Source organism: Lontra canadensis, unplaced genomic scaffold (assembly GCF_010015895.1).
Source record: "Lontra canadensis isolate GAN:19392208 unplaced genomic scaffold, GSC_riverotter_1.0 scaffold3, whole genome shotgun sequence".
Classification (NCBI taxonomy): Eukaryota; Metazoa; Chordata; class Mammalia; order Carnivora; family Mustelidae; genus Lontra; species Lontra canadensis.
In genome coordinates this window covers 3999533-4115560 of record NW_022630997.1, presented here as the reverse complement: position 1 = coordinate 4115560, position 116028 = coordinate 3999533, and the positions used below count along the sequence as shown (strand labels likewise).

The window sequence follows — 116028 nt, the reverse complement described above, 5'->3', positions numbered from 1 at the left end:
TGGCTCTGGTCATGATCCTGGTGGATCGAGCCCCACATTGGGCTCCCCACTGAGCAAGGGGAGTCTACTTCTCCCCCTAACCCTCCCACCTCATGCTCTCTCTCTTGCTCATTCTCTCTTGAATAAATAACTAAAATCTTTAAATAAAATAAAATGTAGGCAGGGTGCTGAGCCATGGAGCAGTGAAGCTGACCTTTACCGCCAAAAAATGGAGGCATTAACATAGGGAAAAATCTCTTCCCTTGGAATTTGGTTGAAGTGGTGTGTTGGCCATTTCCGGTGCAAACCTGATCAAATAAAGATGTACTGTGCTCCTCTTACATACCAGGCATTATGGGGGTATATTGGTGAATTTTAAAAAAATTCCTGCCTTCAGAACACTCACAGTTTTCAGGGGAACACAGAAAAGCAAATAGCTAACTATAACACAAAGTGATTAATGTCAGGGGAATGGTATAATGAAGTGTTACAGGAGCAAAGGGGAAGAGGTGATTCATTTTTCTGGGGATGGAGGGAATGAGCGGTCATCAGGGAAGTGGGGAGAAAGGGATGTCGGTTGAGGTTTCCTGGGGGAGGTGACATCCGACCTGAGGAATGAGAGGGAGTGTGATAGCTTAGCAGGGGGAGCGCAGCATTTTAGGCAGAGGAAACAGTAACAGGAGGGGGAGGGAAATCAATCCAACATCTCTAATAGTTGCTGGCCAAGTTCCCACGGCTCTCGCAAGGGGGAGAATTGAAGCAATTATTGAGAACACTGTCTCAATCTTTCCTTTTCTCCAGGCTGTGGAAATTTGGCCATTGCTGCATTTTTGTAAGAAAAAGAGCCCTGATTCCAGAGACCACACAATGTTAAGGGATGGGAGAATTATTTTTTCGATAGGATAGAGAAAAACCAGAGCACCTGAATTCAACTGGGGAAAACCAGACTTCCTAAGGAAGGAAAACAAAACCCATTCTTCTCTGTCTCTCTGTCCCCCCTCCTCTTCCTTCTTCCTCTTTCTTTGGGGAGAAGGAGGTGGGTAGAGGAGGGTTTTACTTCAAAGAGCAAATCCATTAAGTGAAAACCGTGTGTCCGCACCATTTGATGCCTTGTGAGAGCTTAATAAATAGTTGTAGTGGGATGACGGTAATTATTCAAATAATTTCTCAAGAATTTCCTAACATCAAAATTAAAATAAAGTGCAACTCCAGGAATTGATTCCCACACCCTCCCCTCCCTTATCCCATCTCCCCAAATGCCTGAGTAGTTTGTTAGCATTCAACACATCCTTTGAAGATTAAACAGCATTGAATTGTTGCCTTGCAAGGGAAGAGATTATGAATTTATGTGAAAATAAGTCTTTGGGAGAAATGTATGCAGAAATCTAAACAAGGATGAGATTTTGGTTTAAAGTCCACAAAACATTCCACAAATGAGCAGAAACTGACCAAACAGACCTTAGTTCGAGGTTCAGCACCACCTTTTATTAACTGTGTAACTCTGGACTCACGTCTTAATCTCGATAAACCCAGTTTTAAAGTGGGAATAATGGGGGCGCCTGGGTGGCTCAGTCGTTAAGCGTCTGCCTTCAGCTCAGGTCATGATCCCAGGGTCCTGGGATGGAGCCCCGCATCGGGCTCTCTGCTCAGCAGGGAGCCTGCTTCCCCCTCTCCCTCTGCCTGCCTCTCTGCCTACTTGTGATCTCTGTCTGTTAAATTAAAAAAAAAAAAATCTTAAAGTGGGAATAATGGCAGTATCTATAATATAGAGGTATTTTGAGCATGCAAAGGGATAATTTGTCCAAAATGCTTTAGGCAGTGCTTGGCACATAGGGTTATCTTGAAATCAACAGAACATGAATTACAAAAAATTGCCTCCACAGTCGATCTTAACCACAAAAGTAGATATTATATCAAGATTCTAATCTGTTTGTCCCTTCATTGAGATGTTATACTAACATGACTTGCAGACTGTCCTTAAGACATTATTCTGTGTTTGATATCCCCAGAGGACTTAGGGATGATCTTCAGTGCTCCTTACCCTTCCTGAAAACCTTTCTGCTTGAGAAAATCATTGAATTCTCTTCACTGAAAACCTTGGTCATTTGGCACTACATGAGTTTCATGGAGGAGAAGGGGGAGATCTTAACGTGACAATCACACTGAGCTCCAAAGGCCACGACACAGAGCCCCTGTCCCAGGGCAAGAACATCCTCCTGAAAATACATCCTCTGAAAATACATCTCAGAAACATGCCATTCCATTAAGTCTTGCAATTTGCTCATGTTTAGCCTTCAAGCTTGAGTAACATATTTTTTTCACAAAACAGAAGGCAGCATACATAAGCTTCTAACTGAAGTGCAGAGTGAGTAAGAGACAAGTTGTCTACAGCTCAAATGTGAGTAGGAACATTCTCTTTATTTTACACACAAGAAGTAGGAACATAATTCAGTGTGGCATGTCTGTAACCAAAAATATAAATATAAATAAATAAATAAAATAATATATTTGCTTGTTGGACTCCTGACTTGGAACTCGTCTCTTACAAAGGAGCTAAAATATAAATTTGTGTGGAAACAGAAGTCATGGTAAAATTTTCACTCAGCTGCGTTGTAAATTAGACCTTTTTATTCTTCACTTGCATAGTTAACTGGTTCAAACGTTATAATTCATCTTATTTAATATACAAGGACTAAAGTATGACTGATTACAGATACCAGATTGAAAATAAACAGGTGGAAGAGAGTGCTTAGGGCTATCCACTTTGTGGACAGACTTTCCCCTGACTTTGTTCACAAACCTGCCATTTAAATTCATTTTTAGCTGGATACGTACACCAAAGGGATGTGTCGACTGTTTGTGATTTATTGAAACATCTGAACAGTTGCAAGATATAGCTCCTTGTGGTCATCTATCATTCCAAATGATGATTAAGTACAAAAGGAAGATACAATTTAGAAAAAGAGCTACATGAAGTTGGGATAACAGGAATGGGCCACACCATGGTTGTATTCATAATAAAATCTGAGAAAAAAAGATTTAATAGGAAAATCACAATAGATATGTTAGATTTTGCAAAAGCTAATAAACATGACTATAGAATGGGTAAAAACCATGATTCCTATTCATAATTGAATATTCTTTGTTGGGTCAATTTTTCAAGTGACATTATAATGGTCATTGGTTATGTGTGCAAAGACTTCTCACCTTTCTTCAATAAGTGTGAGGTTGAGAGAATTTTTTTAAGGAGAAAGCAGTTCAGTTCAGAAAAAGTCAACCAAAAGTGGGGGCTTTTGAGCTTAGAACTAATTCTTTTTTTTTTTTAAGATTTTATTTATGTATTTGAGAGAGAGAGATAGAGAATGAGTGGGGGAGGGGTGTAGGGAGAGGGAGAAAAAGACTCTCCCCGCTAAGCTCTGTGCTCTAGGCCTGGCTCAATCCCATAACCCTGAGATCATGACCTGAGCGGAAGGCAGACACGTAACCGACTAAGCAACCCAGGTGTCCCTGTTATTAGTATCTTAAAATCAATTAAATTAAAGAGAACTACAGTTCTTAATTCTGCTACAGTGCTTACATGTAGTCTTGTCTGGGAGCAGGGTGACATAAGGCATTATTTCTAAAGGAAACTGTTGTCTTCAAAGTGAGCTAGTACTGTGCTATTTGTTTTATAATCCTATTTTTATTCTATTCTCAGGCTGAGGAGATATAAGGACATATTGGTCACACTTAGAAGTCTATGGGAATTAATGTGCATGCGTGAACCCACATATGCATTTGTAAAAATGAGCATGTGTGTATGTGTGTTTGTGCACGTGTATTATTAGCCTAATAGCTAATCCTGGAATTCTGGGACCAAGTGGCTTAAATTTGAATCTTACTTACTTGTTTATAAACTTGACAAGTAACTTAATCTCATTCTTGCTGTGTCCCAGTTTCCTTACCTGGAAAAGGAAAAAAATATGGGTATGTTCATACAGATTAAATGAGTTTATACCCTAAGTACTGAGAATGGTGTCTCTACATGTCATTAGTCCCTAATAAATGTTCATTATTTTTACTGTCAGGAGGACCTATATTTCAAGCAAAATTATCAGTGGTGATTTACTTTGTTCAAAACACACTCATGTTCTGTCTGCCTGGTGATCAATAGTTTATCAGAATATTAGCATAGACCAGGATCTCAACTTTTGGAAATCCTTGGGTGGCCTGTGGACAAGCTCTGGTAGCTACCTAAACAGAAATCATAACAGGCTTTGAACCATAAATTGTATTTTGTAGAACATCTTTGACCCTACCATGGTGAAGTATGCTTCATGAGGAAAGGGTCATGGACAAATACGTTTGGGAACACTGTGTTCAACTCTACAAATCAGGTTTTTCCATCGCAGATTGCAGGATATCTCAGAACCTTTAATAAGCTAATGTGCATTCTGGGTCTCCGGGGACTACAAAATGCAATTTCTCAACCTATTTTCCTACAGAATCACTGTTTTCGCTTTTTTTAAGGAAAGCCTTATAAAATCACAAGGAATGTTAGGAATTCCTTAAAACACAGCTTGGGAAATGCTTCTTTAAGTAATTTTTCTCAAATTCAGATATTTTAGGCTGGTAAAGGACCCCAAGTACTCAACAAAATGCTCTATCAATGAGGGTAAGTGTTCCATGGAATCTCTCATGGGAAGGTCTTGGGGTTGTCATTGTTGATAATGAGTTAATAATGGCTTGTCAGTGATTTTAAAAGAGCATCTCCCAAGCCCTAGAGATTGCTGAACACTAGGAACCATGAGCTCTAGGCTCAAGTGTGATCTTTTGGGAATCCATTTGTACAATTTGGCGATGATGAGAATTTCTTTTTTATGGGTTAAAACCAAATTGTTAACTGCAGAGCAGAAGTTGGGTCAGACAGATATACTGCTCTCAAGAATGTGCTGATGATGATTTGTATTTTATGGTAGCTGCAGAGTTTGAGCTCCTTGTTAATGAGATCAAGCACCATTACATATATTACTGGCATCCTCTGAAACTGCGGATCTATTTTGAAATATCTTTCTGCTACATTTGTTCAAAGCATTGTCTTCCTGTTAAAAGAATTCACCTGCATGTTAAATTTTCTCTATAATATACTACTGATAGCTTAAAGAAATATTTCTATGTATCTCCCTGTCTGAATTTGGAAGCTATGTATTTTCTTTGAGTTCCATTTCTTCTGAAAACTAGTTGTTGACAAATACGACTGTCACAATGATTGTAGGACTGAATTACCCTGTTGATTTCCTAATTCGTTGCTTGAATTGTAATGACTCAAAATAAAAGCAGTCTCTCTAAAATATTTTGTCATCTTACACGGTTTGAAAGATAAATGGCCTTAAGCAAAATAGTTGCTGAAATTCTTTTGGGAGGATGGAAGTGTTCGCATCAAGGCTTTATCTAAAAGAATGTAGGTGGCAAGGGTTACTCTTTTGGGAATAGGTTTTCTAATCCAAGGAGGGGAATTCTGTAGAGTGAAGTCTAAAGTAAAGAAAGGAAGGTAAAAGGAGATGGATTTCCAAGTCAAAAGGAGAGCTGGAATGTGTATTAAAAAGAGTACAGGGTTTAGGTCTCTATCTGAAGCCTTGGGTAAATCAGGTAGCTGTCCAGATGTCAATTTCTCTACTTATGAGATGAAAGGAAAGGACATCAGTAATCTGGAAGATACAACACTTTTCTTAAGAAAGTTGGTATGGAAGGAGAGGAACACAAGGAAAAATAGGAAGTTTAGCAACTTACTATAGAATTCTTTCCATGTGTTAAGCATGGGGGAAAGTCATGCTGTTGGGCCTCATGACTATGAATTCTTTGGTTACCGTTTCACATGCAGATTAACAATGGCTTTGCTTTGGGGACCACAGCATTTCTAAACTCCATTCAATTCTCTACCTAGAATTTTCTATGTTGCTGTTGTATGCCTAGAATGTTTTATCCCCCACCCCCACCTACCTCTCATTTGGAAGGCTTTCACTTACTATGCCTATAAGCTATGATATTAAGGTTCAATGCCAGCAAAGTTCCAGGGAAAAGAGTGAGAAAATTATTTAAAAGGACTACTTTTTGATAATGGCAGTGTTTTGACAGTTTTTGACAGGCAATTTGGAATAATGCAACCTCCTGGATTACAGCCAACCTCTGAAATGGGCTATAATTTAGAATGATGGCAGCTTCTATGACCTCTATGTTGGAGAGTCACTGGAATTAAAAAAAAAAAACCTCCAAATAGTTTAGGTTCATATTTGAAAATCTGGCTTAAATGTTCTGACATTGAGCCATTTTATTTAATGAAAAGATTTTCTTCTCTTATGCAGAGCTCCAAATACTGATCCGAAAGCTGGGGAAAGATTTCTCTGCCTTTTGCCTTTTTGTGGGCAGTAAAACTCTTCTTCTCAGGTTCCACTCTCAACCAGATCGTGAGCATTCTAATGAGCTGGTTGTGGGCACGTCTGCCCCTTTTCGCCACTGCATGAAATCAGATCCATGAAGGCATGGGTAATTGTATGATGCTGTCATCCTGTAGTGAAGGAAGTCCCGGGCTGTTACAGCTTCCAGCTTCTGCCTTTAACAAAAAATGTGTTGTCTCGGGTTCTAAGTCTGGTCCTCAAGGCCCCTTTGAAAAATAGTTTCTCTTACTTCCTTAATGCTGAGAGTTAAATGCTTTTTAAAGAGTTGTATAAGTTAAATATGAGCTGGGTGTGCAGTGTCGGATTTGTAACAGAACCGCAATTCTCCAAACATACCAATATATTCCAAAATTGCCAGTTGCAGGCCATAAAATATTTACATTACAGAGTAAATAATGTATGTTCAGTAAGAAATGATGAAATATTTACAGTTTTTCTAAAGATACTATATGGTTGGGTTTTTTTTCCTCTACCACAGCCATTTTTCTTAAAGCAGGCAAAATAGGCAACTTTCGGAGCTCTGAGAACAACATAGGAGCGTCTAGGAAGGGAGAGAATGTTCTGTGGCGCTAAGTAGAAAAGTTTCCTCAAGGAGAAGGAACAACAGCTGATCCCAGATATCAAGATACATATTTCATATGGTTAAAGGTCTAGGGAGGCATTAGCAAACAATTTTGGTATTTTTACCATGAAACTGAAGGGTTGCTGGGCCCCATTCATGTGACACAGTTTTTTGCCAGAGTCGTTGTGTGGGAGTATTCTGAACCTCAGAGGATGGTATGACCTTCCAAGCTTCCAAACAAACACATTTTTTAAAACGTCTCCCATACACTCATTGACCCTGAACATGATCTAGAAAACCCAATCACAGTGTCATAAATCCTCACCGCATGTGTTTCAGAAAAAGCCTGAAGAAGCCCTTAACGGAAGTTTTCAACAGAAAACAGAGAGAGTCTCACAAAGAGATTTTCAGCCCTCGGCCCATCCTGAGCCATTCTGATAGGCTCACCCTCCTGCAGGACCTGGCAATCTTTATTTTTGAAAAGCTTCCCAGGTAATTCTGATGATCATCTGGGTTTGGGAACTGCAGTAGAAAGAATATTGATCCCCGAAAATATCCACATTCTCTTCCCTCCTGGGACCTGTGGGTGTTACCTTATGTGGCAAAAAGGGGGTTATGGATGTAGTTAAATTAAGATTCTTGAGATGGGGTTGTCTCAGGTTATCTGAGGGGCTATAAATGTAATCACAAGTCTCCTTTTCAGAGGGAGTCAGAAGGAGATTTGACAACAGAAAAAGGCAAAGTGAGGATGGAAGTAAGATGCTAGGCTGCTGGCTTTGAAGATGGAGGGAGGGGCAAGGAGCCAAGGAAAGTAGGTGGGCCCTGGAAGTGAGAAAAAGCAGGAACAGATCCTCTCCTAGAACCTCCAGAAGGAACCAGACCCACTGACATCTCTTTCCTTTTTTAAAATTTTTATTTATTTATTAAAGATTTTATTTATTTATTTGTGAGAGAGAGAGAGAGAACAAGCACAGGCGAGAGAGCATAAGCAGGGGAACGAAGCAGCGGGAGAAGCAGACTTCCCGCTGAGCAGGGAGCCCAACGTGAGGCTAGATCCCAGGACCCCAGGATCATGACCTGAGCCCAAGGTAGATGCTTAACTGATTGAGCCACCCAGGTGCCCTTGCTGACATCTTCTTAGCTCAGTGTAAGAGAGTTTGGACATTTGACCTTCAGAATTGTAAAATAATAAATTTGTATTGTTTTAAGCCACCATTTGCAATCATTTTTCCTGAAGCAGTAGGAAAGTAGTTCACGAACCATTGCCCTAAGCCACCTCAGTTTTAGGACTCTGATGCCAGACCCTCAAGGCCTTGGGGTTTAACCTGTTCCCCAGCACAAGTGCAGCCTTGCCTCCAGAAACCACTGCCTGCTGCTCCTCTTCCCATCCGTGGTGGGCACTTCCCTCCCAGCCAAATGCCCTTGAAGATGCCATAGGTGCCCAAAAGAGAAAAGGCATCAGTGTGGGACCGTGGCCAATAACTGCATCCCTCAAGTTTGGACATCAAGCCACAAGAATTCATCATAGCCCGCCTGCCTACTCAGCGTCCTGCAGCTCCTCTGGGCAATTCAGAGAACCCGGAGAGGTCACTCCTTATTCTCGAGCTGAGTACACACACTGCAGAGTGACTGTGGGCACTTAGGTTGCATTTTCCAGGAATGTCAACACTGAGGCTCCCTTGGCCACAGAGGATATGGTCCCATTTTGGGAGAAGAGAAATGCATCACTGCCGTTTAGGGGAAGAAGATGATATCAAGGTATGGGCTTCCCAGTTATATGAACTCTGATTAGAAGACCTGGAAATCCAATCATTTTTCCATAAGTTTAGGCTCTCCATTAGCTGAGGGACCCATTAACAAATTGTCTTGCAGCCCTTGAAATGTAGCTTTATTTTCCAAGGAGGGGCGGGGGGGGGGGAGAAGCTCTGTATTGTATCAGTATTTGCTCCTATCAGAACTCCCCGCAGTGAAAGGGGAGGGCGAGGGTGTGTGGGGGGAGATGGCAGCTGCATAGAGCTGGGATAGCATCTTGTTTCTATGACAACAGTGTCTGCTCTGCTCCCGAGCTCCATCTGGTATTTTCAGGCTTAACAGCCAGGTAGCATCTAAATGCCTCATGGAAAAAAAAAAAAAAAAAAAAAAACACAAAAAACAAAAAAACAAAGTATCGATAGATATTCTTCAGATCAGGCACAAATAAATACAGCAACACCCTGTCCTTTCTGAGAAAAACAGTGAATTAGTTCACCAGCAACAGGGCACCACAAAGACAAACCACTTGGACCATGGAACATGCTCGCCTCTATATTATGGACTAAGCAAGCACAACGTGTACATAAAATAAAGTGCTATTGGGGCAGATGGGGACTTTTTCTTAAAGGCAATCTAATGAGGCTCACACGGGATGATTCTTTCCTTAGTCTCGTGCTCTCTTCCCCATCCTGCTCTGTGGAGCTGTGTGTGCTTTAGGTAATCTGGATGCAGCAGCTCTTACCTGCCTCACTGACCTTCCTTTCAGATTTTATCCTTGTTGATTACTGTTCCCTGGTAGCTCTGCAGAATTTATGAGAAGCTGAATTTCAGTCCTCCTCCATGGGCACTCGCTCACAGAAAAGCATGCTTTTAAAACAGCACATCATGACACAGCCGATTTTTACCTTGCCCTACCCTCATATTGAACATAATTGAGTGAAAGCACCTCCTTTTCCTTCCTTCATGGTACAATCATTAAAAACAACATTTTTACCGAGTCATAATTTATCTGAAATATGATGCAATACGGCTCCATACCTAGGTTGTGATGCAATACCTGGGATACACTTGTACTAAAAAATCACTCATTGTTTATCTGACGTTCAAATTTAACTGGGCATGCTGTATCTTTATTTGCTAAATCTGGCCATCCTATTTATAGGCAGGAATACAGGCCTTTGCAACTCACCTGATTGCTTAAGCTTTGATACATTATATCACAATGTGAGCACACTGAACTGAGTATTGGTTTCCAGCATTTCCTGGTTATTACAACAAACATTTAAATGTTTGTTGTTTACACCAGAAAGTTTATTTACATGAAAGTTTTGCATACATTTATTTTTCTCCTTTATTTACTCAATGCAGATTTCCTGGGCACCTGCTACTAGCTTGGCACCATTCTGGGAGCTGGAAATCCACAATGCACAAAAAAAACGGGTGCTTCCTCGTGAAGCCAACATTCGCTTGTGGCTCCTGGTTTTTGTTTCAGGACTTTTACTCCCGTTGCATACAAGGCACTCTGATATACAAAGGTCCATCACATATGGGCCCGTCCCCAAAAGCAGATAAACTATACTAGATTCGTTGTCCCTTACTCATCTCCAAATTTCCCCCAGCCTCATCAAGTCAATCCCAAGTCTTTCCATGAACATTCAGTTACAGAAGAAATTTAAACTGTCATTTTTCACTTCCTTTGCCCCTCAGTATCACAGATTGGGAGACAGTTGACCCTGGAAGGGGGGGACATTTCCTATCTGTTTCTAAAGTCCTCTCTTGTCCTCCCTGAGGTCCATCCACTTGAAGGTCCTTGCTCTGTCCTTCTCTCCTGAGCCCTCACAGGAGAGTCAGACAAATAAGTGGCCCTGAACTCCTTCTGTCCTCTGCACTCCTTTCTGTGTTGCTCCAACTCTTTTCTCTTCAACCATTTCATCCATTTGATACTGGTCACTACTAAACCAGACAGGAAGATTAAAGGTCTGCAGTATTCCAGAAAGTTTTTGAGATATGGACCTATTGTAAAAATTCTTTTTTTCTAGATGAGTCAGATCCTTTCCCTTATATCTCACATTTTGCGACACACTCAGTTTTATTTTATGAGAAGTCTAGGTAGGATATTATATACACTTAGGTATGATATTTAAAATGTATAACCACCATGGTAGACAAAATAAGGACCCCCAAAGACATTTCCATCCTAATCCCTGAAACCTATGAAATCCCTGAATCCCTGAAAACTATGTCACCTTATGTGGCAAAAGGGACTTTCAAGTTGTGATCAAGTTAAGGATCTTGAGGTCGTGAGAGCATCTTGACGTATCCCGATAGCATTACAAGCATCCTTATAACGGAGTGGAAGGAATGGCAGAGGAGAAAGATTTTACGGGGCTACCACGCTGACTTGAAGATGGAGGAAGGGGCAGGAGCCCAGGGATGCAGGGAACCTCTATAAGCCAGAACAGGCAAGGAAGCAAATTAGCCTCGAGTGCTTCCAGAAGGACGGTGGATCCTTTGATTTTTGCCTAGGAAAACCCATATTGGACTTGTAACCTCCAGAACTATAAGATAACAAATTTGTGTTATTTTAAGTCACCAAAGTTGTGGTGATTTGTTACAGCCTCAAGAAGACAATATACAGATAGGCTCAGGCACTGAGAAATCAGAACTGACCCTGAGCAGGCTCCTCGAGGCTCTTTGCTGAGTGTTACCTCTTAGTTGCCAGGTTGTGAGAGCTCTGGATGGTCATGGAGTTGGGAGCCCCGGTGGTGGAAGTTGGAGCTGGAGGTGTGTGGGGGGGGGGGGTTATTTACCAAACCCTGTGGAGTATTTAAATATTTTTATTGCCACAGTGGGTATATGTGTGGATTTCTGCTTGCACAAACTTATGCACAACTAAATCTGATGGATATAGGGTGGATTCTGGCATGAATTCTTGGCTTGAATTTTTCTTCCCTAAGTCCCTGATATTAACTCTTAATCAAAGTGACCAAAACAATGATTCTAATGTAATTCCATACTCATTTCTATCTGTCCTACACTGGAATTTTCCAGGGTGCGGACTGGGATGACTGCTTCTTGCTCAAGAGCTATTAAAGATGAAATTCTTACTTGTTTGTTTGATTGTTTTTCCAACTTACTATCTGAACTTTCCATCTCTAAATATTAAGAGGATCTTTTTCCCCCTTTTCAACTCTCCTATTGCCTCCTTTCTTTAATCCTGCCTCTCCTCTCCCCAGTGAAAACAAGTGGAATAAGGGGAAGAGAGTCAGTGACTTGCTCAAAGTCTCCTAGCTAGTTATCAGCCACCCTGAGCATTGGACCTGGGTCAACACCCCATCCAGTGGTATGATGTCACACCTCCACAAGGGAACAAGGCTTAGGGGTCACCCTCTTATTCTTAAACTGTGTTCAATCTCCTACAGATTCCTCTTTGGCCTTCCACTGCATTCTGAATACAATCTGGACTGCTTCCATTGCTTTCAGGGCCCTGTACGATGCAGCCCTGACCTCTTCACCATGCCGGTCGGTGCAGTGATCCCACTCAGACACCAGCTCTGTCCTGGCATACGGGCTTCGTGAGAGCACAGATGTGTTGCCCACACCATCGGCAGCGGGTGCTTGCCCCACACAGTTACATTTCACACTTACACTTGCTCTGTGTGAATGTGTATACTTTGCTGCCTGTTGGCTTGCAGGCTCCATGCGTGCAGAGAACTCATTCATCTTGCTCACTGTTGCAGCAGAGCCCAGGACACAGTAGTTCTTCAATGAACACTTTATGGAAGATGTCTGTGGTCATTCCTCATGGCCTCCCACTAAAGTCATCTCCCCACTCCTGAGGCACAGAATTCTTAGTCTATCTTGCAAACCACTGACACAGGCTGCCAACCAGATGCAGGGGGCCGAATCAAAGGAAACCCAAGGTGTCTGGTTATTTATGTAAAATATCATAGCTGGCACTTAAAGGAAGTGGAAACTAGCTTTCTGACCTCTGCAGTAATCAGCTTGCACCGTGAAGCAGGAGATTTGAATCCCCTTATCTACTTCTAGATGAGAATATTATGTCTCATTTACAGTTACAGCCTTCTGGACTGAAATATCATATTTTATGAGTAATAGCATCTGTAAGTAAGATAAAAGACATCACAGAAGAAAATGAAAGCATTTAAAATACAACAATTACCGAAATAAAATCATCTTTAGGACATTCTTCTGACAAGTTCTCTTAGGGTTTATTAATTTCTTCTAAGAATATCACCATGAATCTTTTTTATGCGTGTTTGGATCCTGTGTGCACAACCTTTGCATTTATTCACTTGAGGCTAAGGCACAATAGAGTTCAGGATCTCAGCCTTTTCCTGCTTTTCTCTGCGTTAACATCTTGAAAAAGGAAATTGTAAAGGTATATTATCAAACAGTTTAAGAAACCTATTGATGTATGCATTTCATACGTAGAATAATGAGATCTAGCAGGAACAGAATTACAAGACCAACAAATTGCGAATGATGATGTATATACGACTTCAGTAATTCTAATATTTGCAGTATTTCCTTATTTGTTTTCAGGTATTTAAATTCCTTTCACTCTGTATGCATTCCCTTCAATTCTATTCCACAACTACTTACTATTACCTGTGAAATAATCAGCTTATTCTGTTTAAAATGTTTCTTACTGAGCTCTTTTATTTCAATGCTAATTAATTGTTTCCTTTAACCATCTTACAGAGTTTCCATATTCTATTATCAACACACCTGCAATGTCAAATAAAAGATAAGTTTTATGAGCCATGTAAACTATGATAAAACATTTTGAACTGTCTATGGCATCATGAAGGGTAAATAATGACAGTGTCTGGCTTTTATAAGGTAATACTGTTATACTAGGGCCACTAAGTCATTCCAACATTGGAAGCATAAAGTAATTTTATCCTGACAAATGAGCAATTTAGCAAATTATTTTAAGAAGAAAAAGGATTTATATAGTTCACCATATATGTGTATATATAGACATTACATTTTTTCCAAACTTTCTAAAGACTCACTGTGAATAATTCATTGAAAGTAATAGAAATATTAAAATTTATCCCAAATTTCCAAAGTCACTATGACTAATTTCCTGAAATTAATAGAAATCTCCATAGAAATTATAATAGAATATGTTAATTGTTGACCTAAATTTGAATGTATTCAAAGAGTCATTTATTTGCTGAGTAACCATGTACTTATTAGGTAGGCAAAGACTATGTTAATGATGAAAACAAATAACTGGTAAGATAAAAAACACACCTTGAATTTCTCTTTTAATTCTGTGTAATCCCAAACTACTTAAATTTATTGTCATGGAAACTACAACTTGATCCAACCAGATTTCAAGGCCCTCATTTATTCATCTTTATAATTGAAAATTCTTACTTCCCTTACATATAGTGTCCACCAATAAATATTTATTAAAACAAATGAATTATACAAGGTGAAGAAGAGTGGTTTCCAGGTTCTGTTTTGTTTCTGTTTTCCAGAGCTGACAGGCTAATCTCCTGGATAGGGACACCTGGGGCAGCCTTCCCAGACCCTGTGCTGGGCTCCTGACCCTGACAGTGTGAAAAGCCGAGTCCACCAGCGTCACTACAGCTTTTTATTTCCAAAGAGTTTGCTGTTTCATGACTCCTAATGTGTTGTTGGAATTTCTTCATACAATATATTTCACAAGCAAAACAAGTTTGTTTTTCTCAATCAATAATTAAGAATTGACAGTTTGCTTTCATTTCTATTATAGAAGTGTAAGATGGAAAATTAAATTGATAGCTTTAAGTATTTATATATATGTATACACACACACACACACACACACACATATATATATGACCTTATCAAATATATGTGTGTATTTTTGTATATATCCGTAAGGATCTATGCGTGTGTGTTTTCCCTATATACACCTATATCTATCTACCTACCTACCTATCTATCTATCTATCTAATCTCCTTAATGGAGAAGGGCTCCTACAGTAGGTGAATTGCCCCAGGCCCGCTCTGAACTTTAGCTGTTATACCCTTGCTTCAAACTCTTACTAGAAAGTTCAATATAGAAAAAAGATAAAAGAGAACTTCTTTTAACTGAAATACTTGAAAGCCACTGGTGAACAAAAAAGATCTTTCATTGGAGCAGAAGGAATTAGGAAGGAGTTCTAGACCTAGCTCTGACATTAATTGCCTGTGCCATGTTGGGGAAATCCATCACCTCCAAGGCCTCAGTGCTAACATCTATAAAATGAAAGGATTGTGCAAGATGTTTTTAAAGTCTAAGACAAACACTAAACATTAAAATACTTTAAACACGAAATACTTCGATTGTAATAGAAGTAAATCAGTCACTTAAGTTTAAAAAAAATAAATAACTCTTTCCTCCAACTTAACTTTTAAGGTTGCTATATGCATCGAATTGGGTCCCCACCCCCCACCCCGCCAAAATACATTAGAGTCCTAAATCTCTGGTAGCTCAGAATGTGAGTTTATTTGGAAACAGGGTTATCACAGGTGTAATTATTTAAGATGAGGTCATGCTGGTGTATGGTAGGTCTTTTATCCAACATGACTGGTGTCTTATAAGAGGAAAGAGACAAAGAGACAGAGATAGACTTGGAGAACGTCAACGGATAATGGAGGCAGAGATTGGAGTGTTGCATCTAAAAACCGAAGAACACCCAAAATGACCAGCAGGGACCAGCAGCTATGAAGAGGCAAAGGCCTGACTGTCCTTAGAGAGCCCAGAAGGAATGAGCCCTGCCAACATCTTGATTTCAGACTTTTGGCCTCCAGAACTGTGAGAGAATAAATTTCTGTTGTTCTAAATCACTGAGTTGTGGTATTTTTGTTATAGCAGCTCTAGGAAACAAATATAAATATTAGGAATTGAATATGATACTTTGTATACAAATTTCATTTTTAGTTTTACATGTTAGATATACAGCTGCTTAAATAAGCATTTACAAAGCATGATCCATTCTCAATTATTTTTCTTTCATTCACATTTGATTTTAATTGGTTATACATGGATTGCATTATTAGCCCGAATTCCGTTGTCAAAAAATGTCTTCCGAAAAGATATTAACTTGTTGGTGATAAGCATTTTTTTGGGAAATATATCTGCTTTGAAATGAAACACAGCTGCTGAAACAGTCTTATTTTCTCCAGCTTCTAGTTTTTGGAAGCAGGAAATGAAGTAGTTAAGGATCTGCCTTAAGATTTTATCAGGGTTTAAATCCTGATTTTGCTACCATATGTGACCATGGACAAGTTACTGAATTCTCTCTGCCTCACTTCTCCAACTGTAATATGGAAAAAAATAAAAGCCTTGAACTTATAAGTTTATTGGGTTGCTTAAGAGAATTAGGATGCGTCAAGTTCTCAGACAAGAGTTGGCATGTAGTAAGTTATTAATACGTATTAGCTGTTATTTTCTTCCTTTCTAGTGCTTCAAACCCACTGCCACAGATGGACCACATGGAGCAAATTTGACAGACCCCTCACCTGTGGAAAATACGAAAAGTGTTAAAGACCATCTGAATGTTGGCTTCATCTAACTGTCTTTTTCCCCCACTTACTAGCTATCTATTGAAGTCACACCCTCCTTGAAAAGGTAGCTCATATTCTATCCCCCAGTGGTAAGTCTCCCCCATCACCTATGTCAGATTTATTCTTTCTCCCTCTGCCATATTCCCCTAGCACAAGGGGGAAGCTCTTATATACAATCTGCTTAGGAGTTATTTGTGCATGCTATGTCCCATTTGATAGACAATGACCTCCAGGAGGACAGGGCTTGCACCTTTCAATTTTCTATCATCTGTAGTACCTAGCAGAGATTTTTTTTTATACTTAGTAGATACTCAATAAATGGTTGTTAAACTTGGTTGAACCTACATTTTGTTTTTCTTTTTGGCAGATGCCCTAAGAAAAACATAAAAAAAATGAATTACTTTTCTTCTTTTCATTGCAATATATATGCCCTGGGCTAGTAGGTATTTGCAAGCCTGGCTTAGAACCTAGGGGAGCCATCAATCTAAAAATGGAGAGGAAATACATTTTAAATCACAAGAGCAATATAGCCTTATGTAAGGCCTTCTAGCAAAGCAATTATCAATGACTCAATAACCCAGGTGCTAGAGTTATTATGAACAAAAGTCTGAGGTTGAGAGACAATGAGTGATCTTAACTTTTATATTCCATAGGTATGCAATTCAATGAAACATGTACAGATGGAAAGTTGAGATCTGAGAATCATATGTGGGTATCATAATACAAATAATTGGCTTTCTTTCTGAAGAACATCTGTTGAAACATCTGAAAGCAGTTGTTTATACTGATGCCAAAATGCTGAAAAATATAATAATTCTCCAATGAGGTTAGAAATATCCGGGGGAAGAAAAATAGTTTTTATGTAGTTCTGTTTTTATTAAATCCTGTTGTTTCTCTAATATGGCACATAGGAGATCCTCAATAATATTTGTTGAATGAATAGCAGAGACTCATTAAACAGTTGTTGAATGAATCATTTTTTCAGACTTATAAGATACCATTTTCAGAAAATGGTATGCCCTAGTTTTACCATGCCATATACCATTTTTATTTGGCATAAATTGAAGTAATGCTACTCTTGCTCTGAATATCATAGAATGCAATGTAGAAAGTAATCAGCATGTATATCGTTAAGAATAAATATCTTACTGAAGAATATATATGAATAAAGCAATATATAAAGCAATAATAAAGAATATATATGAATAAAGTATATGATACATGAATAAAGCTAGTATATGATAATAATATTTTAATATCCTGATATGTTTCTTTCACTCATTATTATAAAACACTTAAAATTTGGGGTCCCTGGGTGACTCTGTTGGTTAAGCATCTGCCTTCAGCCAAGGTCATGATCCTGGGGTCCTAGAATGGAGCCCCACAGTGAGTTCCCTGCTCAGAGGGGAGCCTGCTTCTCCCTATTCCTCTGCACCCCCCACACTGTCCCTCTCCTGCTGTCTCTCAAATAAATAAATAAAATCTAAAACAAACAAACAAACAAACAGAAAAACAATTAAAATTTGAATTGTGGGCTTGCACAATCATGTTTGTTTCAACAAATAAAAGAAAATGAAAACCCCTGCTAATGTCTATGGCAGTAGTGCCTCTAAGAAGAATTGAACTTGGGATTTAAAAACACCAAAATATTCTGTGATATGAAGACTGCTGAAGATAAAAAAGAAGCCATTTCTCCCCCATAACCCCATCCCAGAATTTCCGCAGTTTCTCTCTTGCATACGCCTGTGCAAGTGAGGCGACTAGGCTCCCCAAAGGCTGCCCAAATTCCACTCTGCCAAGTTTTCAGTACAGAAAGAACATGTTAAATAATAAATGTGAGTTTGAGTGTAACTAATAAAATTGGAATGTTAAAGAGCAGCATGCTTTTGAAAAGCAGCCTCCTTGTGAGAATGCTCCCTGTGCAAGTCCACGGGAAATAATTCTGAAGGGAGTGATATTAATTAGTAATATAATTTATCTTCTGGAAGCCCTTTCCTTTGATAGCGCTGTGGCACAGTTCATAAGCTTCCAAACGAGTGCTCAAAGAAAATGGTTAACCACAATTTCTGTTTGTTTTCCATCCTTGAACAGATAAAAAAGTCAAATTTATTTCAGTATATCTGAGTTTTATACATGTATCACATGACGGAGGATTATGAAGATATAAAAGTGTATTTATGAAGAGTTTTCAATGAAATGGTAAAATGCTTATGATGTAATCAAAGGAAAATAGAGCAGTATCCAAAATTAAATTCATGGCCTCTGATCTCAGATTTCTTGGTTTCTGCTCTAGCTCTGCCATATACAAGGTATGGCGCCTTGGCAAGATACTTGACTTTCCTGCTTTCAGTTTTCTCATCTAATACAATGAAGGTAATAGTAAAAATCATTGTGTTCAGAATAGTGCCCAGAATATACTCCGTAAGTAGTATTAACTGTAATTATTATTATTGCATATTCACAATATTGCCAAGCTTGTAAAAGAAAAATGCAAGGTGAGGAGGATTAGCTGGAAGGCAGTAGCCAAAATGTTATTAATATTTGCTTGCGAATGGTATGTTTATGGATAATTCTTTTCTACAGCATTACACTTTTCTGTAAGTATTCTTTTGTAATACAGTTTAAAAATTAAGTTTTATGCCTACATGGCTTGATGGAAATTGAGGTGGAAATTTGGAATAGGTTAAAACTTATAGCCCACTATGCTACAGCATTAATGAAATATTAAGACTTTTATACAGATGATGCGATAGAATTCACACTTCTTTCAATTCTAACACAATCTAAAGAAACATTATTTTTTAAAGTTTAGCCAATGTCAGTTCTACATTCAGAAAAAAAGTCAAATGTTTATTACGATCTTACAATTTTGGCCTACTAAAACTAAAAATGCTTTATTTTTTAATTTGAGAATCCCATGCAAAAATCCCAAAGGTGCCTTTCATGTTTAAGCTTTTAATTAGCAACTGACACATATTGTGCAGATATTGAAGTGTTAATATTACTGAAGCTTGATTACAAAAGGCAATGATTAATTTTAAAGCAGACTAAAAAGATATGCCCTGATTACAAAGGAATGATTAAGGCGGAATGTCAGACGTTGCACATTTATAGCAGTCTTTGCCACAGTCAAAGGATAAGACGTTGCAGTTTATATTTAGAATCACGGGTACTTAGTTCTTCATAATGCCAGGTGTTTGTGCCTCGGAGAAAGATCACCACAAGTCCAAGTGCGGCTTTAAGACCTTTGGGGCTATCTGGCCAAAGCGAAACCCCTGACGCAGACTGGGCCCAACGAGACGCCGTAGTTCAGTCCCCACCCGGCGAGGCCAACCGGAGGTCCCTGCTGCGGCCTGCAGGAAGGGCTCCAGCCGACGGTATTGTTAGCAAGTACACGGATTACTGTGAGACAGAACACTGTGAGGACGTTCGCCCGAAAAAGAGAGGGGGTGGAGAGGAAAAGGCCAGAAACACCGAGGGGTGCTGCCCAGGCCGGCTCAGACGCCACGCCTGGGCGCCTCCATTTTTATTTGCCACCAGCACGGAAGGGAAACCCGCGAGGGCCCGGGGCCTCGACTGGGGGGAGCTGCGTTCAGCCGGGGAACGAAAGCCCGGCTTCTGTCCCTGGCAGGGCGAGGGTGCGAGGGGGGTGAACGGCTGTCCTTTGTCAGTGAAGCGGGGAAACAAAGGCCCGCAGCCGGGCTGGCGCCCGCCTCGCCCATCCAGAGTCAAGGCCAGCCCGGGGATAGCCCTGAACCGTCCTCCTTCCTCACTGCGCTTTGCAGGCCCCTCGCACTCCTCGCCCGCAGGTACCGAAAGGCGTCAGGGGGTCCGCGGGAGCCCGGCGCGAGATGAGTTTAGAGTCCCTGTTTCGGCACATCATCTTCTCGGAGCATCAGGCCGAGGAGGGTCGCCGCGTGATCCGAGAAGGTGGGTGCTTCGGTCGCCCGCTGGCGGGGGGGGGGGGGTCCCTTGTCTCCTCCAGGTGGGGGCTTAGAGCGAAAGGCAGGCCCCAGGGCGTGGGCGGAGAAGGGAGGGGGCTCGGCTGTCCACGCGCGTAGGCCTGGGGACTCCAGAAAGATGGAAGAGGTGTTTAAGGATTTCATTTGTATTCCAGTAAGGTCGGAGATAAACAGATGTCGTGAAGAAATGAAGAAAGCAGCCGAGCTGCTGAACGAGGAGAAAGCCAAGTTGGAATCTAAGGTAGCTTGACATGGAGAGCTTGAAAAAAAATCTATTCAAAACTGCCTTTTGGAAGATATTTTATTATTTAACTAGTTGTCCTTCAAGTAGGAAGCGTACCCCTGGGCTGGTTAGTGCAGCGCCATCTTGCTGGATAATATTCCAGACTCCAGGTCCAGGGAACACTCATTCCAACAAGACACTTGTCCCAAGGAAACCAGTTTAAGGAATGAAGACTTGATGGTCCATGGTGTGGGATAGTTGACTTTTTAAAAGAGCCCGATGTCACTGGAAAAAATAATTGCTCAATAAGTAGTTGGTGCAGCGTATACGTTTTAAGTAGTAAATAATTGAAGAAGTGTGCCCTGCTGATGTAACAGTTGGAATGTGACTTTCCAGCCAGTCTCTGCCTTTTGTATTTTTCAATTCCCTACCACATTTGGGACATTTCTTTCATCCTAAAGTGTAATTTTTTTTCACTAGCATCTCTCTTTTCTGCATCATTTGGAAAGTTATGTTATTTAAATAGAAGCAAGGCAATCCAGTGGCCTTGTGAAGGAAGATTTTGAAGGATGGGTGGAATTCTGGAAAGGTAGAAATAAGTAATAGGAGAAAAGTATTGGGGACAGAGAGAGGATATGAACGAAAGGGAGACATGCCCAAGGCATATTGGGGGAGAAATCTAGTCAAAGCAGAGAGCTGCTATCTGGGAATAGGACAAAAGCATTCCAGGCTTTTGATCAGGGAGCCGTGTGATAAAAGTGGTTTTAGGAAGATTTCTCTGAGCCCTGGGAGGACGGGAGCTAAGAACATCATCCAAGCATGCCCTAATGACAACCTTGCCTATGGGGGGAAACGGGACGACAGTCATTCAAAAATATTTATTCAACACCTAGAGATAAACTAAGCAAGCCCTGTGCGGTGGGAAATCTGTTTGAGGAAGACTGTTTGCTTAAAAAATGTCTATTTTAACTTACCAGTGTGAGGAATTTCTAGTTTTCTTTGTGAACAAAGTAGTCATCGATCCCTTCTCTACCTGGTGAGTTTTTGCTCTTCTGCCAGGTCTTACTCAAATGTCACCTGTGAAGCCCGCCCTTGGGCAGCTTGGAAATTTTTAAAATTACAGTTCAGGGTACCATGTTAAAATTAGACAAGAGTGCTTACTTGAATTTGTATTTGTAGCCCCTCACTCTTTTGGAAGCAACGTATTTGGAATTTTTTTCTTAACCATCTTATGTTTCCATAGCTTATGTCCAGGGCCTAGCACCTATTTTACTTTGGTGTTTGAATGAATTAATGATTACTAATAGTAAGATAATAGGGAGAGTGCTGTCCTTTAAAATAGAAGTTTGGACTGTTAACTCAAGTGAGACCCTAGGTCCTGTTTGGCTTTTGAGTAGCAGATAAAGTAGCTGCAAACACTGTAAGCTGATGGGAAGGTCAGAGCTTTAAGAATGTCATGACGTAGCTTTCTTTTTCTTTAAAAAGAATTCAGATACTTAAGCATTGGTAACTGGAAGCTAATGGAAGTAACAGGCAAAACGTACAATTAGGTAATGCTTAGCTGACACTTACTGAGCACTTACTATATGCTGGGCATTATTTTAAATGCTTCACCCATGTTAACTCCTTTAACCCTGCCAGGAATCCTGTGATGAGGCACCATTATTAATCTCCCTTTATGGGTGAGGAAACACAGAGGTTAAATGACTCGCCCATGATATATAATTAAAAACAATTAAGCTACCATAATGAAAGTAACAACTGAGTAATGACAGAATATTTTATTAAAACGGATTTCTTGAGCTCTTCTTAGACTTTTTTTCTTCATAAAATCCACATGTAATAATGTATCTGAAGCTTTTGCAGTTAGTTTAGGGCAGTTTTTAAAAGGTCACTTATGTAAGTTTTTCTATAAAATGTCTTTTTCCCGGATTGGTGAAGATACTGACCTGAAAGATAACAAATTTTAAAAAAATTTGCTCTTTATATGTCTTCTTTGAAAAAAAAATAGGTTTACTCTTTGTACTATTTTTCTTTTTTAGCAGCCTGTTTTGTTGAAAATGGAAATGTAATTTGTTGCTAAAATACACATACATAAAAAATGTTGACTCAAATACTTATACTTGAGAAAAGACAGAGCAAGTCCTTAACATTGTTCAGAAACATCTGCTGAAATTTCTAATTAATATAAGCTCTTAAATGTGGATTGTTTTTTAATCAGCTCATATACATGGGTAATAGTATGATTGTCTCTTACTAATAAAATTAACATACAAGGTTCACCATTTCATACAATACTAATTTGTAATTGAAATAATTTGATTTATAATATAGTCAAAATGGTGTGTGTGAGTATGTATGGATAAAGATTTTAAAAGTGGAACCACAATTATAATGTAGATGACTAATGGGAGGAACTGAAGAAGTAATCATAAATTGATTTCTTGTATCTTTTATTCTGAGTTAATTATATGTCTGCCAATAACAATGAAAATATATTTACTTGAATATTTGACTTGGCATTTATTGACCAATTTATCAAGTGGAAGCAGCATCCGGAGAAACTCGAACATAATTTGAAGAGGCCGGTGCTTTGTGCTGTTTGTACGGTGATACATTCAGACGACATTTGGGGCATTTATTTTGGAAGTTGCTTGTGGTCAAAAAATGTATTTAGGAAGTGCAATACTCATTTCTTTTCTGTTCTGTAAAACCCAGGTAGCATGTAATTAGAACTTGAATGATAGCATTTGCCTTTCAGGGCTCGATGAGTCCTTTAGAATATATGGTTGCAAAAATCTCCGATTATGTAGTATGCATACTTTGTGAGTTGGAGAGCTGCAGTATGGCTGGTTAGGTTTGGTGATATGAAAACAGAAAGACAAGAATATGCCCTGCATTTGCATTAATGCTTACCAATATACCTAACGCCTCTGATAAAGAAAGGTTTTGAGGTATGGATGACAGAGCAAATCAAAATTAAGGACTCCCAGAACATATGTAGTTTCTTCTAAGCATCTGAAAGGTTTTTTTTTTTTTTTCTGTTTTAAAAATAGTATATAGTTAAAATTCGACTATTTAATCTGTATAAACATGTTATATAAAACCTAATGTAACGCAATACTGTCTCAAAAGAAAGGAAGTGGTGGAAAGCTATTTTGTTTAATTTTTCTTCTCTCACTGTTAACCTATATAAACATTATAACAGTAATAGGGGTGGCTACCCAGGTGGCTCAATGGGTTAAGCCTCTGCCTTCAGCTCAGGTCATGATCTCAGGGTTCTGGGATTGAGCCCCGCATGGGGCTCTCTGCTCAGCGGGAAGCCTGCTTCCCCCTCTCTCTCTCTGACTGCCTCTCTGCCTGCTTGTGATCTCTCTGTCAAATAAATAAATAAAATCTTTTAAAAAATTATAACAATAATAAAATAATATGGCATGAATTTTTTTAAAAAATTCATTATATTGAAATAAACAAGTAACTTAAGGTGACTTCTTTTCCTTCAAACTGTGCCCAGTCCTTTTTTTTTTAAGTTGATAAAACCCCTGCCAGTTAGTGACCCTCCTACTTAGGAGCCCTCGGAGACCAGCCTGCAAAGTCTTATCTGTTAGTACTCTATTACCTAATTAGGGAAAGAACAAAATCCCAAGTTGTTATCATGTATAATACTGAAATAGAGTTTTGTTATGGAGATTTTTCTTTTTGTAAAAGTTGCATCAAGAAAAATTTATATCCTTTTTAAATTTAATTTAATTAATTAAAAGTTACTTAAAAACATAAATAAAAGGACATTATTTCTTCCCTGTAACATTGTTTAAATAGCAGTACATGTGATTTATTTAATCCCAATTTTAGAAAATAATATGGAAATTCTGCTTATCACAATTTAACACGTTCCTATATATAGATTCATTAATTATGACCAGGACACTTCACTTAGTCGCTTGCACTTTCTCTGACTTTTTCACATTAAAGTCTTTTAAGGAAAATCCCTCCTGTCCTAAACATGTACACTGATTTCTGAAAAATGGGAGTATAGAATTTTGGCTTATTGTCTCTTTTACATTCACTTTTGTCATATGTACAGTTCCATAGTCAGTCAATGTACTTCTGAGTTTGGAGTCCATTCTACAGAGGACTTTTCTTTTATACTCAAAGTACTTCCTAGAGGTTTGGTGGATGTTTTCGTCACTCCCCAATGCTAATTCAGGACATTTCTCTACCGGTTTATGGTAGCTCATGCTATGTTCTACCATCTTTTCACCACTTCTCTTTTCTGTTATCCTGCTAACTCATTGTGTGCTCTCCTTTGCCCTTAGAACTGGTCATTCCACTCTTCCTCCTGACCTCTGTCCTTTTTTTTTTTTTTTTTTTTACTCCCCTGGCAACAGTCCAACTCCAGGTGACCCAATTACCTGCTACAGTGTCGGCACTCGGGCAGTTCTGGCAGAGACTGGATCTAGTAGTCGTGAATGTGAGCCTCGGCTTCCACGGAGACTTCCACAGGGTCTGGAAATACTACTGCATTCCTTTCTCACTCTCTCTAAGGACTATTTCAACCTTCACTCTTCTACATTTGATCCTGTCTTCTGAACTACTTAACTCTTGGGAGATAACTTTGCCTTTTGTTTCAGAGAAAATAGAAACCATCCCCCCCCCCCCCCGAAAATATTTTATTTTCCCACCTGCTGATCTCCAACCCTGCCTAAGTGAAAACCCATCTTCTCCCATTTTCTTCCTTTTATCAAGGAGATGGGCTTCCTCAACAAAGGACAATTCTATCTATGCTTCAAGTCCCATCATCTTCATTATCATTCTCATGGCTATTGTTATGCATATTAGTGGGAGGGGGCCTATAGAAAGAGGTTGAAAATAGACTAGAGAGAAAACACAGTCAGTAGTTTAAAGCCCTTGAGGAGGTGGAAGGAGGATGGGTGGGATCTGGAACATAAGGTAAGAATTAGCCTTAGACGAGAGGAGTGATATTTCTTTCTTTCTTTTTTTTTTTTAAAATATTTCATTTATTTATTTGTCAGAGAGAAGGAGAGAGAGAGAGAGCACACAAGCAGGCAGAGAGGCAGGCAGAGGCAGAGAGAGAAGCAGGCTCCCTGCCGAGGAAGGAGCCCATGCGGGACTTGATCCCAGGACCCTGGGATCATGACCTGAGCCGAAGGCAGCGGCTTAACCCACTGAGTCACCCAGGTGTCCTGAGGAGTGATATTTCTGTTGTAAAAACAAAATAAGGGGCACTTGGGTGGCTGAGTCAGTTAAGAGGCTGCCTTTGGCACAGGTCAAGATCCCAGGATCAGAGGATCCAGCTCAGCATTGAGCTCCCGGCTCTGCGGGGAGTCTGCTTCTCCTTCCTCTGCCCCTCCCCCTGCTCCCTGCTCATGCTCTCTCAAATAAATGAATAAAACAAAAAACAAAAAACAAAAAAAAACCCCTAAAAGTAGTAGGTATTGAGCACATCATTACTGTAAATCAGACCTTACGCTAAGCATTTACTAACCTAACCTTAGCTCAATTAACTCTCTCAAGCACCCTGTGAGATAGAATTATTCCATTATTCATTTGAGAAAATTGAGATCCAGAGAAATTTAGTACCTTGCACGAGGTCACATCATCATCATCATCATCATCATCATCATAGATGGAAGATTTGAACGTATATGGGGTTAACTAAATGAGTCTCCTTTTTTTTTTTTTTAAAGATTTTATTTATTTATTTGAGAGAGAGAGAACATGAGCAGGGGGAAGGGTGGAGGGAGAAGCAGACTCCCTGCTGGGCAGGGAGCCTGATGCCAGGCTGGATCCCAGAACCCTGGCATCGTGACCTGAGCTGATGGCAGACACTTAACCGACTCAGCCAATAAGACACCCCCGAGAACCCTCACTCTTAGCTGCTGTAGTATAGCGTACAGAACAGAATAAGAAAAGGGTGAGGTTATAGGAAAGTTTGGAGACAGTGATAGGAAACTAAAGGCATGGTTCTCTAAAAGCCACCTGGTTTTACTAGTTCAACAATTTTGATGAGTATGTGTCCTATGTGTTTAATGAAATTATTAATAAGAATGTTTTATTTCTTTGTTCGTCTGCTTTTACTGTTAGGTGGCCTTATGCAAGCAAGGCAGCACCACGAGTTAGCAGAAGTTTCCCTGTCATCACAGGGGCTCCTCGTTAGTAAAGATCTACTTCAGTCAGCCAGCAGGTTGGCCCCTGAGGGTTAAGAGGCCAGTCAGAAGCACCATCCCTTCCTTAGAAGGCCCTATCAGTTTGGGTGGTTTGGGCTGCAAATAATAGAAATTCAGTTCAAAATGGCTTAAACATATTGAGAAATGATTGGCTTAAATATTTGAAAACCCAACCTTTGATTCCGCCATTATATCCTTTGGAATTGCATCAGGTTGCTTGTAACAAAAATGTAACCATGGTGGCTTTACCGAATAAGGGGTTATTTTTTTCTGTGTAACAGAACGTCTGGAGGTAGGAGATCCGTGGCCATTTATTAAAATTGCTCAAGGAAGTCGTGAAAGACCACGGTATGTTCTTTCTGTTCCGCTATGTTGAGCATGTGGCTTTCATCCTTGCGATCACAGCACTGCTCCATCTGCAGGCATCGTATTTGAATTCCAGGTGGAAGAAGAGGAGAGCATGAAAATCAGAAGACTTCTCATGTGGCTTTATCATTGTTTTGGTGGAAGGAAAGTCCTCTCTAAGGACTTGGTCCTGCATCCTAAGGATTGGAATTTTGTCACATGGCCAACCTTGGAAAATGAAGCCTGGGAATGTAAATACTTTTAACTGGATGCGTTACTGCACTGAATAAAATTGGAGTTTTGGGGCGCCTGGGTGGCTCAGTGGGTTAAAGCCTCTGCCTTCGGCTCAGGTCATGATCCTGGGGTCCCCTGGGATCGAGCCCCACATCGGGCTCTCTGCTCAGTGGGAGCCTGCTTTCCCTTCCTCTCTCTCTGCCTCTCTGCCTACTTGTGATCTCTGCCTGTCAAATAAATTTAAAAAAAAATCTTAAAATTGGAGTTTTATTAATAAAGAAGAGTGGCAGAATGCTTGTTGTCCTTATGTTCCCCTAAAAGTAACGGATAACTCCCAAAGCCACATGATTTTACCTTCTAAATCAGGTAGAGAGAGAAGGAAGTTTGTTTGAAGCTTTCTCTAAATTGCAAAGGAATTATCCTCATCGGATACCTTCTTTCACCTCATATACACAAATTATAACAATAGCTGTGATCAAAGGTAGTAAATTCTCCCAAATTCAGTGGGCTGTCTAGGGATAGTACAGGTTTCCAAAAACCAATAATTAACCAAGGAAAGGAGGAATGCATGTTTGGGAGGCAACCACAGTGTCTATAACAAATACTTTAGTGGTCAAAGCCAGAATGACCATGTAGAGAAGCCCTGTCGTTGGTTGGAATATGTAAGGTTAATTATGTTTATCATTTAATCTTAGTGTGATTTGTCATGTATGCAAGGATACAATGCAAGATTTTCCCTTGTAAGTTACCCCTCAGCCAAGCAAGAGTTGTTTTATGTTGGAGTCCTAAAAAAGCCCTTATGTTATTACATGCACTTAAAATTCCTTTATTTTGACCAAGAGCTCAATGAGAGTTTGAATTGTTTGAAGGAATCACCTGATTGAATTGATTTTAAAAAAGTAGACAAAGACATTTAACAGATTTAGTTATTCTTCCTGGGAGTATGATCTCAGAATTCTAAGTGCTAAATGTCATTGTGAAAAAGCCACTTAATAATGACCCCCCCCAAAAATCCTCAAATCTCGAAAACATGATAATTATGATAAAAAAGCAACTTATAGAAGGTACATAAGTATGATACTGTTTAAAAACACTCAAAACATCTATGAGGGATTATAAATTTATAGTGAAGTTTAATGACATGCATGGGATGATAAGTAACAACATCAAGTAGTGATTATCTCTGATGGGGGTTGGAAGATGTAATCAGGGAAGGGTATACAGGTCACTTCAGCTGTACACATAATGTTTAATTTCTTAAGCTGGGAGTGGGGACATAGCTGTTACGTGACTTTAAAAAATAAAGATACATTTTATAAGTTACAAAGCAGTATTTATAGTCTCTTCAGTATAGTCTATTCAAAAAGTTATGCAGTCATTACTAATTACAGAACATTTTCATCAGCCCAAAAGGAGCTCTATGCCCTTAGCAGTTCCCTTCCCCTCCATCCCCGTCAAACCCCACCAGCCCTAAGTCACCACTAATCTACTTCTGTCTCCAGACGTGGCCTGTAAGTGGAATTCTAGGATAGCTGGCCTCTTCTGACTGGCTTCTTTCACTGAGCGTGTTTTCAAGGTTCATCCATATTGTAGCATGTATCGCTACTTCATTCCTTTCTATGGCCAAATAATATTCTATTGTATGGATATACCAGATTTGTCTATCCATTCTTCAGTTAATAGACATTGGGTTGTTTGTACTTTTTTAGCTATTATGAATAATGTCACTATGAATATTTGCCTGCAAGTTTTTGTACGAACATACATTTTCAGTTCTCCTCGGTATTCCATGCAGGAGTGGAATTTCTGAGTCGTATGGCTAGGATAGATTTAACTTTTTGCGAAAATGCCAGACTGCATAGCAGCAGCACCATCTTACTTGCCGCCAGCAGCATCCCAGGGCTCTAGTTTCTCTATAGCCTCACGAACACTTGGGATTTTCTGGGGTTTTATTTGTTTTGTTTTTGTGTTAAAGCCATCTTAGCAGGTGTGAGACAGTATCTGGTTTATACTTTGGTTTTGGTTTCTATTTCAAGTTCCTTAATGACATTAATGCTTGACATCTTTTCAGGTGCTTATTGGCCATTTGGCACATCTGGTCTTAGAATGAGCTGTTTGATTAATGGTCGTGTCCATGGTTCCAATTCTTTTATTGGGGGGCACTGGTCTCTGAGTAGTGATTGCTCTTCATACTGATAGAACTGAAATGATTACATTTCTAATTGAAGTGAAAAATACTACATGTAGCATTTATTGAACTCTTGTTTCTCAACTTTGTTTTCATGATCTTAAGAAAATCCGAAGAATATTTCATGGTAATAGCAGTTTAGAGCAAACCCTATGACAGTATGCCAGAGACCCTTTCTATTTGGAAGTTCTTACAAAATAAATCACAAAAGTTGCTCACTTCCTGTCTTGGGTCCACAAAGTGGAAAATCTACTGCACTGTTTCTAATGGTATAAAATCTACACCAGTGTGCCTATTTCTTTCTTCTCTTCTCTTCTCTTTTCTTTCTTCTCGTTTCTCTTTTCTTTTCTCCTTCCTTTCCTTTTCCCTTCAAAGAGCTACTCTAAGTAAATTGTTTAGCCTGAAATGTTAGAAGTGTTCTCAACAGGAAAAAAAAAACAAAAAACAAGAAAACAACTTCCTTTCCAGGAACTGAGAGAAGGGTTCTCTAATTAAAGAGCAGTAATAAGTTTGTGGCTCAGTGTGCAGAAGGCATGAGAGTACATTTAGTTTGCTAACCTCCTAAGACTACACAGCACAAAAGATTGCCCTTTCAAAAGTTGGCCTTTTTGTGTTTTGTGATTTCTTAGAAAATCAATTAACTGTGTTCCTCATTTCTAAATATCTCCAGTCACACATTGGGTAATTAAAATTATTCATTCAACAAACATTCATTAAGCAACTTCTGCATCACACCATGAATAACTGGAAATAAATTACATAATGATTCTCTACCTGAATTTGAGAGTTGGCATCAAACAGCTTCCATGTATAAACTTAACTGTAAACTCAAAATTCTTGATGTTCTCCTTTCTTAAAAAAAAAAAAAAAGGTCTTTTTTGTTTTTTTTTTTTAAACTTTTGATGTTTTCTGTGTGGTTCTGTAAAGAAAACCTCTTCATATTTGTCACAAGTAATTGAAGCATAAAAATAGATGAGGGCACAAGATGTCCTTAGAGAACAGCACTGGGCATTTTCGTGGTGGTAGTCTGTTTTTCTAAGGGCGTTTGCCTTTGTGGTGGGTTCTTTTGTTCTGGAATCTGTAAACCATTCTTTGACTTCAGGGATTTTGCACTGCTGTCTCCTCTGCCTGAAATGCTTCTTCCCGCAGCTAGGGGTGTCTTGTGTCTACTTAGTTCTTTTAGGTCTCTTTCAGCAGGGTGGCCAACCATTCCACTGGAATGTGAGACTTTATGTCAAGACATGCAAATCTTGATGGCTCTTTACCTGAGGTTACAGTTGCCACTTGAGAGCTATGGTTTTTAAAGTGTGACCTGCAACCTAGGCATCCCCAAGACTCCCTCAGGAGGTCTATGAGGTCGAACTATTTTCTTAATGATGCGAAGGCATTATTTACCATTTTCACCACGATTGCGCGCACATTGATGGTAAGTAAAGGCGATGATGAGTAAAACCGCTGGTGCCTTAGCACAAACCAAGGCAGTGGCATCCAACTGCTCTAGTAGGTCATTGTCTTCTTCACTGTTGTAAGCTCACAGTAAAGAACAGAACCCACCAGTTTCACTACACGCCTTGATTGTTTTGAAGTTGGGTCTATGAGTTTTTAATACCGTGTGTGATGAAATGGAAGTTCACATAAAGTACCTATATTCCAAAGTACAATGACTGTCTCAAGGGAGAGTACTTATGTGTTTGAGTTACAAAATGAACTAACCTTATTTTTCTTTCCCCTTCCCGTGGAACACCATTTTTACTTGAATAACTGACAGGCTATAGTTATTTAAACTTCAGTACTTGGCAAAATTTTCTCAAAAATGAAGTGACCCTGACATTTCGAGGCAAACAACTGATAATAGTAGTAGTATCTTGCCAATGATAATATTCAACCTTTCAAACAAAAGTCTGAATTTTCGAAGACTCTTATCTGTCACTATAAACTTGACAGTATTTTTCTCAATACGTAAAGATTTTTCTGATGAGTTTGTTAATGATATTAATGAATGTTATTTTTTAGTATCCTATAATTAAATGTATTAACATTGGGAGGATCGGAATAATAGTTCAGTGAAGCAATATTTCCCAAATGACCAGCACATGTCACAAAACCATACAGGGATAAAATATCCTCTGAAAGCACAGGATAGACCAACAGGTTTTATTGTAACAGAAGGTGAAAAGCTCTCTGAAATGATTCCACACTGCAACTAACCTTTAGGGAACTTTAACTGGTTTAGTTCGGGTACAGTATCAAGCATACCCACAATCATTTGAAAAGGGTATTAAAATACATTGTGTGAGGCCAGATTTCCTGCATGTACTTCAACCAAAAAATGCATTGCAAAAGATTGAATAAAGAAGTAGATGTGAGAATCCAGTTGTCTTCTATTAAGGCAGACATTAAAAAGATGCACAAAAAAATGTAAATCCAGCTCTTATTATTTTTTTTGGGGGGATACTATTTTTTCTTAGGTATATATTTTTAAACATGCAATAAATTTACTGTTACATTAATTCTTAATGAATTAATTTATTAAATTAATGAATTAAATGTTTCTTAAACTTTCTGTTTTAATATCTGATAAAGAAAATATTGATAGGTCTAGCTTATGAAAACAATCTAACAAAAATGTCTTCAGTAATTTTTTAAGACTGTGTTAAAGTCCTTAACACAGGAAAGTCATGAGACCAAAAAGTTTGGTAATGGCTGCTGGAGAGGATCCTCTCTGACCTCCAGTATATCAAATGGTAGCACCCAGTCCCATCTCTCCTTGTTCACAATCCTTTATTTTGTAACACTTACTGCCTCTTGACATATTTTATATAGATCTGTTTATTACCTGTCTCCCCCCAAAGGAATGTAAGCTCCACAAGGAATACAAATTTATCCAGTTTGTTCGCTACTGTTATTCCCAGTATCTAGAACAGTGCTTCAATTGTAGAGGGTGTTAAATAAATATTACTGAGTGAATAAATTAAAACTTTTCTCATAGGATTCTGTTTTCTGTTCTCTTCTGTGAATTCTGCTTGTTTAAGCTGGTGGCTTTCTTATGTAATGGTGTATATTCTTATGAGCTTCAGATTTTTCTGTTGTGAACTTATCTTTAGCAGGGCTTATGTTTCCTAGGGTACCACATATTCCCTTGATAAAAAAGACATCCCTATGGAACAGTATCACCCCGGCTGCCAGGGGCGTACAAATATCACTTGTTCAGAACCAGTTTTTATGTTAATTTCTGAGCTTGGGATTTCTGCAGTACATGAGTGAGAGATACATAAATCTCATATCCATGAACCATTCAAGCTTGGGGTTGGAGCTTCTTGGGGATGACACCTTCCACTCATGGCTCAATGGTGGCAGCTCATTTATATGCTGCTTCTCTAAACCAATGAATGGAGTTTTGTTATTCCACTTGCACAGCTGGCATAGACACTGCTCAATTCCTGACTCTATCCAGTGAGCCCAGTTCCAGCTCCCTCTGGTCTTGACTTTTGGTCTTATGTGGGCATTTAAAACCCTAGCCTGTAACACCTGTACCCAATCTCAAGGATACCCCTTGGACTTAAATTCTAGCACACCGTTTTAACCCGGGTCTCCTCTTCGTGTTTGGCTTGACAATTTCCCTTTCTTGCTTTCAGTTTGACTATGTAAATGATACCTTATTTTAAATGTAGTTCTATTTTATATAGCATTCCTCTATATTTGAGCAGAAAGTGGGTCCTTCCCACATTTGCTTAGACTGCCATATTAACCAGAATTCTTAACTTTAACTCTTTAACTTTAAAATTTTTTAATGCTTCAACTTCCTCATTCTTGGATTTTTATTTCTTTTTCATCTTTTGGTCAGTCTGTATAATTGTTCAAGTAATTTTTCAGGGACTATTGTGCATGATGAATTTTCTAAGCCATTAAGATCTTAAATTTCTTTCTATTGTTTTCACACTTGAATGAAAAAATTTGTCTGTATACAGAATTCTTGGCTCATGCCTGTTTATAGAAAATTATGTAAATCTAACACTACTGATTTTTTAAAAGTTTTTATTTAAATTCCAGTTAGTTAACATACAGTGTAATACTAGTTTCAGGAGTACAGTTTAGTGATTTGGTACTTACATGCAACACCTGGGGATTGTCACAAGAAGTGGCATTACTGATTTTTGAAATTTATTAATGCAGAAGAGAAATACTGAAATCAGCCTGTTTTTTTTTTAATTATTTTTAAAGGTTTTATTTATTTGAGATAAGAGTGTGCATGTACACATGCAAGCATGAGCTGTGGTGGGGCGAGAGGGTGGGAGAGGCAGATGGAGAGGGAGAAGCAGACTCCCCGCTGAGCAGGGAGTCAGATTTGGGGCTTGATCCCAGGATCCTGGGATCATGACTTGTGCCAAAGGCAGATGCTTAACCAACTGAGCCACCCAGGCACTCCTCAGGCTGCTTTATTAAAATCCTTTTCAGGTAAACTGTTTTCATTATTTCTTCCCTGGTTGATTGTGCAGATTTTTTTTATTCTTATAATTCCAAATATAACAGATGTACCTGTTAGTTTTTTCTAGACCAGGAGTGTCCCTCATTTTAACCTCAACTATTACTTTTTAACCTCAACTACTTTAACCTAATTATAACTTCCCATTTTAACTTCAACTCCCATTTTAACCTCAGCTATTACTTGTGATTTCTTTTTTGTGTTCGCCTATTCCTTATAAGATTAGATCTTTGTTCTCTGTTCTCTGATCCTGTGATCTTCTCAGCAGCCTTAGAGAACTCTTTATACTTTACCTTACTGATTCCATCTTTTGCAGTGTTGGTTCTGTTATTTAATACTCTAAAAGTTCTGTTGGGATCTTTTCTTTTTTATATTTCTTTCATTTCCTGTCTTCCTTATTATCTCAGCTTTTTATTTTATTTAATATTACTCTCTTATGTCCTTACTTGCTCTTTTACTCTTGTTTTTTGGGGGACATAACTTTGCATTGTCTTGGTATTGACATAACTGATTAACAAAATTTATCTTTTTGCACCATGTAACATCAATATCTTACAGAGCATTATAGTACTCTTTTTTTGTAAGCTTTTGAGTAATTTTATTTTATTTTTTTATCTTTCATTACAGTATTTTTTTGGGGGGGGTGGTGTTTCTGCTGTTTTTATGTGAGAGCTGTCCAGACTTACAGCTTGCCAACAGGTACAGTATACACATTGTTCTTTGTCCCATTCTTGTTTGCTCCACTTCTTAAAGAATGAACTGTCTTCCTAAAGCTAAAGCTGCTGGTTAACAAGTTGATGTGAATATGTGTCTCCCTTCCCCCATCCCCCCACCATTTCTTGTAGAGTACTTGACTGAGGTAGGATCTTTTCATGCTCATGTGCCAAGTTTTCTTATTATGAGGAGGAAAATGCGTGTTTTAAAGAATCTGTGACATTTTATGGTTCTTCCATTAAAAGCAGTACATGAAAAATCACTACCTGCAGCATTCCATTGTTTTATATCCTGACAGAATAGGAAGATGTAGTGATAGGTAAGATAAGGTACTGCCTCCTGCATTGTCAAATAACACAGAAGTCACCTTATTTCAAAGTATCTCCCCAGTGAGTCTTTCAGATTAAGAAGTATCATTACAAATGTTCTTGGCCTATCAGTATTTGTGCATTACTGCTCTTTCCCTAATCATATTAGTATCTAGCTGTATCAGCAGTTCTTTGGAAATGGGAGTTTTATTTGAGGAGAAGGGAAAAAGTAATTTTGGAGTATGGGGGTTATTTTGAGAAGGTTAGATTTGGGTTGACTGTGGATTTTGTAACACTAGACGGGTTCAAAAAAGGTGAATGAAAGAGGTCAAAAGCAAACTGGCTACTTGCAGCTGTGCCTGTGATCTTGATGTTGCTGAGAAGAATATCTCATATAGCCTTTGGTACCTATGTGGGTTTATGAATTGTTATTGCCTGAATTAATAGCTCAAGATAAGTTGAAAGGTTGCCTACCTCAGCTTCTTTGATTCAGTCTAGTTTCATGACTTTAAATATAGTCCAGTTTTTCCTGGTTAAAATTCTAATTAGTTCCTCCCAAGAGAAGACAGAAAAGAGGAAGGAATGGGAGATATGTGATTGCCACTGTAGAAAAAATGGATTAAATGGTCTCTAAAATGGTCTTTTTTTCTTTATTATGAGCTCCTCTTTGTCTCCATCTTTATTAGGAGCACTTGCTTATGTTGCTACTGGAAGAGTGGCTTATAGTCTCAGGAAATATGAGGACCTTCTATCATTTTTGATGAACATGCAGCAGACATTTTTGTTTTCTGAATTGGACTAGTTTAATTGTTTTAATTCTTCATAAAAGTAGTATGTATTTATTGCAAATTATTCCAAAAATATAAATAGGTCAAACACAGAGTGAAAACTATTCATAGTTCCACTCTATAGTTAATATTTTCATAGATCTTCTTTCAGAATTATTTATAAGTGCATGTATTTTTTTCTGAAATGATTTGCTTTTTTTCCATTTACTGTATCCCACATATCTCAGTAAATATATATCTAAATAAGCAATTTGTAATGATTGCATAGTATTCCACTCAGTGGCTATATCATATTTTAGATAACTGCTTTCCTACTGGTAAATACTATTATTGTTAATAAATTACTATTATTACTATCACTGTGATGACAGTCTTACACATGCATCTCGGTGCACTTGGTTTTTTTAGGATAAAGTCCTAGAAATCAAATTGCTCTATCAATAGTTATATGCTGTTAAGGCTTTTGAGAATTTCCAAATTGTCATTCAGAAAAGTTGTTCCAGTTTATTTTCCCACAATTTCACTACTCGTATAATTGAAATTATCAGTTGTTTTGGCAAATATAAGAAAAAGTGACATCTTTTTATAGTTAATTTGAACTTTTTGTTTACTTATATATTTTTTTCATTGATTGCTAATGTTTACATTTTTTGCCTATTCAAATCCTTTCCTTGTCTTTTTCTTATTGACATCTAGCTTTTTATAAGTTACAGATATTACCCTTTCTTTGTCATCCGTTGCAAATTTTATCGTTTGTAGCTTGGCTTTTTATGACATATTTTATCTAGTCAAAGTTTAGAATGTTTGTCTTGCTAGAATTTTTAATCTTTTAAAAGATTAAATCTGAAATCCATCTCAGGCTTGGGAAAGCCTACCCCACTCCCAAGATTTTTAAATAGTGTGTTTTTCCAGTACTTTTCCAATATCTTAAATAAAAATGACTCTTCCTCCATTTTTCCCTGGGTAAATATCACATGATCTCCACTGACCAAAAGCACCATCTTTATGATACAGTAATGCATATATATTTGTTTTTAGATAGCCTGTACCCTTCTATTAATCTGTTTGTTTCAGCGCCAGTAACATATTTACTAAACTACATTTGCTTCTAAGTATCTTTGATTCTCTGGAAGGATAGTTTCTTTTTTAGAAGTTTCCTGATTCTTTTCAGGTTTTTTGTTATTCTAGATAAAATTGTTTTGTCAAATTCTAACAAAATTATGGGGTTTTAATTAAGACTCTACTACAGTTATGTGATAATTCAGGAAGAATTGGTGTATTTCCATCTTTGCATTCAAGGACAAAACCTATCATTTTATTTATTTGGATCTTTTATGTTCTTCAGTAGAGGGTTTTTTTTTCCATATAGGTCTCATATTTTTTAAGCTTATTTGTGTTTTCTTTATGTGGTTACTATTATGAATGAAATCTTTCCCATGCTTTTTTTCTATTTATTGTTGGTAACTAGAAAAGATACTTTGTTTTTTATATTTATTTGTTACTATTTTACTGGATTCTTTTTTATTTCTAACAGTTTTCAATAGATTTATTTAGATTTATTGGGTATGTAACAGTAACATTTACCTAAACAAATGAAAGAGAGCTGTGTACCAGCCTTTTGATAATTGTATCTCTTACTCCTTTTTCTTGCCATATTGCATTAATGAGAACTTCCAGAACAAACTTAAATAGCAGTAGTCTTCTCTGGCGTCCTAATAACTGCCAACGGAAAGATGAAAGATGAGCGAAGACTTGACTGAGGTAAAGAAAGGAACCAGAAGGAATCTGGGAAAGGAGATTTTCAGGCAGAGAACAGTCAATACAAAGGTCATAATGAGGGCGTGCCACTGGTAAATCTAAGGAATGACAAGAAGGCCAATGTGGCTGGAGAAAGTGGATGAAGAGGAGAGTAGTGGACGATAAGGTTGGACAGTAAAGAAAGGAGTGCAGATCATGAAAAGTCTTATGGGCCATGTAAGGATTAATATTTCCTGATATTGAAACTTCCTACATTAGGATTCCTGTGTCATAGTGAGTTTTCCTTTAAGTACTGCATCTGGGTGTTAGATACAACTGATAAATTGTTGAACACTACATTTGAGACTAATGATATGTGTTGGCTAACTGAATTTAAATTAAAAAAAAAGATTTATAAAAAATAGATATTTTTCTTTTACAAAACCTTCATATCTGTTATTGATACAATATTCACTGATGTACCTCTAGCATTTAAAATGTCTTTTATTATAGTCATAACACATTCTCCCCCCCCAATTGCCATGAGCTTACAAATGTGAAATCTACATAACTCTCTTATGCAAAGTTGCCTTACACTGTGGGGTAGACCATTTAATCAGCAAAATGTCAGTTCCTAAAGTCTGAGAATATTTTAAACAACAGCAGCCACACAAAGAGTAGCTTTGTACTTTGCTTACTTGGACCTAAACATTAATTTAGAATTCTCAGTCATTTTCAATTTTCGAGTTCTTCTGGTAGAAAAATACCTAAAGGCACCCAGGCAGCAAGAGTAGTGAAGAGTCACAAATCATGGCTATGCTGAAAACTGACCTAGTTGACCAGATAAGTCAGCTCACTGGGAAAACTATAAGCTCTGTTGAAAAATCAAATATCCCAAGAGGAATAAAACAGGGAAAGAAAAAAGCCTTTATGGCTGAGGGAAGCAGAATTAACCTGAGTGTTGGCACTGCTATAAATTAAAATTTTCCAAAACAGCAATATTTTCTGACAAAGCTTGGCTATTTGATTCTAGAATATAACTTTAAGGCTGCATGCAAATATTTCTCTTCATTTGTAGTCAGAGGAAGAAGAGAGATAAGAAAGAGAAATTTGTATTACTGCTACTAGGAACCTTCTACCCTTTTCTTCTTGTTGTTATAACCCTTTGACATTCCTGGGTAACTTAGGATATAGTGTTAGTAGTCTCTAAAGTGCTGATTTATGAAAGATGTCCAAGCTACCATGGATAGAAGATAGTGCCTCAACTCAAACCTTTCCCTGATTGGGAAAGATATGTACAAAAATATTTTGGGAAGTGGTTCAAGATGGTAGAATAGGTATATCTGAACTCATCTCCCATGTACACACCAAATCTACAGCTATGTATGGAAGAATTCCCTCTGAAAAAGACCTGAAAACTAGCTGAAAAATTCCTCCACAACAAAGGATAACAGACAGGGCCACACTGAGATGGGTGGGAGAGGCAGACACGTAGTCTCACCAGAACCCTCTTCTACCTTGGCACACCAACCCGTTATCAGGAGGGAGATCACAAATATGGAGCTTATGCCCAAGAAGCACGTCAGCATCAGGCATACTAGCGCTTGGGACTTAGATGGGAGAAATGAACCCTCAAAACATCTGACTTTGAAAATCAGTGGTGCTTATTACATCCAGGAGATCCAGAGGGTGTAGGAAATGAAGGTTCTGCTCTTAAAGGGCTCATGTGTAGAATCATTTGCCCCAGAACTAGTGCAAAAGCAGCAGTTTGAAAAGCACCTAGACTACACATATGTGAAGGAGAAATTTATTTCCTAATCGTAAAGCATCTGTCAGAGGGACAGGGGCCTACTGGGACTCTGTAAAGATGGAGGCACAGGTGGGCGCCATTTTCCTGCTCTTCCTCCACCTTGTGCCATTTTGTTGACTTGCTAGCACCATTTTGCCCTCTCCCTTTATCCTGCTACTGCCGGCACATGCACACAGTCACGGCACTCTCCAGGGGCCTCGCTAATGCCAGTGGATGTGCCCCACCCCTGCATTCTCCAAGTGCCTTATTAAAGCTGGTGGACATGCAGACACACAAAAAAAATAAAAAAGGGTAGAGGATCTGCATAAATATTTTTCCAAAGAAGACATACCGATGGCCAACAGGCACATGGAAATATACTCAACATTACTAGTCATCAGGGAAATGCAAATCAGTACCACAATGAGATATCACCTATCTGTTAAGATAGTTATAATCAAAAAGACAAGAAATAACAAGTGTTGGCAAGAATGTGGTGAAAAGGGAACCCTTTTGCACTGTTGGTATGACAGTAAATGGTGCAACTACTATGGAAAATGGTATGGAGGTTCCTCAAAAAATTAAAAACAGAACTACTGTATGATCCAGCAATTCCACTTCTGGGTATTTACCCAGAGAAAACGGGAACACTAATTCGAAATGATATGTGTACCCCTATGTTCACTGCAGCACTGTTTATGATAGCCAAGATATGGAAACAACCTAAGTATCCATCAATGGGTGAATGGATAAAGAAGATGTAGCTAAATAGATAATGGAATACCACTCAGCCATACAAAAAGAATGAAATCTTGCCATTCGCAACAACATTAATGGAATTGAGGGTATTATGCTAAGTGAAATAAATCAGATAGAGAAAGACAAATACCATATAATTTCACTTATATGTGGAATCTGAAAAAACAAAACATACTAACAAACAAAGGAAAACCAAACTAATAGATACAGAGAATAGATTGGTAGTTAACCAGTGGGGAGGAATTTGGTGGGGGCGGGGGGCAAAAGAGGTGAAGAGGGTCGAAGGGTACAATCTTCCAGTTATAAAATAAGTGCTCAGGTCATGATGCATTGTGACCATAGTCAGTGATACTGAAAGTTGCTAAGACAATAAATCTTAAAAAGTTGTCCTCAAAAGAAGAAAAAAGATTTTATACCTTTGGACACAAATGGTAACTATACTTGCTGTAGTGATCATTTGGCAATGTATATAAATATCAAATCATTTTGTTGTACACTCAAAACTACTATAATGCTGTAAATCAATTATACCTTAGTTAAAATTATTTTTAAGTCTGTTTTACATTTCTTCTAGTATCTTTCCAATTCTCATCTGCACTCATCATTTTTACAATAAAAGAGATGTTTCTGATGATAATTTATTGTGTGAAATGACCTTGTCTTGTGATCATAGCAATATGTTCCAGGTTATATCTGGAATTGTTTACCTAGATTTTACATATCAGTAGGTCTGGTTTTCAAACACAAGAGTGTGAAAAATAGTTTAAGGCGTTGGTCATGATAACAGAAAGAACAAAAGGGATAATGAGAAACACATTCTGCAAATAGGTGGCCATGAAAGCTATTTCCGTTTTTAAGAGTAACAGCTTACACTTGGCAGAGAGGAACTGGGAAGATCCACAAGTCTTTGTCCTTTCAGTTTCATTAAAATATGAAAGAACTCTATTAATAATAGACCCATGTAGCTTCTGGAACCTTAACTTACTGTTGTCTTCACCATGTGAATCATCATATTGTGGGCATCTGCTGTTACTGACTTGAGCTTTCCCAAACTCCTGCCTCTTTTTCTATTACGCTTTTTCCTTTACTTGCCAATTCCATTTTGTATTAAATGTTTTCATCACAGACCCTAAGTGAATTTAGAAATTAGTGTTACTATAATTTTTCTGTACTTATTGACTCTGGAACTTTTTAAAGTTGATTTAAAGAGGAAAATGTGGAATTAAAAGATAAAGACAGAATATAAGAGGGAAAGTGGGAATGATGAGGAGAAGCAGACCAATAATAATAAAAACAACAACAACAAAGAAGCTGAAAAGACCTCAAAATGATAATTCCCATAGAAGTTTGGGGGAAGAGGAAATTTATAGATATGCTTTTCTTATAAAGCTTTTGAATAGTTCTCTACTTTTCATTTGGGGTGTATAGGTTTCATTTTTCAGATTATGGTAAAATATTCCAATTAAATGACAACTTGTCTAATAGCTCTCTTTAATATTTATTTTCTTTTTAAGGAAAGAAGACAGTGGTAATTTAGGTCTTAGCTGGTGATAGCTGGAATGGGACACCTTAATTTTTTTATTTCTTACCATAAGACTTTTATGAACCTGAATAATAAATTTGGTTATGACTTACTTAAAAATTTCTTAGCCTGATAAGTACGATTTCCTTCATTTTTGGGTTTCGACAAAGGTCTTTCACAACAGATCAGTGACAGAAACAATTAGAATTCAGGAATTTTGATTCATACATGACATACCTTATTGGATTAAACCAAAAATTTTCCAGCCCAATATCTGGTCTCAAAGCAATTTTGCAGGCATTCATGGTTACTGTCCAAAATAGCAGCTCCGAGAGTTAGGTATATACTACAAGCAACCTCCTCTCATTAAGTTCTGGTGGTTTTACTGTTTCTCAAACTTACATACTTTCATCTTCTGCTTTTATCAGAGACTAAAGTCCATCTTAGTTGCAGAAGTGTCTCTATTACTTTGAAATAGTTCTAGTCCTAATTTAGCAGAAAGGAAATCAGAAGAGCTGGGTTTTAGTCCCGGGTTTGCCCATAATTAATTATATTACTTATGTTAAGAAATTTCACATTTTTGGAACTCATTTTATTCTCGTATAATAAGTAAATAGTAAATAGCTCTGAAGTATTTTCTTATTCTAAAAGAATGTGATAATGTGATAGAATTCATGATCCTCCTTTTGTTTGCTGCCTCCATCTTCTATATGATTTTGTAAAGGCCTATCCAGCCAGAGCAGCCCCACCCCGGTTGAACTGCCATTTTGTTGTAAAAGTTAAATTGACTCTGCTCCCCCCGCCCTCCGGGAACTTACTTAAAAACAAGTCCCGGAAACCAGCCCCAGGTAACAAAGCCCAAATACAAGGGTGGGTCAGGCCAGGTGGAGACATCCGATCAGTGGGGGGGCCCCGCATGCTGTCTCCCTAGTTACCAAGGAGTGTGGGCCCTGCCTTTTGGGCGCCAATTCTGACCAAGGTGATAGGCTGGTTCAAATGTCTCCTAGGGTAAATTGTAATTCAGTTGGTCACTTATGTGTGACCTAGCAGGACTGTGCAGCTTTCTCTGTGTGTTACAACTTCATTGGCCACCTGTGCGTAGCCAGGCCCAACCACATGGCCTTTGCTCTATAAAAGCTAGTCTGTGAAACAGAGAGGGATCGCCGTCTCTGTAAAAGGTGCGGCCCCAAACGTTGGGTTTCATTCTTGATGCTTGGTGTGAAATAAAGCTTTGCTTGACCTTCGCTTTGTATCAGTCTCGCTCCTTTAATCACGGACCCATTATTGGGGGAACCCAACAATTTCATAGATCTGGCCATATGTTTTCTAATTTCTGTCTTCTTAGATAGTAAAATAACTAACTGCCACATTCTTCCTTCCGCCAACTTTAAAAGTATTTTCTGAGTTTCTTTGGTCATGAAAATTGCATCTCTTTCATCGTTCTCTATTGATGTCTTTCTTAAGATAGAGTTGATGAGAACAGCAACAAGTATTGAAGGTGTGAGCAGATGTGCCAGGATATTATATATATGCAAGACCATATTTTCTGTTTTATTTCCATTACCTTTTTTTTCTGTTACTTTTTTAATGCCAGTATTTCCTGGACTTTTTAGCCATATCATTTCAAAATATCTTTCAGGCCAACCCTTTGCCTCTGGACTAGACTATTCTTAAGCTCTTTACTATTCAGTATCTTCTGGGACAGAGATTTCACACCCTGTCTCTCACCTTCAGGAAGTTCTGGTGGCTAACATAAATCTTGCTTTCTGCAATTTAAATTGAATTTATTTCCTTTTTCTTTTCACTGTGGAGATGGGAACAGCCCCAAACTAAAAGTGATGCTTTCTTCTGAGGGCCAGTGCTGAATATAGAGGAAAGATTATTCCCAGTCTGGCATCAATTTTAGCTTTTATATATTAAAGCTTCCTGACTTTCATTTCAATATTCATGGTCTCAGGAGATGCTATTCTTTATAGCCCAAATGAAATAATAGTTACATATCCAATATTAATGTTTATTATGTCTTTTGCTAACTAGAACCCAAATGAGGTACTAAAATAAAAAATGAGTTCTCAAAAGCATTGGAGGACTTTAGCAGATTTGTGTTTTTCTTGGTATAACTATAGTCGTGGGACTGGGTTTTTGCCTATGGTTTATAGATTTTATCTCATTTTATTAGTCTTACTGTATACATGTTTAATTCATCCATATCTTCCTCATAAGTGATGAGAATAGAAATTTGTTCTTTAACATGGGCTGTCTTGAAGCAGAGTTTAATATGTGTAGTCAAAAAGCTTTTGATATCTAGGCTAAGAATTGTGTGAGGTATCGTAAAGAAAAAAGAAAACACATTTTCTGCCATCGAGGGGCCTGTATTCTTACTGGGGGGAAATATTATAAAACTTGCAATGATAGAACCGTTATAAAATAATATATGATGGTGTATATAAAATAAGGTTGTTTGTTTTTTTTTAAGATTATTTATTTATTTATTTGACAGACAGAGATCACAAGTAGGCAGAGAGGCAGGCAGAGAGAGAGAGAGAGAGAGGAGGAAGCAGGTCTTCTGGCTGAGCAGAGAGCCCGATGTGGGGCTCAATCCCAGGACCCTGGGATCATGACCGGAGCCGAAGGCAGAGACTTTAACCCACTGAGCCACCCAGGTGCCCCTAAAATAAGATGTTTAATGTGAATTTTATTTTGCATTTAATATTAATACAGAAAATACCTTATACTATGCAGATCTGTTCTGTTAGCTAAGGTACCCTAAAATGTTTAACAATTATTTCATTCTGATTTCTGTTTTTTCACTTTAAAGGTTCAGCAGTTTTCTGAAAAAGCCTTCCTCTTACAGCTTTGGAAAATTCATGAAAATGCCTTAGAAAGACAATGTAGTGAAATTACAAACCAGAGGAATATGCTTCTCGAAACCTTTGTAAGTCTCCAGCTCCTTAGAAATATCTATTTCCACTAACTGTATTGAAAAGTATTTAAATATACTTAGATGTACTTTTAGAAAATTATATGTATGCATATTGGAAGATAGTCCTGTTCAGATACGGAAAAGTATTAAATGCTACTTAAAACCAGTTGGTAGAGTAATATAGTTTGAAAGAATTGTATTAGAAGATATGCAATATAGAAATTATTTGCAATTGTAATAAGCATAGAAAAACCCAGTGAAACTGACTTGAATTGCTCAGGCTTTCAGACCTTGGTTTTAATGCTTTTGAAAGGCAGAGAGGTTCACACTTTAGGCATATTTATGGATCTTGGTGAGATGGATTTTCTTTATTTTATTTTTTATCTTAACTCAGGACCAGCAGACTCAGTTTTAAATGACAGGGCCAGTTTAAGAATGTTATTTACAATTAATTGACAGTTCAAAGAAAATACATTTAAAAATTCTAAGAATATTTATCTGAAGTCAGAACCAACAGAGTTTGAGCTTATGCATGACATGGCTAGTTCCCCAATGTAGTTCACAATTGGTTGACATTTCTTAGAAAAAATAGAAAAATACAGTAATATTTAGATTCTGTCATGGCACAGAGTTTTTGGAAATTCTTATTTCCTCTTCATGTTGATGTTTCATAAAACATAAACTACTTTGTAGAACTCAATTGGAAATAAATATATAATTTTACTTCATTTGTCTATATTTTAAAAGGTTTCCTTGGATTTCCTCATTTGTTATTTCTCTATAGCAGTAATTCCTTTGAGTGTAGATTTTCATTTTCCTGTTTGGACATTTAATTATTTTACCTAATTTTATATTTCAGTGACAAAATGGCACCTATGCTGCTAAGTTTAATACATAAACAAACACAGATATAATGACAAGTTGTAGGATTTCTATCTCAGTAATACTCCCAAAACATTAAGGATAAAACTTTCATGTGGAAATTGTTGGTTATTAGTAGGCAGTAGCTTCACGTTTTTATTAATATTGCTGGAGGAATAAAACATTTTTGTGATAACACCAGGAAGTATAATCTTATATTTTTGTTGTTAGTAATTCCAAATGATTGCATTTTAAATCACTATAGAAAAATAGTATTACAATTAACATCTATAGTTGATCTTTTGTTTGTTTTTTCAGGGGGCTACAAAGAAAAAGGTGACCGAGGAGGAAGAAAAATTTATTAAGGAAATTGCAGACTTCAATAATGAGTATGAAGTAACAAAGAAAAGAAAGCTTTTGATGAAAGAAAATGCCAAGATTGAAATATCTGCCTTAGAAAACCAGGCAAACATTTTGAAGAGGGGTATGAGTATATAGTGCCACCTCTTTTATGTGTCATTAATGAAAATAACTTATTTTGAGCCAGTGAATTTTCCAGAAATTAAGTTTTTCATAAGTAAATTGGTTATTGCATAGCTATTCTTTTGTCTTTATCTTAATTATCCTAATGGAAATGTATCTTACATTGTGAGTGGTCTCAAGTTCTTTAGAAGTAGATGTGACATGAGCTTTTAGTCATTCACTCAATAAGCAATTATCTATTACTCTCTGTTATGTGATGGTCATTGTTGTGGGTTATGGTGATGTTAAACTAAAATGTGGAGGAATCAAATATGAAGCAGATATTTATAGTACAATATTATAGAAGCTATAATAGGGGTAGGACTGATATGATGATCCTCATTTTACCATCAATATAATTTAAATTGGGAAACAAGGTTACACAGTGGCATGGGGAGAATTTCATTTCAGAAACCCTAGCATGTAGGTTATTGCAATCTGTGATAAGATCCTGAACTAAAGACATTGCCAAAGAGAAGAGAGGGTAAATTAAAGAGATATATAGGCATAATGATAGGACTTTATCACTGATTGAGGTGAACAAAAATAGACAGGTAGGTATGAATTATAGTTTTCATATGTCAGAGATTGGGTAGAATAGGGTACCAGGAGGAAGAGCGGAGGAGAGAAGTATGTTGGAACTATAGCCTATTCTGGACAAAATGACTGAGTTTTGTTTCAGGTCTTTTTAGTTGGAGGTGTCTATGGAATATACCAGGGAAGATTCCCAGGTGGCAGGGGAAAATTTGGTTGTAAAGCTGGTAAGAAAGATTAGAGCTAGACCATTAGGTTTGGGACTGAATCCAGAGGAGTTGGTGACATCATTTAGAGAAAACATATAGAGGGAACATAGATGAGGAGCGAAGACTGAAGCCAGAAACTGGGAAAGCATTACATTTATGGAAAGAAAGAAAAAGAATGGGACAGAGTAGTCAAAGAAGGCAAGAGGAGGTCCAGAGAGTAATATTTTAGAAGCCAAAAGCAAGATATGTATTCCTCAAATTAGTGGAAAACAAAATAGGATATTAATTTGACAATCAGAAGATGTCAAGTGCAGTAGCATAGAGTAGAGCAGTAGAGAAAGACTGGTGGTAATAGATTGAAGTCAATGGGAGTTGAGGAAGTAGAGAATGAAAATATAAATGATATTAAGTGCAAAATTAGTTTTTAATGGAAGCCTTTCTAAAATATATTGTTATTTTGATGACTTTAGTAAATGGAGAATAATAAACACATTTAACTCTTTTACTGACTTGGAGCTCTCAGTATGAATAATTTATTGATTTGCTTTACATATGACAACTACTATTTTAAGTAATATTCGTCAAGCTTATACTATAAAGCAACCGCCATCCTAAAGACTATAAATGCTAATATCATGTAGATTTCATTTAAATCTTAATTTTACCATTTGATACCTGTGTGATTTGGGGCAAGATGCCAAACTTTTCTTTGGCTCGGTTTCCCCATTTGTAAAGATGGGGCTTAGTAGTCATGACCTTAACAAAGGTTGTTGTGAGAATTCAGTGAAATAATACTGAAACACATAGGATGCTGCCTGCCACATAATTAAACCCTCAAAAAATGTGAGGATTATACTTTTTAGACTGATTTTATAGATGAAGGAAATAAAGTTCTGAGAGATAAATTACTTTGGGTAGAGAATATAGGACAGAGGCACACATCTGGAAAGCTTTAAAAAAATATTAAATGCTTGAGTCTCATTCAAGACCTATTGAATCAGAATCTGTGGGAGAGGATAGGGAACTTTTTTTAAATCCATGAGGTGATATTGATGTGTATTTTCAATAACAAGTCAGAATACAAAAGTAATAGATGCATACTTTAAAACTAATTTTCTGCAAAAAAGTCATGGGTATCACCATTTCTTTCGAACATATATTAGAAATTTTAGCCAAATCAATCAGGCAAGAAAAAGAAATAAAAGGCATCTACATTGGAAAGGAAAAAGTAGTCTCTGTGCCCAAATGATAATGCTCTTACATATAAAACACTTAAGGATACCACAAAAAAAAAAAAAAAAAAAAAAACAACCTGCTGGAACTAATAAATAAATACAGCAGAGTTGCAGTATACAAAATCAACACACAAAAATAAGTTGCATTTCTATGTATGAGCAATAAGTGATCTAAAAAGGATCAAAAATTTAAATTCCATTTATAATAGTGTCAAAAAGAATAAAATACTTAAAAATAAATTTAACCAAGTGGTAAAAGACTTGTACATTGAAAACTATATAAAACATTGCTTAAAGAAATTAAAGAAGACCCAAATAAGTGGAAAGACATCCCATGTTCATGGATTGGAAAACTTAGTGTTGTTAAGATGACATTATTACCCAAAATGATGTATAGATTCAAAGTAATCCCTATCAAAATCCCAACAGTGTTTTTTTCATGAATTGAAAAACCATTGTAAAATTCATATAGAATCCCAAAGGGGATCCCAAAGAGCCAAAACTATCCTGGAAAAAAAGAGCAAAGTTGGAAGACTCATACTTCTGATTCCAAAACTTACTAAAATGCCACAGTAATCAAAACTGTGTGGTACTAGAATAAGGATAGACATATAGAAAATCAGGATAGAATAGAGAGCTCAAATATAAACTCTCATGTATGTAGTCAAATGATTTTTTATAACGGTGCCAAGACTATTCAATGGGAAAGGATAGTCTTTTGAAAAAATGGACCTGGGAAAACTGGAAACCACCCTTACCTTACACAATATACAAAAATTAGCTAAAAATGGATGAAAGTCTTAAACTTAAGAAGTAAAACAAGAAAGCTCTTAGAAGAAATCATATAGGAAACACTTCACACTTCATCATATTGGATTTAGAGATGATTTCTTGGATATAAAAAACACAGGCAACAAACAAAAAAATAGATAAATTGTATTTCATTAAGATTAAGATCTTTTGTATGTCAGAGGACACTATCAAGAGAGTAAAAATGGAACTCTCAGAAAGAATGAGTTGTGGTTTTTTATGGAAGAAAATATTTGCAAATCACGTCTTTGATAAGGGATTAATATCCAGGATATTTTTTAAGTAGTTTCTGCACCCAGTTTAGGGCTTGAACTCACAACCCCAAGGTCAAGAGTCATATGCTGTACTGACTCAGCCAGCCAAGTGCTTCTAATGGCCAGAATATAGAAGAACTATAATTCAACATCAAGAAAATAAGCAACTCAATTTAAAAAATGGGCAAAGGATTTGAATAAACATTTCTTCAAAGATATGGCCAATAAGCACACAAAAAGCTGCTGTACATCACTAGCCTTTAGAGAAATGGAAATCAAAACGGCAAAGAGACACTACTTCATACCCATTAGAGTGGCTATTATGAAAAAAAATCCAAAGTTTACACAGCATGGTATTCACAATGTTCAGGATGCAATCCAAAATTACTTGACCTCTGAAGAATCAGTGAAATGTGACCTAGTATCAAATGAAAACCCTGAGGGGCACCTGGGTGGCTCAGTGGGTTAAGCTTCTGCCTTCAGCTCAGGTCATGATCTCAGGGTGCTGGGATAGAGCCCCGCATTGGGCTCTGCTCAGTGGAGAGCCTGCTTCCCCCTCTCTCTCTGTCTGCCTCTCTGCCTACTTGTGATCTCTGTCTGTCAAATAAATAAATAAAATCTTAAAAAAAAAAAAAGAAAACCCTGAGATGCCAAACCCACAGTGATCTAGATATTGGAATTATGAAATACTTTATATCATCTATTATTGAGTTACTCTCAGTGAGTTAAGGAAGATGCACTTGTAATACATGATAGGTAATCTCAGTGGAGAAATAGAAAATGTAAAAAAATATTAGAACTGAAAAATACATTATCTGAAATAAGAATGTCACTGAATAAGTTTAATAACAGAATGGAACTCATAGAAGAGCCAGTGAACATGAAGATAGATCGATAGAAATTGTCCAATCTGAAAAAGAGGGGGAAAATTAAAGCAAAATAAAATGAAACAAAAAAAATTAGAAATTTAGGGACATGTAGGACAATTTTAAAAGGTCTAACATTCAAGTAATTGACGTCTCTGAAGGAAAGGAAAGAGAATTGGCAGAAAATATATTTGAAGAAATCTCAGCAGAAAATTTCCCAAATTTTCTAAAAGACATTAATTTGCAGATTCAAGAAGTTCAGCAAATCCAAATAGGATAAATTCAAAGAAATCCATGCCTAGCCATTTAATAATAGTCAAACTGTTAACAAGTCAAAGAGAAAGAAAAAATCTTGAAAACAGGGAACAATAACTCTAATGACTATGTTCCTGTAACTAGAAATGATAAAGTCAAAAAGACAGTGGAATAACATCTTGGAAGTGTTGAAAGGAAAATTTCCCTCCAAATCCAGTGAAAATATCCTTCAAAAACGAAGTTAAGAAAATATATTTTCAGATAAATTAAAAATTAGGGGAATCCATTGTCATCATGCCCAAAAGACAAGAAATGCTAAAGGAAGTCTTCCAAGTAGAAGCAAAAATAATACCAGAGAGAAACTTGGATCATGTTTAATGAATTAAAATAAACAGAAATGGCGAATATATGGACAATTATAAATACCAGTTTTTTCTCTTAACTTGAAAAGATACATATGATTGTTTAAAGCAAATAATATATTGTCTTTTGGAATTTATAATGTATGCAGAGGCAGTTCGTATACATGCATACCATATGCATCTATGACAGCTATCTCATAAAGGACTGGAAAAGAGAACTGGTAAAGGGATCCATACAGCCCTACATAACTCCCAGAAAACCAGGAATAGAAGGGAACTTCCTCAACCAGATAAAGAACCTCTTTGAAAAGCCTACATCTAATATTACACTTAATGATGAAATAGCAAATACCAGTATCATTTGAAATGGTGACGTATTAAATACTTTACCCACAAAGATTGACAATAAGGCAAGAATGTCCATTCTTATCACTTCCATTCAATATGGCTGTGGATGTCCTAGCCGTTTTAACCATTTCAATGAGAGAAAGTTGTCTCTATTTATAGATTACATGATTGTTTACATAGAAAATTATAAGGAATTTAGAAAACAATTACTAAAATTAATAAGTCAATATGGTAAGGTTATAGGATATAAGGAATATATTTAAAAATCAGTTGAGGGGCACCTGGGTGGCCTAGTTGTTAAGTGTCGGACTCTTGATTTGGGATCAGGTCATGATCTCAGGTCTGCCCAGCATGGAGCTTGCTTAAGATTCTCTCTTTCCCTCTGCCTATTTCCCTCCCTCCAACACTCTCTCTTTCTCTAAAGGAAAAAAAAATCAGTTGAATTCTTATATACTAACAGCAAACAATAGAAAGTGGAATAAAAATACCGTTTAAACAGCATCAAAAAACAAAATAGAAACAAATTTAACAAGAGACATGAGGGACTTCTATACTATAAACTACAGAGCATTGCTGAGAGAAGTTAAGGAAGACCTAAGTAGATAGATTTATCATGTTCATGGATTAGAAAATTCAATTTTGTTAATAGGTCCATTCTCTTCCAATTGATCATGGGTTCAACAGAATCTCGGTAAAAATCCCATGAAGTTTTAGTAAGCCTTGACAAGCTAATTCTAATATTTATATAGAAATGTAAATCACTTAGAACAGCCAAAATTTTTTAAAAGAACAAAATTTGGGGATTTATACTCCCTGATTTCAAGTTTTGCTAAAAAGCTATAGCAATCAAGATAATGTGTCACTGCCTTAAAAATAGGCATATTGGTACCACTGGAAGGAAAGAGAAATAGCCTTATGTAGATAGGGTCAATTGATTGTCAACAAAAGTAGCAAGGCAGTTCAGTGGGGAAAGGAAAGTCTTTTCAGTAAATGGTGCTGGAACAATTGGACATCCATTGCAAAACAATGATTCTTAAATCTTACTTCATACCATATTAAACATTAACTCAGAATGGACCATACATCTAAACATAAAAGCTAACATCATGAAACTCCTAGAAGAATTCTTAGATGGGAAGAAACATGGAAAAAAAAAATACACTGGATTTCAAATAAATTTTAAAAAAGACTATTAAGAAAAAGACAAACCAAAGACTTGAAGAAAATATTTGCAATACATACATCTGCTTGTGTACTGTTACCTAGAATATAATGAACTTTTACAACTTAATAATAAGAAGGCAACAAAACTGATTCTGAAAGGGGAAAAGGATTGAACTTCACAAAAGGGCATATACTGATGATGAATGAACACATGAAAAGATACTCAATATCTTTAGCCATCAGGAAAATACAAATTAAAACCACAGGGTAATATCACTGTACCTACATTTAGTTAAAATTCAAAAGGCTGGTCATATCAAGTGTTGGCAAGTATGGGGAGCATCTGAAATTCATATGGTACTGATGAGAATGTAAAATAAATGGTACAACCACTTTGGAAATTGTTTTTCAGTTTCTTAAACCATTAAACAAACATTTGCCATATGACCCAGCCATTCTACAACTAGATACACCAGAGAAGTGAAGCTTAGATCCACACTAAGTTTTTAGTAAATTTATTCACTGTAGCTAAAAACTGAACATAACTTAAATGTCCATTAAGAGGTAAATGGATAAACAAAATTGCTGTACCCATGCCATGGAATACTCAGAGATAAGAAATAACAGATCTGCTCACAGACAACACGGATGCATCTCAAAAGGATATGGTGATGGAAGGAAGCTGGGCACGGAAGAATACATACTAAATAGAAGGCAAACTGCGTGGGACAACAACCTGATCAGTGGTTGCCAGTGTCAGAATGAATAAATTGCAAAAGGGCAGAGGAAGCTTTGGGGATTTATAGAAGCACAGTTTCTTGATTGTGGTGGTGTTTTCACGAGTGTATGTGAGAGCCAAAACTCACAGAATTGTATGCTGTTAGGTGGATATACTTTATGTAAATTATTCCTCCAAAAAATTGATAAAGAAAAAAGTCCTTGATACCACAAATACTGTAGGAGCCCTCTCTTTTGTGTCCTTTCTTCCAGAAGTATGGATTTATTTTAATAGATTTGCTTCCACAGTACCTGGTATTGTTGGTCTTTGTACTTGCACAAAACGCATCCATCTCTATGTATATTTTAACATTTTTATATGAAACTTTAAACTCTGTAATGGCAGGATTTTGTTTTGTTTAGTGCTCTGTCTCCAATAGTATGAAAGAGATAATTATGAATTGATGACTGTTTCAAAAGAAGTATAAAATGAGGTGAGAATGTAGAGTAAGGGAAGTTACCCTGGACCAGGAGTGAAGGAAGATCTCCCAGAGCAAGTGACCCTCAGACTGAGGTCTGAAGGGTGATAGGAATTAGCCAAATGGCAGATCTGAGTGTCAATATCAGAAAGTTGGATATGTAATTCAAGAGCTCCGAGGGAGATTTGAGCTGAAACTGTTATATGCAAACAATGAATCATGGGATGCTAGAGCAAAAAACTAATGATGTTCTGTATGGTGACTAAGATAACATAACATAAAAATTAATTAATTAATTAATTCGGGAGTCATCCAGGAAAAATGTATTGAAAGTAAGTAATAGAACACTGAGGAACACCAGGATTTTCAAAGCAAGAAGGAGAAAAAGGCCAGCGATGAGTGTGTAAGGTAGGCAGGACACGTTACTGTGTGAAATGGGAGATCACCTCAGGGAGAGAGAGTGTGTGAGGGAGTGATCAGCCCATGTTAAATGTTGCCAAGTTGTCAACCATGGAGACTAAGAAGCAGCCTTGGAAGGTCTGTTGTGATCTTTAGGGAAAGCAACAGATGGGGGTAGGAAGAGAGGAAGGGTAGAGACCAGGTTGTAATGGGTTGAGCAGTGAGAACAGAGGAGATGGTGATCGTTAAGCGCCCACAAGCCCTTGAAGCGAAGTTTCTCTGGATGAGAGAGTCCAGTAACCCAGGGGGTTATGAGGTCAGGGGAGGGCTTCTAGTGGGTTATGTGTTGTCCATTTTTCATTTCTGTTTTTTGAGACAGGAGGTATTTGAACATATTAAATGATGATGGATCAGAGCCCATGGAGAAGTAGAGTTGAAAATTCAAGAGAGAAGTAAAGTTCCCAGAGAAGATAGGAAATAGTGCACAGGTGGATGGATTGGTGGTGATTTCAGAAGAAAACAAAACAAAAACAAAATCCGTAAACAACCTACATGACCATCAATAAGGGCCTCTAATTATCTGAGTATATATCTCCTTATACTTTTGTCACTAAATTTGTGTCGTAGAATCTACTAATGGAACTGCTAGGTCAGAGGAAAATATTAAGAGACTTAATGTCAAATTAGATTCCTTAAATCACCAAATTAATTAATTTCCCCACCAACTGTTTAGGAGAGTGCCTGTTTTCTTGTATTATTATCCTATACCATTACCAATGTGGGCATTATCACTGACTTTAATCTTTGCCAATCTGACAAGCAAAAATATTATTTTTATTGTTGCTTTAATTCACATTTCTTTGATTTTGCATGATGTTGAATTTACTTCTCTGAATTTATTGGTCACTTAAATTTCTTTTTATTTTCCTGTGAACAATCTGTTCATACTCTTTGTTCATCTTTCTACATTTTTGTTCTTACTGCTTTATATGAGCTCTTTGTAAATTAAGGAAGTTAGCTAGTTGTATGGTGTCATGTGTTTAAATTTTGTGTCCTAAATTATTGTTTATCTTTTGAAAAATTAGGAGATGAATCTTAAAGGATGAATTGGACTTTATTGTGGGGGAGAAAAAGAGGAAAGATATTCTAGGTAGAAGGCTTTACTTATGAAGGATAGAGTTTTCTTATTATCTCATTGGGAAGCTTGTTTTACTTAGTGATGTTACATTGTTTTGAATTTTCTCTAGGTAGTCTAACCCTCAATTAACTAATTCTTTTGTACTTCGTTGTTGCTTAATTAATTCTGGTCAGTTTATTAGAAACAGTTTCTAGATGGCCAAAGAAAGCTTGTTGGGGCTTAAAATTGACCATATGAATTATTTCTCAGCCTTTTGACTAAGATAAAATACAGTATCTGTTCTTATCAGTTTAACAATTGACCATATACTACTTAAATTTTTAGTACACACACACACACACACACACACACACGTTAATACTTGTTGACATATTCAAGGCAAAGCCTAAGTGGTTAAAATATGGCTTTTATTTGTCTATTTATTTCTAGAAATGAAATCGATGGACCATGATAGTGGCCAGTTATGTGAACTTCAAAAACAAAAGAGTGAATTAGTACAAGAATTACTTACTGTGCAGAGAAAACTTAAAGGTATTATCTTTATGAGCTAGTTTTTTTTGCTGATGAATATAGTTACATATGCATAACAGGGTCATAACATTCTTTCAAAGTATACTCACCTATTAAGATACAGTGTTACTATTGGTATAAAGATGAAACAGGTAAAACACTAAAAAAAAAGTGTTAGATCTGATATTTTTAATGTCATAAATTTTGTCAAGATCTTTTTTTATGCCTGTAATCGCTATATTAAAGTAGAAAACTAAGAATCATGAGTGCATATGTTTTATATAAAACACCAAAAATTAGAGTATTGTTCTTATGAATGAACTCTTCTGTTTATTTTTTTAAAAGATTGTAAGCGTTTTCTTAATTGTTTAGTTTTTGAAGATAAAAAGATTGAAGCCATTTGTACTACCAAATACCTAGAGGCAGAAAAAGTAAAGATCAATGAAAAGCCTCAAAATGATGCTGAGTGCTTAAGGTAAGAATTCCCTATTGTATTTTGATATAAAATCTGGTAGTTTTTCAAGTTGTCAAAGAGATTTCAGCATAAAGCTAAATGTGTAGGTTTTTTTTTTAAGTTCCAGGTAAAGATATTAATTCCTTTTATGTGTATTGTGAAGTATGCTAATGAGAAAAGGCTTTACTGGTACATGTAAGTTTCACAGTATATTAGGTTGATAATACTGAAATCAATTTTTTCTTTTACCTCATGGACTTAGTGTTATTCACATCCCAGTAGATTAAAACAAAGTATTAGTTCCAAAACTCTCCTTTCTGTTATTCCTAACTTTTTTTTTGAAGATTGATTGATTGATTGATTGATTAAAGAGCACAAGAGAGAGTACACAGAGGGAAAGGGAGAGAGAGAAGCAGACTGTCTCTAGACCAGTGAGCCTGATGTGGGGCTGGATCTCAGGACCCTGGGATCATGACCTGAGCCAAAGGCAGACACTTAACCAACTGAGCCACCCAGGCACCCCTTAATTTTTTTTTTATTGATTGAAATTATTTTTTATCGTTTTAAATTTGAGGGGAGAAAATCACAACCTACTATTTTACTTGAAATTTATTACTATTTGTTTTATGGTGAAAGAATGAAATGTATTTTCTGTATGGAATATTGAGCTACTTTTTATGTATTTGGATAATGAAAGAATGGCTGGTGTTTGAAACAGCATAGTCATACACACAAGGATAAACCTTCAGTTTGTTAATTTTACTATTGTTTATTAATAATTCAATGTTATATTTGCCAGCCTAATTTCAAAGAAGTTCATCTACTTTCCGGGCTAAATATAAGGAAAGAAACCTCATTACTGAATCTATGAGAAGCAAATGAAGCCTTCTTTTACATAAATCATATAGAAATATGTCCACTAGAGCTGAACAAATGCTTCATATTAACTGTGTATTGCCTTAGGCCATAATTTTAGTAGATTGTGAGAAAATATTTGCAATTTAATTTTATGTTAAGTTTTATAAGCATGAAATATCAATCTCTTGGGTGATATGTGTGATGCAGGATGAGTTTCTGTAATGACAATCTGCTCATTGATTTTTTTACATTTTCAAAAATGATAATGCCCACTGGTGTCATGATGGTTAGTATTATAAGCGCTTCTGACATGAACTCCAGTTTTGTGGGTTTATCAATCATAAAAATCTGCCCTGGGTTAAAATTAAACACACAGAGTCTGTTAGAGAGTGTTTTTTCCTTCACAGATGGTGACAGAAGAAATGTGAATAAAAAGAAACATTAGTCTTTATGCATTGTCCATTTTTTTGCATTTTAGCACTTATCGAATGAAATGGCAATATTTACCAGTTCCCACTTTAAATCATTTAATATGTGTAGTTTAGTTTGCTTACTGGTATGTTCCATAAAAGTAATTTCAAGTATAAAGAAGTCAAAGTATTGAAATAAAGATTTTAGGAAATAGGGCCATAAACCTTATAATTAGTGCAAAAACAAGAAGCTAATAATGGCAAAACATTTATTAATATCATGAAGGCCAAAATTAAGTTGGTTTTATCCCTAAATTTTGGAATATTCTTTTCCATCTGTGTGTTCAAATGTATACTGAATTCTGTTGCCTTTTTCTTAAATTTTCAGGTTTAATTACTCTTGGTATAGATGCCATTTTTATAGCAGGGTTTCTCAAACTTGGCAGTGGGGCCAGGTTATTCTTGGTTGCGAGAGGACAGCCCTGTGCAATTTAAGACTGGCCTCGACCCACTAGATGCCAGCAGTATCTCCCACCCTCAGCTTTGACAACCAAAAATGTCTCCAGACATTGCCAAACGTCCCCTGGACAGAGAGGGGTGAGAAAAATTGTCCCCAGTTGAGAACCAGTTTTATTTTAAGGTTATTATAATTGTACTTCTACTTTTATTAAACTTTAACCAGTTAAGAAAGCAATTATAAAATTAATATTAACTTGTTTATATGCATTTATTGTTTCTACTTTTAGTAATTAGAAAATTTTACACATGTTTTATACTGTCTATATCATTGGAATTCTTTCGTAATGATTTTTTTTAATTAATCTGCCATGTTCAGATTATTTGTTGGACTCTGTCTTGATGCCGTTCTTTAGTATAAAAAACTAGTACTCTTTTTTTTTTTAAGATTTTTTTTTTAATTTATTTGACAGAGAGAGAGAGAGATCACAAGTAGAGAGAGAGAGAGGAGGAAGCAGGCTCCCTGTCTAGCAGAGAGCCCAATGTGGGACTCGATCCCAGGACCCTGAGATCATGACCTGAGCTGAAGGCAGAGGCTTAACCCACTGAGCCACCCAGGCAGCCCCAAGAACTAGTACTCTTATTCACAGTGGTTTCATGGTCTCTCCTTTAGGTAATCATTTCCTGTTTATAAATACCAAGATGCTTATTTATTTAAAAGATTCTATTTTGAAGAGTGTGGGATCATTAATTAAATATGTTAAGGCAGCTAACTTGTAGAATATTGCTATGATTAAGTCGACCTTAAGTCGAAGGTTGGGTTAAATTCATAAGAAGCTCCTGGAAGACTGTATAACTATGACTGATCTAGTTCTTTCATATAGTTCAGAGAGGATAGAAAAGATAAACCTTGGGTTCTTGAGAGGCAGTAAGCATAGAGGTTAAGATTACAACCCCCTTAAATCCCAGCTCTGCTATTTACTAGGTTAGTAACCTTGGACAAGCAATTTAACTTGTCTGTCCTCAGTCTCCACATCTATAAAATGAGGATCATTATAGCACCTACCTCACAAAATTATAGTAAAAATTAAATGACTTAAAAGCCGTTAGAACAGTGCTTAGAACATAGTAAATGCTCTAAAATTAGATACAATTATAATTATGTAATTACTTATAATTACATTTTTATTTCATATTATCCATGAGGATTTCATGACTTTCAAGCTTTTTTCTCATTTTTTTCTCTTAATTTCTCCCCATTGAGAATGATACTCACTGTGGGCTTTTTGTCAATAGCTTTTATGATATTGAGGTGTGTTCCCTTTATCCCTACACTGTGAAGAGTTTTAATCAAGAATTGGGATGTGTACTTTGTCAAATGCTTTTTTTTGCATTTATTAGGAGTATCACGTGGTTCTTGTCCTTTCTTTTATTAATGTAGCATATCACATTGAGTGATTTGCTGATAAATCCCACCCTTGCAGCCCCAGAATAAATCCTACTTGGACATGGTGAATAATTCTTTTAATATACTCTTGGTTCCTATTGGCTAGTATCCTGGTGAGAATTTTTTGCATTTGTGTTCATCAGGGATATTGATTTGAAATTCTCCTTTTTGGTGGGATCTTTGTCTGGTTTGGGGTTCAAGGTAATGCTAGCCTCGTAGAAAGAGTTTGGAAGTTTTCCTTCTTTTTTTTTGAAACAACTTCAGAAGAATATGTATTAATTTTTCTTTAAATGTTTGATAGAATTCCCCTGGGAAGCCATCTGGCCATGGACTCTTGGTTATTGGGAGATTTCTTTATTACTGCTTCAATTTCCTTGCTGGTTATGGGTCTGTTCAGGTTTACTATTTCTTCCTGTTTCAGTTTTGATAATTTCTGTGTCTCTAGGAATGCATCCATTTCTTCCAGATTGACCCATTTCTTGGCCTATAGTTATACATAATATGTTTTTAAAATTGTTTGTATTTCTTCAATGTTTGTTGTGATCTCTCTTCTTTCATTCATAGTTTTGTTTATCTGGTTCCTTTCTCTTTTCTTTTTGATGAGTCTGTTCAGGGGTTTAATGATCTTATTAATTCTTTCAAAGAACAAGCTCCTAGTTTCACTGATCTCTTCTACTGTTCTTTTGGTTTCTATTTCATTGACTTCTGCTCTTTTTATTAATTCTCTTCTCATGCTGGATTTAGGCTTTATTTGCTATTCTTTTTCTAGCTCCTTTAGGTATAAAGTTAGGTTGTATATTTGAGACCTTTCTTGTTTCTTGAAAAAGTCTTTTATTACTATATACTTCCCTCTGAGGAGTGCCTATGCTACATCCCAAAGGTTTTGAACAGTTGTGTTTTTATTTTCCTTTGTTTCCATGAATTATTTTAATTCTTCCTTAATTTCCTGGTTGACCATTTATTCTTAGTAGGATTCTCTTTAACCTCCGTGTATTTGACTTCTTTCCAAATTTCCTCTTGTGATTGAGTTCAAGTCTCAAAGCGTTGCGGTCTGAAAATGTGCAGGGAATGATCCCAAACTTTTTTAGGGTTTTTTTTTGTGTTATTTTTTTTAATCCCAAAATTTGATACCAGTTGAGACCTGATTTGTGATCGGTATGTGATCTAATCTAGAGAATGTTCCATGTACCCATGAAAAGAGTGTGTATTCTGTTGCCTTAGGATGGAATGTTCTGAATATATCTGTGAAGTCCATGTAGTCCGTTGTGTCATCAAAGACCTTGTTTCCTTGTTGATCTTCTGCTTAGATGATCTGTTCATTGCAGGGAGTGGGGTGTTAAAGTCCCCTAATATTATTGTATTATTATCAATGTGTTTGTTTAATTTTGTTATTAATTGGTTTATATAATTGGTTGCTCTGATGTTAGGGAGCAGTGGTTAGATCTTGTTGGATTATGATATAATCACTTTAGTTATGATACAGTATCCTTTCTCATCTCTTATTTCAGTCTTTGGTTTGAAATCTAATTCCAGCTTTCTTTTAATGTCCATGAGCATGATAAATTGTTTTCTACCCCCATCACTTCAGTCTGGAAGTGTCTTTGGGTCTAAAATGAGTCTCTTGCAGACAGCATATCAATGGGCTTCCTTTTTTATTCTCCTCATACCCTGTGTCTTTTGATTGGGGCATTTAGCCCATTTACATTCAGAGTAACTGTTTGAAAGATAGAAATTTAGTGACATTGTTTTACCTATAAATTCACTGGTTCTTGGGGCGCCTGGGTGGCTCAGTGGATTAAAGCCTCTGCCTTCAGCTCAGGGCATGATCTCAGGGTCCTGGGATCGAGCCCCATGTCAGGCTCTCTGCTCAGTGGGGAGCCTGCTTCCTCCTCTCTCTCTGCCTGCCTCTCTGCCTACTTGTGATCTCTTTCTGTCAAATAAATAAATAAAATCCTAAAAAAAAAAAAAAATTCACTGGTTCTGTGTATTGTCTCTGTTCCTTTCTGGTCTATGTTACTTTTGGGCTCTCTCTTTGCTTAAAGGATTCTCTTTAATATTACAGGGGTGATTTAGTGATCACAAATTCTTTGTTTCTGTTTGTCCTGGAAGCTTTATATCTCTCCTTCTATTTTGAATGACAGCCTTGCTGGATAAAGTATTCTTCTCTGCATATTTTTCTCATTTAACACCCTGAATATATCATGTGAGTCCTTTCCAGCCTGCCAGGCCTCTGTGGACAGGTCTCCTGCCAGTCTATTGTTTCTGCCCTTGTAGGTTATGGACCTCTTGTCCCAAGCTGCTTTTAGGATTTTCTCTTTGTCTTTGAGATTTGCAAGTTTCACTATTATATGTCAAGGTGTTGACCTATTTTTATTGATTTTGAGTGAGGTTCTCTTTGCCTCCTGGAATTGAATGCCTGTTTCCTTCCCCAGATTAGGGAAGTTCTTTGCTGTAATTTACTCCAGTATACCTTCTGCCCACTCCTCACTCTTTTTCTTGGATCCCAATTATTTTAATATTGTTTTGCTTTATGGTACCACTTATCTCTTAAATTCTCCCCTTGTGATCCAGTAGTTGTTTATCTCTCTCTTTCTCAGCTTCCTTATTCTCCATCATTTTATCTTCTATATCACTAATTCTCTCTTCTGCCTCATTTATCCTAGCATTTAGAGCCTCCTTTTTTTTAAATTGCATCCCATCAATACCCTTTTTTATTTCAACTTGATTATGATTTTAGTTCTTTTATTTCTCCAGAAAGGATTCTCTAGTGTCTTCCATGCTTTTTTCAAGCCCAGCTAGGATCTTTATATTCATTATTATGAACTCTAGTTCTGACATCTTACTTATATCCATACTGATTAGATCCCTGGCCAAGAGTACTGCCTCTTGTTCTCTTTTATGAGGTGAGTTTTTCTCTCTTGTTATTCTGTCTAGAGAAGAATATATAAATGAGGGGAAAAAATACTAATGATCCCAGAGAAATATACACTAAACAAATCAGAAGAGACTCAAAACTTAAAAACAAATTAAAAAAAAAAAGAGTATAATCAGACAGGTGAACAGAATAGAGCAATACACTGGATCCTGTGTGTAGTTAGGTCTGTTTTTTTAGTAAACTAGATCCCAAAATTGTGAAGAAAGAAAAACTTATATATGTACAAAGATAAAATAAAATAAAATAAAATGATAGGATGTACCTGTAAAAATGAAAATTAAAAAAAGACTTGCTGAAAGTTGTTGCTTATCTATTTGTAGAATTGCAGCAATTTTTTTCTTAGATCTCTAGCTGATTTCGTAAGTATTCAGAATGATTTTGATAGCTATCTAGCTGAATTCCCGGGACCAGACAAAACTAAGGTCTCTTACTCCTTCACCATCTTGGACTCCTTCCACCTGTTTTTTAAATGCATGAGATCCCAAAAGGTTAATCTCTGAATCTTCTCTCTTTATATTCTTTATGGGCTACCTCATATGCTCTAATCGTTTTAGTTATCACAGATAGATAATTTCCAAATATTTTTCCTAAATCCCTCTTTCTTAAACTCCAGTCTTGAATTCCCAACAGTTTAATATAAATATAGATCTGAAGTGATGTTGCGCTGATTAAATAAGCAAAAAGAAAAAAAAAAAGGCAAAAACAAAAGTCTTATCAGAGGTTCAAAGGTCTTATCTTGGCAAACCACATTGAACATGCCCAATCTGCCTAATCTCAAAAGCTAAGCAGGGTTGGGCCTGGTTAGTACTTGGATGGGAGAATTCAAAGGTCTTCATAATCTAGGTCCTTCCACTATCTTCCTGCATTTTTATCACATATCCTAAATTACTACTGCATCAGAATACTGTTTATGGAATTCTGAATATGATACAGGAACTCATACCTCTATTTTTTTTTTCTTCTCCATGAGCTAAAATCTAACTTAGTCCTTAATGCCCAGCTCACATGTCATTTTTTATGAGTTTTGCTCAAATCTAAAATGTAGCAGGAATTTTTGATGTATTTATAATTCTCATCATTCTCACTCCACCCTAATCCATTATCAAGTTTTGTGGCTTTTACCTACAAAATGTTTCCTGAATCCTTCCAGTTCTTTCTCCCCATTGCTAACGTCCTGGTTCTAGTCACCACTCTCTCTCACCTGGATCACAGTAATAATCTTCTTCTTTTCCCCATTCTTCCATTTTTGCACTAGCCAATCCATTGAAATTGAATCATGTCATTGAAATCAGTCAAAGGCTTCATAACAAACATAATAAAACCCAACATCCTTAGTATGGTCCTATCGCAATGTGGCCTCTGACCACCTCTCTTGATGTTATTTTCAGCTGTGGTCCCCTCTTCCCTCTGCTCCCTCAAGCACTCCAAGCTTTTTTCCATGTAAGGACCTCTTTCTCTGCCTTTCCTTCTCTTCAAATTATCTCTTAGCCCCTCTGCCTGTCTTTCTCCTACCTATGTGGAACATACCCTGTCCTTTAGATCTCAATTGAAATTTTCCTCAGAGAAGCCCTCCCTTATCCTATGATCTAAATTTGTTTTTACTTTTTTTAATAACACCCTATATTTTTTCCTTTATAGCACAGATTCTATTTTGTAATTACGTACTTACATGCTTTACTTTGTTAGTATCTGTCTCTGCCATGTCCTCCACAAGAAAAGAGATCTTGTCTACTTGGTTTACCATTGTGTATTCATGGGTACAGATATGGGTACAGAGCTTGGCATATAGTAGGCATTAAATAAATAAATGAATAAATGAGTGTAATAAGTTGTGAAAGCTTTCCTCTACTATTCATTTCTCTGTGTTCATAGAGAGCATGCTTATAATTCTGTTATATCATTAATCATATTCTATAATAGGTATTTGTATCAATCTATCTCACTCAATGGGGAATTCCCTTTACTTACTTTTCATTTTTCTATCAGTCTCACATCTAGCACAGTCAAGGGCACATAGTGTTCAATAAATATTTGCTCCAGTGATTGAGTCTACATATAATTTTATTTTCAATACAAAGAAGATACAAGTCCTTTACATATTTTCAATGTTATTTGCAAAGTTGTGGTATATTCTCACCACGGGGATAGCCTGATGGAGTTCTTTTTCCACTCCTGATTTTTTCCTCCATATGGAAAAAAGCTATATAGGTGTAATCCCCACAGCCTTTCCCCAACACCTTCCTTTCTTTTTGGAAGGTGAGGAGGAGTGACTCAATCTGGCTGGTGAATTTGGAAGGGTGAACTGGAGCCTTGCCCCTTTTCTTTCCCTATTTCTTTGGAAGCTGGCCTGCCTCAGACAGTGTATGTTCCTCTCTGCTCCTCTGTCCCTTAAATTTTACAGTGCTAGGAGTCCATAAGAGAGCTTGTTGTATCCAATTGTGCCTGAAAAGATGTGCATTAAGTTAGTCTAATTCTGGGGTTCCCTATTTAGTAAGCCCTTCACTTGTAGATATAAGCCACATTCTCCAGTATCTGCTACATATGTAGTAAATGAGATTATCTTCTGCTTTCCTTATTTCTCAATTGGGCAGAAAGAAGAATGTTATGTATTGGGCTCTTTCAAACTCCCAACACCTATTATTTTTGTATTATTGCCCAACACCAGGGCCACCAAAATATAGTTCTTGATCATGACTTTTCATTTGCTCCAAATACTGACATACCAGACAACTTGAAACATTTCAGGCATTTTCCTTACCCATGAAACTTTTTTCTAGAATGCTTTTACATTTTTTGTAACCAGCATTTGTGCCTGTTTAATACATTGGGAAGTTTATTTCAGAAATGAAGCTGCAAAGTCAACAGCATGGGATTTTCCTTCTGAACTTTTGAAGATAGTGTGGTTTTGTGAAGAGATATTTGCAATGGAAACTGCACGAAAGTTAATACTTACCTCCTACTGAGAAACTTTAAATGCACTTATATGAAGTAGTAAATCAGTGCTGTTGCCTTTTCAGTGAAAAGTCATCCAGTTAAGTTGGTTGTAGAGGTCACATTGATTGGTCCTTCAATTTTTAAGAAGCCATAAATACATGATGGTATTCAAACACTCCCAACCTTTCTAAAAGATACCCAGATAAATATGTATATTTATACATGTTTATTTTTTTTATTTTACCAGATGTATATAGGTGTTTTTAAATTATGAGACTAGGCTATGTAGACTGAATCCAAAATTCAAACACTATGAAAATGTAAAACATCAAAGTCTCCTCTCTTATCACCTTATTCCAGAAATCCCCTGTGTAACCACTGTTAAAAGTTTGACATGTATCTTTTCAGTTTATATCTGTGTGTGTGTGTGTGTGTGCACATACATGCCATGTGTGTGCATTTAGCATAAAATGGGATCAGAATTACTGGTCTGTAATTTGCTCTATTACTTAGCAAAATATTATAGATATTTCCCATATTAGTTTGTGCTGATCAGCTTCATTCTTCTTTAATGCCAGTATATGGAAATGCCATATTGATGTAGCCTTTCTACCACTGACAGATATGTAAGAGTTTTTACATTTTCGTAATTGAAGACATTTTACACATGTATCTTTAAATACTTGTGGGAGTGTTTCTGTAACATTATTAGAATAAGTGTTATTTAGTAGAGTAATAAGAATTGTAATCCTGGCTGCACGGAGGAAATAATGCACAGGTACCTTGCAATGCTTTGTAATATCAACAAGAATGAACTCCAAGTTGGTAAGTGTAGTAAGATCTCAGCATTAAAGTTTCTGGAAAATACCAGTCAAATAATTATATACCTGTAGCCAATCCATCTCTCTCTTTTTTTTAACATTTATAAAATATGAAAATCCCCATTTAATTCTAGGATTATTCTTAGCTATGTATTTTGTTGACTATTTCTGTTGACTCTGCATCTTTTCTAGTAACACTTCATCATTTATTCACTAACAGAAGTGTCTCTACAGCATTGATTATGTAGCCTTCAAGCTAATAGAGATCTCCTGTTTTGTGAATTCTTGGCACATACTATAGTTATTAAAGCTTCTAAGTAAATACAAGGGAAATTTTGATGACAGAATCAATTGATTATTTTAAATTGATTATTATATTCTGATGTAAATGTGACTATTTGTAAATGTTCCTAAACTTTGAAATAATTTTGTTTATTGCAGAAGCCATATATAAATGTTAAAGTAATCATTTTCAAAAATCACTCGTGTCTTTAATAGAAATAGAAATAGAATAGAAAACAAATTTTTTCCATTTTCATATGTTTACCTTTACGAACTACCCCTTTTGGTATGGGGGTAGGAAGATAAGAGGAAATATGTGGTTAAAGAAGATGCCTAATCCAGCTCACCCAGGATTTGAAATAATGGAGATGCTTTTGGGACCCATCCCCCATTTACCATCCTTCTAAGCAGTTCTCTCTGGTTTGGCCTGACACACCTATGAAGGTTCTGACCTGTCTGCTGGTGGCCTGGACTGGGGGAAGGCGTAATTAGAACACTGAAATTACGGTTTCACACATTCAACTTTTAAACCTACTTTCAGAAATAAATTGTATATGAAAGATAAATTGTATATGACCTGTATGTCTTCAAAAATAGTGTATTTGTGTTTAAATTTCACTAAAATATTTTCATATGAATTAATACAGAGAAAGACTATTAGGAAAATCAAGCCATGGAAACACTAGCAAAAAGTAAAAAGAACTACTTAGTAAACATCTGGTGTGATTAAGGAAACCAAAAAGGATAAAATTAATACACCTAATATATAAGATTTAAAATTCCATGTGTCGAAGAAGTTCAGCATCAGGGAATGATGAACTGGGAGAAGTTTATAGTAGTTACAACAAAGAATAACAGCATGCCAAGTAATCAACTGTGAAAAAAAAATCAGAAAACACTAAAATCAAGTTTTCATTCATGTATTTATCCAACAAACATGCGTTGAATGCATACTTTGTGTCTAATGCTGTACAAGTTAGTAGGGATACCAAGACGAATAAATGAGATGCTAAATCAGTTATACTGTTTATCAATTACTTGCAAATTAAAACCACTGATTATCATTTTTCTATCAAATTTTGAAAGACATTCTTAAGTGACCATACCGAAGTTGGCAAGGGTGTGGTACAGAGATTATTCTTACATTGCTGAGACAGTATACATTGCATATATTCCAAATGCAATTTGGTGTACATAAATCACTGAAAGCATCTTAAAAATGTTTATGTAATTTAACCTAAAAATTACACTTACGAGTTCTATCCAAAGGAAAATAATTCTAAGTACAGAGGAAACTTTATGCACAAAGTTGTTCATAGAAATGTTATTTATTGTAGAGAAAAAACAGGAACAACTTAATTGCTATACCATAAATGAACAATTAAGTTAATTCTGGTGTTGCCACTTGGACTATTACATATTTCTCTTATATGGTATTAGTTGGCATGTGTTATTAACTGAGAAAAATATAAGTGATAACATTAGGCAAAAGAAAAAAAAACTAGAAATAAAATTACATAATCACCATTATATGGAAACAGAAGACCACGATGACATATACCTAAATTTCAATATCATTTGAGTTTGTGTTTTAGGACTTTGGGTGAAATTTGTCCTTCTTTCCACTGAGTACTTGTGTACAGTTCTATAGCTAAAATGAGTATTCTTTTAGTAAGTTCTTTCAGTAAAATATACCTTAATTTTATTATCATTTCAATCTGTGTACTAGGACTTTGGCTGAAATTTTCCCTTCTTTCTACTTAAATAGTACTTGTGTACAGTTCTATAGCTAAAAAGAGTGTTCTTTTAGTAAAGCCTTTTCTAGAATACTTAGTAGTAACTGAAAAAAAATTGAAATTTGCAGAAAATCATAAAAATACACGGAACATAAGTCTTGCACAACTAACTATAGCAGTATTGGCCCATCCTCGTCATTATATGATGATTCAGAGAAAGGTGACAATAACCAATACAAACTGCCCTGAGTTATTGTGCAGCAGGTGAAGGAAGTCCTTCTTGACTCCTGTAGGCAATCAGTCTATGCACTGAAGCGTGAGATCTGCTTACCATTATATAGCTTTGGCTATCTGCAAATGTTTTAATATTCATACCATTATTATCCAGCCTCTTTTAAAGCTAGCAACAGCAATTTTTTCTTTAAGTGCAGATCTAAATTCTACAGCCTGATTATATGCTGAATAGTGAAATACTTCCTATAATTTGCTCTAAATGCCCTCCTTAATTTCAGTAGTCTCTCATTCTCACGGTTAGCTAACTGAAAGGGAAAGTGGTCCACTGCCCAGCTCTGAGGGCATGAAACATCTCACGGAACCTGCAGTTCATTTCAACTGAAAAGGGGGAGGAGTGAGTATGGATGGTATGGTGGAAGAAAGATGGCTACCATTTTATTTGAAGAGATAAATATATTCAAATGAAGCCTGAAGTACATTGTATAGCTCTCCACAGTACATTGTAATTCTCCATTTAACTTTCCACTTACTCTTTAAAAATATTCATTACAAGGCTTTTTATGCTTGTGTAAACCTCTAATGCTCAAAATTAATAACTTGTTCTATCTTTCCTACTTGAGCATTCCTTCAGAATTCCTATTTACTATTAAATTCATAAAAGTTCAGAACACAATGAAGTTCACATGTATAGGGTATTATCTTCTCTTCCATCCCTACAATTATTATGTTTTTCTTCCCTAACTATGTGTAAGTTGTAAAGTATAAAAATATAATGATGTACTGTATGGTGACTAACCTAACACAATAAAAAACATTTTAAAATATACGGCATTGACTTTGTTTATATGTACAAGATCCATTTTCATTTTTTTGCACATAGATAATCAGATGTCCCAGCAACATTTATTGAATGGTTTCTTCTTCCTCTAGTGATCTACAATGTGACATCTTGTATTAAAAATAAAAATAATAAAAAATTACTAAAAAAAAAGAAAGATACTGGTCATTAAAAAATAAAAATAATAATTGATCATGGATATAATTCTTATCCTATTTTCTATTCTGTTTCATTGGTCAGTTCATTCCTTACTGCTCAGAACTGCCTTAATTACTACTAACTGCATACTATTCCATTTTAAATATTTAATTACTCTTAACTTTATAATGAGTCATGATACAAGGTAGGATGCCTCCCTTTTTCTTTTCTTTTTTTTTTTTTTTGGTCTTCTCAAGAGTTTATTGTTTATATTTGGTTCTTTGCTTTTTATATACATCTCTGAATCAATTTATCATATCCATGAAAATCTACTGTGATTTTGGTTACAATTGCACTTACTATTATAGTTACTTTTAAGAGACTATCTTTATGAAACTGAGACTTCCTGTTTATGAACTTAGGATATCTCAATTTGTCTTTTTAAAATATCTTTTAATAAAACTTTATAATTTTCTGTTTATTGATCTTTCACATCTTTGGTAAGTTTTAATTTTAGGTACCTTGTAGTTTAAGATGCTGTTTTAAATGGTGTGTTTATTTTAAATGGTATGTTCTAATTGTTTATTGCTGGTGCATGAAAATATATACAGGTTTTTGTATGTTGACTTTACTATCTTTGCTAAACTCTGTTTCTTAAAATAATTATTACAGAAGATTTAAAACACATACAAAGGTAAAAGAGAAAAATATAATGAATTGTATGTACTCATCACTCAAGTTTAACAGTTCTCCCTTTATGGCCAATCTTGTTTCATCTCTCTCTACTTGTTTTTCTGCTTTATTACTTGAAGCAAATCATATATATCATACAATTCATAGGTGTCATTTTTTTTTGTTTGTCTGAATTTAGTTCAAATTAGGTCTACACATGATAATCAGTTGATAAGTCTTTTAAATCTCTTTTATCTTGAAGATCCCCCTTCCTTTTTCTTTTTTAACTTGTAATTTATTTGTTGAGGAAATTAATTTTTTTTATTCTGTAGAGTTTCCCTTGAGTTGGATGTAGTTGATTATATTCCCATTGTAGGATTAAATCTGTTTGACTTATATATATATTTTATAAATTGGTAATTGGATCTAAAAGCTTGATCAAATTTAGGCTGAATTTTTTTTTCTTTTTTCCCAAAGCTGTATCATAGGTGGTGGTGTTTTTCCATCAGGAGGCCTAGTGCCTCTTGTTTTGGAGGTGTTAGTGGCCATCAGTGCTCAGTTCCTGGTGACTATCTGATTATTTTTTATATTTTTTTTCTGTGACCTAGACTAAATTATGCTTCAGAAGCAAACAGCTCTTAAATGTTAGTGATTTACAATGAGTGTTTTATTTCCTGCTCACACTGCATACATGTTCATTGGGCATTAGCCACACTTCTCATCTTATTCTGCAACCTAGTGTGAAGGATCTGCCTTTATGGCATATAGTCATATCCTTGTCAATACTTGGAATTCCTTGTTTTTCATTTTAGCTCTTCTGGTGGGTGTGTAATAGCATTTCATTGTGTTTTTCTTTTGTATTTCCTTGATAACTAACAAAGTTGAGCACATTTTCATGTTTTTGTTAGCCATTGTATGTCTTTTGTGAATGATAATCTGGTAGAGATTTGCGCGGGGTTGGGGGTGGGGAATGCCCCTTTTCCATTGTGTTGTCTTTTTCTTATTGACTTGTAGTTCTTCATGTATTATGGACACAATCGATTGTCTCTGCTGTCTTTTACCTCTGGTGGCTCGGCTTCTTGAGTGCTTGGTGATCTTTGATTGTGAGCTCGTGGTTTCCTCTTAATCACTAGGAATCCTGTAGGTCTAAATATGTTAAACTTTCCTTCAGAGAGGATTTTCTTTTGCTTCTGCAAATACACAGGGAATGCTACTGACCTAAAACCCTTTCAGACCTTCTTTAAGGGTTGGAGTTCAGCAGAGGTTCAAATCTATCTATTCACTTCACCTTGTGGCTGGCCCAGCCAGCGTAGGTGTGTGAGATCAGTGTTGCTCCCTCAGGGCAGCCTCATCTGCCCCCTGCCCTAGCTTTCTACCTCTCCAGTGGCAGTCCATGGCTTTTCCTTAAGTTTTTATTTTTGGAAAGAATATTAGTCCTAATGCTAGAAATAGAAGACAGTTTTTTCACTATTTTTTTTCCATTAAATATAGACATAAAATATTTGTTTAAATTTCCAAATATTCAAAGGATTAAAGACTTAATTGGAAGAAAGACATATTGATATTGCTTTCTCACTCTAAAATTAAAATATATTTTTAATTACATATGTGTACTATAAAGTTAATGTTTAATTTTAGTTCAAGAAGAAATCTCAGAGGTCATTTTTTCCTGTAATTAAAATTTTGCAGGTGAAGTTCAGAGAGGCTAAATGATTTAGCCACGGTTTTTCAGCTTGTTAGTGGCCAGGACTCAAACAGAGCTCTTCAGACAGTACTATATTTTTCCCCACCAAAATATGTTGCTCTTTTAATTAACCTAAAATTGTCTATTATTTATTTAGTCTGCCTTATTTTCTTTATGGAAGTTTTTTTTTTACTTCTTCACAATATTATACAGTCTTTCTAGAAGTATAGAGAATTGAAATTTCTTTCCAAATTCTTTAGTGTTAAAATTCTGATGATAGAATGATGATGATAAAATTCTGACTATAGCTATAAATCTGCCTCTATCCATAGGATAAAAAAAATATTATAAAAGTTTATTCACTCATAGGGTGAATTTTTCCTTTAAAACAGACTTAAAAAAGAATTAGAACTTTATAAGGAAGATGACATGCAAAGTGCCTGGGAAGCTCTCCAAACAGAAATAGAAGTTTTGGAGTTGGTAAGCCACCCTGATTGTTTAACTTCTCTTCCGCATGTTTTTCCCTACTGGCAAGAGTAGGTTTGCTGGGATACATATCACTGAACTCGTGCTTTGCCCTTCACAGGGATTTTCACTAGATACAAAAAAATAAAACAGCAACAAGAAGCAAAACTAAGGTCAGGATATAAACCTCTGAAGTGTTTTGAGTTCCTGGAGAGTCAGGTGCTACATAAAGCAAATTATATTCAAAGAGAATATGTACAATTTCGAACTAAGTTAAAAAAAAATCCAAACCTGACCTCTCAACATTCTCTTGACTGAAACCGTTATTAGAGGATTAATGCACTGAAGGAGTTTTAACTATCATAATGCTTAAAAGCTTTTTGTTTTTGATAGGCATAAATTATACTTTTATTATATTTGATCCTAAAACTTTCTTATTACGATTTTTTATGATCTCAAGAACTTTGGATTCAATTATTGGAAACTTATTTTCGGATTGTGTGGGAGCACTTTAAATTGCTTTTAACCTCTTACTTTGGTTGTTTATAAAATGAATGCAGTATTTGCCACGCTCCATTTTAATGGAAGACATATATAGCTAGCTTTAAAATATGTTAAAATGTCATTTTAATTTAGTACATTACATATTGTTTCTTTATTTTCCGTAAACATTTCGTGTTTAAAAATGTTCCAATAGCTTATGTCAGGATTTATATTTTTTATAAAAACGTTCAAAAAGAAGATTTAAAAATGCCCAGTTATTGTTGTGTTAAATTTACATGAACTTTATGGCATTCCATCATTAGGAATTTAATTTTCCTCATAAATAATTTCTGTATTTTTCTTTTCAGACATTGGCACAGAAGGATCTTCAGGAAAATAAATAACTTGTGGAGAGCTGACCAAAGCTATCCAAAGTTTGATGAAAGCATCTTAAAATCAAATCTTTGTGATAGATACACGAACAATACCCATTACAACAGATTTTTGTGGAAAACGTGAGGTTCAGAATGTTCAAAGTTGTTGCTACCTAGAATTAGTATATTAGCACTTTAAAAATGTAATTTTTTGTCTTGTTACTTGCTGGAACTTTAAAGCTCTTTATAGGGTTTGATTTTGTTTCTAAAGGAAGAAAAAAGGACAGGTGGATACTGTGTTCTCGGGTTTCTTATCTCCCCTGACCCTTAAGCTGATCTGTACTTTCTGATGTTGTTCATTTTTTGTTGCAGTTTACCTTGGGTCCAATCAAACACTGGGAGAGAGAAATGATCAGATTATTGACTCAATTTTGTCCCTGCCATTTCCACCCACAAAGATGTTCACTTTCATTTTAATCCTTCTCTCATCCTAAAATGTTGACAAAGGTCCTCGGTGGCCTTTCATGTGCAAAAGCCAGTTTTCTGCTCTTTTCTCTAGATGTGTCTGTAGAGTTAAGTTTGGGGCTCCTGCTGCCTTTGCCAGCTTCGTGCCTGGCAGTTTTCTTCCTGGTGCCGGTGTTGGTAGAATGAAATAAGTCACCCACCTGGGGATGTACATAATCTCCTGAGGGGCCTCAGGATTCATTTTCCGCTGAAACATGGCAACTAAAACTCATGTTTGTATCAGACTTGGTATTTCTACCAAATTTGCAACGTCGCGTAGCTTTCTGTGATTTGCCCTCCTGTGTAGGAAGAAAGGTGTATTTTCCCTAGTTTCTAAAAGAGTGTATGGAAACTGTCCAACAAAGCTCTAAATTGTGGTCGGTGGGGGGAGGGAGATATATTTCAAAGTACTGAGTGCAAAATGTTAGAATCATTTTTTCTTTTGTGGTTATAGCTGAATGAGTTTAACATCAACTATGAAATGTTTGCAAACGTCTTCTCTCTACCAATGATAAGGTGGTCTAGTTTCAGAACAAGGCTTATTTTGGGTAACTTTCTGTATATGTTGTTTTATACTCTTATTTTTTTTTTTAAATTGGTAAAGTTAAAACTCTCCTTTGAGATGTGTTGCAATTGCCAGCTGTTTAAATAATTTGCATTTTCAGAAGTGATTTCTTATTTTGATTCCTTAAATATTTAATAGTAAATTACTTTTGCCTAAGAAGAAAACAGTTAATGGTACCAGGGAATTACATTCTATTTTATATATGCAAATATAGAGTAGGAAATGGTTATTGGGATTAGTCATGACTTTAGTTCTGTCTTATTTTATTCCATTTATCTAAATTCTTAGTCTCATGAATATCTACTTATTATATGTCTATTATATTATTAATATGCTGACTGAGTTTACAGATAAAGCTTTTTTCACTTACCAGTAATTTTTGTTCATTATTGGTTTTGTAACTAAATATTAATGTGAACTATAGATCTGCCACATATTTGCATAACTAACACACAATGACATATATGCAGAATAAACTTTACTGATACAACTATCTTTTCATATGTGTATCATGTAGGCTATCAGGATTAATATTCAGTAATGGAATCAGGATTCATATGAACTGAGTTTGAGAAAAAAATGGAAGTTTCGTTATTTTAAAATTCTTATTTTAAGACTTAAACTAATTTTGAAACAATCAAATGTATGATTATTTTGGCGCTATGTGGTGGAGTCATATAAAGCACTGCCCATGCGATACCAAGTCGGAATAACTAGGACCACCAGAATCAATGTAATCAAAGGAACAGGTTCACTGAACAAAGGAAGTACGGCAATCAATAGAAATCCCAGTGTACTAAACTAAACTGCACTGTCAATGTAATATGCCAGCAGTAGATTTGGTCCATTTTTAGTTTCCTTAAGACAGTATTCATAAGCCTCTTAAGTAGGAAAAATAACTAAAATCTCTGGGTAAAAAATGTGTCTCAAACTGACTGTAATTATTTGGGAAGCAGGACTTTGGCTATTCGGAGAGGCAGTTTTTAAATGAAAGCAAATAATTCACTAAATTTCCTTATGATTAGTTATAGCCAAGGCTCAAACTAACCGGAGTACGAGTGCTCCAAGCTTCTGGGCACAGCATTACAGTTCTTCACTGTGACAGAAGTTCTTCCAGAAGCAACTTTCTAATTCTCAGCTCTCCGTTGGGGATAATAGGAGGATGTATAGATAGTTTGCTGCATATTTTTCTCTGCTGATTAAGGGCACTATTCGGCTAGGGGAAAAACAGCAACAAAATTATAGGATGTGGAGTGTGACCACTGGACTAGAAATTCCTTTCTTCCTTCCCTGCCTTGATTATGAAATGGAAGGAAAAAAATCAAAGAAAAGGAAAAGCTTTAAGGTGAATACAGTCAATAAGATTTGTATATACTACTCATTGTTTTGTCAGTAGTAGTGTTTTCTCTTGTAAAAGAAACAAAAATTGAGGAGTCCTTTGCCTGCTTTTTTTCTCCTTGAACCCTGAGAAACCATGATGAAATTGTTAAAAGTCTAAGATAAGGTAGAAGTCAGAATTATAATGAATTGAAATCTAGAAATGTCTTAAAAGAGAAGCAGTTGAGATTGGTAATTTATCATGGAGTGGAAATTATGCTGTGACAAATCTACTGAGTCCCTCACCAGAAGCGTAATTCAGCTGGCTGGCTGCAGATGGACTGGCTGATAGCTTGCACGGGACAGGCCCTGTTCTCAGCATACAGTCTGGACAAAGTCCCTTTCTATTTCATACCAATCAATCACACATAACTGTGTCACATTATTATGAATAAGTCTTTTATTTGCAGTCCAGAAAACAGTAGCAGTTCAGTGACATGATTAGAAATAAATATGATATGATTTTTTAAATCCTGGGTGTACAAGGGTAAGGTGTTCTGTCATTCAAATATTTATTTATAGCATAACATTTGAAATTTGAAGTTGTTCAGTGTTCTAAAAAATATTTTAATATTTGAAACAAATCTTTTTTAGGTCAACTCTAATGTTTCTTCTTGACTCTTCTCTCTTTTGTTATCCAGAAAAACTGAAGAGAAGCAAATACATTTGCCTTTCAGAGTCAAGTTCAGAACATTTCTGTCAAGTGAAATTTTTTTTCAGGATGTGAACTAAAATAAAATGAAAAAATATTTTTTGTCATTAGCCTGAAGCAGGGATTAACTCTTGGAGTTTTGTGGTCCTTTTATCTTAAGACAACAGATTTTTTGTTTTAATGGAATAACGGGGAAGGTGAAATTATCTTTGAAAATGTTAGAGGTAGGAATGTACAGTTAGTTGCATTTATACTTTCTAAACATTATATTTTCAAGTTAGGTACGTTTTTGCTTGGCCTGCTAATGATCTAATCATCATGCCCGAAGAAGCTTTAATTCTTTTATTTATTTTACTGACGTTTGGCCAAAAGACAATATTGAGATAGCCCTGACTAATATCTGAAGGAAATAATGTAACCATTCTCCCTGTTCTGTAAGGGAGTATGGGGATTTCATTTGTTTATTTGTTGTTCATTATACTAATGGTCGCATTCACTAAACACGAGGAAACATTTTGCAGGGTGATGCTAGTTGTAAGAGCATATTTACTTTGATTGGAGGGGAAAAAAGGAAGCTTTACAAAGAAAGCCATGACTGATGGTAAAATGCTCTCCTAGCTGTTGCTATGAAAAGTATCAAGAGCAAAGCTGTCAGCACTGAAGGCTTATTTAAACAACTGCTTTTGATACATAGCACATTTATCTTTAAAAGACCTTTATGAAATTGACAGCGCCAGAATTCAAATGTCTGGGAAAATAAAGAGTAAGTAAAAATGTGAAATTAATAACAATGACTGATATAAGTAGCTGTGCGAAACAAGGCCTGTAGAGGGGAGAGAAATGACTTTCTTTCTTTCTTACAACCAGAAAAGCTATACTACTCTATTAATTCTAAGTTAATTATTTTCGTACTTGTAATAAATTGTCATTCTAATTAGTTGGTAAATAAAATCTTGTTAAAATAAAATCCTTTTAATCTACATTTAATAGATGCAAATACAATTACTAATGAATATTTCTGGATATGGCTTTGTGATTGCTGAAAGTATTTGCAAATTCAAATCACCATTAAATGGGGGTGGTGGTTGATATTTTTGTAGACCTCAGACAAGGAAGCTTCTGGTTGGGAATAGGTGACATGGGAGTAATCCTAAAGTCAGTGTAATGTCAGCTTTAAAATCTGTTGTCAATTAAAATTTGTAAAATATCAAGGTTATGTTTATAAAAACAATTTTGTCCAATAAAACCAAAGCTCTTTTTTGAGTTTCCATTTGGAGACTATGCATAGATCCCAGGGTTTGCGGGAAGAACTGAGATTTTGATTGATGCTCTGATATGTGTGAGGTCACAGAGGGCAATGGGTCTCTTTATTTACAGTTTAATTGCTTGGGCTTCAGTTCCAACAACTGTAAAAATATATTGCTTTTGAAAATTTGCTTATAATAAAATCTTACACATCGGGTAAATATTAGAAGATAAGAGAAATTTGAGAATCATTTGAATCACCCTTTTGGTACCAGAAAACATTGATTAATCAGAATCAGTACATGTAAATCATTAACTAAGAACATCTTTACTCTCCATGAGGAGGAAAGGGCAAATCCATACAAAACAGACTCAACTCAAGTATTATTGAAAATTCACCTCCTGGGCATCTCTTGAAATTAATACCTATTCATCCCACTTTATTACACTTTCTATAGATGTATTTTTTTTCAGTGTTACCCTGAAGGTCATTGATAATTTAAGGTCATAACCTAAGGTATGGCACCCTCTTAACATATTAAATAATAAGAATTATATTAATTTTTCAGTACTTGCTAAGGCAGGATTGTAAACTAATAGAAAACTTCCAGAAAGATCAACATATAAAAGAATCTCCGATTAACCTGAAATTAGTACTCTTGCTCATTTCTTTCTGTCCTCTTCTATTCCATCCCCTCCCTTCCATCCATCCATCCATCCATCCATCCTCCATCTATCCATCCATCTATCCTTTCATCCTGGCTCCTGGCTACCTCTCAGAATTCATATCACGGCACTCTCTTCCTTGAAAATTCCTCTCCAGCCACACTGGTTTTTCTGCTTTCCAAATAGTCCAGACTCACTCTGGACTTGGGATCATTTCAGAAACTGTTTCTTCTGCTCCTCCTCGTGATCTCAGACGGCTGTCTGCTCTGTCATTCAAGCTTCAACTGAAATATCACCTCCTCAGAGAAGCCCTCCTTTAAGCCGTGGATCTGAAGTAGTCACTTGAGGTCGCCTGGGTGGCTTAGTCGGTTAAGTGTCTGCCTTAGGCTCAGGTCATGATCCCAGGCTCCTGGGACCTAGTGGCACATCAGGTTCCCTGCTCAGCAGGGAGCCTGCTTCTCTCTCTCCCTTTACCCTTCCTCCCTCCTTGTGCTCTCTCTTTCTCAAATAAATAAATAAAATCTTTAAAAAAAAAAAATAAAGTCACTTGGTCACATTATCATGCACTCGAGTTTAATGTTCTTCATACTACCTGTCATTTCTGATATCTGCCTTATTTGTTTCCTTTTCTATTCCTAACCACTGACACACAAGTTCCATGAGAGCAGGGGTATTGCTTGTCTTATGCACCATTTTTTTCCTCAAAGCCTGGAACGGTGTTAGCATTTAGCAAGTGTTAAATAAATGTATGTTGAAATATGGCTTGAATTAACTTGTTCATTTAACCTATATTTATTAATGGAGAATTTAAGTATAAATTATTGATTCTCTAGTTAAAGAAACTGAGTTCATTTATTGCTGATTCTTTCTTGGTTGAATTACTGTATCCCCTCATTTTTTAGTCTTTCTGAGACTGTGTTTACTTAGCTAAAAATTGGCAGTAATAATGTTTGCTAATTTCAGAACCTATCTTTGTAGAACAAGCAATAAAAGCATTAAAAAGAAACTAGAAGAAAATAATGATCCCATATCCCATCATGGAAAAAGTTTGTGGGTCTCTCAGTGTTTACTTACAGCTTTCTATTATCAAGCTGTTGATTGGCAGGTAATGGCTTTGAATGGTTACTTTCCACCAGCTACTAGAAAAGGAAGTGAAAATTGTAAGTTGCTTGCAAGCTATGAATGTACATTAGAGTAACTTAAAAGCATTATTTCTCCATAGTAATAGAAAATTTTGAAATGCATTTGCTTCTGACTATGATTTATTCGGTCTTTCTGGTCTGAAATGCAAAGTTTAAGCAATCCTGTTTTTATTCCGCACCATATTTAGAAAAATGTGTGAGTGCCATCTGCTGGATTTCTTTGGTACCACCTTGAACAAGATCAGATAAAAATGGAGGACGTTTCCGAATAAAAAATAAACAAATCCCAATGAAAAATAAACAAGTGAGCCTTCCTTCCTTTCTCCTTTCTTTCCTTCCTTTATTACCTCCTTCCCCATTTATGTAGATATAAATCATAAATTTCTATATATCGTTTCCAATCGTTCCATATATAGTTTTCAAATATGATAACCAGTTTTCAAATTAGTATCACATGTATCCAAGAGAAAATATAAAATTTAAGAGCTGTAAAAGTGAAATTTTAGTAATTACTGTTTCTACTTTTGCTAATATTGAAAGAACTTAATTGGTTCAAGACATTTTCTTTATTTTTGAGGTAAAAAAATATAAATAAGACTTTTGCTCTGAGATCGCATGAAAAATTGGTGTAAAATCAAATTGTTGATTATACAACTTCTGAGTTTGTTAACCTCAATTATTTAGTGTTTGTCTTTAGTCTTCAAAGATTCACTCATTAACTGTCCATCAAATGAAGTGAAGTCATTCTACTTAAGATCTTTGATAATTGACCTGCCAAGCACCTTTATCACCAGATATGTATTTTCTTTGAAATTTTACTTTAAAATTCCTGTCTTTTTATCATGTGTCATCTACAGAATTCATGCTGTTTCATGAATTAAGTGATTGAAATATTTTCTAGCATAATTCTGTTGATGAAGGGAAATTGGGGTGAATCGCTGTTGACTCCAAGAATATCCTAATACTTGAATATTTGACAGTATTCCATGTGTCCAACCCATCACCAGATCTTGTTGTTTCTCTGAACTCTTGTCATCACAGCATGGCTACACCCTGGCGTAGGCTCCCTGATATTTCCTGCCTTTCTTTCCTGCTTGATTTGTCTCTTAGCACTTATCCTATTATTTTTCTTTTTTATAAATTTTGTCACATTCACCACCTTTCGGGCTAGAATATAAGCTTCATGAAATCATCTCTTTCACTGCTGTCTCCCTAGTGCATAAGACGGTGCCTGACACAGACAGCTTATTTCTGAAGTGAATGGCTTTACTTGAGTGATTTTCCTCTTTCTCACATAAAATATTTTATAAATTATTTAGTTAGGGATATATTCTTGGTGCTTCTGTCAACTCTAAATTACAATGTCTAAGTAGGTATAATCTCTGTCATTTACATGCATGCAGAGTGACTATATATCTTAAATTTTAAAGCGAAAAATGAGCACATACTAAACAAATCATGATTGTGATATGGGACCAAAAGTGACTAAAATGTGGTCCTTTTGCCTACAGAATTTACACTTCGTTCTGAGGATTGTTAAGGCGTTGTGGTGAATGACAAAACAATTCAGACTCTGAGCTGCTGGATTTGTTCTTCCATGAACTAGGAGATGGGTTTCATTTTGTTGCATTTTGCTGATTTTTCTGAGGGGCAGCCATTAAACTTGGCAGTGCTTCTGGAGGAGTTCACTGTTTTTCCTGATACATGAACACTTGACTTGTGTGTGTTTTGGCATTAGAGTCCGAATTCAGAATTCCCATTTTTGATCTCTCGTGCTCGGTGCTTTACATAAACCAGCTCTAATCTTCACCACTATCTTAAAAGACAGAAGTGTTGGTTATTGTTCAATATCCAAGAAACCCAAGGCTGCAAGCCTAAGCAAACTACCAAGATAGTGCAGTGACCATTTCCAAGCAGATTTGAACCCAGGAGTACCTAAATTCAGTTCTCTTTAGTAAATGCCATCTTTCCCAATTCAGAATACATAGGTGCTAATTTGCATGGATTTAGAGATGCAACAAAGAGATTTTTTTCCCCCCATAGATGGAGAGAGCAGTTACCTAGGTACCAGGGATGCTTAAACTGCCTCTTCTCCAGCAGTGGCCACAGCCGCCTCCTTCCCAGCAAGTTTGGAGGTAACTGGAATAAGAATACTCCTTCCTTTCAGATACTGCACACGGGTTTCTTTCTCTGCCATTGTGTCTCCTCGGACCACCAGGCAAATTGAGGATGCCATCCGTGCCCCCACGGAACCTTTACTAGATGTGCATTAGAGTATTATCCAGCAGTGGTGCAATTATTAGCCTCCTCTGGATTGTGAACTATATGAGGGCAAGAATTTTCACTTATCTTTGCATTTCAAACTCATATCAAAGAGCCTTGCACCTTGCAGGTACCCAGTAAATGTGGAAAACTTGATGTATATGATTAACTTCCACTTCACACACTTAGTGGGTTGATTAAGTTTTATAGATTGGCCTGGAGCCCAATCACCTTCAGTAATCTTGGTGAGGGAAGGTGATTGCTAAGATTTAAACCACCTACTTCTCCTGAAACTAATATTACACTATATGTTAACTAACTGGGATTTAAATAAAAATGTGAGACAAATAAATAGACAACCTAATATTAACTTTTGAGCACTAAATACGTAACAATTATTTCTTTCTCAAAATTCAAATTTGCTCTCAGTACAACCAATTACTGTTTGCCATTCATGGTCACACCTTGATATGGTTAAAAGGGAAGCTGGGGATACTCACTAGCATGGGAACGTTTTAAAAGGAATGGAGGAAGCATCTAGAAAAAAAATAGCTGGTGATAGACTATCAGAATTAAAGAATTAATGTACACATACATACAAACCAGTGGAGGAAGTTCTTAGGGAAGGACATTTGGCTAATCCATCCTGCGAGTGGAGAGAGCAGTCGAGTTGGCCACACTACAACAGTACAATGCAATGATGACGATGTGCGAAACAGGCCACTTACACATGTTTAATTCCGTTCCGATTTCTGTTTTCATAAAACCTCATTAATTAAGCTTAACTGGGAATGCACTTATTTGAAACTGAAAAAGGGAGTCAGTTTTTGTTCTAACAAAGGCGACAGTTTCCTTTTTGCCAAGCACACTGTTAAATGAAGGTTGACTGGCTGGCTTTAGAGAGTAAGATAAGACTAACGATGAGTTTACATACATGGGCATGTCAGTCGTTTTGGTTTCCCATTGCTGCGATGACAAATTACCACAAATTGGGTGGCTTAAAACAACACACATTTGTTATCTTACAGTTCTGGAGATCAGAAGTGGGATATGGGTCTCACTGGGCTGAAAGCAAGATGTCGTCAGAGCTGCATTCCTTTCGGAGGCTCTAGGGTAGAATCTGTAGATTCTTGCCTTTTCTAGCTTCCGGGGGCTGCTTCATTCTTTGGCATGTGGCCCCTTCTTCCATCTTACTCCAGCCTGCCCATCTAGCCAGGGCACTCTCATGTTGAGTCTCCCTGGTCTCCCTCTTCCACCCTCCTCTTCAACTATAAGGACCTTGTAATTTTGAGGCCCGCCTGGACCATTCATGCTTATCTCCCTATCTCAAGGTCAGCTAATTAACAGACCACTCTGTCTACAGCCTTAGTTTCTCTTTGCCACGTAACGTACATATTCACAGGTTTTGGAGATTAGGACGTGGACCTCTTTGGAAGGGGTTATTACTCTGCCCAGCACATCAAAGAAATATTTGTGCTCTCTAAGACAGGCTCAGCTGTCGTCTCAGTTGTGCAGCACATTTTGTGTTTGGTTTCCTAGCTAAATTGAATGAAAAATTTAGTATGAGTTAATGACATTTTGCTTTTTATGATTCTGTAGCCCATCTCCTGGCCTGCAATAAAGTGAAAACTAATGTAGTTGAGTGATTTCTCCCCCTCCCAGCAAAGTGGGTTCCCTAGTCCTATAACAAAGATGTTCCATGGGCAGTTCTAAACAGTTTTCTCTTCACCTCCTTCATCTCCTTCTCATCCTAAATGTTAATAGCTTTGCCTTTCCTTTCTGAGTTTCTTCCAAACACATTTTTATATTTTTTCCTCTTATTTTCCACTTCTACTCTTGTTGCCCACTGTTCTCTTATTTATCTGTTTTACTGGAATCCTTTCACTCATGGATAATAAAAGAAGTTCCATCTCCTTTTTTAGATTTTAAAATGTGATCATTAGGCCCCTCGCTGAATCTCTCTTTGCTGATAAAAATCTTCATTTGGAAGACTCCCCGAAGAGCATAAAACTTTACAGTGACCCAACTGAGGCTAAAATATCCACCCTCAAAGTTTCCTTCAGGAAAACCACTTTATTGGTTCAGATGTGTAGAATCTGTTTTTATTTAAAAAGACAGAAAATATTGCCAAGTAATGATAAGGAACAAAGTCTGTGTGTCTCTGAAGGGTTTTCTGTCCTGTTAATTTCCCTTGGCAGAAATCTGTCTAGTGACTTACCAGACATGTCTATAGTAATCTTGAACGGACTTGTTCTGTGTATTATTCATAGAGCTATTAAATATATTATAACCATCTTCAATTTAATGACTGTTTCTTAAAGTTTTGTACTGGTGGGTGCTGTATGTGTCACACCCACACAAAATAAGATGTGGTCCAAATCTGTAAAAAAAAAAACAAAAAACCAAAAAACCCAACTTAAATTCAAATACACTGTGTTGCCTTATAAAATCAAAATCAGCTTGGGTTTTGTGTTCAAAATAAATATTTTTATTTGCTTTTAACTCACCCAATTTCAAAAATGGTCATGCGGTGGCTTTAGAATCCCATTCTGGCTCTGCCCTTCCTTTGGCCTTGGGCGAGTTATGTAACTCTTTTGGAATTCAGTTACCTAACCGGTAATAAAAGAGTAAAATAATATGCATTGTGTTGGGTTGTTGTAAAGATCCTATGAGACAGAGTATGAAAGGAACTAGCATGGTGCGTATGAATCCTTGTCATTTTAATTGTTGTTGGGCAGAAGACAGTATGGAACAGAGAATGTACCTGAACATGGTATTAACGTTTTTTAGTGTTGTTCTTTATATGCAAAGATAAACTTTCTGGTTCGTATACTTGGATTTCTTGCTTTGAGTCACCAGAGTTTCATATGGGTGGCTTGTATCCCAGACCCATGACACACTTGTGGGAGAGGTACAGTCTGAAGCTGGGAAACAGATTGTCCTGTATGCAAACATAGTTGACATCTTTTGCCACGTCTGAAATAACTGCACTGACCGGTCTAGCAGAACTTTTGGGGATGGTTCAATTTGCTTTTGTTGTTTTATATTCTGAGATATTGTTAGTCTGGGAATATCATTTGTTAGATACTGAAAACTTTTCTACCTTTCAGTTGAGGGCAGCAGATTGAACACAAACTTTTACCTCTGGTTCTTCCCCCAAACGCTACCAATATGATACTAAAATGATTTTTTTTTTGAAAGCCTAAAGGACAAATAGAAAATGATGTAAAAGTGTTGAGAGTAGTATGATTTTGGAAGCCGGAAGTAGATGGATGATTGGGAGATGACTTAACAAACTTGAGAAAGTGGATCCCAAACTGGCAGAAAGGAAAGATGGTGAAAACCATCTTGACTTGACCCTGAAGAATTCCCAAAACAGTTGGAACCTGGCAATATTATGTACCTCTGGGAAGTAGAAGTGAAGGTGGGACTGAAAATAAAAGGATTCATTGGATTTGTGTTTAGGAAACACTGAGATCCTCGGGTCCTATTCTTCATTCAGGCTAGGAACAGCCCCCTCCCAGCTATGGCAGAAGATTTTAGGCTTATTTTCTGGAAACTATAAAACAGAAGGTCTCTGGACGGAAGGTACCAGGCACTCTTGAGGATAGAGTATAATTACTGAAAACAGAAGGATTAAGAAAAGCTTACATTCTAAATGTTGTAAGCCTAACACTTTAAACTAGACCTTGATTTTGGGCAAAGAAATTTATATCCTCTAGGCCAACCAGTATTCTCAATGTGTGGTCCCAGGACCAACAGCATCAATATCACCTAGGAACTTGTTAGAAATGCAAATTTTAGGGTTCTATCTCAGAAACTCTATAGATGGAGCCCAGCAATCTGTGTTTTAACAAGATGTCTAGGTGATTCTGATGTATACTCAAGTTTGAGAACCATACCACTCCAAACAAAAGATTGGAATATCCTTCTCTGAGGAATTTCACAAGTTCAACAGAAAAGACTTAAGGAAAAAATTGTCAATGCAACAGTCCAGCCAGATGACCTAGAGTGAAACTCACAGTTGACAAATACCACACATGTGTCCAGAAATTTAATTTAATTTAATTTTTTTTTTTGAGAGAGGGAGCATGGGTGCAGTGGGGGTGGGGGAGGAACAGAGGGAGAATGAGAGAAAGAATTCTAAGCAAGCTCCATGACCAGCACAAGGCCCAAAGCAAGCCTAGATTTCACAACTCTGAAATCATGACCTAGGCTGAAATCAAGAGTCAGATGCTTAACTGACTGAGCCACCCAGGCACCCCAAAGAAATTTTAAAACATTTTACAGCCTCATTCTTAAATAGAAGCAGTCAATATCCATAAGATATTCCCTTTAAGAAGAAGAGGGCCTATCCATATAGGGAAAAAACAACTTGGAAGAGATTATTCAGGGAGATGAAGGCTTTAAAAAAGTCACTGATATCCTTGGAGAGATATGAGAAGATATTTCCCATTATAAGATACAAAATAAATTAAATTTAAAATGTTAGCAGGAGTTTTTTGGTTTTGAGTTTTTTTTTTTTCCTTTTAAGAGTGAAAAGATAAAGTTGAGGAAGTCTTCTAGAAACTAAAGCATACACACACACACACACACACACAAGGAGGACAAATAGTAAAGAAAGATAAGAGTTAAGAATCAGTTCATTTTGTTCAATATCTGAATAATAGGAGTTTGGAAAGAGAGCAGAAAAAACAGAAATTTTTCCAGAATTAAAGGACCTGAGTTTTTAGGTTGAAAGAACACATTAAGGGGCGTCATGGAATCATTAAACCTGCCGTCCAGCTGACATCATCACAGAATTTCAGAATATGAAGGACAAAGATAAGATCCTATGAAGGAGCAAAGTGAAAAATAGGTCACTTCTAAGGGATCAGTAGTCAGAGTGCTTTGAACCTAACAGCAATACTTAGAGGACCTATCTAACAATTGGTTTACCAACTCCCAAGAGAAGTAATGAGAATCTTATGGGGAAGATAAATCCCAGGATCATAGCTGTGCACCAGGCCTGGAGAGTAACCAATCTAAATGACAAGAGCCTCCAGAGAAGGTATTCCCCCAAATGGAATTGCTACAAAAATCTGATATGTTGGAAATATTCAGAGGAATTTTAAAACAATTTGGATAGAGTTTCAGTCAGTGATAAGTACATAGAAAACTAAGCAAATAAAACAAACCACAAGAATATCATTAACTCCAGAGAAAACAAAAAGTTGTGCAAGGAAGGATAAGTAATACTAATTATAATATTAGATAGCTCAGCTGTGGGTATTTTGATAATCGTATTAGTGTAAACACTATTGATCTAACAAAGTGTAACACAATGTTGGAAAGATAGGAGTGGGAAGAAGTGTGTTTGTGATAATGGCAGATGTTCTGTGAGAAAGGAGACTAAATTCCTATCTTTCATGTGGGAGCTCAGTAGATAGTGCCAAAACTGAAAAAATAGGCAACAGCAGCATTTTAGTGACATGAAGGCACATTAAAAAATAACCGGCCAAAAGAGTTCAAATTATTACTCGGGAGCACACGTGATGGGAAGAAAAGGGGAACAGGCATGGAGATATTGATAGTCCACATTAACACAAATAATTTTTGGAAAGTTTGTTTTGTTTATTGACCATAATTCTAAACATGACATGCAAAGTAGATCTTTATTTTAATATAAATCATAAGTGCAGTGGAATGCTAGTAAACCAGCTCACTGAGGCAGTGGGGGTGGGAGGAGCCCTGATTTGTAATGTGTTGTAAAGTCTTCTACCATGGCTAATAGTTTAACAGCTGGCTCACAAAGTTCCTAAAATTTCATAATCAACTCATACAAGACCGTATAAATCAGCTTTTAATGACTTCAACCAAAGTACATGTTTTTGTTTTTGTTTTTAAAGGATAAAAGTCCTCTCTGGCTTGCATAAAAGTATAGTGTTGATATGTAAAACATATTTTTCTTTGAAGTTATTTTTTCTTTAAATTTAAATCACTTTTTGAGATGTAATTCATAGGAAATAAAATGCACAGATTTTAAGTGGATTTTGATAAGTTTTGACAAAGGGAAATTACTACCCAACACAAGGGATAGAACAATTTCATTTATAGTTATTGACTGGATGGAATCAGTAATTTTAATAATATTGGATATTGGGTTTGGGCCTTAATGAAAGGACTACAGATTCCAGGCTATAGTAATCCACTAAGGGATATCCTTTATTTTTTTCCAGGCAAAAATTTAATAACCAGCAAAAATTTGGAGCTATTAAGTGGAGAAGCAGTGAGATGATCAACCCTTTATCATTTAGGTTTTATATAGTAAGTTTCTGTCTTTGAAAGCTCTGTTTTAATGTACATTGGAGCAAATTAACTAATTTAACTGGGAATCCATGAAGTCTCCTCTATCAAACCAGTTTATAAGTGTCAAAAACTTACTTTAATTTTCTTTCATTTTTAACTGTGTTAGAGCATTCATGCCCAATATGGGCCATTTTAGGGAAATGGGTACTATGACTATAGGAAATTTAGGCAAGGCTACAGTTAAAGTGAGGCATATATTTTTCCCTTATATTTAGTTACCTTCTTAAGATTATAGGGAGCATGATGTTTACATTTGGTAAGATCTCCAGGTCCAACTTTTGAGCCCTAGTATTAAACCTACAAACCACTTTCAATTAGAGCATTTCACCAAATGCTGAAGTTAATCTAGAACCTAGGTTATAGGGATACAAAAGCCCATTGGTGTCCTGTTGATATTTTTGTTATATAAATTGTTTAGCATATAAATTTTGGATTTCCGATTAAGAAAAGGAAAAGTGTGCCAGATAGAAGACTGTCTAAAGCAGAGCTATGTTTGAGTTATGTTAGGAAACAAAAAAGGAGGTTTCTTGTGTATACAAAAGTTGCAGTATTAAAATTACACAAGACAAGCTGAGAAGATCTGCTTCGACAGATTTGATCATGCAGGAAAGGTAGTGAAATCACATCATCATAAGTTGGCAGTGCTCTAGTCATAATGTATGTTGCTTGACTATACAGATTATGCAAATCTTCTGGTTATACATCAAGAATAGGAATTGTTTCCTGGTGCATATCAGGTAGAATGACATCATAATGATTGGTTTAAGGATTGATTCTAATAGCTGAATACAGATATAATAAATGGGTTCTGTAACACTGCCTTGAATCTTTTTGTTCAGAACATGAACAAAACACATAACCTTCTTTGAACAAAACTGGACAATCATTCCTTTATTATGTACCATGATTCTTATGTATGACAATTTGAGAGGTGAAGAGAAGCCTTCAGATAGGTACCTTAAGAAGCATGAAATATCTTGCATCTATAGGCTGCTGAGAACAGGAACATACATATATTCCCCCATTTTTAAGAAAAGTTAAATTAAGCTGTCTAAAACTTAATTTCCTCCTTCACTTAATGCTATTTATTCCTTTGACCCGAAACCTTATCTTGTGTTTTCTGCCTGTTACTTTTGTACACATTTTAGTAGTTATTCGTTAAGTGCTGAATAAGCTGGGACACTTCTACTTGTAAAAGATCAGCTCTCCCACCCAAAAAACAAAGAAGGAGTGGGCCGTCTTGCTTAAGTGGTTAAGTCCTGGAGTACATATTGGCCTTTTGTACAGCTGATCCAAGGGCTTTAACAAAGTAATTAGACCAGTCTCTTTCTCCACCCCTAGGTCCATTTTTCGGTCTTCCAACTTCATCTTCTGGTAAACTCTACCTACATGGTATAAGACATGGCTACTAGCAGCTTAGGCTTTTGTCATCGTGTAGCTATCACCCGTGGAAAGAGTGCTTCTCCTCTGCTAGTTCTGTCAGGTCTCTGTACTGGTTTTCATTGGCCTGAAAGGACAAGGTCCCTGTGTCTGAGCCACTCTCTTTGATTTCTGATTGGCAGGGCCAGGCTGAGGGGTGGGGCAAAGAATGAAGTCAGTCGAATGGAAACCACTGGGAAAAGAGAGGCATATTTCTCCAGAAGAAAGTGGGAATATTGTTACTGCTAGGAGGAAGAATGAATGCTGGGCATTACCAGCCAGAGTACTTTCAGTAGTCCAAGCACTCTGAATGTCCACATATTCTTCAAGGTTTGGTTCAGGCATCATTTTATCTATAAAGCCTTTCTGAGCCCTTCCCAAAATAGGCAACAATGATCAGTCCTTTAACTCTCCTTCGGCTTTTCCATATACCTACAATATGAAACATAATTTTGGCACAGTTATAATTAGTCATTTTCTTTCTTTTTCCTCCAGGCTCTTTGAGGGCAGAGACTATATTTTATTTTTCCTTGAATTCCATTTATTCGTTTGGTTAGTCAGCAAATATTTATAGAGTACACCAGACACGACACTAAGACTTGCAGGATGGCAGAGTTCAGTATACACATTGTTCCTGCACTAACAAAGCTTATTTTAATGGGGAAGGAAAAAAATTACAAAGTGTATGTTAAATTTTGTGATACAGGTGTAAAAAGCACCATGTTAATAGACATGGAGGGAATGAAGGAGTTAACATGATTAAGGTGATGTGGAGATGGGAGGTGACTATTTCAGGAATAAGGAAGGACCTGTGACAAGTCCTGGAGGTAAGATGATACTGTGAGTGTCCGAGGAATTGAATCTCATGTAGTATAGAAACAGCATAGGCCAGATCTTGGAATGCATTATTAAGCTGTTTCAGCTGCTTGGATTTTACTTTAAGAACAATAGACGAAGAGTTTCAAGAAGGAGAAAAATATGACCTTATTTACATTGAGTCATTCTTTCCTACTACAGTATGGGGAAGAAATTGAAGAGGAACAAGACTGAAGGCAGGGAGATTGGAGAATGTTGTAGAAGGAAGAGGTAAAAATTGATAGCAGCTTGGACCAAAATCACTGTAGAGCAGAATGGCAGGAGGAGACAGATTTGGGGAAAGTTTAAGCCCTAGAATTTAAAGCACTTCATGACTGGTTGCATAGAACAAAGTAGAAAAAAATGGAAAAAGAGGACTCAGAAATTACTTCTAGGTTTCTAGCTTGAACAAGAGGTTGCATGGGAGTGCTGTTTGAAATAGTGAGTTGTGGGGCAGAAGCAAGTGGAAGGAAGGTTAAGGGGAAATGAGTTCCAGTTTGATGCCGATGAATAAGAGGTATCTGTATGATATCTAAGGGGAGGAACCCAGGGACAATCAGATGTATCATCTGTTACTCAAGAGAGAGACCTGAGTTGGAAATGAAGATTTGTTGTCCATTTACAAACAATAATTGAAGTCTTGGAGATGAATAAAATGACCCGAGGAGAGTGAGCAGACTCAGAAGAAGACCTATGACAGACTCTGGAGGAACTACCAAAAGTTAATGGACAAGTAGAGGAGGAACCAGCAAAGAAGAGTGAGGACTTCCCAGAGAAGCATGAGCAGAAGCAGGTGACTGTGACATTGAGGAAGTGTAGAAACAGAGCTTCAAGGAAGGAAGGAATGGGCAACTGTTTTGAATGCTGTCAAGAAGGGTAGGGATTTAAACATGTCCATACTGCCTAGCACAGCACCTGGTTTCATTCACTATTTGTCAAATAATTGTTTATTAAACATCAATGATTGGGGCACCTGGGTGGCTCAGTTGGTTAAGACTCTGCCTTTGGCTCAGGTCATAATCACAGGGTCCTGGGATGGAGGCCCACATCAGGCTCCCTGCTCAGTGTGGGGTCCACTTCTCCATTTCCCTCTGACCCTTTTCCCCTGCTGGTGCACTCGCTTTCTCTCACTCTCTCTCTCTCTAATGAATAAATAAAAAATCTTTTAAAAAAATTGATTATGCCAGGCTCAGTGCTAGGTACTAAAACTTACGAGAGTGGGAAAACACTTTTATTTATTTATTTATTAAAAAGGTTTTAGTTATTTATTTGAGAGAGAGACAGTGAGAGAGAGCATGAGAGGGGAGAAGGTCAGAGGGAGCAGACTCCCCATGGAGCAGGGAGCCTGATGCGGGACTCGATCCCAGGACTCTGGGATCATGACCTGAGCTGAAGGCAGTCGCTTAACCAACTGAGCCACCCAGGCACCCGGGAAAACACTTTTAATAGGTGGTTATTAGATGTTTGTTGAATAAATGGGTCATCAAATGAACTGTGTTAAAAATTTAGATGAGGTTGCTTGAAGATGGGATAAAATATTTAATGACACACATCATTGTAAGGCTAATATTCAATCCAACTTTCTACTTTTCCTGGTGGATGAACAATCTCAGTGACAGAAAACTGGTTTGGGCTTAATTAATCTGGGCCAAAGGAAGATATCAATGTTAAGTAAAGGACTTCTTAGTAGAGTACAGCAGTAATTAGAGTCTCTCACTTGAAAAGACTTATTTCCAAATGTAGTTAACTGTCAGTTTTCACACTCTCAATTTCCTCATGGAAACTACCACGTTTTTCATCTAGGTTCACATAGAGCCTCTGATTCTTTTTTAAAAAGTGTCCATCTTATCTAATAACACCTGCAGAAATTGTTTGTATCGCTGAAGCCTGTCCGATCAAGCTGAGCAAGATAGTCCACGAAAATCTTTTCCTGTGGCAGAAGGTGCACAGGGAATACAGAAAATTACATCAACATTTCTTCATTTTTTATCCAGGGTATGTTATTTCTCATCCAGGGAGCATGAGACAGACTACAAGGCTGACGACACCTGTCACACCTGTGTTCCTCTGTCTGAGGACATTTTGTTCTCAAGGGTGAGTCATAAGAATTGAAATTATTTTCTGATGCTTGTCATGCAAAATGGTATCAATGTTGTAGTGTGAGTTGGAGTATATTAATTAAAACTCAATTTCCTGTAGAAGTTTTAAATTTAGCTAGTTTGTTACAGAATGTGGGAATAGGAAAACAGTAGTTCTCCATGATTGTTCTGGCGGGGAGAAGTCTGATATAAGTCAGAAGTGTAGAGAAAATGAAGCATTTAGCTTCCTCATGGACTTTAGTAGCACAGACAAGGTAGGCTCCTAGCAACAACCATTGACACGACAGGATTAATAACAATAGTTCTGTGCATTGGATGTCTGCTATTCCCTGTGCCAAACACTTTATAAACATTCATCTATTTCTCACACTTATAAAACACCCAACACACATATGCACAGACACATGCACACACAAAACTGGGAGAATGAATTTGCAACAGATGATAAGTGGAGTGTTAATATGAATAATGCAGCGAGAACCTCAAAAAATTAATAAAAAGAGAAAAATGGGCAAGGGATATCAACAATTAATAGAAAAATCTACAGAGTCCGCTATTCATACAAAAAGATGCTAAAACTCATTTATAATTAAATGCAAACAAAAACAAGATAAATTTCTTTAGGAAGTTAGCAAAAATTAAACAAAAAGATGATGCCAGTATTGGTGAAATTAGGTGGAAAAAGCATACTCTTATTACAATATTTTTGGAGACTCTATCAACATTTTAATTTCATGGTTTATAACCTAGCAGGTACTACTAGGTACCAGCATGGGTTGTGTGATGCTTGCAAACAAAAATACAATGTTGTTTGTACTTTTGTAAAATTTGGAAATGACAAATCTGGAATTAAGGCATGTTATGCAACCATTAAAAATTGAGGAATATTTATATTATTACTTTTGGAAAATGTCAATGATATATTGTTAAGCAAAGAAAGCAATCTAGACAACACAATACAATAACATTTTAAAAACCTGTAATGTGATACTTTGAAAGACAAGTAGAATCGATACACCCCAGCAAATATAATGCAGAAAGAGAGGAAACACAAGTTACTGATATCTGGAATATAAAAGGGGACTACAGATTCTGTAGATGTTATAAGGATACACTACAGATTCTGTAGATGTTATAAGGATAATGTGAATACTACAAACTTCTTTATGCCAATCAATTTTGCAACATAAAATAGACAAATTTCTTAAAATGCATAAATTACCAAAACTTACATAATAATAGAGCATCCAAATAGCCCCATATGTATTAAATAAATTGAATTTGTGATCATAAATCTTCCTACAAAGAAAACTACACCCTAGATATCTTCATTAGTGAATTCTACTGAACATTGGAGGAAGAAATGAAACCAATCTACATAAATTCTTTCGTAAGGTGAAATAGAATACAATACTTCTTTTTTTTTTTTTAAAGATTTTTATTTATTTATTTGACAGAGATCACAAGTAGACAGAGAGGCAGGCAGAGAGAGGAAAGGAAGCAGGTTCCCCACTGAGCAGAGAGCCCAACACGGGGCTCGATCCCAGGATGCTGGGATCATGATCTGAGCTGAAGGTAGAGGCTTTAACCCACTGAGCCACCCAGGAGCCCCAGAATACAATACTTCTTATTTCATTTTATTTTTTTGTAAGATTTTATTTATTTATTTGGCAGAGAGAGAGAGAGAGAGAGACAGTCAGAGAGGGAACACAAGCAGGGGAAGCAGGAGAGGGAGAAACAGGTTGCCAGGATCCTGGGATCATGACCTGAGCTGAGGGCAGACACTTAATGACTGAGCCACCCAGGTGCCCCTCTTATTTTCATTTTATGAGGCTAGAATAACCCTGAGACCTAATGATGATATTATAAGAAAAGTAAATTATAGATTAATAACTCTTATGAACATAACACAGAAATTGTAACAACCTGGTAATATACACAAAGGATAATTTATCATGATGAAGTAGGTTTTTTCCCACAAATATAAGGTTGATTTAACACTTGAAAACCAAGCCAATGGAATATACAACTTTACAGAATAAAGGAAAAAACTTACAATAGATGCAGAAAAAGCATTTGGCAAAGTTTGATACTCCATCATGATGAAACCTCTCAGCAAACCAGGATGACAGTCTCCTCAGTTTGGTAAAGGGCATTGCAAAACAGTCTATAGCTCACATAATACTTAATGGTGAGATGTTAAATCCTTTCCTCTGAGATTAGAAACAAGACAAGGATGTTTGCTTTCACCGTTTGTATTCAACAGTGTAGTAGATGTTCTTGCTGGTGCATTGAGGCAAGAAAAGGAAACATAAGATACCTGAACTGGGAAAAAGTAAAATCCTCATTATTCATAGAAAACATCACTGTGTATTTAAAAAATTCTATAGAATCATCCAAAAGTATAGTAGACCTTATAAGTAAAATTAGCATGAACACAAGATACACAGGCAATATTCAATAATTTTATTCTGTATACAAGCAATGAGCAATTTAAAATTAAATTGCAAAAGACATTAAATATGAATGCATCAAAAACATCAAGTACTTTGGAAAATACCTTATGGATATCTTACAAAAGGTGTACAAGACTTCTACATTGAAAAGTATGAAATGTTACTTGGAGAAATTACAGAACACCTAAATAAGGGGAGAGATACCTTCATGGATTGAAAGGCTCATTGACATCTGGATGTCAGTTCTCTCCAAATAAGTCCATACACTCAATGAAATCCCCACTAAAATACACAACCTGATTCTAAAAGTTACATAGAAATACAAAGGACCCAGAATATCCAAAACTATCTTTTAAAAAAAGCACAATTGGTAAAATTACACTGCTTCTTGATTTCAAGACTTATTCCTTGAAGCTTAGATCAAGACAGTGTGGTATTGGTATAATAATAAACATACAGATCTAGAGAACAGACTAGAGAGGCTAGAAGTTGTCATACGTATATATGATCATTGATTTTTTTTTTTTTTTTTTTTGCCACTGTACCAAGGCAATCCAGTGGGGCAAAGGAAAGCCTTTTGAAACAAATATTCCCGGAAAAACTAGGTGTCCATATGGAAAAAAAATACACTTAAACTCCTCTCTCACTACACACACAACTTAATTTGAAGTGGATTATAGACTGAAATGTAAAACCCAGAGTCTGGAACCTTGTAGAAAGAAAACATAGGTGAATATCTAAGCCACTTTAGGATAAGCAGAATATTTTGGATAGGCCACAAAAAGTGCTAACCATTTAAAAATATTTGGTTTTCATCAACATTAAAATTTAATTATTTAATTTGTTATTCAATTAATCAAAATTTAATTATTTAAATATAAATATAATGAATTTAAATATAAATATAAATTTTTAATTATTTAATTAAAATTAAAATTTCTGTCATCAAAAGGTATTATTTAAAAAATAAAAAGGCAAGCTACAGATTGGGAAAGATACTTTTAGCTCATAACTCTGACAGAACCTGTATCCAGAATATAAAAATAATTCCTGTAAATTAATATTAGAAATGAATCAAGAAAAAAATTGATAAGCTAGACTTCATTAAAATTACAAACTGCTCTGTGCAAGACAATGTCCAGAGAATGAGAAGACAAGCCACAGACTGTGAGGAAATATTTGCAAAAGAAACATCTATTAAATATATAAAATATACAAAGAACTCTTAAACCTCAACAGTAAGAAAACCACCCAAATAAAAAAGATGGGCCAAAGACCTTAAAAGAAGACAACCTAAAAGAACACATACAGGTGGCAAGTAAGCGTATAAAAAGATGCTTCACTACATAGAAGAGTCAGTGTTTAAAGATTTATTTATTTGAGAGAAAGGAGAGAGCGAGTGGTGGGGAAGGGCAGAGGGAAAGAAAGTCTTAAGCAGACTCCACACTGAGCACGGAGCCTGACACAGAGCTCCATGCGGGGCTTGATCCCCGGACCCTGAGATCACAGCCTGAGCGGAAGCCAAGAGTGGCTGCTCAGCTGACTGCAGCACCCAAGCACCCCTAGAGGAGTTAGTGTTTAGTAGGTACAGGGTTTTATTTGGGGGATATTGAGTTCTTTGGATGATTGGGGGTGATGGATACACAACTGTGTGAATGTATTTAATGCCACCAAACTGTACTTGAAAGTGATTAAAATGGTAAATTTTATGTTATTTACACTTCACAATAAGAAAAACTCATTGAATACCTAAGACCTGTATATTTCATAGAATGTTAAATATACCTTAATTTATTTATTTTTTTATGATAGTTAATTTTACTTATTAAGGGCTCATATTGCCAACATTAAACCCAGTGTATCTTCGAATTTGTGAGCCCAGATTCACATATTTAGGAAGATAAAAGCAAACGGTGATCCACGTATATGGATGAAAAACTGAGGGCTCATGGTTGATCACGTTATAGTTTTAAATTTCTACAGCCTAGAAGCCAGAAGTCACAGGTGTTTTCGGTCTTTCTGGATGTCCCACTAGGTAACTCCTGAACTGAGCAACCTCATTATCCTTCAGCTTCTAGTTGATCAGACCGGCTAATCCCTGAGTGTTCGGGATATACAGAAGGCTTGGGAAGATTTCATTCTCGATGCCATGCAGTCCCTTCACCATCATTGACCCTGGACGGATCCTGAGTAGATTTTTCCACAAGGAGTCCATGAGATCAGCCACACTTAATCCAGGAGCCCAGCTGGTGTATCCTTCTAGCTTGATGACTTTGTAGGCACTTTCAACCATCATCTTAGGCACTTCCTTCCAATTTTCACTGTCATTGTCTTCCCATTTCTGGACTCAGTTCCTGGAGAGAAATGCCTGCCACACTTGCTCCACTCTACAGCCACACTTGGGTTGCCATGTTCTCCCAAAATCCATCCGTGGCAGCTGCTGGGATGAATGCCTAGCCGGTCAGCCATAAGATAGCAAAATCTAACAGAAGCCATATCACACCCATTTCCAATCACATGAAATATGCCTCAATTTAAAATATTTTTAAAAGAGAGAAAAAGTGCTGAATAACAAAACGAATAAGCAAACCAAGTGATGCCAAAACTTTAAATCTCTTGGAATAATTCAGCTAAACTGAATAAGCACGTAAGGCTGAGAAACACTTGAATGGTTCTGGTATCATTTACTTCTTTGGGGGAAACATTTTCCAGTTGGCCATTCCAGAGCTGTTGGCCCATAAGCACACCGTACCATGTATTTCAAATTGGATTCCTCAATACCCATGGCAAAAAACAACCCTGGTAACTCCACAGTTCTTTACAAAGACCGGCTTGTTAAAAAAAAAAAAAAAAAAAAAAAAAAAAAAAAAAAAAAAGACTTGTTAAAAAATGAAAGGTAGGAACAACAGGTAGAGCAGCCTTTAGGATTGTGTTGTGAATTCTCAGGGATCATTCGGAGACAGCTGAAGCCAGGTGGGGCACCATCCCCTTGTCCTCACCGGACAGGCTCTGATTTTTTTATATGGAACATACGATGTGAAACCCAGTGAGTCTTAATGGCAATCTTCCTCAGGGTGATAATCTTCATCATCTACATCATTCTTTCCACCTGACCATTTGCTGAAGACAACCATGAGGGCAGTTCAAATAAGCCCTTTGTTCACAGACTGCCTAATACTAACCAGACAAACTGATTCATTCATTCAGACTCTGAGTCAGAAACTAACCCTATCTAGTGATCTGTCTATAGTTGCAAGTCACTATCATTGTGGCATCGAGGTCTGTTTTGTTGTTGGTGGCTCTGAGCCAAAGATAATTATTTTATTTTTTCTGCCTTTGGAGTGTACTTCTCTATAGGCTTTCATGCAAACTGAAGATTTGTGGTGGGTTATACTGACATATTTCTGTTAGCTGGGTTTTACCCCCTGTAAATCTCCAGTGCTCTGTTCTCATACAGCCTTCCTGGGCTCCTTTCTATTTGGAAAAACAAACAAAAAACCCCAAATCACTGGATACTCTCCTGGCCACTTAGGGACATATCCCAGAGCCTGGGGGTTCTCTTCTGGATACCTCTTCTCCAGCAAGGCACTGACACCTGACGCCATGGGAATAAGGCTGAGATTCTCCTTGTGATTCCTGTCAGAAAGTTCAAGTCCTGTTTATCCAAACACCCATTTCCTACCCCCACCAGCCTTCTTCCTTGTAACCCGGAAAATAGCTTGTAATCAATGTAAATTATGTGGACATAATTGCAGACATAAATCTAGAACTTCTTGACTCTGAGATAGGATCAAGGGCTTCTTTTATTTGGAGGACATTGTCCCTTGAGAATGCTCATGTACTCCCTAAGCACCATCTGATTTCTTAATGTGAAGCCAAAGAAATTGTGGTTTGTGTTTGTTATGTTCCAGCACAAACTCAGAACTCGGTGCCTGCTTGATATTCCAGAAAGCATCTCTGTGCTGGTGAATTTAATATCAGGAAACAACATTTTTCTAGTGGGTTATAAAATAATTCTGCAGTAATTCACATTTATTAAACAAAAATATGGTAAAAACTGAGTGCCTTGTAAGCACTAAATATGGGTGCTTTGGTCCTTACCTGATGGATCATTGGCGACCTCTCAAAGTGTTCCTGTAGCTTTAGGTTTGAGACCTTTTTGTAGGGACTTGGAATGGCCTACTGGGGTTGTCTCACTGGTCTGATAACCCTCCTTTTTTTCTTTAATTTAATTATATTTTGTTTTTCCCTTTAAAACAAACGATACATATTTTAGGTTTTGGTTTTTGTTTTAGATTTTATTGATTTATTTGAGAGAGAGAAAGAGCATGCACCAGAGGGGAGAGGGGCAACGGAAAAAGGAGAAGCAGACTCCCCGCTGAGCAGGGAGCCTGATGCAGAATTGATCCCAGGACCTTGGGATCATTACCTGAGCCAAAGGCAGGTGCTCAGCCAACTGAGCCACCCAGACACTCCCATATTTTAGTTTTTAAGTGAATTGGTGTAATAGCTGATTCCAGACAGAATTATATAGTTTCTTTCTATAAAATCCCAGATTATATTTTAGGAAATTAGTCAACAATTGAGGCCATATTATCGGTTTACTGTGCCTGGATTTTTAATGGTGTGAATCACTTCTTTCCCAAGACATTTTTGTAAGCTGTCGCCTTATCTGGGGTGCTGCTGCCCTTTACTACACTGTGTCTAACTCTATCAGAAACAGTGCTCATCAGTGCAACAGACCATGTGAGGATGTATTCACTGATGATTGACTCCCACGAACTACAATGCACATCACCAAGTCATGACCATTTCTAAAGGGTACCGCTCATGTTTCCCTGCCCTGAAGCTTAGGCCCCAGTGACGACTTTCTGAGTAGGAACCTCGAATAGTGGAGATCACATGAATATATACATCCAGTTATAGAGACTTTATTATAACACTATTAAGTCTTTATTAATATCAGGTTAACTTGAAGTTACACTTCCTGAGATGTACGCCCTATGTCCTTGAATTTGTCAGAGAAAACTTTAGATACTAGTCAAATCCAGATTTGGCTTGTCTCCTTGCATTCTGACACATGCGTATGGACACATCTATTTCCTGCACCTTGTTGACTCTGTGGGCAACAGCTTTCTGCCTGGGTAATATGGACAGCATTAGTATCAGGTTATGTTTCTTTACTTACTGTGGTGTTTGTTCTGTGGTCTCATTGACTGGGGATTTTAATTGGGCACCATTCAGTCAGAAATCAACTTGGGAGGATTTTATTGGTGATTCTACATTAAATTTTTGTCTTATGTTGTCCAAGAAATAAAAATTTTAATGGTGAGGTAGATATACTGGTCTTTGCTATAAGCAGTATAATTCTTGATTCTTCTTTTGAAGGGATAATCTCTGAGCAATGTCGGATGTTGTGGCTGTAATAACCAGCAGTATTACTCTAAGTGAAGCAGTAATTATGGCAGGCCTTATTCGAATACAGGAGCAGATTCCACAGACTGCCCAGGGACATCCATTTCTTTTATGCAAAGGAAAACCATCAAGGAAATCTTGGGGCATATACTGATCAAAGTCAAACTCACCAGTGTGTCCCCAAGTGTTCATTTTCAAACAAAAGATCCATTTGAGTAACAGGAAGGAGACCAGGAATATTGAGAATGAGTTAGTTAATTATGCTTTTTCTTATCCTGTTTCTTTTCAATAGAATCTCACCTTTGTCTCTAGAAAATAGAAGATAAGCCAATTTTTCCATGTAGTTCTTTACTGGGTGAAAAGCAATTCTAACCCTGCCTCATTCTGAAATATCGTCAAAAGCAACACAGGAATTCAAAAGGAACAAAAATCCTAACAATTGATTAAAATGGTCTTTGATATGAAAAACTTTTGTTAGTTTCTAACCCAATGGTATTTCTTTAATTCCTACTATCCTGTGATCAATCATAAACCAACCCAACCTTTCAGATCTCAATAGATGAATGCAAATTTTTGAGTGGCTTTCACTAATTATTTTCTATATTTAAAATAATAACAATGACTACTCTTACTCTTTAGTGGGGCTTACCCTACAGTCCTAGCCAATGAGATACTGTCTATATTTGTCTTTTAAAGGGAGTTATGGCTGTGGCTACACATAGAATCTTAATCATTGACCTTTCACCATTCATTAATTCTTTCAGCACTCCTGCTAAGCTCTTCCTGCATCTCTTGTATCATGCATGGTAGGTGCTGGGGGTAAAAACATGAGTAAAATAGGGGTCTGTCTTTGAAGAACTCACACTGTAATGGGGAAGTTAAACTTGTGCACAACTTTGGCTTTTACTGATTAGGAGCTTACAACTGAGAGGTGGTGAGAACACATTATCTTTTTTTTGAAAATTGGCTAGACTTGGTTTAACTCTCTGCCTCCCTCTACTGCCCTTTTCCCCATACCACCCCCACAAGGGAAGAAAATGAGAGTAAAATCTCTTTTGAAAAAGTCCCTCAGTGGCAGGTGTGCCAAATGATATTATTTGCTAGCGTAATAGAGAAGGAGAAAGAATGCTCCATTCAAGTCCACTTGATTTTGTACAGCCAAAGAGAGATAACCAGTGAGAGCAATTTGTGTTAAAGCAACCAGATGTTTTCATCCTGTTCTTAAATGATGGAGGCACATTTGTTTGGAATTAGTATTTTATACTTACTCTCATATCTCATAAACAAATATAAGTGAAACATGGACAGATTAACTGGATGATATGGACTAGAAACTCAAATTTTTCATTTGTGAGAATTGGTGGTTTGAAATATAATGTGAATATTTAAAACAATTTAAAACCTAACCATTTCCATGTGTCATTCTTTATTTAAAACAAAGATATGTCTGTGCAGATTTTTAGTTTTGTGTAGTTATGATAGCAGAAGTTAAGGTAAGATAAGAGGACCCCATAGGCTATGTATCATAATATTCTTTTTCAAGAAAAAGAAAAAAGAAAAGAATCCTAGCAACAGTAGCTATACTACACATTAAAGATGATTTTGAAGAAAAGAGACTTGTTCATTATTGTATGAAAGACTAAAAAATTTTAGGATACTATTATTTAAGATCAGTGTGTTATATATTGATAATACATTGCTGTTTTATTCATTTGATAGTTACTTTAACTGAAAGTCTAAGTTTATTCTCCAGGTTAATGAAAGAGAAAAGATTCCACTAGAATAAAATATCATTTTAAAAGCTGTTTAGAAAGATCCACATTTCTCTAGAGCATAGGATCCTAAAGGTGTAATTTTCATATTTTCTTGAGATTAGGCTGGCTGAGTTCTTTTATTTTTTTTTATATAATTAAGATGCAGATGTTGTCATTTTTCCTTTTCATGTATTAATAATTTACAATCAGTTGACTATAAGATTCAGTTAAGAAAAAATATAGTATGAAGGTTTATTTTTATTTTAAGATGAGAAATTTCTTTACAATTATGGCACCTTTAAAACAAATTTGCTTTGTTAAGCAGGCAGGATCACATTCCTCATAAACATTCATCATCATTAAAAGTACTAAAATCTTTACCAATAATGTGTTGAATTTTTTTAGGAATTAAAAAAAAATCTATGTATCCCATATGTTACTCATTCACGTGGAACTTTCAAGAAAATGTATGGAGTTGGTTCCATATGTGATACTTGTCTCTATTTTATGTGTGAAAAAGATCAGTTTTTAAGCATGTGCCTGAGACCAATGACCTGTTGAGGATGTCTTGAATAGAACTGGGAGGTTTGTTCCCTGACCTGTAAGGTAGATTCCTCTATTCACTGAGTACTTTGATTGGTTTCAATATGCAAGTTTGGGGATAGTAGTTGTAAAGAGAAACATTGGTCTGCATAATAGAAGGAGCAAGAGTTGGGGTTCCTGAGACAATTCAGGAGGAAGGGTGTAAAGAGATGAGGAAAGGCCAAAGACGGAGCCAGAGAACTGGAAGAAGCAGTGACCTTCCTTGGGTTCCTTCAGTCTTTATCTAGTAAGTTTCCAGAAGGTTTAGTGTTACTGTTTTTTGTGAAAACTGATTTTTTCATAATCTTGATCTTCCTTGAGTACTCATTTACCCACATTCAATATTTAGGGATATGTTGCTACTTGCAAGCACTGCCCCTTAGTGCTGGGGACACAATGATGATGAGGCTCCCTCCTTGCCCTTATGGACATTATGATCTACTCCAAGGTTAACAGGCCATAGCCTGCAGGCCAAATATGGTTCACAAGTTAAGAATGATTTTTAAGTGATTGAAAAAAATCAAAAGAACAGTAATATTTCGTGACATGTGAAAATTATATGAAATTCACATTTCAGTGCCATTGATTAAGTTTTACTGTAACATAACTGGCCTTATTTGTTTATGGACTATTTATGGCTGATTTTCCACAAAAAGACAGAGTTAAGTTACTAGTGACAGAGTACATCTGGCCCAAAATGTCTAAAATATTTACTATCTTCCTCTTCACAGATAAAGTTTTCCAAATCTAGTACATAAAATTGATGTTAAATAAGAGATTACAATTAAGTATAGTATATTATAATGGAGAATATTTAGGATTATATGGACCATATAGCTTGCCAAACAACTCAGACATAATGAATAATATTAGTTATCTGTACTAATCAGATGGAGTCAAGACTATTTGCTTGTTACAGAACCCACCCTGAACCAGCCTATGCCAAAAAGTAAATATACTGGTTTATGTAACTAAAAACCAAGGAAAATTCTGGGTTTATTTATCTCTTTTCTTCATGTTTTTGGCTGTGATATCTTTCTCCATGTTAGCATCATTTTGAGGTAGACTCTTTTTGTGTTGTGGCAAAAGTGACCATAAATAATTCTAGACATCATGTACTTTCTGGCTCTGAGCCCCAAGAAAAGTGAGTAGATCAACATTTAAATAAAAACGCAGAGAGGATTCTGACTGGACTGGTTGGGTCACATGCCCATTCATAAACTCAGAACAGTGGCTAGGCTGCATCACACGACATCCTCTCGGTGATGGGGGATGACAGGGATGCAGGTCCATGTGATCAACATCCCTACCAGCAGAAAGAACCTGCTGGGATAACGAAAATAAGAGATTCACACTATGAGCTGATATTTATAATTTTGTTTTTTAGAATGTTTAAGATGTTGGGGAATATATAGTGTTCCAATCATAGTGATGGGTATAATCTCAGAAAAGTAAAATTTTTTGAAAATATCTTAATACCTTATTACAGAAATTGCATACTGATTGCCTATGGGACTGATTTGGCTTTCTGACCTCTTCTGTCTAGCCTGTTGACCTGTAATTTCCTTTCTTTTTTTTTTTAATTGAGCCAATCATTTTCAGCTTTTCTTTTAAAAAAATCGATTTTGACAATACTAGATCTGCATTCTTGCATGAAGATAATGAATTACTTTTTCTATATCGAGTAGCAGCAACTATTCCCTTAGATGGAATATTTGGTCTTTAATTAGCCACAGTCACCCTCACTCCCTATTGTTTCTCTAATGTTAAAGCTGATTTCAGTTTCCGCTTGTGTTTGTTTCTTCTAAAATAAGGAAGTATCTCTCTATATGTCTATCTCCACTGAATGTAGGGAAAAGATGCTTGATTAAGACTCAATGGAAAAGATCATCTTTCTTTGATGAAGTGAAGAATAGTCTTCCATATATAATGTGCAAATAAAAGATGTCCGTATTAAAAGAACCACAACTTAAGAGGTTGTGAAATATGAAATAAACCATCATGAAACAAATCATAATGTTTATGAGTTGTATATGGAGAAGATGAGAAATGAAAAACTTCACCTGAGACTAGAATTGAAATGTCAATGACTGTTTTTGAATATGAATAAAATATCCGATGCTCCTATAAGTGGGGTTATATATTAAGTGAAAGAATTACCCAGACAGCAAGAGCTTTTATAAAGGATGGCAAGTTTATAAAAGAGGATCATAGAGTACAGCAGAAATTATGTGTTCTGCACAGAAACAAGCATTTGTAAATGGGAATCTTACTGGAAGTACTAATCTTAGTCCTTGCAGAAAAGTTGTATACAAAAAGTTAAATTGGTTGCAGCGTTGTTGTTTTTATCCTGCAGATGATGAGAGCACAGGTTTAAATATCACATCATCAGCTACACTGAATTGGTGATATTGACAAAAATGCTCATGGGTCAGAAGATGACAGGCTGTAATTGGACTTGGCAAAGGACTGATCTTTGTCTGCAAGAAAATTTGCAAAATGCAGGTCAGTTGGTCAAAATCAGTCAGTGTGATTCAACTCTTACAATGGACAGTATTAGTGTGAAAACTTAAATTTAGGAAGGAAACGTTTCCCAAGACATAGAATTTAGGTCTCCTGATTACATCATTTTCTAGGAATTGCTTTGTGCCAAAGAATTTAAAATGCAACATACCATGAATGTGCTGTAATTAATATTGTGGACTGGATAACGTTGCATAGCATAAAATCCAGATATCCGAGGGCTTCTTTTTATAAATTAGATGGATCCTATTGTGGCCTGTTGCAGTACATGGACTCATGTGGCCAACTGCTAATATTTTTGGACGCTTTAATGTCATTTGCCACTCAATCTCTAACAATGAAAAGTGGATCAAAGTCTTGGCCTTTTGATGCAAGAACCCATCGATTTTGAATAGTTTTCTGCAAAAACGTTCACCACATTCATCAGCTACACAAACGTATGATTCAATTTGCTCACTTGAAGTGAAATTGTGTCTTTAAGAAACTAATTTGGCAAGGAATAATCTGGCCCATCATCCTGCACCGAAATCACGTTCCTGAAATGAAAGTCATGGCTTGAACTATATCACCAAAGCTGTGGAGTTGAAAATGGAATTCCAAAGAAGTTCTCTGATTTTAAACTTTATGAAAATAAAGTAACATTGAAACATCAGAAAGTTTACCTTTGTAATTTGAGATTGATAATATGAAAACAAGAGCTACAAACTGAAGCCATTGAACTGCAAAGCAATAACTGAAAGTCAAGGGCAATGGTATTGGGATGCCAGAACGGCACAAAGACATCTCCAGACCCAAGCACTGTGTAAAGAGAGTCTATACGTGTTAAAAAGCACCAGGGTTTCTCAGCTCCATTTTTGTGTATGAAACTAGTAAATCAAATTACTGTACCCAATTGAAGGAATTGTGGTTTAGGTTTACATGGTCTGATGGTGATACCTTATGTTTCCATGATAAGACCAGACGTAACAAATTATGAAAGAGAACTTAAGTAAGGAAATATTTCTATTTTCAAGGTTTTTTATTTTAAAATTTCAAATATCTCTAAAAATGCCGTACATACCTGTTCAGACTATATTCAGGAAAAATAAAGTAAATTTGGTTATTTTCCAACACTTCTCTCACATCTCATCAACCTCACTTGTTTCTGTGACTAGCTGCCCTTGGAGGCATTTGAATGAGCCTCCCCCACCCCACCGGCCCACCGCCATTTGACCTAAGCCTCTCTCTGATGCTCAATCAGCCTTTGATGGAAAGCTATATTAAAGGAAAATAACATTTATGGTATCTATAAACAGAGATTCCAAATAGCAAGAATTTGTCAGAGTGTGTCCAGCGCTATCTGGGGGAAACACGTACCCAACCTGGGGCCTCAAAGGTATTGTTACTGTGGAGATAGACCTCCGGTCTTTTTCTAGATAGATAACAGGAGCCATAAATATCATTGAGCTACCTATCCTTGATCAGATGTTGTGCTCACTAAGCAAGAGCCACATTATTGACCTGGCCTGCGGGAGAGAGCGAGGCACCAGAGTATCTTTTCTCTTCAAAAGTGAATTTTTTCTCCTACACGTTAATAAATTTGCTTCCCAGTTTACGTAGCAGCCTCTTGTCAGTTTGGGTAGCTAAATCAGTTGCTAGAGCCTTATCACCCTCGGGCATAAGAACAGAGTATGTGTATCTTGACCTATAAACAACACACCAGATCCCGCTACTTAATTATTTATAACTCAGTGCTCTAAAAATGGTTGGACCATATCCAGTACCATTCAACTGAATTTATGTATGAGGTTTTAGGAACGACAGTGAGAGTCTTCCTTACCACAACCATTTAGAAATCAAATTACTCTTTTACTAATGCTTTAAAAAAAATTTTTTTTTAATCTGATCCTGATCCAGCGCCTTTACATTTTGAAAAATTCACCAGTAGGCGAGTTGAATATGAATTTACTGTTAACAGAAGTCACGTTAAGGAACAGTAGGCTGAGCCTACACAGCTCGAACCCACCCCTGCAGCGGCTCGTGCTTCACTATGTGAGGCAAAGACAAAGTGGTTAATGGCCCTGATAGGCTTTTCCACAATAAATGAATTAACGTAGGTTTACATTCTTCTCAGAGGCAAATTGGCATTCTCTAACATGCAACCATTAATATAAGTTATGAGACAAAGTATTCTAATTACATATCACGCCACATAAGGCTTTATAACTTGTACCAAGTCTGTCAATATCGAAGTCAATAAAAGTTGAGTGACTGTGAAATAAGATTCTGAACAATTAATCTTAAAGCTAAAGTAGTATGAAGAGTGAATGGAAATTATAAATGTTTGTAAGATTATTAATTTAGTCCCATTTTTCTGGTTTGTATTATATAAAATAATTAAGTTTTCCTTTTAAAAAATCCATCATGATTATATTGGAAAAAATGTATTTGCCTTTTAGAAACAGGTTTTTTATTTTTTATTTGTTTAAATTTTATTTTGTTTTTTCAGTGTTCCAAGACTCATTGTTTATGCACCACACCCAGTGCTCCATGTAATACATGCCGTCCTTAATACCCACCACCAGGCTCACCTAACCCTCCACTCCCCTCCCCTCCAAAACCTTCAGTTCGTTTCTCAGAGTCCACAGTCTCTCATGGTTTGTCTCCCCCTCCGATTTCCCCCAATTCATTTTTCCTTTCCTTCTCCTAATGTTTTCCATGTTATTCCTTATACTCCACAAGTAAGTGAAACCATTTGATAATTAGATAAAATAGAAATTAGTCTTAATTATTAGATAAAATAGAAATAGTTTTAAATATGCTCTATTGACTTTTTCTAAATAGTTGAATTCTCACATATACTTAAATTAATTAACAATGTTTGTTTTAATACTAAGGTTGGTAAAAGATACTATACAATAGAGATACATTTCTACAAGAAAAACATCTGAGATGTGAGAAGAACAGAAAATCAGATAATCCTGTTTTTTAAAAAAAAATCCTTACTATAGTGACAGTCTAATAAAACCACAAAACATTTGTTGGAAAGGATCTTGAAGGTCATGTAGTTTAACTTCCTACCAGATGTATAAATCTCTCTTACGTCACCCAAACAATCATGCAGCCTCTCCTTGAACATTGCCACTGACATTGGATTTATTACCTTTCTACTCAGTTCATAAATTTTACCTTCTATCTGGTTTTAGAGTTTTTTATGTACATGTCAGATGATTTCTACTAGACTATAGTCTCCTTGAGGGCAGATTCAATATTTAAATCCCTAATACCCTGTTTATAACAAGTGCTTTTCCTGTAATAAGGTTCTCAAATATATTATTGAAGTGACCGGTTAAGGAGTTCCTACTTGGGGACATTCTACTTATTAGAAAATTCCCACTTAAATTGAGCTCTTCTGTTCTGTCAGCTGGTTTCTTCTTTTGGAGACCCAGCACAAGGGTGGGGCCTCACCCTTCTTGTGGAGCTTAAAAGTACTTGGCTCCGTGTTATTGCTTCCCTTATCCTCTTCCACAATGGGGGAAAAAACTGATTTCAGTTCCTGTTCTTTTAAAATCCAGTGGTGTTATTTTTCCTTATGCCACTGGCGAGGTCTCAGGTTTGACTGAACCTAAATCAATTGTTTTATTCATCAAGACATCCTGAGTCTTTGTTTTTTTTTTTTTTAATTGAAATTCAAGTCATTCATTCTTTATTCCTAAAATTACTTAATGATATCCTACCCCAAGATAGGAGTTTCTTTCTGGGTGGTGCCAAAAGTCATACCACCTGACAATGATAAACACTGAGTCAGCGTAGATGGCAAGAAATAATCACACTTTAGGATGGTTTTTATGGTCAAAGCATTACTGTGAGAGAGGAAGACAAATTTGTCAAGTTTCCCCTCCCCCCATCCCCCACAAGACGAGCTTACTCAAGGATCTATGAATATTCTCCTTAAAATTCAAAGCTTAGACCACTTTAGAGCTGCAGAGGACCTTAGATCACAAAGTCCAGATTCCTCATTTTATAGACAAGGGGATTAAACTTAGAAAGTGTCTATTGGCCTAGATCATAGCTACCTAGTGGCCATATCAGAAATAGAGACCAAGACCCTTTATTTCTATGTATCCCTCTGTGTCCAGAGAGCCTCCTCACACAACTTTCTTCAGATGTCAAATTGAGTCGTCTTTTCTATATCATGTACTGTCATGTAAAGCTTAAATATAAAGTCTTCCAGAGGGGAATAAGTGCTTTGGTTAAAATGTGTTCTGTGATTTATCACATAAGAAGCTTAAGGGTATGTATTCAATAAACTTCAAATAGCTACATGCCATTCTGTCTATAACAGCCCAAATACTGGGTCTCTTGTGAAAAGAGAAAACTCAATTGTCTTCAAGTTAACCCCAAGTCACCTTTTCCTCAGAAAATTTAAATTCATTAAGATGGCAACTAGACATTGTGGAAATATGGAAGCATAAACAATATTGAGCAATTTAATGAAGTAGTCAAGATTTAGCCCAATTAAAGATAAATGATTATCAGTACCAAAGTTGAATTCTTGGAACTATTTGCTGTGGGAATATATACATTTGTTGTATTAGGATACATCTACCTGTTTTAATGTATCAGAGAGAACAATACATAACAGAGATCCTTGGATTTCGGAGGATGGAAACCAGATCTGCAATTGATTTTTTTTTTTTAAGAGTCTACCTGTACTAGAAAACATGAAGAATGGAATGAGTAAACTCATAGAGTTGCTTCCTTTTCAATAAGTTGTTGAAGGCTATACTAGAAATTTGGACCATGACAAGAATTCTGTTTTTTTGGTATGTGTAGCAAAAATCAAGATGAGTCCATTCAATATTCATTTAGATTACTTCTTTCCTTCCTTCCTTCATTCTTTCACTCATTTATTTACTCAAGTATCTGTGCTAGAAGTACTGAGTGTTCACCAAGTGACAGGCCCCTTACCTGGTACTGAGGAACACAAAGATAACTATGAAGCATTGATTTTCTTAATTTCAAGTAGGGGTCAGGTGAGACAGTCCAACATGTCACTAGTTACAATGCAATAGCATCAGAATTAGAGATGTGTCTAATTCTGGGGGAGCCCGGAATAAATGATAATTTCCAATTTAAAGGTTGAGGATGATTTCACAGAGTAGGTAATACCTGAGCTGGCTCTGGGTGAAAGATTATGATTTTACCCTGTAAAGGAGGGAAGGGAATAATGCTGCAGAAATAGCTCAGATGAAGGCACAGAGGCATAGGCACAGAGAGCTTGAGTTTGTTCTAATGCTGTAAGTGGTTCTGTTTGATGGGCACGGAGTGGGGAGTGGTGGGAAAAGCCCAAGGGGGTGATGTGAGGAAGGCCGTGCATCACATGCTGATGAGTTCAGACTTTATCTCATAGACAAAGCAGAAGAACCAAATGATCCAATTTGTGTTTTAGGAAAAAACTGCTCATCACGTACCGTAACAAGCATACAAATATGTATCTTTGGCCTTGAATTTAGTACATTGCAATGTAGCTCATTACAATTTAATCATGGGGGGTGAAAAAATAAATTGGGTTTCAAAGGAGGGTAGGGTGTTGGGTGAGCCTGGTGGTTGGTATTGTGGAGGGCACGTATTGCATGGAACACTGGGTATGGTGCATAAACATTGAATTTTGGAACACTGAAAAAAAATCAGATTAAATTAAATTTTAAAAAAGGTTATAGGAAGGATAAAAATATTTGTATTTTTTGCAATAACCAAGATATGGAAACAACCTAATATCCATCACAGGATAAATGAATAGAGAAATCGTGTCATACACACCTGTGCGCACACACAAGGCATACTATTAAGCCATAAAAAAAGAATGAAACCTTGCCATTTGCAAAAACATGGATGGGCCATGGAGGCCATGGAGGCATTATGCTTAGTGAAATAAGTCAGAGAAAGACAAATACTTTATGATCTCTTTTATATGGGGAATCAAGAAAAAAAAAAATCAAGTTTGTGGATATAGAGAACAGACTGATGGTTGCCAGAAGTGGAGGGTGGGGGATGGGAGAAATGGGTGAAAGGAGGATCAAAAGTGAACAGACAAAAGAAAAAAATTAAAAATGGAATAATAAAATTAAAAGTTATAATAAGAATAAAAATAATACAAATTAAGTGGGTATTCAGAAACAGGAAATCTTCAATGACTGAGGGGAATCGGGAGACGTATTCAGGAAAGAGACCCTCATACTTGAACTGGGCCTTGAATTATAAGGAGAGTTTAGCATGTAGAGAAGGGTGGGGAAGGGCCATTGAGGGGAAAGAACCAGAGGGAACCAAAAACCTCAGCAAGTCAACAAGAGCAATGGGTATGAAGGTAAATTGAGGAAAAGACAAGGAGGTCCTTTATCCAAGTTAAATATTTGAGCTTCATTCAACAGAGACATTTGGAGAGAATGATCAGAGATATTTGTTGTTGTTCTATCAAGATGGTTGTTCTATCAATAACGTCTAGGATACATGGCTGGGGAAAGAGGAGCAATATTTCAGGCAAGAGATGAAGTCCTGATCATGACAGTGATCATGGCAGGGAGTCTCACAGGAAATGAACAAAGGAGACACCAAGGAATCAATATTCTTGAGGGCCCCTGAGAGCTGCAGAGATGCTATGGGTGTTTCCAGCTCATGACTAAAGAGTAGAAGCTCCTACAATAGGAGAATGGAAGGCGTGAGGAAAAGCTCCCCAGAGAGAAGAGTTTCGTAGAATTTGAATGGGATGACTTTATGATTTCCTTAAAACACCCAGCTAGAAAAGTCCAGAAGACAGCTGGTCTTGCCAAAAGCTTCAGAAAGAGGATGGAGGGAAGTTTCTCACCTAGAGACAAAAGATGAAGTCACAGGAGGGAAGGCTCTTGCCACAGGTGGAAATATCTAGGAATCTACGGCATAAGGAAAGGAGAGGAATGTTGGGGAATGATTGTTTTTGAAGAATAAGGGGGAAAAAAAATTGAAAAAGCCACCAGAAATTGAACCCGAGAATCCATAAAAGTAGGTAGGAAAACAGGTTATTTCAGGGTCCTAGAATATGGGATGTGTGTTTCCAGAGCCAGGAAGAAGGAAATACAGCAGAGGGGAGAGGGAGGACCCACCATTTGGGAGGCTACTGTGAGACAGTGCAAAGTTTAGAGGTTTAACTGCATTCAAATCCTAGTTCAATTTTCATAATTATCTTGCGGTTTACTTTTTTAACCTCTAACTTTCTTACCTGCATAGAAACTGGAATAAAATTTCAACCTTGTAGGGTACTTGTGAGAACAAAATGAGCTCATATTACTTACCTCATGCATCTCTCGGAAAGTGGGACAGGCACCCATGATGGTTTAAAAACGACCAGAGACAGGACGCTGGCTTGGGGGTTTTATGGAGCTTAGGAGGCAGGGCTGAGGCGAGGGCTCCCAAACGCATGCGCAGGGGATTCCCTGTTTGAACTCCGTCTTTCTTACCAGGTTAACAGACGCTGAGCAGAAAGGAAGGAGGTTAGGGTGAGGCTTGAAAGCTGTCAACAATCAAGCATCAAACAGCAGAGTCAGGCCCTTACAAAGTATTTCCCTCAATCTCCCTTAGCTGGGCCCCAAAAGTGCCCACAGCCACTCCAGCACCACCCATGCCTGGGGAAGGTTGATGGAAGGGGAGCCAGAGTAGAAAGAGAGGTAGACAGATGGGGTCTAAATATTTAGCAAGGCGAAACAGCTGTGACTCCCCCTGCTGGGGCCCTGAGAGCACCTGTCCTACTCGCAGGGAGCCCAGAAACTCGTGGTAAATCCTTCACAGATGAGCCTTTCAGTTTTAAAATGCGTTTGGCCGGATTAACACTAATCTACTTAAGTTCTGGTTTTCCTCGTGATGGGTGGAAGCATATGACAGAACAACCAAAGTTAGGAATGCTGTCGATCATGGAACGAGATTGTCCCAGGAGCACAATCAGTCCCTGCTGAAGCAAATCACGTCTCTTCCCTCTGCTCTCTAACCTGTAAGTCACCTTCCTCATCCCTGTCCTTGGGCATACTTGTTCCTCGTCCTGCCATTGTCACTCAACAATCATTCCTCTCCTCACCATATCTAGCTACTTCATCACGCCTCCTAATGAGTCTGTTTTCCATGACTCTCTCTCTCCCTGAGGTTCATTGCTGTTGGGCCCACAGTTCCTTCACAATTACACAAGCTGTCCCCATACAGATTTCCCTGTTGTCACTTGGCACCCACGGAAGGAACACTTACCCGTGGATGACCCTCCCTTCCAGTCCTGCCTTTCTCCTGGGCTAGTTTGGACAAGTAGCATTTGTTACATACCACCATACCCAAAACAGAAGACTGGGTTGGACCCAAGACAATAGTAATTGTTGTTACAGCTGCCATCGGCTCTGTGTGGACGTGTCGTGTAGACCAAGTTGTTTATGCGTGTGGGCTCACTCTGTCTTCCCAACAACACTCCAAGATCCCTTGAGTCGGTAGTCATTCCACAATGTATGTACAGTGAATCATCACACTGTACACTTAAACATATATGGTTTTATTTGTCAATTATACATTAATAAAACTGGGGGAGCAGGAAAGGAAAGAAATGAATAGTTGGATAAAGAAAAGGCAAACTTACTAATATTCAAAATAAAATTGGTGCAGATAAGCTCATGGGACTTAATTATTTAACCAATGTACACAGGCAATCTGAGGCTCAGAGAGGTTAAGTTGCCAGCAATCGCACAGCTAAACAGGTCCTGGCTGGCCATGAACCCAGATCCAGCTCTGAAATCCAGGCTCCAATTCACCGTGCTGCTCTCTTCCTTTGGTGAGAGTCCACTTCTAGAATCTAGGCCTTTTCAAACTGTGCTGAAGTCTCAGACTGCTAATATAAATCCTCCTATCCTCTCCTTCCCTTGCCTCTTTGACAGTGATTTTTTTTTTCTATATATTCCAGTTTCTTTCCTGAATGTGGAGAATTTTAATTTTAATTTTTTAAGTGTAATTTTAATACACATCCCAAGATAGTACATTACTATTATAAAAAGTGTACCACTTGGAGACTTCAAGTAGCTTTCTCGAATAACTTGTAATTATAATGAATTGTGTTGATGCAATGTATATTTTTACTGTGTATAATTTAACAAGTATGTGATGACTATCTAATTACAGTCTATAGTTCACAAAGTAATAGTTTACAATATTTACTTGGTAGAGGTTATTGTTTCACATGAGGTTTTTTTTTTTAAAGATTTTATTTATTTATTTGAGAGACAGAGATCACAACTAGGCAGAGAAGAAGGCAGAGAGAGAGGAGGAAGCCGACTCCCTGCTGAGCAGAGAGCCTGATTCGGGGCTTGATCTCAGGACTCTGGAATCATGACCTGAGCCGAAGGCAGAGGCTTTAACCCACTGAGCCACCCAGGCACCCCATGAGGTGCTTGTTTTATGTCTGCCTGCAAGTGGTGTATTACTACAAAATGTGCATACAAATAAAGCCTTACTACAGAGATAGACCCCAGAAGCATCATCTGTTTTAGGAGCACATTTCTAAAAATTTTCAGAAAAATTACATTCCTTAAACCAATCAAGCTAAACAAATTCATTAAAATACTTTTTGTGGGGGCGCCTGGGTGGCTCAGTGTGTTAAAGCCTCTGCCTTCGGCTCAGGTCATAGTCCCGGGGTCCTGGGATCGAGCCCCGCATCAGGCTCTCTGCTTGGTGGGGAGCCTGCTTCTTTCTCTCTGCCTGCCTCTCTGCCTACTTGTGATCTCTCTTTCTATCAAATAAATAAATAAATAAATCTTTTAAAAATATATTTTTTGTCCTTTCAAATATTGTAAGAATTATTCTGATGATACTCATAAGAGAAAATCTGTTATTCAAGAATAGAGAAGGGGGAAAAAAAGGAGTAGATCTGCAAAACACACTGAGGACCTTCCTGTACCATTGCATCCTTCCAGGACTAAGTCAAAGAATAGACATGGTAAGAAAGGGAACCCTACTGGCTCTACCTTCAGACTGTATCCTGAGTTGATCCACTTCCCACCACCTCTCTTGGCACCCTCTTGGTCCAAACCATCATCATCTGTCACCTGGATTCCTGAAAGAGCCTCCTAGCTGGGAGGCTGGCCCCACTCCCAAAGGGCAATATGGCCCCCAGCCTCTCCTGCCTACCTATACCCCCATGCTGTGACCTGTGTGTTTGTGCAGCTGTGTCTCCCTTTGTGCCAGCACCACTCCTGACACACGCTCCACAAAGGCCCTCTGGGACAGGGAGTTCAGTGTAATAACCCCATCCCCAGCCCCCACCCAGGAGGACCCTCCTCCCACCAGCTCCCCACAATCCCCACCAACACCTCTAGAGAGTTTACTACAAAAATAAAAGAACAAGAACAGAAAGGAGGGGGAAAAGTTGCTTCTACCTTTGCCCGACTTCAATCTCTTGGCAGGAGAGCAGCCAGAAAGACCCTGTTCTAAACACTGTCAGACCAGGTGTCCTGGTCTGTTCAGAGCCCTCCAGTGGTTTCCATTTTCCTGAGAGGAAAATCTGAAGTTGTTACAATGACCAATAAAGCCTTACTCACTCTGGCCCCTAAGTGTCTCTGTGACTTCATCTCCTACTCCTCTTCCTCTGCTCCTGCCATACTGACCTTTTTGCTCTTCCTCAAAGACAGGAGCGACCACCTGTCCCTCTCTCTGGAGAGTCACGGAGTTACCTCCCTCATCTCCGCCAGTAGTCTTTGCCCAAACATCACCTTCTCAGTGAGACCTCCCTGGACCATTCAGACTTAATAGCAGCTCTCTCCTCTAACCAAATCCCAGATTGCCCAATCTGCTTTACTCTGCTTTCTTCCCCCCACCCCATAGTACTTAACCCACCTTTCCCCATACTCTACAATTTACTTGTTTACTGTGTTTATTGGTTGCCTTCCCCATTGTCCTATTCAAGAGGGCAGGGTCTTTATTGTCTTTTATTCATGGATGTATCACTGGAAACTCTAATTGTGCTGGGCATGTAGTAGCCACTCAAGTATTTGGTTTGCTGAGGTTACTTGGGTATTTGTCTTTGTACTTCACTCTTGCTTTGCCTCACCAAAACGGCCATGACGAAATCCTTGGCCTCCTTGAAATCTTGGATAATTTAAAATGCCATGCATTAAAAAAGAGCCTAAAAAGTGATTTTTTAAATTACAGCCATATTCTTCAGGGTTCTGACATTAATATTGAAATATCCATCATGACATCTTTAAAGGCTCTCTGCCGTACTAAATCCTAAAAATAATTTATCATGTCAGGGACAAAATTAATTAAATTATTCTCTATTCTTGAATCAAGAACTCAACAGATTTGCTGTTTTTCCTCATTTTGGTGTGCTGACATCTATAAGTGGAGCTTTGATTTCATGATGAACTTTTAAGAACTATTGTTAACTGCTCTATGCAAAATTTTTTCAGGCAGAACAGCTGTGATTTCAGCAAGCAGCTATGGGGTCACCAATATCTGATGGTCATTAAATATAATTGTTAAAGTGTAATGAGTCTTCCACTCTTGGAATCATATTCTCTCTAGAGTAAGAATTTCCTCAAAGGATGTGAAATCACTGACAATTAATGCTACTTTTTTTTTCTATCAACAAACATCATATCATAGTATAACAAGATTTATATGGAAGGGCTGACTGCTTCATAAATACTTGAACATCTTAATGTTGTTATGCTGAGAGGAAAAAAATTAAGAAAAAGCAAGAAATACTTTGAGCCATCATCTATGAGGATTTAAAAATGGAGAAACTGAGGGTATCTGTGAACTCAATCACTTGAAATGAATG

At 36.7% G+C, this 116028-nt stretch overlaps 1 protein-coding gene and 1 pseudogene across 1 annotated transcript; both read left to right on the top strand.

Moving 5' to 3' along the window:
* Positions 1 to 20114: 20114 nt before the first annotated feature.
* CCDC172 (coiled-coil domain containing 172) lies at positions 20115 to 72824 on the top strand. Its single transcript, XM_032877300.1, has 8 exons — positions 20115 to 20229; positions 20417 to 20502; positions 44358 to 44474; positions 45642 to 45807; positions 55045 to 55146; positions 55498 to 55600; positions 71417 to 71504; positions 72341 to 72824. The coding sequence occupies exons 1-8, from the start codon at positions 20151 to 20153 to the stop codon at positions 72374 to 72376; spliced, it is 777 nt and encodes a 258-aa protein (XP_032733191.1). The 5' UTR covers positions 20115 to 20150; the 3' UTR covers positions 72377 to 72824.
* LOC116858523 lies at positions 54853 to 54951 on the top strand (annotated as a pseudogene).
* Positions 72825 to 116028: the final 43204 nt, after the last annotated feature.

Excerpts from the sequence above, each read along its gene's own strand:
- CCDC172 (XM_032877300.1), top strand. The coding sequence starts at position 20,151 with ATGAGTTTAGAGTCCCTGTTTCGGCACATCATCTTCTCGGAGCATCAG. Across the intron at positions 20,503-44,357 it reads AAGCCAAGTTGGAATCTAAG|GTTCAGCAGTTTTCTGAAAA; the intron begins GTAGCTTGACAT and ends TTCACTTTAAAG. Across the intron at positions 44,475-45,641 it reads ATATGCTTCTCGAAACCTTT|GGGGCTACAAAGAAAAAGGT; the intron begins GTAAGTCTCCAG and ends TTGTTTTTTCAG.